The sequence below is a fragment of the Miscanthus floridulus genome, chromosome 11 (genome assembly GCF_019320115.1).
Source record: "Miscanthus floridulus cultivar M001 chromosome 11, ASM1932011v1, whole genome shotgun sequence".
Classification (NCBI taxonomy): domain Eukaryota; kingdom Viridiplantae; phylum Streptophyta; class Magnoliopsida; order Poales; family Poaceae; genus Miscanthus; species Miscanthus floridulus.
In genome coordinates, this window is record NC_089590.1 from 66303154 (window position 1) to 66447332 (window position 144179).

General features: G+C 45.9%; 6 protein-coding genes, 2 long non-coding RNA genes and 2 pseudogenes across 11 annotated transcripts in view; 6 read left to right on the plus strand and 4 right to left on the minus strand.

The window, feature by feature from the left end:
* Positions 1–14616: 14616 nt before the first annotated feature.
* LOC136491075 (phenylalanine ammonia-lyase-like) lies at positions 14617–17328 on the plus strand. The gene is made up of 2 exons (XM_066487288.1): positions 14617–15142; positions 15289–17328. The coding sequence occupies exons 1-2, from the start codon at positions 14745–14747 to the stop codon at positions 17033–17035; spliced, it is 2145 nt and encodes a 714-aa protein (XP_066343385.1). The 5' UTR covers positions 14617–14744; the 3' UTR covers positions 17036–17328.
* Positions 17329–23610: 6282 nt separating this feature from the next.
* On the minus strand, positions 23611–26171 carry LOC136492100 (protein FAR1-RELATED SEQUENCE 5-like). The gene is made up of 2 exons (XM_066488237.1): positions 24112–26171; positions 23611–24028 (listed from the first exon to the last, which is right to left on the minus strand). The coding sequence occupies exons 1-2, from the start codon at positions 26169–26171 to the stop codon at positions 23611–23613; spliced, it is 2478 nt and encodes an 825-aa protein (XP_066344334.1).
* Positions 26172–32845: 6674 nt separating this feature from the next.
* LOC136491076 (phenylalanine ammonia-lyase-like) lies at positions 32846–35697 on the plus strand. Its single transcript, XM_066487289.1, has 2 exons — positions 32846–33330; positions 33646–35697. Exons 1-2 carry the CDS (start codon positions 32966–32968, stop codon positions 35390–35392), a joined length of 2112 nt encoding a protein of 703 aa, XP_066343386.1. The 5' UTR covers positions 32846–32965; the 3' UTR covers positions 35393–35697.
* A 20591-nt stretch (positions 35698–56288) lies between these two features.
* On the minus strand, positions 56289–58655 carry LOC136491141 (uncharacterized). The gene is made up of 3 exons (XR_010767958.1): positions 58121–58655; positions 56911–57150; positions 56289–56619 (listed from the first exon to the last, which is right to left on the minus strand). It is a non-coding gene; the product is annotated as an uncharacterized lncRNA (long non-coding RNA).
* Positions 58656–64159: 5504 nt separating this feature from the next.
* Positions 64160–68967, plus strand: LOC136493287 (adenosine kinase 2-like). Its single transcript, XM_066489350.1, has 13 exons — positions 64160–64429; positions 65385–65438; positions 65770–65816; positions 65902–65933; positions 66036–66137; positions 66233–66300; positions 66375–66451; positions 67341–67438; positions 67511–67581; positions 67834–67900; positions 67976–68098; positions 68308–68368; positions 68590–68967. Exons 1-13 carry the CDS (start codon positions 64338–64340, stop codon positions 68730–68732), a joined length of 1035 nt encoding a protein of 344 aa, XP_066345447.1. The 5' UTR covers positions 64160–64337; the 3' UTR covers positions 68733–68967.
* A 359-nt stretch (positions 68968–69326) lies between these two features.
* LOC136492916 (auxin-induced protein X15-like) lies at positions 69327–69724 on the minus strand (annotated as a pseudogene).
* A 20911-nt stretch (positions 69725–90635) lies between these two features.
* On the minus strand, positions 90636–98123 carry LOC136494513 (uncharacterized). 2 transcript variants are annotated; one of them, XR_010768619.1, is made up of 3 exons: positions 97776–98123; positions 91444–91572; positions 90636–91287 (listed from the first exon to the last, which is right to left on the minus strand). It is a non-coding gene; the product is annotated as an uncharacterized lncRNA (long non-coding RNA). The 2 variants fall into 2 exon arrangements; XR_010768618.1 differs by having other exon boundaries at positions 90636–91047; positions 91125–91572.
* Positions 92061–96650, plus strand: LOC136493288 (putative wall-associated receptor kinase-like 16). Of its 3 annotated transcripts, none has more exons than XM_066489353.1 (5): positions 92061–92283; positions 93150–93306; positions 93952–94894; positions 95041–95187; positions 95269–96650. In XM_066489353.1, the coding sequence occupies exons 2-5, from the start codon at positions 93277–93279 to the stop codon at positions 96459–96461; spliced, it is 2313 nt and encodes a 770-aa protein (XP_066345450.1). In that variant the 5' UTR covers positions 92061–92283; positions 93150–93276; the 3' UTR covers positions 96462–96650. The 3 variants fall into 3 exon arrangements, with proteins under 3 accessions (XP_066345450.1, XP_066345448.1, XP_066345451.1); XM_066489351.1 differs by having other exon boundaries at positions 92067–92283; positions 95260–96648; XM_066489354.1 differs by lacking the exon at positions 93150–93306 and having other exon boundaries at positions 92069–92283; positions 95260–96647.
* A 489-nt stretch (positions 98124–98612) lies between the features above and the next one.
* LOC136492101 (wall-associated receptor kinase 5-like) lies at positions 98613–111536 on the plus strand (annotated as a pseudogene).
* Positions 111537–141592: 30056 nt separating this feature from the next.
* LOC136493289 (adenosine kinase 2-like) overlaps positions 141593–144179 on the plus strand; it is a 4869-nt gene continuing 2282 nt past the window's right edge. Inside the window, exons 1-7 of the mRNA XM_066489355.1 lie at positions 141593–141875; positions 142677–142730; positions 143062–143108; positions 143193–143224; positions 143326–143427; positions 143523–143590; positions 143665–143741. Of these exons, the coding sequence (XP_066345452.1) occupies positions 141784–141875; positions 142677–142730; positions 143062–143108; positions 143193–143224; positions 143326–143427; positions 143523–143590; positions 143665–143741 (472 nt within the window). The 5' untranslated portion in view covers positions 141593–141783. The remainder of the gene's footprint in view (positions 141876–142676; positions 142731–143061; positions 143109–143192; positions 143225–143325; positions 143428–143522; positions 143591–143664; positions 143742–144179) is intronic.

The window sequence follows — 144179 nt, forward strand, 5'->3', positions numbered from 1 at the left end:
TCACCGCCCGAGCTCCTTCGAGAGAGGCAAGCCCCAGAGCATTTTTCTCCCGGTTTGCAATGATTTAATTAAATGCTTTACTTTAATTGATGCATTACGTTTAGGAGTTGTTTGCAACCGTTACTGCAGTATACCTTGTCTACCTTTGTTATACTATATCCTTGTTACCCGGGTATCCGCAGTCGAGTCAATGCTTAGCTGGCTTAGACCGGTAGAAGTCGGGTGATTCCCTGTCACCTGCGAGCTATAGGTGGTTACCTAGATCTGCTTGGATGACTATGAAGTCATGGTAACTAAGTGTTAAATGAAGTTGAGACCGGACGGAGACTTACAAAGTTTTGGACTGTAGTGCTTTCCGTCTGTGTCGATTAAGGACCGACCGTTGTTGGGCCTCGAGTCATGTTGAACGCATGCCTTACATTTAGCTGGCCGGATAAAGTACCTTCCGACCGCGAAGCTGGGAGATTTTTCGGGCCGAGTAGATTGCCCGCAACGCACTGTGCCGGAGCAGTTGTGGTAGGACACGGGGTTAGGATGATAAGACCAAAGTGCAGTCGGTTGGCCCCCGGGTACATGTGGTTCCTGGCAAACTCAAGATTCCTGGAAAGTTGACTCGGTGATCAATATCTCACTTTAGCGGGTGAGTGAGGTTTGTGTAAGGAATAAATTACCAGCTGGTTAGGAATCGATTCGAATCGCCATCGCTCCTGGATAGTGAGCACTTGACTTGAGTTACTTCATCGTAGTAAATGTTTATGGAACACTTGGACAGTTATAATGAATATGACAGTATGGAAGTTGTTTAATGATCATTGGTTATCATTATCTGCTTAATCACATGGTTACTCTAGTATAGGTGCAAACCTAGTCGACAGGTTAATACTAATTAACTTGGCAATCATGCTTTTAGAAAGGTTCTTGTAATGCTAAAAATGCTTCTTTTTGCAAATGAGTCAGCTACCCTACTATAAAGCCCTTCATAATTCTTGGTGTCATTTATTTTTTGGTTATGTCGGGTAAGTCTAGCTGAGTACCTTCTCGTACTCAGGGTTTTATTCCCACTTGTTGCAGATGGGCAAATGTATTACGGCTACTGTATCAACTGCCTTTATCCTACGATGGGTGATGCTTTGGACCATGGGCATGGTCATTCCTTACGTCTCATCTGATGCTTTTGTTGGAGATGATCATTCGTTGGCACTATATTTAAACTCCGCGTGAGTGTGTGTATGGTTTGAACAAATGACTTCCGCTACTTTTATTCGAACTGGTTTTGTAATAACTATGTTGAAACTCTGATGTATCTGAGATTGTGAACTTTTATGTAATATGTGATGGTGACCGCTAAACTTATTACGATCTTGGCTGGAATGGAAGTTGGTTTGAAATCCTTCGTGATTTCACGGACTACCGGGTTATACGGGCTTAAGTTTGCTAAATCGTCTGCTCTGGCGGATGATTTTCTTACTTAATTTCGTATAATTGGTCGGTTCTGTTACAGGTTGAAACCGGCGACCTCTCTCTCACGCGCCATCTCCTCTACCACTACACCTCACATTCACTTGTGTCCACAATCCATTTTGATTCCCCATCTATTATACAAAACTGAGCATAAATTGATTGTTTGAGGTCATAAACTAATTCAAATGAAAAAGTTGTCAACTACAAAGTTTTATAACTTTTTGAGATCTACAACTTTCATTTTGGTAGTTTCTCCATCCGAGGTCACTTATAAAATTTGAATTTCAAATAATAGAAATTCGAACGTAGTTTTCCATGACAAGATGGTTTCAAATGAGAAAGTTATCAAGTACAAAGTTTCATAACTTTTCAAGATCTACAACTTTCATTTTTACTGTTTGTCCATCCGAGGTCATTTAAAAATTTCAAATTTCAAATTTTTTGAAATTCAAACGTAGTTTTTCTTGACAAGATGATTTCAAATCAAAAAGTTGTCAACTACAAAGTTTCATAACTTATCGAGATCTACAACTTTTATTTTGGTTGTTTCTCCATCCGAGGCCATTTACAAAATTTAAATTTTAAATTTTAGAAATTCAAACGTAATTTTCCTTGACAAGATGATTTCAAATTAAAAAGTTGTTAACTATAGAGTTTCATAACTTTCTGAGATCTACAACTTCTATTTTGATCATTTATTCATCCAACATAGTGATAATAACATTGTTCACAAATGTTATATATCCCACTTATTGTTTATGAAACTATATGAGAGATATGTAAATTTTGTGAACAATGTTATTACCACTTTATCAGATGAAGAATTGACCAAAATAAAACTTGTAGATTTTGATAAGTTCTGCAACTTCAATGTTCATGATTTTTTCATCTGAAATCAATTAGTGTTCCAAAATAACTTTTAGCCTTCTCTATGTGCTCCTCTAGATATTGTTTCTCTTTTGCCCCTCTCTTTTTTTATATTTTTTGGGCTGTCGTTGTTTTTTTTGGAAATTTTGAATTTTTCTTTTTCTTTTTTTTTGATATTTTTCCTTCACTTAGGAGCACAAAAGAAGTAACCACAGAAAATATGAGCTCAAACAAGTGAAAGACGTGGTCTGTGGAAATTTCAGAAGACTTGATCAAAATCGACAAAAACCTTGTGACCACGAAAATATGATCTTGTGACCAGTTTTTGACCAATTTAAAATTCTCCGACCCCAGCAAAGCAGGGATGGACGGATCCGAAATTTTTTTCTGATCGATTTTGATATATGTCAAAATCGGAGTTCGTATGCGAAAACTAGACCAGTTTTAAGAATTGGCTCCGAATTAGAGGACAAAACGGGAACAATAATTTCAAACAGTATTTTAAAGTAGTAAATGATCTCAACTGAAAAAATTGTCAACTACAAAGTTTCATAACTTTTCGAGATCTACAACTTTCATTTCGATTATTTTTTCATCCGAGGTCGTTTACAAAATTTGAATTTTAGTGCTTACTTTTAATATTCGGCGTCCATTTGTAGAGGCACTTCTTTGTTGAGCCGCCCCTACAAATCGGGCCATTTGTAGGGGCGGCTGATAACACTGGCCGCCCCTACAAATTCATTTGTAAGGGCGGCTCATTTGACAACCATTTATAGGGGTGGCTCTATCACCAGCCGCCCCTACAAAAAATTTGTCCCGTTGCTAAAAACATTTTTTACGTAGTGAAAGACAACAAGATAAATAAAAGAATGCAGTAATTTTCCACTATGTATGTGTATGGCAATCAAAAGACTCGAAGCATTTCCACTGACCCTTGGAAATGAATTCATTCTAATAATTATAATTTAGATATAAATTAATTAAGATAATATAGTTGTATGTGAAATATATTTGTATACTATATATTATTAGCCATACAGAGGAGATACTTATATATTGCATTTCTACTGTAAGGAAGCGAGTTAAAGAGCGAGCTATAAGTTGCAAAGTAGAAACATATAACATGGTAATCTATAGAATCAATTTTCATCTCCCACTCAATGAATTTGATATAGGCTTATATATGTGAACTTGAAAAATTTATGGAATGTTAAATTCCAAGCCAAATAGCCTAATCCATTAAGTAGATTCTAATTTCCCAAAATAAAAAAGATCCAAACGACACCTAGCGCATATATAGATTCCACTGAAATTGACAATCAATTATGATCGACTCTCCATGGTGATTCCTTGCTATATATAGTCCTTGATACAATGGGTTGAGATCGTGAAGCATATCATAGTTCAGTTAGCTAATAATAGTGCATCGTTATTCCGTACTCCTGCACATGCTAGAATTGTTATGGGGCATTAAAGGAGTACATGCTAGAATTGTTATGGGACATTAAAATTAGAAGCACTGTATACTTTTTTTTAGATAATACTGTAGAAGAACATCCGGCTTCATCCTCACAAGTGAGGAGTAAAGATCTAAATTATTACGGGACACAAATTCTTAAAACAAAAACAATCTCACACACTAAATAATAAACTTACTTTGTGTAATCCTAAACACATAAGGCTACCCTTGGGAAGCGAAGAAGGCCATTGCTACAGACTCCAACGTACGACAAGCACAGACAATGCATTCTTTCTTGTCATCACAACTCTACAACTAACTCCAATGATGGAGCCAATGAATTTCTCGGAGTACTGCACAAAGTTTTTAGGTTTACGAACTGAGTAGTTACAAATAATAAAAATGAATATATTTGCTCTCTACATATATGTGCATTCAATTCTCTAACACAATAGAATATTGCAACTGAATCGATTAATTGTCGAACTAGCAACAACCTCACTAATTCGGTTTAGTTACAAGACCAGTCATGCAGCTGAAAACGTTGAACCAATGGTTTTGTGAAAAACTGGTTAAAAGACCAGTCATGCAACTGAACCGGGTGAACTGATGGTTTCCTGAAAAACTAGCACATGGATGAACTAGTTTTATATGATAAACAAGTAATACGTTTGATGCTTGTTCTTTAACTTGTGCTCTAGACAATAGACTGTTACAATGTTATTGTGTTATCTCAATTGTTATCCTATGTGATATGCTTGGACATACTTTACTTTACATAATAGTTGAAAGCTTGCATATTTTCATATATGGTGATGGAAAATAAGTATTATATTAATACATTACAAACATTATGATGAACCAATAATAAGTTTGATGTTTGCACATTGATTTAGTACGTACACTACCGGAGACCGGCTCTTTGTCGAGTGCCAAGTGGATTGCTGAGTGTTTTTTTTCGGGCACTCGGCAAAGAGCTTCTTTGCTTGCCGAGTGTTTTTTACACTCGGCAAAGAAGCTCTTTGCCGAGTGCTTTTTTTGACACTAGGCAAAAAAAATTCAAAGCACATTTTGAAGCAGTAAATTAATTAAAATGAAAAAGTTTTTAACTACAAAGTTGTATAACTCATCAAGATGTGCAATGTTTGTTTTGGTCTTTTCTTCATAAGACAAAATAAAAGTAAATTTGTTCACAAATCTAACATATCTCTCTTGTAGTTTATGAAACTAAGAGAGATATATAAGATTTGCGAACAATGTTAGAACGACTATGTCGGATGAACAGATGATCAAACAACCAAAATAAACTTTGTAGATCTCAAAAAGTTATGAAACTTTGTAATTGGCAACTTTTTTATTTGAAATCATCTTGTCATGCAAAACTGTATCTGAATTTCAAAATTTTAAAATTCGAACTTTTCAAACAACCTCGGATGGAAAAACAATCAAAATAAACTCCGTAGATCTCGAAAAGTTATGAAACATTGTAGTTGGCAACTTTTTTTATTTGAAATCATCTTGTCATGCAAAACTGTGTTTGAATTTCAAAATTTTAAAATTTGAACTTTTCAAACGACCTCGGATGGAAAAACAACCAAAATAAACTCTGTAGATCTCGAAAAGTTATGAAACATTGTAGTTGGCAACTTTTTGATTTGAAATCATCTTGTCATGCAAAACTGCGTTTGAATTTCAAAATTTTAAAATTCAAATTTTGTAAACGACCTCGGATGGAAAAACTTCCTAAACTAAAAGTGTAGATCTCGAAAAGTTATGAAACTTTGTAGTTTACAACTTTTTTATTTGAATTCGTTTAGGGCCTCAAACAAGTAATTTACACTCGGTTTAGTATAATATGTGGAGAACCAAAATGGAATCTAGACATAGGTGGCAGTGTGGTGCAGCGGTTAGAGGAGGGGACGCGTGAGGGAGAGGTCGCCGGTTCGAATCCCGCTGGCCTCGTAGCCACAAATTTTACGCGAAAAAAATGCAGGAGATGGGCGAAAAAATACCGGAGATGGGCCGGCGCTGGCCGGTGGGGGCCTCCACCGATTAAAAAAAATTCCATTTTTTGGGGGTTTTTTCGGTTCTAACTTTGCCGAGTGTCGGGCTTTGCCGAGTGCCCGACAAAAGACACTCGGCAAATACGCCTTTGCCGGCCTATTTTTTGCCGAGTGTAAATTGGGCTTTGCCGAGTGCCCTTGGCACTCGACAAAGCCACTGAATCCGGTAGTGGTAAGACAATATGTTAGTGCAATATTGTTGTGTTATCCCAACTATTATGACACATTGATGTGATAGTAATAATACTATACTCCTCCCGCTCCAATTTATAGGTTGTTTATGTTTTTCTAGATACATAACTTTTATTATGTATCTAAACATATAGTATATCTACGTGCATAGCAAAAGCTATATCTAGAGGGTGTTATTTTGTTATACCCATGTGTTCCAAATTGTAAGATGTTTTGGTTTTCTAAATACATTGCTTTTACTATATATTTAGACATAGTGTATATCTAAGTTCATAGCAAAAATCACATATCTAGAAAAGCTACAACATCTTATAATTTAGAATTGGGGATGTATAAAGTTATATAAAAGTTGTATATTTTCATACGAGGTTCGACATTGTTGCTTCTGACTAGCTCTACTATGTCTAACTTTTCGTTCTATGATATATATAGATACTATGTAATTTATATCTGGTAGTGGTAAACTTTCCGATTACACTATATATTTTCCATCCGTATCCGTAGGTTTCCCCTTTGGACCGCACCTTCATGTCCCTTTAAATGTGTTTAGTTGAAACCTTAGCTTAGTTTATATCAACTCTTGTTGAAGTCTGGTTATCATGACATCATGAATCTAGATTTTTTTCTTGCAATTTTAATCTTATTAGGTGCTGCATTTTCTTGTCCACGTGTTAGTCTCCGGTATAGCTTTTAGTTGCAATTCATGGTGTCATAAAAAAGATGGAGGTTATATAATTTAAATAAAGGTTTTAATGAAGAAGTACATATTAAAACCCCCACCGGTAAATGCGAAAAATGAAACTCATATATAGTAATAGGAAAATCCATCACATTTGGGTAGAGATTATAGAGGACGAATTGAGCATAGCTTAGTTGGTTAGGTTTCTTATGGTGTAACCTTATCACCAGGGTGCTTGTATTTTTCTAGATTTATTCTAAGATTTAAGTGCTCTTTCAGTGGTAGATGATGTGTCGCTCGTGTATGTGAGTGTATATGTTTGTACTGGGTTTCGCAGTTGTTAGGAAATTAATAGAGAGGTAGAGTAAAGATAAATGATTTTTTTAGTATTGTACTATGTATTATATTTATCCATAATATATTTTTAATATTCTATAACATAAGATTCTAGTACTCCGTATGTTTGAGTAGATGGGCTAGTACATAGAAAGTTGCTCAGAAGGTTCCAACATTTCATTTTTCCCTTTGTTCCGAGAATTCCATGCACCTACACTGGCGCAAGTGACAGGTCGGAAGAAGAAGATCCAATATTCGTCGCGTTGGGATGATCCAGATGCATGAGCGATGAGCGCACTGGACCAGACGTGACTGGTGACTTGACCACTCAAGTCTAGTCTAGCCAGTAATTAGTGTGAGTACATAGGGATGGAGTACTAAACAAGTAGAAACAGTTAGCCAGTAATTAGTGTGAGTAATTAGTGTGAAATGGCTCATGCCTGCTGGAATCTTGTTGGCATCACAGTTAATTTAGCTCTGGACCCTTTACAGATCTTTGAGAGTTTCAAAATGCAGCTAAATATCAATTTTTATATGGAAGTTATCGTCATTATGAGTTGGAGTATCTGGAATATTAGGAATGATGCCATTTTCAGAGGACTATCTGTTACTGTTCAAAGGGCTTCAGCTGTTTTCAAGCGCACTTTTAGCTTGCTCCTGTGGAGGGCTAAAATGAAATACTTTCCTTCAATTGAATTATGGCTAGAGCACTCTCTATAATTGTTTTAATTTTCTTTATTTCTTTTTTTTGTTTCCTGAATTTCTCTCTGTCTGCGGTCTTCCCTGTAACCTCTAGTAAAACTATTGTTTTTTAACATTCTTGGTTACTTTAATAAATTTCCAGTAGGGGCTTCATATTCCCTCCTGTTCCTAAAAAAAATTAGTGTGAGTACATAAGGGATGAGCGCTACTTTTATGCTAGAAGGACGTAATTTCCCTTTAAAAAAAGCGTGAGTTTGCAGCAGAGCCAAGGTAATTTCTCTTGCACTAGAATGGGTGGTGGATGCATAGTGTGCATGCAGATGACCGACCACCCGGCGCAAGACCAGAGGTACAACTCGCTCGTCCGTCCGGTCGTCCCTTTCCCATTTCGCGTTTCTTCTTTCTTGTCCGCCGTGTGAAGAATCAGGACTGGAGACTGGAGCGAGGATCACCGTCGTCGTCCTGATGGCCGTGAAACACGAGAGCCTAATGGCACCCACATGCGTCGTGCTGCTCGCGACGCGACACGGGCTCACGGCCGCATGGAAACATGCATGGAATGGAAGACCTGGCAGAAATGCCAAAGCTACAGATCTTCCCAAAAATCCTTTGTGATCATATTCAGTGCTCCGCGTGTCACTATCCCTTTGTCAAAAATGAAGCGACAGTCGTGAAAAACGACTGGTGCTGTTAAAAAGTCCAAATCGGAAAAACTGAAACCACAGGAAGTTATGCTCTAGTTTCGGGCTCATTGCAGCCACAAACTCGCCTCACTTTGATCAGTGCGCGCATCCAGTCTCAGCACCGAAACTCTTTGCAGGTGCACCGTAATCTCGTGTGCATTACATATTATTGGTCTAGTCTTTGGGCACATTTAACTTTACCCTAGTCTTTGGCGTACTGAACTACTGATGACCACCTTTTAACTTGAACGGAGGACACCTCAGCGTAACATTTCCAAGAAAATTAAACATAGTTTCCTCCGGCACTCATGGCATGTGTGCACCGAGAATGGAACTTCACACGACAGCAGGACCGGAATCTTCAGCAGACCGGAGTGCATTGGCATTTCGACCTCAGTCCCACACAATTTCCATGAATGGAACAGCAGCACTAGAAACGAGCAAAGCTGTGTCCCCTTTCCTGAGAAGAAGCTTCGACTGCAGCGTTAGCGTGTCTGTCCGGTGACGAGGGACTGTTTGGAACTGTTGGTTTGTTCGTGGCTGGTTCGTAAGAAAATACTGCTGGCTGATTTGTGGGAGAGAAAAATACTGTTTCTGGCTGGAAACACTGTTCATGTCGAAGCGTAACATCAAACGAACTTGAGAATGTTTTGACAGGCCCGTCCATGGCTCGATGCATGGCCTAAGCCCAGCCCGGTAAACTTAGCGGAAGGGCTAGCGCCCGGAGACGGACGGCGCGTCCCGACACAGCTCCTAAGCCTCCTCTGTCACGTGCGCGAACGCAACTCCCACGCCTCCTCCGTCATACGCACCCGCGGGAAAAAGCGGCGCCCCCAGTGGCTCGCTCTTCCATGCCCACGCAGCAGCACCAGCGCGCGGCGCGGTGACCAACAACATAAGCAACATATGTCTAAAACAATTACAGCATGTGATCTCCTGAGATTTACTTTTGAAACATCCAAATAAAACACTTGCAACATACATCTAAAATAGACGAAACACTTGAAACATACGTGTATATCCATAGCAACATATACAACATCCATATCTATTTTGCAACATTGAGATAAAACACTTGCAACATAATTCTGAAACATCTGAAATACTTAAAACATACGTATATAGCCATAGCAACATATACAATATGCAGATGAAACACTTAAAACATACGTTTGAAATACCTGAAACACTCGAAATATAGTATTGCAACATGCGTATATTGTCATTGCAACATATGCAATATCCCAGATCAACTTTTGCGACATCTAGACGAAACACTTGAAACAAAGTCTGAAATGTCTGAAATACTTGAAACACGGTGTCGTCGACGGCCATGGCCTACTTGGTGAGAAACTGCGATAGCCAGCAAGCTCGGGCCAGGAGGACGTCACTCCGCACGCTGCTCCTTTTGTGATTCTCCCGTGCCTGCTCGCAACCCAGGCTAACGCCCATCGACGTGGCTCCACTGCTGCTACTCTAGCGTTGTTGCTTGCTTGGCCATAGTTGTCCAACACTGTCTGCTCTGTGGGGGATGGGTGCGCGATGGGGCGGAATCAGCCCGGCTAGCAAGAGATGCAGGTGCAGCGGCGGTGGCGGGAGTCGTTACTGCTTACTGCTAGTGGAGGAGGGATGCCGATCGCCGGATCCAAACAAAGAAGAGAGAGGTAGCAGCAGTTGGCGAAGATGAGCCTAGCCAGCGCGAGTTGCAGGTCATGTGACGGTGGCGGTGGCGGAGTCGTTGCTTGGGACTTGGGAATGCCTTGTCGGCTCGGCATCTACGTTGTGAGAGAGATGGGGGCGGTTCGCTACGTAGGCTTGGGAGCCGCGTCCGGATGGATGGACGGACGCCCATGGCCGAGCATTACCATAAACTTATTGGATGTGATGGAATTGGGCAACATTTTTCTTCAATGAAGCATAGAAGGGTTTGGGACCTTGCTTTTGATCGGTGCCACCCAACTAACCGTTTTTGAATAATGGAAAGAGTTTCGGCTTCAACTTCTTCATGAAAGAAGGATCACTCCATAATTATTACAAAAGAAACAAAGAACAACTTCTAAATCATTCTTTGTGATTAAAAACTAAATCATTCTTTGTGAGCCGAATTGCCTAGCAAATCGTTGTTGCACCTGTCAATAACTTTAGGTTGTACTTGTGACCCCCTAATTTCACCCAATCATTGAATAAGTGGTTTATATGACTAGGAGGACTTATACTAAATACAATAAGCAAGGAATGCCAAAGGAAACAAGCATAATGACATTTAAAGAAAAGATGTTGGATTGTCTCGTGTTTAATGGAAAAACAACAAGCTTGACTTCCATTCTAGTGTCTCTTCTATGTACGCTATCTTTGGTTAGGATTACTCCTTGCTTTAGAAACCACGAAAAACTTTGATTTTCAGTTGTATTTTATATGCCAAATTTCTTGTGGAACTTTAACCCTGTTATTGATCAAATGTCTATACATAGATTTAACTAGTAAAAGACCCATTTTTATTTAAACTTCATACAAATTGATCTGTACCCTCATACAGAGAAATGTGTGCTAAACAGGCAAACAAACTACGCCCTTCTACTAGCTAGTTTCCCACTAATGTCCTAAAGGCCACCGTTGCCTGTTTTTTGCGCACGATATTAAACAAGTATGGGTATTGGAGTTTGTTGAAAGCCTGGTTGCCCAAACCCAGAATCTGATTTGGTTACCACTAACAAGTTTAAACCTTCCCAACCTAAGGAAATGGTTCTTGACACCCATCAGAGTGGACCAAAAAATTGAATTTCCAGCTTTTTTCTATTTGGCTCCTTCAAAGATTGACCCAACTAACTATTAGCTATACTAGTTGGAAAAACTAGCTAATAATTAATTGTTAGCTGGATGTTAGGTAAGATGATTAGCTAATTTATTACCTGAGGATCCAAAGAAAGAATCAACTAGTTTTTAGTAGATAATTGTTAGTTGCATGGGATTCAAACATGCCCCTTATCTTACTATTACTAATTGTCCATTGTCCAACATTAATCCTAACAAGATATGGTAGAAAAGAAGATAAATTTTAAAGATATAAAATTAGAAAGATCTGGCTATAGGTCCGTAGACTCTAATCATGATTGATAATAAGATGTAGCCACGAGATATATTTTGTTTATTAAAAACAGTTAGCCGGCTCTGGCACTATAAAATTTGAATCTGCATTTAAACTATCCACGCAAGCCATTATAATAAATCTACATCTAAATTACCACATATGCCATTATAACAGATGATCTGAGTAACCCCAAATTTGTGTCAAATTACCCACCTGCTATTATGATAGATAGTCTAAGTAACCCCATAAATTTGAATCAAAATTAGTCACCTTGGAATTATGGTAGATAACAATGTCGTAAATTTGAATCTAAATTTCCACTTCTATCATTATTAAAAATAAACTAATATAATCACCAATCGCATCTAAATTACCAACATCTATTATTATGAAAAATGATTAAATAACCATAAAATATGGCTATATGTCTCTAATTACCCACTTATGTTACTATTAATGTGTAAAAGTAACTTAAAGTAAAGATATATGGTATGCCATCATACAGATAAATAATAATCATTAAATGTATTGTTTTTTAGAAAAATACATACCTCTGTCATTATAAAAATACTCTACTGTAACTACCCTATCTCGATCTAAATTATCCTGCCATGACTATTATATGAATTATTCTAAAGTAACCCTTTAATCTTCATCTAAATTATCCATATATGAAATCATGAAAAGAATAAAAAAGGGGGTACTATGAGCCATGTGTAGGTCTCTGTTTTTGAAGATGTACACTTCATATAAGCAGGGATGGATCTTCTATTTTAAAAGGCTATTGATGTCAGTTTTACTATATGGGCTCACCTTTACCTATACTAACACTAATTTGCAACGGAGATCACCAAAATCATTGCTGCCATGTGATGTTACGGAACTTGGCTAGTTCTGAGTTGTTCCTCAGCATAAGTTTGGAACATCATGTTTTTTTTTCCGAAAGGACGGCAAAAGCTTTGCCGTGATTTCTATTAGACGATGAAAGAAAAAAAAGGCAAATGCCCACCCAGTTTTTTGAGTGGAAACTGGGTCCAAAAACCATACAACTCAGGAGAGTGCTCCACTCGTCCTAGCAACTTTTGAACAACTGTCACAACTCACGCCACTACTTGTAGCTTGGTCGCATCTACTCAACTAACAACACCCACTCAACTAAGACACCTCAACTAGAGAAAGATAACTTGGAGAACCGTAGGGAGCACCGAGCACCAACACCGAGCACTGTCACTGTAGGAGAAGCGCCATGACTGACAACAAAAAGGTTCACAGCGGAATCTAGATCACCTAGCAAAGCCTTCAAGAAGGAAACGACGCCAAGAGCGTCGACAAGCTAGCCCAACGAGGGAAGGTTTTCACCTGCGACATCCAACGCGGTAGGAAGAGAGTTAGTAAAGGACACCTCCAAAGAGGGCACGGATCCGCAGATGTTGCCGTCCAAGCTTTCGCCCCGCCCTCATGCTTCTTCCATATCCGCCGCCGCCGGAGTCCCACAGAGGTAGCCTGACCCGAGGAACCAGCCCGGGCAAGGGAAAGGCAGGTGGCGGGGAGAAGAGGGCCGAGATCAGAAGAAGCCCCAGTCGCCCATCCCACCACCGTCCCAGCCCCTGGCAAGCGGTCCCAGCGTCAAAACCCGCCGCGCAGAGCCTCCAGCAGCCCCGTTACGAACTTCCGCCATCAGCACGCTGGATCCAGTAGAGGAACGCCAGCCCCGACCAAAGAGGCCAAGGCCGACTGCCACCACTACATCTGTTCCCAGCCCCACTAGACCCGAAGGGTGCCACGGCGGGCCGCCGCCCCCGACGTCGGTGAAGGCCGGAGAGCACCTCCTCCACAGATCCAGGGCGGAGAGTGCTGGCTCCGTCCACCCCGGACCGGGTGTGCCGCCGGTCGAGTTCCCCCGAAGAGCACGCCGAGGAGCCCCCCGGGAGAGACGCGACAACAGATCCTGGCTTGGGAGACAGATCCGGGCAGGGGAGGGAGGGGTCCGCCCGCCCCGGTGCCAGGAGCGCCGCCGACCGAGGTTCCCCTTGAAGAATCGCTCCGGAACCCAACGGACCAGCCCGAAACGCGCCAGCACCACCCCCACGCCGCCGGAGCCGGATCTAGCTGGCGGGGAACTAGATCCACCCACAAAGAGGCCGGATTTGGGCCGCCAGCCACCACCATGAGAAGCGCGACGACGGCGCAGGTTATCACCGGGAGAGGGAGAGGGAGGGAGGCACCCGGCCATCGCCGTCCTTGCCCTCCACCGGAGCTCCGTCGGCGAGCTCTGGCGGCGACCGAGACAGGGAGGATGTAGGGAGGGGCCCGAAGGGGCGGGGGCGACGGCGCCGCCCGAGTCGCCCTCGGGGGAGAGCGACGCGGGGGCCGAAGGGGTATGTGGACTGGCCTTGGAGATTATTCAGAACATCATGTTTTTGAATATACAATTTTATGATGAAATAGGGAGTTGTATTTGTTTTTTTTTCTCTTTATATCGTCTAATAAAATCTAGGGCAAAACTTTTGCCGCCCTTTCGGAAAAAAAAACTCAACACGATGCGCGTGCTTAAAGGGAGAAACGGATAACCGTTCGCTTGTCAATTGTTGGCAAAAGCGAATCTGAACGCAACCACCACCTCAAGAGTACCGTTTTTTTTTTCATCTGGCACGCAAGAACACAACTGACGGTAACGCATAGGTCCGGATGAAATGTCCCGAAAACGGTAAAAACGCAAGCCTGCACGTCTTGTTAACCCGAGACGAGTGCCGTGCGTGCTCTGTTCCTCCTCCCTCCTCTGCCCTCACCAACCCCCGTCCACCCGGGCGGCGCTCGCCCAACACGGCCACGCCGCTCACTCCGACGGCCGATTGCCGCAAAGTCGCCACGGCGCAGCTCTGCGCATAGCCGGCAGCCACCGTGTGGTCAGCAGTCAGTACGGTCCTCCTCTCCCTTCGACTCGGGCGCACCAGTCCCAGGGGTCAACTCTGCCCCACCTCCCCTTCCGACGTCCGCACCAACCCCTCCCCCACCCACCCTGCGTCCTGCGCTGCCTATTTAAATGCCTCCCCCTGCTCAATTCCCTTCCAAGAAGAGCCTCCGCCTCCTCTGGTCCTCGAGCTCTTCTTCTCCACTCCACGTCTCCTCCAGACTCCCACCACAGCTACCAAGCCTCCTCCAGACACAGTCAAAACTTTCTACCTCATCCGTGCTAGTTCGTTGCCGTCTCGATATGGAGTGCGAGAACGGACACGTCGCCGCCGCCAGCGGCAATGGTGTCTGCCTGGCCACCCCGCGGGCGGCCGACCCCCTCAACTGGGGGAAGGCGGCCGAGGACCTGACAGGGAGCCACCTGGAAGCCGTGAAGCGGATGGTGGAGGAGTACAGGAGGCCGCTGGTGAAGATCGAGGGCGCCAGCCTGACAGTCGCCCAGGTCGCCGCCGTGGCCGCGGCCGGCGAGGCCAGGGTGGAGCTCGACGAGTCCGCGCGCGGCCGTGTCAAGGCCAGCAGCGACTGGGTCATGAACAGCATGATGAACGGCACCGACAGCTACGGCGTCACCACCGGCTTCGGCGCCACCTCCCACCGAAGAACTAAGGAGGGCGGCGCTCTCCAGAGGGAGCTCATCCGGTAAGCAGTAGCATCAAGGACAAGGATTTTTTGTTTACACTCCCTCCCAACGGTAAATTGTTTGCTGTAATGTAGTTATTAACTATTAAGCCGGCTTGCTTACCTATGTCGCACGTTTTTTTTTGTTTGTTTGTTACTATATACAGATTCCTTAATGCCGGAGCGTTCGGGACCGGCGACGACGGCCACGTGCTGCCGGCGGCGGCCACGCGCGCCGCGATGCTCGTCCGCGTCAATACCCTGCTGCAGGGCTACTCCGGCATCCGCTTCGAGATCCTGGAGACGATCGCCGCGCTGCTCAACGCCAACGTGACGCCGTGCCTGCCGCTCAGGGGCACCATCACCGCGTCGGGCGACCTGGTCCCGCTCTCCTACATCGCGGGACTCGTCACCGGCCGGGCCAACTCCACGGCGGTGGCGCCCGACGGCAGGAAGGTGGACGCCGCGGAGGCGTTCAAGATCGCCGGCATCCAGCACGGCTTCTTCGAGCTGCAGCCCAAGGAAGGGCTCGCCATGGTGAACGGCACGGCCGTCGGCTCTGGGCTGGCGTCGATCGTGCTCTTCGAGGCGAACGTCCTCGCCGTCCTCGCCGAGGTCATGTCCGCCGTGTTCTGCGAGGTGATGAACGGCAAGCCCGAGTACACCGACCACCTGACCCACAAGCTGAAGCACCACCCGGGGCAGATCGAGTCCGCGGCCATCATGGAGCACATCCTGGACGGCAGCTCCTACATGATGCTCGCCAAGAAGCTCGGCGAGCTGGACCCGCTGATGAAGCCGAAGCAGGACAGGTACGCGCTCCGCACGTCGCCGCAGTGGCTGGGCCCTCAGATCGAGGTCATCCGCGCCGCCACCAAGTCGATCGAGCGCGAGATCAACTCCGTCAACGACAACCCGCTCATCGACGTCTCCCGTGGCAAGGCGCTCCACGGCGGCAACTTCCAGGGCACGCCCATCGGCGTGTCCATGGACAACACCAGGCTTGCCATCGCGGCGATCGGCAAGCTCATGTTCGCCCAGTTCTCGGAGCTCGTGAACGACTTGTACAACAACGGCCTGCCGTCCAACCTGTCCGGAGGGCGCAACCCGAGCCTGGACTACGGCTTTAAGGGCGCCGAGATCGCCATGGCGTCCTACTGCTCTGAGCTCCAGTTCCTGGCCAACCCCGTGACCAACCACGTCCAGAGCGCGGAGCAGCACAACCAGGACGTCAACTCCCTCGGCCTCATCTCGTCCAGGAAGACCGCCGAGGCCGTCGACGTGCTGAAGCTCATGTCGTCGACGTTCCTGATCGCGCTGTGCCAGGCCGTCGACCTGCGCCACCTGGAGGAGAACCTGAAGAGCGCCGTGAAGAGCTGCGTGATGACGGTGGCCAAGAAGACCCTGAGCACCAGCGCCACGGGGGGCCTCCACAGCGCGCGGTTCTGCGAGAAGGACCTGCTCACGGCGATCGACCGCGAGGCAGTGTTCGCGTACGCGGACGACCCCTGCAGCGCCAACTACCCGCTGATGCAGAAGATGCGGTCGGTGCTGGTCGAGCACGCGCTGGCCAACGGCGAGGCCGAGCGCAACCCGGACACGTCGGTGTTCGCCAAGCTCGCCACTTTCGAGGAGGAGCTCCGCGCGGCGCTGCCCCGGGAGGTGGAGGCGGCCCGCGCGGCCGTGGAGAACGGCACCGCCGCGATCCCGAACAGGATCGCCGAGTGCCGATCGTACCCGCTGTACAGGTTCGTGCGCGAGAAGCTCGGCACGGAGTACCTGACCGGGGAGAAGACGAGGTCGCCCGGCGAGGACGTGAACAAGGTGTTCGTGGCGATGAACCTGGGCAAGCACATCGACGCCGTGCTCGAGTGCCTCAAGGAGTGGAACGGTGAGCCCCTGCCGATCTGCTGAACAGAGGGGCCATGGGCCCATGGCCGTGGCCGTGCTCCTGATCCCGAGGAGATGAAGTGAAGACAGTACAGAGATACTAGCGAGTTTCAGAGTGTTGATTGATGAGGCCTACCCAGGGTCCTCTAGGTGTTCAGATGCGTGTTGTTGTCCTGTTCCTTGTTTTTGTGTGGAGTTACTGTTTGTAAAGCTCTTTGCGGGCTGCAGCACCATTGCCCATGTTTGCAATGGCAGCCCCTGGAACTAGTGTTCATGTAAGTTAAGGGTGCTTGTTGACATAAAATTTTCATTTCCAACGTCTGGTTCTTCAGATAGTACTATACTTTTGTCTGGTTCTTCAGATAGTACTAGTACAGCCAGTGCATTGGCACCTACTGTTGTCATTGTAGTTATTGTTTTTGTTTCCGACTGAAAATTATATTTTGTTGCAGAACATGCGCATCATACTTTTGTTATTATCCAGCTTAATCTGGTGGCAGAACTATCCCAATACCACATGACCATGCACCAAAATACTGATTGTCTGTCGGTAGGTCAAGAAAAAAGTGGCATGAGAAAATGTAGTTGAACGAAGACAAATTACAAAAGCAGCATGAGTTTTGCGTGGAAGACGCCCATGATGTATCCACATGAACGGCAGTCTGCCACATGAAGTCTCATGACTCATGAACGCAGAACGCCCATGCCCATTGCCCTGAAGATAACTCCTCGCTCTTGTTTACGCGTGGTCAGGAGGCAGATAGATTCTAGGTGCTCAGAATAGGATGAGTGCAGTTCTGAAGCTGCTGATGCATGTTCAGCTGTTCACTGGTCGGTGGGGAGTATTTTCCATGCAAACAGCTGTGCACATACCTGTCGCCGTAGTTCCGTGTACCACTCAGTTGCTCGCATGCAACAGATTTCCAGAGAGGCCGGTCTCTGTCACTGTTAAACCACTCGTAGCTTGGCATTTGGCAACGTATGCTGCATTTCGTATTGTGGATGAAAAACAAAGCTGTCTTAAACAGGTCATCCATCCTGGAGTGTAACAAAAACTGGCAGGTGATAACTGAAAACATAACATAATGTCGCCAGATATACCAGGACATCGAATTTAGAATATTCGATGCTCTCGATGCTGGATGCAGCCATATAGTACAGATTACAGAACAGAAGGAATCCTAGTTGCGGTTTTGCTGAACGTACGCTAGCTAGCTCACTGTGTGATACGCAGTGTCTTCAGTATTGGGCATGTTTAGGACCACTAAAAATCAAATATGTGGTCGCCTCATCGCGAGAATCGAGAAAATCCCGCCAAACATATACCAAACACTACACCAGAATTGATGATTGTTTCCACCAATGAAGACAAAGGCCACTAGATTAAACTACCGCGAGGTGGAGGCCGCGGTACAGATCTAGCACAGCACGGTGGCTGGAATGCGGTCCCAAACACGTCCATTGTAAGCACCGGCGGCCGAGCACAATAGTAGCCGAAGATTTTTTTTTAATCCAACACCATTATATGAGTTATGATTGTCGTGTAACTCACAAGGCTCCTTCTATTCTATGCACAAATTAAGGAATGTGAGTTACCATGATACAACTAATAATAGGACAATTCATTGTATAAGTTGTCTATTAAGTTAACTCGTGATTACGTAGAACTAAATGGTGGTGTCAAGCTCCTAAATGATGGCACCAAGTCATGTAAAGCATTATGACTCATAAAATGATAATATAGGGGAAAAATAAAGTATAGGTCCATAATAGAAGAAGCAAGATCATCTAAAATTTAAATCTATAAGAGAGTTAAGGAACTAGATAAAGACTTTAAAAGTGGTTTTTATCTCCAATGGATCTCATTAAGATGAGATCAAAGGCTACTTGATTTGGCCTCGGCATAAATTGCTTAGTCAGGAGATCATAATAGAAAAAGAAAAAGACGAGAAAGATGACACTAGCTAGTCAAAGTTGAAGTTCATGCAAATAGATAAAGGCAAATTGACATAAAACAATTATAATCAAAATAAATAAATGAAACTATTTAAAAAGGATATTAAAATAAAAAAAATGAAATAGTACAATAAGCAAACTAGCTCCCCGCGTCATTTGCACGGGCCAACTTGATAGTTTTCTATACTCTTCGGTTCCAAATCTAGATACATCTAGGAGGACATAGAGCAACTCCAGTTGGCTCCTAGGCCAAATGCTAATGCCGTTTAGTTGTAGTCGAGTGTTCTTGTGTTCCCGGGGTGTTTTTGTTATCCATGGTGTTTTCTTTTGCCTCGTTTCGAGGTGTTTGGGCGGTGATTTCAGTAGTCTTCTCCCTCCAAAGGTTTTCGTTTTCGGTAGTTTTCAGTGGGGTGGTCGGCCTGCGAGCCGAGGTAGTGTAATCTCTAGCTCTTTTGTGTTTCTGTAAATTGTTGTTTTTTTTTCTTCGTCTAATAAAAATACGGCAAAGCTTTTGCCGTCCTTTCTAAAAAAAATCTAGATACATCTTGTGTGGGTAAGTAAACAGAAGTAAAATTGCACTACGGGAACTGAATAAGGGTTGTGCATGCAACCAGTGATGATACTTACAGTGATGGAAATTTGGCTAACTACTCGAATAGCCGTTAGCGCCGGCTGTCCAGTCTATGGAATTGAGGCCTAGTTCATTGGGCACTGGCTGTGTTGCGGCCAATTGCTCTGTTCGCTTGGCTGATAAGCCATGGCTGAAAGTACGGTTGGCTAATTTGTCGTGAAAGAAAAATAATATTCGTTGACTGAAAAAATACGGCTTATAAGCCAAGTGAACAGGACGAATAGTGGCACTTTAGCCCACTAGCCCGCGGATGCTATTTGCCAGCAACAAGGCGTGGGTGGGTTGCTGAGGCCACACTAGACGCTAAGAGCAACTTCATCTCCGAAGGATGCTAACAGAAACCGAGAAACGTCAACGTGAAAACCCCTGTTCCTAAACCGGAAAATAACGTGCCTGCCAACGCAACTAGCCGTGGTTGCAAACGGAGTGCTGTGGTGATGGACCAAAATTTGATGGAACGAGCGGCAAAACTTAAAGCATGCAAGTACGCAACGACCTCGGGGATTACCCAAAGACGTTCAGGCATTAGCATGTAATTCGTTCCTTTCATTTGATGATAAAATTGTCAGAAACATTAGCAATAATGCGTGTATTTCTTTGAGTTCATCAGTTGAGCTAGTTAATGGTTCCGTTGATTGAGATGAGTAGGCTTCGGGTTTCACCAAAAGTAGTTAGAAGATGCATGTTTAATTTGGATAAAGAGGTAGAGCATGATAGTGAAATTTGTCTCTTGCAGGCTTTGAACCATTTATGTGGTGACTTTGCTGAGGAATGAGTGACGATGAGCTAGAACAATGAGTTCAAAGAAGAACAAGAAGGAGAGGGTAAATCTATTGGTGTTAAAATGAAAGGAATCTTTTAAAACTACTCCGTGTAATGGTTTAGGCCTAAATCTAAAAATAAAGCAATGCAACTCGTGGCCGAAATAACATGTCTTTCTTCCAATAACTGCCCGAACATCGGTCGTTGTTGTCTAGGGCTCTAGGCGAGGGAGGGGTCTTGCGCACCAGAGAATCCGTTGCCCAGGTGCCCCACGATGCAGCGGCATGGGTGCAGACGTGCAGTGTGCCCATACCAGTCCCCGACGGCACGTGCCTCGTAGTCGTAGGCTCGTAGCGACGCAGCCCCAGTCCTCGCCAACGTACACCATGGTTGGCGCCCATGTCGCCTACGCCGTCGAAATGAGCCTCATGGCGTCTGGGCCGTATCTCGCGTTGTCGCCGTGCGGCCCACGCAGGCCTGGAAAGAACTCGTTACAATAACAGCCCACAAGGCCATCTAGTAGGCACAGTGTCGGCCTAATTTTGGGCACAAACAAATGACAAAACGTTGGTTTTACCTGTTGATGAATGAACTATATAAGCGGAGTCTAGGTTTTCTCTTCAAATTATAAAACCAAACGTCCTACCTCTCTCAGCTCTCAAAAGTATTTAGAGTAAAGTCTGATTCACCCCCTGAATTAGTCGTTGAATTTAAAAGATTCCTCGAACTTTAATATCAGACAACATACACACATTAATTTAGCATTAAAAACCTAATAAATGCACCTTTCATCATTTCAAACTGGTTTATTCGATGGTTTTGCTGATGTGGTAGTGTGACTTACCTATAACTTGGTCTCTCTCTTTCTCTTATATAAAAAAGCACACTTTTTTCATATGAGGTTGTATGAATATAAACTTTATATCAAATTTATAGAGCTTGACATGATCTACAACTTTGTAGTTGATAAACATTTTTATTTACTATATTCATTTTAAGTTATTAGATTTTAAAGTTTAATTTTTTGAATTTTTCATAGGGCCTCTGATGTTGATATAATCTATACTACAGTTGTAGTTCCCAATAAGATTTATAACTTTGTAGCTCACAACTTTTTTTATCTAGCATCATTTAGAGGCCTAAATACTCATTTTAAGTTCATTAATTTTAAAATTGATTTTTTGAATCTTTCAAATAACCTCAGTTGTTGACGTGGTCTACACCAAATTTGTAGCTCTCAATATTGTACAGCTTACCTACCCCGTTGGAAACGGTTTTTAAGACGGTTTTATTCTTTTTGTTAAAAGCTGACAAACATCTGATAAGGTTTTTTAACTATGAAATGTGTTTTCAACTTCTAAAAAATTCCAAAAGAAAATCCTAGCAATGTATGAGGAGATTATAAAACCCAAACAAAATGTTTAGAGCTTGTGAAATATCTTTAGAAGGTCCATAAAATTATATTTATCTCTAGAAAAATAATAAAAATCTAGATTTTTTTTAAATTACTAAAAGATTATAGTCGAGATTTGAAAATGTTTATGAAAACTTTATCAAAAATACATGAGAGGCAACTAGCATAATTGCATAGCATGACTAATACATTAAACATTAATTTATGTTGTATTATGTTTTATTATCGATAGTTTTCAAAACACATTTACATTTTCTGGATATTTTCCTATTTTTCTAGAGCTAAATCTAAATTTTGAAAGGTTCTAGGAACATTTTCACAAGCTATAAATATTTATTTGGGTTTATCATGTTGCAATCTACCTTTATGATTTTCTTGGGAATTTTAGAAGCTTAGAGACATTATATTTTTCCATGAGTTAAAAAATTATCATGTGTTTACCATACTTTACTGTTTTTAAACTATAAAATGATGGAACTACCTAGAAATCCACTAGCAATCAGGATAGAAATGTAATTTAAAAGAGTTTGAGAGCTCAGGGAGATAGGGGTGATGTCCGATTTAGAGTTCAAAGAGGAAAGCTAGACTTTGACAATAGTTTATGTAAATGTGACATTTTTCAACAAAGGATCCACTGAGGGTCTGAATGGAGGCACCGTATCGTATGCAAACCAAGGTTGCTGTGCAACCTTGGAAACTTCCGTTTCGAACCATCGATCTGAGATCCAGTGGCTACGGAGAGAGGTGGGGTAATTTTACGATTAAACGCCCGCCAGCCCTCAGTCCGTTTTGCAAAAAAGACCCCATCTTCCTTTCCCCCCGTCGCGACCCCATCTTTCTTTCCCCGTCGCTCTTTCTTCTCGTCGGTCGCTCCTCCGTTCCAGGCGGCCAGAGGAGGAGCGCCCCGGAGAGGAGCCGCCCCCTTGCGCGCGCCCCCTCCACCAGCCCGCTCACGTCGGCCGCCGCCTCTCCTGCGCCGCGAGTCCTCCGCCAGGCGGCCACCGGAGGAGCCACCCTGCAGGAGCACCCCCGGAGGAGGAGGCGCCCCCTTGCGCTCTTGCCCTCCGCCGGCCTGCTCACGCCGACCGCTCACAGGCTGCGCCGTGCTGGGCCACGGCGACCTGCCTCTCCTTCAACTGTACCCCGACGCCACGGTCCATTACCAGGCTGCTCCGCGCTGGGCCACGCGACCCGCCTCCACCTCGCCTGCCACGACCAGGATCAACCTCGCCCGCCACGACGCCGTGTCGGAGGCTGCCCGGCCATGCTCAGAGCTGTGTTGCCTGTTTCAGTGCTCGAGTTGCGCCTTCTGTGTGTAATGCCTGAAATTGCAGGGCTCAGTGTTGTTTTGGTGATCTGTTTGCAGGACTCGAGTTGGTGATCTGTGTAATGCTAATGGCAATTGTGCCTTCTGTGTGTAATGCCTGAACAAAAGGATGTAACCATGTGAATTCTGTGTTCTGAAGATTGAAATAAAATTGATTTCAGCATGTGTTCAGAATTATGTGCTGTGTGCATAGATTCATTGCTACATTCAATGTTGATGTAGCCATGTAAGAAGTGTATGTCAGTTGCCATGCTCGGTGCTGAACAAAAGGATGTGTTCGATTCTTTGTTTTCTTTTTCATAGAGTTATACTTCATCTTTGTTTTCTGATTGGTTTACTGAATGCTTCCTGTATCAAGCAAACAAATTCAGAGTCTTCCTGTATCAAGCAAACAAATTCAGAGTACAGTGACAAACAATTTTAGAGTACACGGACAGTGGTTCTGTTTCTGAAAAGCAAAACACACAGGATACTTTTAGAAAGCATGAAGCTATTAACACTAGGAATGATCATGCATTGTTTGGGCAATTACGGGCGTCATGATCCACTAATTGCTTGCATTTTCCACACATCCGTTTTCTTGGTGCCTTCTTCTCCTTGCCCTTTTTAATTCTTTTGCATCGCCCTCTGGAGTTGATATCATTTGGTGGATGTATCTCCACTTCTTGTGGGATTTTGCCACCAAGGAATGCTTCAAACTCATCTTGTTTATTAACTGTAGCAGCAGGAATGATATTTTGAAGAGGTTCTACAAGGTTTGCTAAACTAGAATATAAAAATTCCATTCCTTGTTCAGAGTTTTTGGCCATCTGGATAAGATCTTCAAACTTGTTGCGTGAATCTGAAATTTTTCTCCGCATTGCCACCTCCATAGGATCTTTAGCTTTTTCATCGAGAAGGTTACCTTCGTCATCGAAGAAGAGTTCTCTATGAAAATAAAGATCCGATCAACACTATTGCACATACAAAATAATTTTTGAATAGAAAATAAATCAGCCGTGTCAACTCACCTTTTACACCTTTTGTCCCACCTCTTCATAAAATAAATCGATGGTATCTCATTTTGCTTTTCGCCTCTAAGCACTTGGATGATATGACGGCACGGGATGCCATAGGACTCATAAAATTTACAGGAGCACATACCAAACATGTTTGACTTGTTCATCTGAACCACCCGCTCTTTTCCAGACAGGCTGCTGATGGTAACAGTTTTCATATCTTCAGACTCCGAAATCCCTTGAATAATGCAATGGTCTCTTGCAACTATGAGTTGTTCCTGAAACTTGCTGAAAATTTCATGAGTATATACGACACTACATTGCTTCTCCATGGCCCATGGTGTCATCAATTTAGGATTGGTGTGACGACTTTTATTATCGGCTATCAACTCCTCTTGGCACTGGCACTCCAAAGCTGTGTCAAACCTTAGCCAAAACTCAACAAAGGATAACTTTCGATGAATGAAACGGTTAAAAAAAGAATTTGCACTCTCCGATCGTGATGTAGTCCTAAGAAGTCCTGCTAGAGGTATGTCCATAAAGTATGCTGGAATCCATGATTCTCGAATGTCAAACTTTGCGGAAAACCACTCATTTCCAATCAGCTCATACTTTATCATGATAGAATTCCACTCAGATACAAACTCACTTGAATTCTCAGAGCCCCAAACACACTTGTTTAATACTTCCCAGAATTCCTCATTATTTCTTATGGTGGGCCCAACCTTCTCAGGTACCTTTTCCATGATATGCCACATGCAAAGTCTATGAGCTGTATTTGGTAGAATCTGAGCAATAGCAGCCTTAATGCTCGCATCTTCATCTGTTATGATTAGATGAGGTGCTACTCCACCCATAGCCTTAAGAAAGGTCTGAAACAACCATACAAATGACTCGATCTTTTCATCAGCCAAGAATGCTGCCCCAAGAAAAACACTTTGCAAGTGATGATTGACTCCAGTAAATGGCACAAACTTCATATCATATTGATTAGTAGTATATGTTGAATCTACCGAAAGCACATCACCAAAAACAGAATAGTTTTTCCTGCATATGGCATCTGCCCAGAAGACACGCACAAGTCGTCCTTGTTTATCCACCATAAACTCATAAAAGAAGGCAGGATTTACTTCCTTCTTTCGCTCAAGTTGTCCCACAAACATTTGTGCATCAACATCCTTGATTTTGCTCCTCAGGTCACGATAATAGTTCTTCAAATCCCTCAGCGTGCAACCAACATTTTCACATCCACCATCACTGACTTGGAGAAGGCGAAATGCCTGGGACGTGCCAATGCTAGCCTTATGACAGTTGAACAAAGTACTCTTTGCCCTCTCACTAACACGACGGTTGGATCTTAGCAAGTGCCTCTTATCTGGCGACACAAAACCATGGTTGTGCTCCTCAAACATTGAAAATATTCGATACTTCTTGTCACTACTAAGCTTAACAACAATATGTGCCTCATAGCCACATCGGGTTTCCACCACATTTGATGTCTTCCTTTTTTTCCCGGATTGATCACTAACATCGTGTACCTTCTCCTTTCTGTACCCTTCCCTTGAGCAAAAAAACCGCTTGTAAAATATTTCCTCATTTTGCTTCTTGTGCTGACCAACACGAACAGAGAAACCAGCTTCGTGTGCATAGTCCTTGTAAAAATTCTCCACGTCTGTGAGTGTATCAAATGTCATTCCAACCATAGGCTTCGAATGTTCTTTGCAACTATCTGCTATGTTAGGAGAAGAGGTTGCCCGTGGTGTGCTTGGTTCTTCAAGGTAGGCTCCAACTCCGACATCGACGTCCATGATGGTCATGCCGGCATTATCCATGCTGGTGGCCTCAAAGGACGCAAAATCAACGACGACTGCAGGTTCACCATCAGAGCATGCAAGGACGTTAACAATGATCCTACTCGAGATGAAAGTCAAGACGGCAGTCTTATAGGAGGGCAGAAACGAACCTGCATCGGGGCAGTGCGCAACCGTGGGCAGCATCGGGGCGGCGTTCGTGGGCAGCAATGGGGCGGCGTTCGTGGGCAGCATCTCCGAGTCCGGCGGCCGGTGAGTCATGACGAGGAGCGGCGGCGGCAGTAGAGTCGAAGATGGACCGGCGGCGGCTGACTTCGACAAGACTGGAGCGATTAGGGGGCTTCGATTCTACTGGAGCATCGAGCGATTAGGGGGGTCATTTGGAAAATAAAACACAATTACTAGTGCCTGGCGGGCTGTTAAATGTAAAAAAGTCCCACCTCTCTCCACAGCCTTCGAATGAGCATCATGGGGTCCAAATCATTAGTTTGCAAAGTTTGCACAAGTATGGTGGTTTGCATACGATACGGAGCCCTGAATGGAATAGGCAGGCAATAATAGCCCATGCAACCCACTTATTCTAGCAACGAACAAACTATCAAAGAAACTAGGCCCAAGGCAAAGAACTTGAAAGTTGATAAACGATGCCAAATTTGTATAAATAAAAAATATATAAATTATTGTCATATATATCAATATAATTTTAATAATCTTTTACTGTACCAATGTGAGTCGTTAAGAAATATTTTTTGATTGTTGAAACACAGCATATATATATAATTATCGGTCATGCATGCATGCATATTTAATTTAATAGAACTGGGTAATTTTAAAAACATATATAGATAATTTATGGTTATTTAAACATTTTTTAATAACATATGTTTGTAAGTTATATGTAGATTCAAGGATATTGTATTTTTTATAATAGCATAAATGGTAATTTAGACACAGTCATGTAGATCCAAGCATGTTGATCCATGTACTGTTGACCGAACATGCTCAATAAAAGCGCTTGTTTACTCCTTCAGCGTAGCGCTTCCTGGCTCATAGTCCTACCGTCTTCATTTCACTGTTTGAGATGGAAACAACTGCAAAGTACCAAAGTAATGCTGGTTAAAAAATGAGATTCAGAACCCAGGTTGGTAATAAGACGGGACTACTGCTGGTAACTTTGTTTTATTCAATTCAAAGTTTTAGCACTTTAGTAGAGGTTTGGTGCAACGCTCTACACCAGGGATTGCCACGGTGGAAACAAAAAGCACGCGGCTACAAATTTATTTGTAGGCCAACCGCAGGCGTCTCGTTCCGAACCGATCTCACCCAAAATTTTGACACCCAGCTAGTAGTTCCAACTTCCAAGTTGCAAATATGTATAGTTTCCAACTTCATTCTCACTTGTGTTATAGTACCTGCGTACACTGTAAGCTGTAGAAATTAAATGCTAATACCAGGTGCTTTATTTACTGCGGTTTTCTCAGTTGATAGTGAACTAGTGATGGCACATGTGGACATACTCCCTCCGTCCCATTGAGTTTGTCGCTCGGGAAGCGGGATTGTGAGAGGGACACGGTTTTCCAACGACAAACTCAATGGGACGGAGGGAGTAGATCAATACGACGATTCATCACGACTCCGAAGTTACATACACATGCAAATATGCAATGCAACCAGTTACATACACATGTGATGCACGGCCGGATGGCCTGCATGTGCATGACACCTCGTCCGCTCCATACAACTAAGGCCATGTTTTGTTTTAAATAAGTCATCTACTTATAAGTTAAAAAGTAAAATAAGTGACTTATTTTGTCAAACACCACCAACTTATAAGTCACCCCTGCTTATAAGTTGGTTCACCCCTGCTTAAAACTTATAAGTCACCCTTTTCTACGTGGGGCCCACAGCTTATAAGTCATCTACGACCAAACATACATGACTTATAAGTCATTAGTTTTCAGTCACCTGACTTATGGAAACCAGGCCCTAACCCGTTCTTGCATTTTGAAAAAAGAGAGAGGGGGGCATTAAACACAGACAAGCAAGCACCGGTGTCGACCGTCAGTACTTTGTAGCAGGACGACGACGGCGCGCGGCGCGTGACGCTATATGCGAAAGTATGAAGGTCACGAAACGACGACAACGAAACGGTCCGCCACGGCGCTACGGAAGCAAAGGGCAGGGTCGCTCCTATTGGTTGAACGAGCTAGGAGAATTATTAGCTAGGGGCGCCCGATGGAGGTCCCAACAACCATGTCCGTCTCGCGACAGCGAGAAAAGGGGATCGGGGCAGCAGCAGCAGCAGCTACATCAACAACCACCCCCGGCCGGCCCGTTGTTTCTCCCTTTCATTCTGGGTTGGTGAGACCCGTGGATCGATTTTGATCCCCGTCCGGCGTCCGTCGGCTGCGCTGAGACGAAGAAGAGCCCGAGCTGTCTTCGGCGCTACGTGACCGCGCGGGCGAGCCGGCAAGCGTCGTCCGCGCCAGCGACGGTGCACCAAACCGGAACGTGCTCCGGTCTAGGGGTACGGTGGTGATGACCCAGTGGCAGCGCTGCACTTTTTTTTTTTTTTTTTTTTGTTGGTGCCTCTCGTCTGGGTATAACTGTAGTATGTGCTCATGTACAGACACACACCAATCCTACACATGCACACCACACTCACACTATACGTACACAAGCAAACCTACGACTTATACTCAGATCAGAAGCGCTGCACTTATATATGCGTGTGCCCTGCCCCGTACGTCGTCCCGATCAAAAATTAACGCGTCCGTGAGAAAAACCTGGTATCCAAACCTAAATCTGTGGCCTACCGTGGGACTCCTTGCTGCTTGTTTGATGTGACACCGGGCCGGGGTTGGAAGGAGGGTTGGTCAGACTTGAGGGAGCGGGAGAGCATGCACCTGGAAATGTGACCGCTCACTTTCGTTCTCTTTTTTCACGACCGGAAGATTATCATAGTATTATCATCTATATGTGTAAAATTTCTCTTCACCTATTTTTTTTTTTGTCCGATCATCTCTTAACTAACTTTATGAATGTGAAAAACCGCCTATAGCCTTTCTCTTTATATAACTAGGAAGCCTAATCTAAATCTCTCCGATTTGGATGAATAGAAATCATAATCCAAATAGGAAAAATATAATAATATGAACAACTAGAGATCTTAATTCAATTAGATCTCTCCAATTTCGAGTAACCGGAATAGAAATCTTAATCCAAATGCAAAAATATAAATAGTCTGCGGTAACTTTTTTTCCCCATTTTTTAGCTTTCCTTTGTAGCCACGGGCATACGGCCGGCCAGCCAAAATCAAACGGTCACTCTTTCTTTTCTTTCTCTTAATATACGATCCTTTCTGATAAAAAAATACGATCCTGATTTTTTTCTATTTTAATTTTTATATATACATACATATAGATGAGCTGCTACCACGCTAGCACATATATGTGATAAATCCATACGTAATATATAAAACAAAATATGTTTAGGTAGTTTCTCATTCTCTATATGAACTAGAGTACTGTGTGATTGTAAATTAGAGTGTATAACGTGATCACTAATTAAAATCTTCAAGTCTCTCGGGCAAATATGAGTAAGTGTAGCGCATGTCCAGACGGAGTATGAAAGTCTGGCCTCAGCGTCCGAGTCCAAGAGAAATTGAAACCCATGATCATTGGATAAATGTCGAAGCCATCAGTTCCCAAACGAGTTATTCAAGTATGCATTCAGATATTGTAAAATGAATTGGAACAAAAGACTAATCTAAAGTCTCAAGTTATTCTTATAACTGCATAAGTTGTACGTCTTGTTGCAACGCACGGGCATATTTGCTAGTAGAGTAAAAAACATGGTATTCCCTCCGTTCCAAATTACTTATAAGTCATTCCAATTTTATTGGAAAGTCAAAACATCTTAAGTTTGACCAAAATTATGGAGAAAATTATAAAGATTTATGACATCAAATACTAGATATACTATGAAAATATAATTAATGAAGAATCTAATGATACTTATTTGGTATTATAAATGTTATAATTTTGTTATACAAATTTGGTCAAACTTGAGATACTTTGACTCAGGAAAAAGTTAAAATGACTTATAATTTGGGATGGAAAGAGTACATCCGTGCATAAAAATATGAAACAAACTGAAAAATAAAGAATTTACAGTGATGAAACTCGTATCTGGAGAACTTTGCTGCCACACGTGGATGAGACGAAACACAAGAAACCTCCTACAATTAACCAATGCGAAAATTGGTATCCATAGCTAAACCACCAAAACAAGGATGACCAATAGCACCCACACACATACACAGAGGCACGTGAAACCTCCTACAAACGAGAGTGAGTTTGTTTTGCATGTTCTAATAAATCTCAGCAGGAGGCAATCCCTCCTGTTCCATAAAAAAGTAGTACTTCTGATCCGTGTGGCCAAAGATGTTGATGTAAAAATCATGTACATGAGCGTATACATTGGCTTGTTTGGCTGGACTTTGATTCACCCCGATCCATGTGGGTTTGGAGGGTTTATTTTCCACCACAATTTCTCTCGGTCTATATGGATTGATATCAGAGTAAAATTGATGTTGTTCTGAAGAATCTGACATCACAGGAATGACAATGTGTTCGGGAATGGCCAATGCCCCATCTCTGTTTCGGTAATTTTTTTTGGAAAACTATCTTCGCTCTCTGAAACTTGATGGAGATACAACACCTCCGGTTAATGCTAAAGGGAAAAACCCATACACTTCAAATCCAAATTTCCTGTGCCAGAATGATCAAAGAACAATCCAGAAAAGGTATCCTTGGACACCTCCCCCTCCAGGATGGATCAAACTGAATGTTGATGCATACTTTGATCCTATCACGCGACAGGCAAGCTTGGGTTATGTTGCTAGGAATCATCAGGCTGCACTAGCGACCGCTTATGTGCTTCAGTTGAAGAAGCGGAAAATCTAGTGGCATTAATGGGAAACCGGAAGGCTCTCTCGACCTCTACGGGACCTATATGGCTGGAATCTGATTGCCTAGCTACAGTACAAGCACTTAGCAAAAACATTCTAAATCGATCCCCTAGTTGCATCATCATGGAGCAGGCAAAAGAAACGTTGAGACTTTTTCAAGATTTCAAAGTCACAAAATGTCACAGGAGTGCTAATGGAGTGACTCATGCTTTAGGGCAATTTAGCAGGAGAGTGTTTTCATCTTGTTTTCTGTCCGAAGGTGTCCCAACCTACGTGTCGGAAGCCTCGGACTCTGATTGTAATCATGCTCATGGTTGAAATATAAGCTCTTTCCTGTGTTAAAAAAGAGTGTGACCAAACAACCTCTGAAGGGAGAGGAGGAAAGCTGAGTGCTAGCAGGGGCTATTTCCACTAGTAGGGGTTGTTTCCACTTGCATTGCTAACATACAAGCATCCCTAATTGCACGTGTATGCAGTTCCACTCTTCCTAACTGTCTGTTTCCATATCATGCAATATGAAATGAATATAAAAGTTGCATAAATTTCATGATGGAATAAACAAGTTCCACAACAGTGTTTTTGCCATTTTTTGATTTATTGGCATTCAATTTTTTAAGTTCTTTGTGTCATAGTAGATTTAAGTCTAACTTTGTGGCGACAAAACAAATAAGTGTTAGGAGAGGTTATGACACCACAATTTTTACACCATCTTTACTGAAAAAACTACACATGTGTAAATTAACTATACTTTCAATGTAAACCAACGGTAACTAACTACTCCCTCTGTCCCTTATTATCTGTTGTTATGGTATTTATGTCGGTCAAACTTTCTTAAGTTTGCCTAGGTTTATACAAAATATTAGCAACATTTATATCTCAGAATAAATTTATTATAAAAAACAGATTCAATAATTTATCTAATGATAGTAATTATGTATCATAAATTTTAATATTTTCTTGTATATATTTGATCAAATTTGAGGATATTTGACTTATCCGAAGCGAGAATGACAGATAAAAAGGGGTGGAGGGAATATGGTAGTTGTGTGCAACGTACAATTAGTCTCGAATGTAATAACTTTTCGAAGCAATATAAAGATATGTTTTCTTTGCCCAAAAAACTAACCGTGGTATAAACAAATATTCATGTGTTACTAAGAAGGTATAAAGATAGAGTACTTGAATTTTTCTTGGCATATGTACTGACCATCATAAAGCACAAATCTTGAGGTAATAAATTTATGACATTAAAGTTCCTTTATTAAACCCTATTAAAACATTCTTGTGAAATTTAGGGACGGTTTGGAAGGCTGAGACGTTTCGTATTCTTGCCTAGAACCTAAAAATCGGTGCTAAACAACACACGAGCGAAACGTTTCTGGTAGAAACTATTCCAAGCTATTCTGGTTTTTCGTCCTATGAATGTGAATCAGTGAACCGTGCTTTCGAAATGATTTTGTACAACTAAACGGTCTAGTGATTATAATTTGTCATTCCAAACGTTTTTGAGAGAATCTGGATCCGAAATGTTTCTGCCAAAATAAGCCCTTAGTTTTTGTTTTAAAGAAACAGCGTGGATTCGGCAAGGATCAGATGGCGCCCGTGGATTAATCAATCAGGTCAATGGGTTCTACGGCTCCCGGAGACAGAGTCACGCTGTAGTTGGACTGCCTCCATCGCAACCTACCCTTCAGGCCTAACCAACGCACGCTAGATGAGACTTCAGAGCACCTCAGCTCAACAATGTCAATACACAGTCACCTGCACGCACACACTCAGGCCTGTCAAGAGAAAAAAGAAGAAAAAAAAGAATCTCACTCCACTCTGGGATGAGAGATCCACCACACCACTCAACTCACCAACCCGGTCGCCAACTAACCCACCAACACCCGGCCTCACCTAAACCCCCCTGGCCTCCGCTGCCATCGCTAATCTAATGCCACCTATATAACCTCCTCGCCCCCGCTCCATCTCCCTCCAGGAAGAGCTCCAGAGTCCACCACCACTGCCTCCCGAGTCCCGAGCTCTTCTTCTTCCAACCACCGTCCGCATTAGCGTTACACATCTCCTCCTCCCGGTCGAAATGGCGAGCAACACGGCCATCCTCGAGAGCGACCCGCTCAACTGGGGCAAGGCGGCCGCGGAGCTGACGGGGAGCCACCTCGACGAGGTGAAGCGCATGGTGGCGCAGTTCCGCGACCCCGTCGTTAAGATCGAGGGCTCAACCCTCCGGGTCGGCCAGGTGGCGGCCGTGGCCGCGGCCAAGGACGCGTCCGGCGTGGCCGTCGAGCTGGAAGAGGAGGCGCGCCCCCGCGTCAAGGCCAGCAGCGAGTGGATCCTCGACTGCATCGCCCACGGCGGCGACATCTACGGCGTCACCACCGGCTTCGGCGGCACCTCGCACCGCCGCACCAAGGACGGGCCCGCGCTCCAGGTCGAGCTGCTCAGGTACTGTACTACTACTGCCAATCTCACGAGACCACGTGTACGTCTCTGCTTACTTGCTGTTGCAGTAAAGTATATTTGTCAGCGTAGTGGTTGCAGCGTCAAATGATTCATGTGAGTCACTGATGAGTGCCCACTGGCAACGACCGGCCGTCCGGTCGTTGCAACATGCAATTGCTGCTGCCGATGATGCCTGTCAGCAGCTCATTAATTCTGACAGGCCGATACTAGCTAGATTCTCTGAACATTTTGCATTATTACAACTGACATAAGCTCGCTCGATCTGTTTGTTTTCTCCTCTCCAACCAAACCAACCAGGCATCTGAATGCCGGAATCTTCGGCAATGGCTCCGACGGCCACACGCTCCCGTCCGAGGTTTCGCGCGCGGCCATGCTCGTCCGCATCAACACCCTCCTCCAGGGCTACTCCGGCATCCGCTTCGAGATCCTCGAGGCCATCACCAAGCTCATCAACACGGGCGTCAGCCCGTGCCTGCCGCTGCGGGGCACCATCACGGCGTCGGGCGACCTCGTCCCGCTGTCCTACATCGCCGGCCTCATCACGGGCCGCCCCAACGCGCAGGCCGTCACCGTGGACGGGAGGAAGGTGGACGCCGCCGAGGCGTTCAAGGTGGCCGGCATCGAGGGCGGCTTCTTCAAGCTCAACCCCAAGGAGGGCCTCGCCATCGTCAACGGCACGTCCGTGGGGTCGGCGCTCGCCGCCATGGTGTGCTTCGACGCCAACGTGCTCGCCGTCCTGTCGTCGGTCCTGTCCGCCGTCTTCTGCGAGGTGATGAACGGCAAGCCCGAGTACACCGACCACCTCACCCACAAGCTGAAGCACCACCCGGGGTCCATCGAGTCCGCCGCCATCATGGAGCACATCCTGGACGGCAGCTCCTTCATGAAGCACGCCAAGGAGGTGAACGCCATGGACCCGCTGCTGAAGCCGAAGCAGGACAGGTACGCGCTCCGCACGTCGCCGCAGTGGCTGGGCCCCCAGATCGAGGTCATCCGCGCCGCCACCAAGTCCATCGAGCGCGAGGTCAACTCGGTCAACGACAACCCGGTCATCGACGTCCACCGAGGCAAGGCGCTGCACGGCGGCAACTTCCAGGGCACCCCGATCGGCGTGTCCATGGACAACGCCCGCCTCGCCATCGCCAACATCGGCAAGCTCATGTTCGCGCAGTTCTCCGAGCTGGTGAACGAGTTCTACAACAACGGGCTGACCTCCAACCTGGCCGGCAGCCGCAACCCGAGCCTGGACTACGGGTTCAAGGGCACCGAGATCGCCATGGCGTCCTACTGCTCCGAGCTGCAGTACCTGGCGAACCCCATCACCAACCACGTCCAGAGCGCGGAGCAGCACAACCAGGACGTCAACTCCCTGGGCCTCGTCTCCGCCAGGAAGACCGCCGAGGCCGTGGACATCCTCAAGCTGATGTCGTCCACGTACATGGTGGCGCTGTGCCAGGCCGTGGACCTGCGCCACCTCGAGGAGAACCTCAAGAGCGCCGTCAAGAACTGCGTGATGGCGGTGGCCAGGAAGGTGCTGACCACGAGCCTCGACGGCGACCTCCACAGCGCGCGCTTCAGCGAGAAGGCCCTGCTCACCGCCATCGACCGCGAGGCGGTGTACGGGTACTACGACGACCCCTGCAGCGCCAACTCGCCCCTGATGAAGAAGATCCGCGCCGTGCTGGTGGACCACGCCCTCGCCAGCGGCGAGGCCGAGAAGGACGCCAGCGCGTCCGTGTTCTCCAAGATCAACAGGTTCGAGGAGGCGCTGCGGGAGGCGCTGCCCAGGGAGATGGAGGCCGCCCGCGTGGCGTTCGAGACGGGCACCGCGCCCATCGCCAACAGGATCAAGGAGAGCCGGTCGTACCCGCTGTACCGCTTCATCCGGCAGGACCTCGGCGCAGTGTACCTGACCGGCGAGAAGCTCAAGTCCCCCGGCGAGGAGTGCAACAAGGTGTTCCTGGCCCTCAGCGAGGGCAAGCTCATCGACCCCATGCTCGAGTGCCTCAAGGAGTGGGACGGCAAGCCCCTGCCCATCTGCTAAGCAGCAGGACGGACGCCACCGGCCGGCGCCAAGAGGCAAGAGGAGGAGATCGCACCGTACCGTACGCGAGAAAGAAATAAATAAGGGAGTATTTCAGTATTCTCAAGGCTTCATGTCGTTTGCGATTTGAAGATTATTATTATATGTTGTTGCTCTGTGTTCGTCCTTTTTGAGCTTGTAGCAGTGATCCGTGTAAACGTGTAGTCTGTCTGTTTGTTCTTACCTTGCTGCCGTGTCATATTGGCCATGGCCTGGCACTACTACTATTTTGGAAGTAAAATGCACTACTAGTACTAAATTGAGTACATGGGCTCCTCGCTCTATCGCAATGTTGTCTCTTCTGGTTACGTTAGGATCAAACTCTATGAAAAAACTGTTTAATTTACCATCAGGACATCGGCTCATCATAATTCATAGTGATGGAGGGAACACGTTTGGCAAGAGAGGTCCAGAATTAATACTGAGAGTGACAGAAGTCCTCTCTCGCGTGATCTTGTTGGGCTGGGCGAAACACGATTCGATATGCATCGGAAATTCAGATGTCCATCAGGATATGGTCTCCAATGATTAGGGGTCGGCTGTGGTTATCTGCTGGTATTGTGTCCGAAGGAGGTGTGGCTACCAAATTATATACGGATATAAGATTCTACTCACGAATTACATGTGTGGATATGTCGTTTTACCCGTTAGTATGGATGCGGATACTCACAGCTATCATACCCTGATCGGTACATGTACATGCGTATCGATTACCTGTTAGACAATCTACTGCTTTCTTGGGTAAACACATAAAGGAAAAGCGACGTCGAAAAGGCCTCCTGCAGTGGTACTGTAGCCACTGTAGAGGCAAGCACCGAACGGCTCACCTGCCGTACTGTAGCCACATGCAGGGACAGGCGCAGAAGTCAGTCCTGCTGTGTTATCGAGTCACTGTTGCAGTATGGTAGCTGTACTAGGACTAGATGGATAGAGTTGTATATATAGTTTGCCACTGCAACTCAACAAAGAGAGTTCAGATTTGCCATCTCCTATACAGGGCTCCGGCCAACGCTGGTGCTTGTACTATGTGTGTACGCTCTGTTCTCCCTCTTCTTCAACCTCTAGCCATAGTGTATGTATTCGGACAACGCTTGTTCGTGGTCGGCTTAGCTAGTGAATGTTTGGCAACACTGCAGATACTCGGTAAGACTGGTGAGTGGTCAACTTACCTGAGCCGGTAATCCTGTGGGTTAACATTACCGAATGTTACCTACGAGTGCAGATAGCCAGATAGGTATACGAAATTTTACCTGTTAGCTAATTCACCACGAACCGATCGATATTTACTCTATCGACACCCTTACCAACCATTGACAATAAATTGGCGATGCCTGTACCTACTAACCAGGGGTTAGCTATAATATTCATATGAACAAACAAGTATATCAAATTATTTACCAGCTCAGTATGTTCTTCGTTTTCAGTCATGGGACAGGGAACATTATCTGAAGAGATTCAGTCAAGGTGGGAAATATATTTTGTCACGACTTGTCCATGTATTTCTAATATATCATTATAGATCTGTAATGTTCCGGACCGTTAGTAGTCATCATTGAGACTATTTTATTTTGGTTTAAACTAAGTCTAGCAGATCATCAAAGTAAACTTTGACTGGCCATGGCAAAATCCTTCATTGACTGAAATGGGCAGAGGAAATGTATTTAACCATATCCAACATATGCCATCCTGGCTGCTATACATTCATCTGGCGCACCTTTGACTTGTACGTAGGTGCGATCAGGCTAAAGTTACGGAATGGTCGGTATTTATACTGTAAAAGTTTGTAAAAGTAAGAAATGAAGTCTCAACCTTTTCCGAACAAAAGACTAATGCAAAGTACTGCAATCCATAGACTAATTAACCCACGTTAAGTCAGTGGAGCCGAAAGAACTGACTGCACGAGGGAATTAGTCCTTTAAAGTGAATGATCTTACATGTCACGTTATACAGTCCCATTTTGGTTCCTCTCTCCCTCCGTTCAATTTCTCCTTCTTCGATATAGTAGGACCTTTTGTTCAGCATATTACAACCGACATGTATTATCTTCTACTATTATTAATCAGAGATCTAAATATCCACGTTAACTCTAACAAGACACACTAAATATGCATCTAAACTGTCCACCCTGCAATCTGAGTAACACCTTAAATTTATATCTAAATTACCCACTTATGTCGTTATTAAAAATAAAATAATATCCTATCAAAATCTATATCTAAATTTTAAACATTTGCTTACATGTATACAAGTATATGTTTCTGAACTACCCACTTTCATCACTATTAATCCAAAACATAAGAAAAAGACTAACTTATAGTTGTTATTATGATATCATGCAAATCAACTATACATGCATGTATGAGAGATAAAAAAAATATATTTATATGTTTTAGGAATCATGGAAATGAAGGGCGGGCCTCGTGCAAGCGGTAGAGTCTTACCGCCTGTGATCGGAAGGTCCCGGGTTCGAGTCGCGGCCTTCTCGTATTGCACAGGCGAAGGTAAGACTTGCCACTGACACCCTTCCCCAGACCCCGCACAGAGCGGGAGCTCTCTGCACGGGGTACGCTCATTTTTAGGAATCATGGAAATGTTCGCTTAACGATTCATATATCAGTAACACTATCAATTCGTTTAAATTCTATTAGCACAACAATAATTTTATGCCAGTGGTTACTTTAGATAAATTTATACATTTGGCTCAACATTATGATATATCTACTATAACTGTAAGCACTTCATTAATAAAAGTAATGCTACGCATTTTCTTTGGTACAGGAGGTTAGTGTAATCCAAATGTGACATAGTGTCGCAGGATCGAAACCGCGGCAAGTATTGTTGTTTGTCGGATGTCACTAAGTGTGGGTCTCCGGTGTCTCGGTGGACTCAAGAACATAAAGAACACAGAGAGGACGCAGCGGTTTATCCTGGTTCGGGCTATCAGAGCCCTACGTCCAGCAGATGATGATCCTTATATTCAAGCGCACCCAAATCGGGGGGTTCCAACGAGGAGTATAAGAGATTTGGCAGGAGATCGCTCGGTGCTAGTCCTAGGCTCGTCGGCGGTGAGGTCTCTTCCTCGTCAGAGAGGAGGAAGACGGTGGCGAGAGAGGAGCTCTCGGTGCTCCTCTCGGATTGGCTCTGCTCTCGGTGCAAAGCTCGAGTTGTCGTGAGGACTGAATGATCTGTTATGTTTCTGTTCATCCTCCCCCTCTGTAGGATTCGAACTCTCCTGATATACTAAGGTAGGTCGGGTACATGGCAGTTTGGGGGGCTTAGTCTATGGTCTACGTGCGCCGGAGTCTAGGAGGGCACTACTACGGCGTGGATGGACCTCGGAGTTGTCGTGGAGTCAGAGAAACCCAGGGCGTTGTTCGGCTCCTCTACTCTGACGTTCTGACCGTCAGGCCTTGTCGGCTTGGACCGGCCTCCACCAGGTGCACCTTCTGGAGGCTTCCTTAGTGGCGAAGGCGTCTGGCTTGAGGGGCTAACGAGCGGGCCCAGAAGCCCCTGAAGCCGGTGGAAGGGTTTTGTCCCCTTGTGTCACACCCCGTGCCTGACTTTGTCGGAAGAGTGGACGATAGCGCTGCACCCGTTGGGCGACGCCGAGGAGTCCCCGAGCCTTGTGCGCTCGGGGCGCTGGTTCTCGGCCCAACCCTTGGCCTGTGCTGGAGGCGGAGACAAGGATCAGGCTCGGGCTACCGTTGATCGGGAGCCTGGGGCTAGGGTGAGCCCCCGAGCCCCGAGCAGAGGCCGAGGGCGTGCTCGGGTTCTGCCTAGTCCTTGGCCGGAAGGTGCGTGCGAGCGCACCTGATGGGTGTAGCCCCCGAGCGATCCTGAAGGGGTCAGTCGGGGGGTCCTTCGGTCAGGAGCCTCTTACCCCGGGACTTAACATATCCCTATGTTATGGTTTCATCATAGAGCCTCCTTGGTTTTTGAAATTCATTTAGAATAAACAATGATTGTTAGATTTTGATATTAATAACCTCTGAAGGCTAGCATATTTCTATCTTAGATGTCACTCCAAACTCCACCACGATCTTGAGCAGTGTGTTGTACTGTATGTCTAGATGACCATTTAAGCAATTAAGCCACCACAGTAACTAAGATTACAATCTAAGACTCGCAATCCTTGTTTTTCTAAAAGAAAATATAAAAATGGGTGCTCTAAGTAAAATGTACATTAAAAGCACAAGAGGTTGAACTTAACATGTAGATAAAAAATCTATAAAAACTAATAATACCAACATTTAAAAGTCAAAATCTATAATCATGACATCACAAAACATAAGCTGTAACAAGAGCCACCATCATTTAGGCAAAAGGTTTTAACTAAATGTGTATTGAAGACACATGCATGTAGCCATGTAGGTACCATGTCTAAAGAGAAAACTCGGGGTATCACGTTAGAAAATGGACAGTGAGTGCCTAGAGATAAATATTTTTATTAGTCATAGGTAGTAAGCAAAACTTCTACTTCCTCCGTTCCAAAGTATAAGATATTTTGGCTTTTATAGATACATTAACTTTTTTATTACTCGTCTAGACATAATGTATATCTAAGTGCATAACAAAAATTATATATCTATAAAAGCCAAAATGTCTTGTAATTTTGAACAGAGGGAGTAATACTTAAGTATTTCTTCATATCCAGCCCTTTTAGAAGCCAGAACTAAATTAAAAAGAGTGATCACCAATGCATGATAGCTACCACAGTACTGTGGTTCGATGATTTGGTCGTTATCTGAATGCTGCACACCAAGCATGCATGATAGCTACCGTAGTACTGCAGTTCAATCACCAACGCAAGAAGTAAAAAACGAGCACCATCTGACTTTAGTAGTGCATAAGAAATGACATGCCATATCCAATGGAAAAAAAACAAAAAGGTATGGGCGGATTAGACAGTGTTCTCGGCAATTCTTCCAGCAATTCCATGGTCAAAAGAAAGGATAAAGCTCCAAGATCACGACATTTCCAAAGACACAGTTTCCTAGCGACAAAACCCAGAAACAATGGGCCAATCAGAAAATCAGAGAGTGACATAGGCTAGTTAGGGTTCAGAGTAGGGCTTCTTTGGAATGGATTTTTGTGGATCTGACTTCAGCTGACACATTCATTGCTGCGGCAATTCATTGAAGCCAGTTTTCTCTCTCTTCCTCCTACGGCGCCAGTCGGAGCCGAGGAAGCTAAGCCAGTAGGAGCCGGGAAAGCTAATTTTTTTTTGGCTTTATCGGCTCCTACTGGCGCTGTGAGAGGGAGAAGGAAGAGAGAAACTAGCTGCAATAAACAGTGAAATGTGTCAGCTGGAGCCGAGCCCACCGGAATATATACCAAAGAGGGCCATATAGTGTGATTTCTTCTCACATGTTTGAATCACGGCGGCAACTTCGTAAGCAGATGGCGATTTTGATCGAGCAGGTTAGAAATACATTTGTAGCTGACTAGAACAGTACGTTGTTGTGCCTATATATATTGTCAAAGTACAGCTCATTGGTGCTGATGCAAGTACTCTCTCCGTTTCTTTATTAGATGTCGTGTTAGCTTTGTCCTAAATCAAATTAACATTTGTATCTTTGACTATTGATTTCAAAAAAAAATTATATAGATTCATGTCATAAGATTTGTGTTTTTAGATTCACTATGAGAGAAATACTTTCATAATATATACTATGATTTATATGTTGTAAAACTATAATTTTTTCAAAAATGGTTGGTCAAAGATACTAATATTTGACTTAGGATAAAGTTAGTGTGACACGTAAAAAAGAACGGAGGGAGTAGTTTGACACAAGTTTCTATGCATTATATATAACTAGCAAAAGTGCCCGTGCGTTGCAACGGAGTCGTTATCGATTTCTAACTTTTATCCCTCTCATTGTCTACATTCGATGGCGGTGGCCTTAAGCTCGTTGTACGGTAGGCAGGGACAACGGCAACCTCAGTTGACTTTATTAGGTGGAGGCGAAGGCACATTGAAGGTGCGACCGAGGTAAACTGCATGAGGACGGGTCATCATTTCATGGATGCAACATGGGTGTACCTGAGTCAAAGAGCCCCTCACCTGCCAAGACTAGGGTCAGGGGCTTGACGGGCGCCATTGTCGATCAGACAAGGCTATAGGTAAGGCGCTATTTTTTTGGAGATCTGGCACATAGACTGTGGTAGGGGAGGCCAATGGGTGCTCACTTTTCTCTCTCCCCGGTGCTATTCTTCTTCCTCTTCTTTAGCGCCTTTCTTCTCTCCTAATGGTGGGCGGGCTGGCAGGCCTAGGGGCGTGCGACCGATTAGGCAAAGCTGAGCAACGAGCAAGGTCGGGCTCCATCTAGTAGCGAGATCCGACCATTTTTGCTCGTGTCAGCGAAGCAGCAACGGTGGAGGACGGGGCAGCGGCAGCGTCGGACGGAGCGGAAGCGGTGCGGCGGGAGGAGCAGAAGCGGCGCGACGAGCGAAGGAGCAGCAGTGGAGGACGTCGTAGTGTGGCGAGTGGGTGGCCTCAGGCGCGCGCGGGTCCATCTCTGGTGGCCGGCACTGGGCAGAGGGTGTGGTCGGCAAGGGCCGAGGGGCCACGGGTGCACGTTGCCGTGGGGATAAGAAGAAGACGAGGGTGACGAAAAGAAAGAAAAAACACAAGAAGAGATGGGGAACGATGCTGCTCGGCTTCGGGGGAGTGGATAAAAAAGAGATTGACATGTGGGTCCCACTAAACAGCTGTTAAAGACGTCGAATCCACCATCCATCCCATTCCTATTTATCCCTTCAATCAAACTCAAATGGGATCGATCCCGTCCCTTATCAACCAAACAAAAAATAAAGTTGTCCCGTCCCATAAATCAGAGACGGGACCGTCCCACCCCACCTTAACTCCCAATCCAACGCTACCCAATGACATAGTGTAGTGGAAATGGTTACGCCTTTCCTACTATTTTTTAGTTCGATTCCTCACCATAACCTTTTTACTTCTATTCTATTTCCTCGCTAGAGAAAAAGAAAAATAATACCAAAGCTAATTTACCTAGACTACGTGTCTTACGGTCTAATTATTTGGTTTTTAGAGTCGTTGGTTTTCTGCGATCAAATGTAGTGCCCTAGGTGAAACAATGTGTTTTTCTTTTTTTAAAATCCTATATTGCGCGCTATTGATATAGAAGATGTTGTATTCTGAAGGAATCTGTAACCTATTAGAACTTATTTCTTAGTATTATCTTATTCTTTACCTTTACCTTTTCTATTAAGGGTAGCCTTTGTTTGATAGAACTCGTGTCCATTCTATTTTGTATTGCCGCCCGCGAGTTGAGCTGGGTCGTCCTGCCTATTGGTGGTTCTTTTTTTTCAGAGCTGATACTGAGACCTAATTAAGTCATTTTAGGCTAAGTTGGACGAAAAATTATTAGTGCCAGAAATTTTGTCTCTTTAATATTAATTAATATCACTACTAGAGAACAGACTTTAGAACGATGTCCCAATTTGACATTAGCCTCGGTATTTTTTGCCCCCGGGACTAAAAGTCCCTGCCCAACGGTCGTCCGCGGGGCAGGGATCTTTAGTCCCGACTGGTATTATCAACCGGGACTGAAGGTAAACGGCTGGTATTACCAATCGGGACTGAAGGTTTACCTTCAGTCCCGGTTGGTAATACCAGCCGGGACTAAAGCTTTTAGTCCTGGTTTGGGTGATGCTCCGGGAATAAAGATTAATCTTTAGTCCCGGTTTAGCCCCCTAATCGGGACTAATTATTCCGGCCTATAGACCAGCTCATTTCTTCCTCCCCGAGCCCAAGCCATTCCATTCAAACTCACTGCCTCTGTTCTTCAGCTTGCTGTTGTTCTTGCTCTCTTCCCCTCCATTGGTGTTGCTTTTCGATTTTGGAGGTAACAAACTTAATCCTCTTATGTTTTATCAGTAGCTTATCTCATTTTGCGATGTAGATGCATATGTAACTTTATATGTTGGACTTTATTATGATTTTATATGTCATTTTTAGCTCAAAATCACATGATGATTTGCATATATGTTTGGATAAACAAAAGTTAAATTAGTTCATCAAAATCACGCCTCGCTGGAGCACGCGCCATCCTCATCCCCGGCGCCTTACGTGATTTTAGAATTAATTTTTCCATGAAATGAAAAACTTAGAAAATAGTTAGAAAATTGTAGAAAATCCGTACTAGTTGAACTTGCGGACCGTGTTCAGCTCGGCGAGCATGTTCTCTGCCGAGCGGTAACGGACGTCAAGGAGGAGCTTTGATTCTACGAGAGAGAGCGGCAACGGTCGTGTAAGACCGTGTTCCCTTTCTCGTAGAATCGGAGCTCTTCCTTGGCCAAGTACGGTGCCGTCCGGTGGAGAAATGCTCGCCGAGATGATCACGTAAGCAAGGTCAACTAGTACGGATGGTTATTTATTGAAACATGTTTTTGAGCTATAATTTGATGGATATTTGATAACTTCAGACCTACAAATGTCATCTACAAATGTTATTATCCTCGGCAACCTAAACGCCCGCGAGCTCGCCGATATCAAGCAGGTCACTTAGAATTATTTTTTTTTCATGAAATGAAATACTTAGAAATCATGCCTTTTATTTTTTAGAATTAAATTTTCCATGAAATGAAAAACTTAGAAAATAGTTAGAAAATTATAGAAAATCCGTACTAGTTGAACTTGCGGACCGTGTTCATTTCGGCGAGCATGTTCTCTGCCGAGCGGTAACGGATGTCAAGGAGGAGCTTTGATTCTACGAGGGAGAGCGGCAATGGTCGTGGAAGACCGTGTTGCCTTTCTCGTAGAATCGGAGCTCTTCCTTAGCCAAGTACGGTACCGTCCGGTGGAGAAATGCTCACCGAGATGATCACGTAAGCAAGGTCAACTAGTACGGATGGTAATTTATTGAAACATGTTTTTTGAGCTATGTGATTTCTATGTCATTTTTAGCTCAAAATCACATGATGATTTACAATAGTAAAATCACTTGATAGTTTGGTATTTTACTATTATACATAGTACATATTTCATGGTTTAGTTAGATAAATAAATAATTTTAGTTTTGTTTAAATATATTATTTTAGAAAATGTGAAATTTACACTAGTTTGTAAAAATAAGTATAGAAAGTATATGACAACTGGTACCGGATCCCTGGCCTCTCGTTCGGTTGCGAAACGACTGAGGCCAGAACTCTCTCTCATTATCTGCGGCAAGTGTAAGAAGAAGATTGTGATGGAGTACCGAGTCAAGAGACAGGGACCCAACAAGGGTCGTGTTTTCTATAAGTGCCCGGATCGCGATGTGAGTTTCTTACGCATTTGATTATTATGGCTAATTGACCTGCTTTTCTTGAATATTTTTGACTAAATATTTTTTGGCTTTAATTTCAGTGGGAGGGCAATGGATGCGATGGTTGGTACTAGGAGGAAGATTATGCTACATACGTGCAGAATTTGGGTGTGCTTGAGGTAGCGGCTGTTGATGATGAGGCAGTGAGCCAGCAGGAGAAGCTTATTGATATTCAACAGAAGAATGATTTATCTGTTTTAGTTGCGTACGGTCATGAAATAATTATGTTACTGAAGTGCATTGTAGTTTTAGTTTGTTTAGTGATAGTTGGGATTGCTTACGTTGTAGCCAGGCTTAGTTAATTAATCAACTGTGTGTGTGTCATCTATATTGTGTAATAAAATACTTAATTATGTTCAAGGTTTTCATAATTTATCGTATAATGCAGATTATGTCATGTCATTGGATGTACAATGCCGATCGCCGCTCCCAAGAATTTATTGAGGGCGTGCACTATTTCTTAGGTGTGGCCGAGGCAAATAAGCAGGATGGTTTCATGTACTGTCTATGTGCTATATGTAAGAATTTAAAGAAATATTCAAGCTCAATGAGTCTTTATTAACATTTGCTTAAATCAGGTTTCATGTCAAACTATATATGTTGGACTAAGCATGGAGAAAACGGGGTCATGATAGAAGAAGGTGAAGGAGAAGATTTAGACATTGATGACATTATTGCTCAGTATGGTGCCTTTAATGATACTACAATGGGGGAGGTGAAGAAGAGGTAGCAGTAGAAGATGATCTCGGTGATGCTCTTGGCGATGCCATTCGTGATGCACAACAAGAATGCGAAAGTGAAAAAGAGAAAGTTAAGTTCAAGCGTATGCTTGAGGATCATAGGAAGTTGCTATACCCGATGGCCGAAGAGGGGCAAAAAAAAGTTGGGTACAACACTGGAATTGCTATAGTGGAAGACAAAGAATGGTGTATCCGATAAAGCATTTGGGAATTTATTGAACCTCATAAAGAAGATGCTTCCGAAGCCAAATGAATTGCTCACCACTACGTACGAAGCAAAAAAGGTTGTCTGCCCTTTGGGATTAAAAATCCAGAAGATACATGCATGTCCTAATGACTGCATCCTCTACCATGGCAATGAATACGAGAATTTGGATGAATGCTCGATATGTAAAGCAGCGCGGTATAAGATCAGGCGCGATGATCCTGGTAACGTCGAGGGTGAACAACATCCTAGAAAGAAAATCCCTACCAAGGTTATGGGTATGCTCCTATAATACCATGCTTAAAATGTTTGTTCAGAAATAAAGACCATGCAAAGTTGTTGCGGTGGCATAAAGAAGACCGTAAGGTAGACAATATGCTGAGACACCCAGCTGATGGGTCCCAGTGGAGAGCGATAGACAGGGAATTTCCAGAGTTTGCAAATGAGGCTAGAAACTTAAGGTTCGCCTTAAGTACAGATGGTATGAATCCTTTTGGGGAGCAGAGCACTAGTCATAGCACTTGGCCAGTTACTCTATGTACCTACAACCTTCCTCCATGGTTATGCATGAAACAGAAGTTCATTATGATGCCGATCCTCATTCAAGGTCCGAGGCAACCTGGCAACGACATTGATGTCTATCTGAAGCCATTAGTTAAAGAACTTCTAGTTTTATGGAACAAACCAGGTGTACGTGTCTAGGATGAGTACAAACAAGAACACTTTGACCTACGAGCAATGTTGTTCATAACAATCAATGATTGGCCTGCTTTAAGTAATCTTTCAGGTCAGACAAACAAAGGATATAATGCATGCACACATTGTTTTGATGACCTTGACAGTATATGTATTTAAAAAGATATCGAAAGGTCGTGTACCTTGGCCATCGTTGATTCCTTCCTTTGAATCACTAAGTAAGAAAGAAAGGTAAGCATTTTAAAGGTAAGCCAGACCACCAGAAGAAGCCTCATAACCGAACCGAGGAAGATGTACTCGCAATGGTCAAGGATGTGAAAGTAGTATTTGGAAAGGGACAAGGCAGCGAATATGTTCTCAAAGATGCTAAGGGACATGCACCTATGTGGAAGAAGAAGTCCATCTTTTAGGAGCTACCCTATTGGCAAGTCCTAGAGGTCCGCAACGCAATCGACGTGATGCACCTGACAAAGAATCTTTGTGTGAACCTGTTAGGATTCATGGGTGTGTACGGGAAGCCAAAGTATTCACTTGAAGCACGCCAAGACTTGCAGGGCATGAAAGAATGAGACAACCTTCATCCAGAGAAGACAAATGATGGACGTCATTACTTAAGTCCTGCTAGCTACACGCTTAGCAAAGAAGAGAGGGACAGCATGTTCGAATGTCTAAGCAGCATCAAGGTCCCATCGGGATTCTCCTCCAATATAAAGGGTATAATTAATGTGTCAGAGAAGAAATTCCTAAACTTAAAGTCCCATGACTACCATGTGCTTATGATGCAATTGCTTCTAGTTGCTTTAAGAGGAATTCTGCCTCCACATGTACGTCTAGTCACCGTGAAGCTATGTGCATTCCTCAATGCAATTTCTCAGAAGGCAATCAATCTAGTGGAACTAGCTACTCTACAGAATGATGTGGTTCAATGTCTTGTCAGCTTTGAGTTGGTGTTCCCTCCATCCTTCTTTAATATCATGACACACCTCCTAGTTCATTTGGTGAAGGAGATTAGTATTCTTGGACCTGTGTTTTTACATAACATATTCCCCTTCGAGAGGTTTATGGGAGTCTTGAAGAAATATGTGAAAGTCTGTTCTAAGCCTGAAGGAACCATCACCTAGGGCTATGGAACAGAGGAGGTCATTGAGTTTTGTGTTGACTTTATTCCTAACCTTGCCCCGATTGGCGTTTCCGAATCGCGACATGAGGGGAGACTTAGTGGTAAAGGAACTTTAGGAAAGAAAACATATATTGGTATGGAAGATGGTTATTTCAATAAAGCACACTACATAGTTCTTCAGAACTCGTCATTGGTGCATCCGTACATCGAGATACATAACGAGTTCTTACGATCCAAGTTTCTAGGGAAGACTGAAGCTTGGATTAGGCGTCAGCACATGGAAAGTTTCAGTGGTTGGTTGCAAAAAGAATGTCAAGGCGATGACAATATTGATGAGCAACTGTATTTGTTGGCTAGGCAACCATAATGACATATCCTCACGTACCAAGGGTACGAGATAAATGAGAATACATTTTACACAGTTGCCCAAGATAAAAGGAGCACCAATCAAAATAGTGATGTTCGCATAGATGGCACAGATCAAAATAGGAATATACAAATATATTATGGCCACATAGAAGATATATGGGAACTAGACTACGCACCTAATTTTAAAGTCCCTTTGTTCCAGTGCCAATGGGTGAAGCTGACCGGAGGAGGGGTAATAGTCGACAAAGAGTATGGAATGACAACAGTGGACCTCAACAATATTGGGTACAAAGACGAACCATTCGTCCTTGCTGACGATGTGAGTCAGATGTTCTATGTGAAAGACATGTCTACAAAATCAAAGAGAGGAAAAAACAAAGACATCAACTCAATGATCAATGAGCCAAAGCGCCACATAGTTCTTTTTGGGAAAATAAATATAGTGGAAATTGAAGACAAGTGAAACATGTTAGAAGATTATGAAAGAAATGTCTGAATTCCACCCTTCATAGTGAAGAAAGATCCAAGCATCATGTTAAATGATGAAGACACTCCATGGTTATGACAAGATCATAACCAAGGGTCATACGTCAAGAAAAAATTCACTGTTATGCCCGCATGATACAACGATGCACTATTGTGACATAATTTTAGAAAGTCTATATGAGATTCAAGAATTTATGACTAGTTTTGATAAAACTTTCTCAAATGGGAAAATGAGCTATGTAACAATTGTAGATCTTGCTGAGATGATCAAACTTGGTATTCAGAGATTTTTCATCTGAGGTCATTTAGTGTCTCATTTGAGCAAGTTTGACCAAGTCAAATTTGGTCAAATGAAAAAACAACACTTTGACTCTAGTATTATGAACTCTAAATGACTTTAAATTGAAAACTTTTGAATACCAAGTTTGTTAAAATCATCCAGATCTATAATTGTTATTTTGGTCAACTTTCCATTTGAGATAGTTTGGATGGTTCAAATTTGTGATTTTTAAATTTTAACACCTACAAACTAGTTTTTGGAACCCTAGATTGTCTCAAATTGAAAAGTTTTGAATACCAAGTTTGTTCAGCTCATCAAGATCTACAATCCTTATATAGGCCATTTTTCCATTTGAGAAAGTTTGAATAAAATGTAGTTCAAATTTCACAAGTATGTGACATAGTTTTAGAAAGTCTATATGAGATTCAAGAATTTATGACTAGTGTTTAATAAAACTTTCTCAAATAGGAAAATAAGCTATGTAACAATTGTAGATCTTGCTGAGATGATCAAACTTGACATTCATAGATTTTTCATCTGATGTCATTTAGTGTCTCATTTGAGCAAGTTTGACCAAGTTAAATTTGGTCAAATAAAAAAACAACACTTTGACTCTAGTATTATGAACTCTAAATGACTTCAAATTGAAAAGTTTTGAATACCAAGTTTGTTAAAATCATCAAGATCTATAATTGTTGTTTTGGTCAACTTTCAATTTGAGATAGTTTGGATGGTTCAAATTTGTGATTTTTAAATTTTAACGCCTACAAACTAGTTTTCGGAACCCTAGATTGTCTCAAATTGAAAAGTTTTGAATACCAAGTTTGTTCATATCATCAAGATCTACAATACTTATATAGGCCATTTTTTCATTTAAAAAAGTTTGAATAAAATATAGTTCAAATTTCACAAGTGTGTGACAGTTTTAAAAAGTCTATATGAGATTCAAGAATTTATGACTAGTGTTTGATAAAACTTTCTCAAATGGGAAAATGAGCTATGTAATAATTGTAGATCTTGCTAAGATAATCAAACTTGGTATTCAGAGATGTTTCATCTGAGGTCATTTAGTGTCTCATTTGAGCAAGTTTGACCAAGTCAAATTTGGTCAAATGAAAAAACAACACTTTGACTCTAGTATTATGGACTCTAAATGACTTCAAATTGAAAAGTTTTGAATACCAAGTTTGTTAAAATCATCAAGATCTACAATTGTTGTTTTGGTCAATGTTCCATTTAAGATAGTTTGGATGGTTCAAATTTGTGATTTTTAAATTTCGATGCCTACAAACTAGTTTTCGGAACCCTAGATTGTCTCAAATTAAAAAGTTTTGAATACCAAGTTTGTTCAGCTCATCAAGATATACAATTGTTGTTTTGGTCAACTTTCCATTTGAGAAAGTTTAGTTGATTTAAATTTGTTATTTTTAAATTTCAATGCCTACAAACTAGTTTTCGAAACCCTAGACTGTCTTAAATTGAAAAGTTTTGAATATTAAGTTTGTTCAACTCATCAATATCTACAATCCTTATATAGGCCATTTATTCATTTGAAAAAGTTGTAGAACAAAAATACTATATTTTCTTTATTTTTATAGGTTCAACAAAAATTTTCTGTCATTTTCGTATTTACAATAAATAATTATTTAATCAATAGTATTTTTTAAAATAAATATTGCAAAGTATTAAAGTTGCTATAGAATTAATTAGTATTAAATAAGGAGAACAAAATTAAAATCCCAGGCATTTCCAATTACTTTGGCGGGCTGCCAAAATTTTCAGGCCTTCAGTCCCGGCCCAGGCCAGGAACCGGGACTAAAGGGTGGGCGGACTTGCCCACCCAAAAATACCTTTAGTCCCGGCTGGTAACACCAACCGGGACTAAAGATTCTTTAGTCCCGGCTGGTAAGCCGAGTCGGGACTAAAGGGTTGGACCTTTAGTCTCGGTTCGCTTTATCAGCCGGGACTAAAGGATCTTTAGTCCCGGTTGGTGTTACCAGCCAGGACTAAAGAGTCTCGGCCTATATATATCGAACGGTTTCTCTGTTCATCTTCTACTTTTCGATCTACAACGTCGATCTCGTCTCTGCCGCGCCCGACCGTGTCGAGCTCTGCCGCGCCGCCGTCGTCGTCTACCCCTGCCCGGCCTCGTCGTCGAGCCCTGCCCGGCGGCCATCGAGATCGTCTCCGCCGTACGTCGTCCTCGCGCGGCTCAGCTCGGTCCTGTGGCCGGCCAGCACGCCCGCCATGGCCATCCGCCCCTAGCCTGTTGCTAGCTATAACGCTCGGCCATATTTTTTAGATACTTTTTTAGATAGTTTTTTAGGTAGTGTTTGATATATATGTTAGATTAAAATATATTAAAATTTAATTAGTAGTTTATTCTTAGTTTTTTAGATAGTTTTTGATATATGTTAATTAGATTTAAATGTATTAAAATTTAATTAGTAGTTTTTTTAGATAGTTTTTTATTGTAGTTTTTGATATATTTAGTAATTATTATTCTATCTCTCTCTATATATGTGTTAGATTTAATTTTGATTTAGTAATTCTATCTATGTATATATGTTAGGTTTAATTAGATTTAGTAATTAATTCTATCTAGAGATTCTATATGTATACATATATATGTACTTAATTATTTCTATGTGTATATATACATGTACTTAATTATTTCCATGTGTTGAGAGAGAGAGAAAATTGTATCTAGAGAGACATTCTATGTGTTATCACATGCATATCTAGAGATATATACATATGCACTTATTCTATGTGTTGAGAGAGAGAGAGAGAAAATTGTATCATTCTATGTGTATATATACATGTACTTATTTCCATGTTTTTGGATCGAAAGTGTTTTTGATTCGATTCCAAAGCCTATACCTTATTATTGTTTATCCTTATGAAATATTATGTGTTATTATATTTAATTGGATTTAGTAATTCTATATGTGTTATCAGTTTATCACATGTACTTATGTTATGTGCCATAGTAATTCTATCTATGTGTTATCTTGAAGATATAAATGGCTGCTCCGGATGATAACTTGAATGATGACATAATGTCGGATATTATCAACGCCGACACCAATGCAGATGTAGATGACACGAGTCAGTACTTTGCTGATTATGAGGATATCCTGAATATCCCGGTGGTTGAAGATCAACAAATTGTCACGCAAGAAAATACTGATGAGGTATATTCGATTGTCTATCATCTCTTATAGATACATACGTACGTATATTTGTTATTAATCGTTGTGTTTCTACTCATGTAGCCGGTCTCTAGATCTACATCAACCATCGGTAAGAGTAGGAAAGTCCGAGAGCCAAAAAAGCCATTAGAGGGCCGTTTCATAATATCAGAATTCGACACCGACACCGGCAAACCATTGGGACCACATGCTCAGACATATGTCAATCAATGTGGGTTCATTGTAAGGGATAGGATCCCAGTTAGTGCTCGTGAATGAAAGCAGAAGATATCCGCTCCTAATGTTAGTTTTGTATCTGATCGTGACAAGAACCTAGCTTGGAGAGATATCACTCAGTATTTCACATTACAAGCAGATGATGCTTTGAAGGAGCTAGTGAGGGATTGGACAATGAAGAAGATGGCAACATTGTTCCAGAGTTGGAAGAAGACATTGTATAAAAAGTTTATCTTGAAGAATAAAACGCCGAATTTCAATGCTAAGGCGTTTGTCAAGTTGGAGTCCCATTGGGATGACTTCGTACAATACAAGACATCTCAAGAGAGTGAGGAACGTGTGATGAGGAATCAGTAGAATGCCCGACAGAAGCAATATCATCATCGCATGGGATCAGGTGGTTATAGGAGTGCTATTCCCAAGTGGCAGAACCTAGAAGCAGAGATTACTGCCAAGGGAATCATACCTGAAACAATATAGAAGAACTGGCCTCAACGCACGAAGAATTGGTTCTACGCTCATAGGGGAAGCCTAGACCCAGACACTGGCAAGCTAATTTTCAGCCAAAAAATTGAGAGAGCAACACAGAGACTAGCTCGTGCTAGGGAAGAAGCTGATAGTGGTGTTTTCAAGTCCAACAGAGAAAAGGATGAATTGACATATGCCCTAGAGAATCCCAAACATGGTGGTCGAACAAGAGGCTATGGGGCGGTTCCGTGGCTATAAGCATTCCCAGCAGACAAGGATACCTACAGAAGCTGCCAAAGAAAGAAGGATGAGGAGGCAGATTGAATCCGTGTATTAGAGTAATTTGTTAATGAGTCACAACAAGCATTGCTTGAATCACGTGAATGAGAAAAATCTCTTAAGACAAGAATGCAGGAGATCAAGAGGCAAGTACAGCTAGCAATGAGTCAAATGCAATCGCAATCAACGCCAGGAGTCACCATTAGCCCCGTTGGTCAGATGAAAAGCAGTTGTGCTTCCACAAAGCTGCCAGTTATTCAAGGTGATGCTGGGTTGCGCTTCCCTGTTGATGACATTACCGAGCCTCTAACAACATGTGAGCTGCACATTCCAGATGGTAATAATGCATCAATCATGGTGGCTGTCGGGGTTATATCTCTAATAGACCGAACGAAGACACCAAGAATCCTTAGGTCAGTTATTCAACCTGGATATGCTAGCTTCTCGGTCGATAGAGTGCTCAAAGGTTACAACAATGTTCCTCTTGACATTGAAGGCGGTGATGGGGAGAAGACACTAGGAGAAGTAGATAAGACATTTATTCAATAGTGCAAACGCTTCATCATCATTCCTGGAGCGCCATCGCTTCCCCTACCTCACCCTAGGTACGAATGAAAGTGAATGAAATATTATTTTCCATTAATTTTATATTGGCTTTAAAAATAATTGACCCACAACTTGTTTTTGTAGTAGGGTCTCCCCGCAGCCTAGCCCAATCATTCATTCCCCATCTCATCACAGCGTCGCAGGGGGCGAGACAACTTCATCCCCACGGTGATCTCCAACTCCTACACCGGCTCCATCACCTCCACAACGATCTCCAACTCCTACACCGACCCCACCGCCTCCACAACGATCTCTAATGCCTCCACGCCGAACTCCAACACCGGCCCCATCGCCTCCACGCCGGTCTCCAACACCGCCCCACCCCCTCCATAACGACGCACTACAAAGACGTCTAAGGTCCCGGTGGCAAAGAAGACAAAAAAAGAGTTATTTCTCAAGAAATACTTCCTGAAAAGACTAATGAGCAAATAGCAGCTGAAGAAGACAAAAAAGTGAAAGATTTTTTATAGATATCCAAAAGCAGAGGCAAGCGAAGCTTAAGGAGAAGTCATACTTTTACATACCACGAGATCATCTGAGGCAGAAGGTCGAAGCTCACAAGAAAAAGATGCTTGAAGTTCATAAGCCTCCGCCACTATCAGACTATGACCGCTCCCTCGTGAAGTCACATGATGCACATAAGAAAAGGAAAAGAGCATCAGGGAAGGATGTCCCACAGCTCGGACAACAGAAGCAACCAATGCAAAATCTTGTTGTTGCTAATGAATATGGTTCCAACATAGAAGTCTATCGACCAGACAACTCTGGAGAAGTGTCAGTTCAAGACCTTAATGTTTTTTTGAACAAACTGGTTTAACCTTGGATCAAGTGACGGGCAAAGCTCCAATCCAGAACCTGGAAGTTGATACCTGGAAGACTTATAAATTTGGCAAAAGTCTGTATAACCCTGTGGCTCTGAATGAATTGGGTACGCAAATGTACTTGCTCAACAAGTGGTACATGCAGGCGTGTGGCAGGGGTGAGTAGTGGATCTTTGTCAGATTTAGAGACCATCATTACTTCCATGGCGATGACATCTTACATATTAGTTTCGAAGAATTGCATCAACTATACCACTTGGACGCTCTGGACAAATCAATCATTAGCTCCTTTTGTTTGTAAGTGATTCTTACTTTTATTTAATAAACTCACTTCCATGCGTACGTGTATATAATTATCCTCACATGTAACTTATATTTATATACAGATTCCAGATGTCAGAGCTCTAAAGAATATAAGACACCAGTGTTGGCTTCCTTGATCCTTATATCGTATTCAAAATCAATATTATTGTCAAGGAGCACTGGGTATCTGAAGCACAGACGAATATCATGAAATTCTTCGTGAAGCAGCACGACAAGACAACAATACTTTTCCCGTACAACTTTAAGTAAGTGTTAATAATAATGTAGTCTACACATTTTATGTAATATCAATACAACTTATATGCATGTACGTGTGTGTATAAACCAATACAGGTTTCACTGGATACTCATTGTCATTGAGTTAAACTCAAGTCGGTTAGTAATCTTGGACTCATTGAGAAAAGAGTGAGCACTATACCAAGATATGATAGACATTATCCAGGGGTAATTTCGATCTCTCGTGCACAACTATTATTGAATAGACTTTGCCATAATTTATTAACGATCGTACATTATTGGTCACACAGGGTTTGGAAAGAGTTTATTCGGCAACACCGCAAGGATTACAAGGCACCACTTAATGTAGTTGAAATACCAGTAAGTTGTACTATATATACTTCCCCACGTGTTTAATTACTATATCGTACTTCAATTTACGTGTGAGATGATGAGAATAATCTTCTTCTCGTACAATGGTGTTTGCGGCAGCAACCAGGTAATAACTTGTGTGGATACTATGTTTGTGAATTTATCACTGCACACATAAGAAGAACTCCTAAAGATGTCCTCAGAGTACGTATATATCAATTTTTTTTATTTATTTTTAAATGAATATATATATATATATATATATGTATTAATACTTTTCCTTTTATTTCAAATGCAAGACTGAATGGTTGAAACGAAGGGTCATGCAAAAAGACCATCTGAAAGCAGTTCAAGAGTCAATAGCAGGATATCTTCTAGAAAAAGTGCTAAATCCCAACGGCGAGTTCTACTTTGATTCTAAGGAACTAATGATGTAAATTAAATGTTTATTGATATCGTTATTTTCGAGAACAAGATTATAAAAGTGTTGTATATATACATATATATCTATCACTACTGGAATCGCGTAATTTGCCTAGTGCCGCAGGCACTAGGCAAAGGCCCAAAAACACTAGGCAAACAGTTTGCCTAGTGTCACACTAGGCAAACAAGGTCGGCAGAGGCGGACTAGGCAAAGAGCACTTTACCGAATGTCAAACCTCGGACACTCGGCAAAGTGTTTGTCTAGTGTCAAGGACACCACTCGGCAAAAGTATTCCACTGACGGTGAAAATCGTAACGGACGTTTTGCCTAGTGTCGGAGGTCTGACACTCGACAAAGTATGCAAGGTTTGCCTAGTGCCAGGCGTCCGACACTAGACAAATATGTCAAGCTTTGCCTAGTGTCAGGCCGCCTACACTAGGCAAATATGCCAAGCTTTGTCTAGTGTCATGCCTCCGGCACTAGGCAAACTGCCTACTTTGCCTAGTGTCAGTTTTCTAACACTAGGCAAAGCCTGATCCCAGGTGTGCCACGTGTGGCCCTTTTGCCTAGTGTCAGACCCCTGACACTAGGCAAAGTAACCAGAAGCTAAATTTTTTTTTTGATTATTCCATTTGCGACACAAATATAAATCATATTCAAACACCACAAATATATCACATGAATCATAAATAAGAACCACATGTTCACATATATCACATGTTCATACCAAAAGTCCAAATGTGCCACAAGTTCACAAGTTCATAAGTGCACAACCAAATTTCTTAACAAAGTTCACAACAAGCTGATCACGACGATTGTCAAGGGTGAAGAGGCCCGTGGTTTGATACTCCAGGCGACCCTTCCACTTGATTTGGCTCAAGCTGTGGTGCCGGCGATGCTCCAATCTGTGAAGCCGGCGACCCTTCCACTTGATTCGGCTCAAGCCGTGGTGCCGGCGACGCTCCAATCTGTGAAGCCAGCGACCCTCCAATTTGATTCGATGCCACGCCCGATTGATGCTGAAAAAAATGAAAAGGATACCGTCAATAAAAAATTTCAACAGAACCTCCCCTGCACGGAGATGTTTCCAACCCCTACAAGAAAACAAACGGCACGATGACCGTCAAGAACATACATATCAATACACCGCCACCAACACCACCACCACCCGAACACCACAACTACCACCACCACACCACAACAACAACCGCCGTCACCACCAACACCATATTGTATGTTTGAGATTGCATATTTTTTCTAATGTGCCCTATGTCAAGTTGGAACATAATAAGTAATATAGTGGTACTCACAAGAGTAGCTGCTTGAGGAAGTGGCAAGACTAGGCTAGCTGGCATGGTCCGCCCCATAGCGGCGCCAAGAGTGGACACGAACCCCACCAGCTCCTCTATCCTCTGTATGCTCCAATTGATTGTTCCATTCCAATTCATAACTTGGAAATAGGCCTTACCAAACAGGAAGGAAATCCAAAAGATCAACATGACCTTCTGTCTCAACAAAATACACCAGTAGTGGACAAGATCCTTTCTAGCCTGCAACATAGAACCAATAAGGCAAATTAGTCAGTAAACTGTGGAAAAACAGAACAGCTAATCAAAGCAGTCATGCTACTCGAATTGAACATGAAAGAAAGGTTTGGTGCCAAGCTCACAGCTGGTCTCTAGAAGGATATGCAGGATTGGAATGTGAAGGCATGTCCAATTCAGAAGAGAGGAGTGTGGCATAACGTAATACGAGCTTTTCATCTAGTAATAAGCATGCACAAGGAAGAGGCTGTAGCCATAGAGTTCTGTTGAACAAGAAGATTAGTAAATGGATTTCGTCAGTTGATCAATCGGGTTACTACAGGATGAACTGTTCTAGCATTCTGTCGACCATCAAGCGCGCAATGGAGGACGAGAGGCTAGAAGCAAGTAGAAAATACAGAGCAGAGTAAAACCCAAGGCTAATAGCCATTCCATTCTGAACAGATCATCCTGAAATAGCCATTCCATTCTGAACAGAGCCACACCCAAGGCTAACCACAAACTGTCTTGACGGATATCAATAGAAAACAAAATATACAGTTAAAATAGATGAGTGCTCAGGGAATTTTCAGCATATACAGTTAAAATTTGCCTAAAACCCATGCATATATATACATTAAAAAAACACTTTACAAACAGGCTTTTCTGAACAGGTGATCTAGACTCGAATAAGAAAAGCTACCACGGAGGCCTAAGAACCGGAAGAACGGCATTGCTTATGCCCAACAGATCACGATTAGTAGTTATGTGAGCAAATCACGCTCCAACCTACCAATCAAATGTGAGCAGTTCACTGGTATAACCAAAGCAGTAGCACGCGCGATGGATCCATGTAATCACAGTACAGCTACTAACTGCTCGGGCAACGGCAATCCCATGCAATCGCACAAGCTCGTCTCCGCTGACTGCAGCGATGCGCGACCATTTGTTGCAGCGTCGAATTAGATGGGAAACGGGGTGAGTCGGGCACTGTTACCTTGCTAGAGTGCTTGAGGAGGGCGGAGTAGGCCTTGACGAACTCGTGAGGGTTCCTTCACCGTCCTCGCCGTAGATGCCGCCGGCGGCGGCGGCAGCTCCTCCACCACCGCGTCGAATGACCCACCAGCCGCCGCCTGCTGCTCCTTATCGTCGTCTAGGTGGAGGGGGCACCGAGGTCAGAGAGGATGGTGAGGATGGGGCGGCACCGTGGGAGCAGACGGACGGGCCGCGCCGAGGAGCGCTCCCAAACCCTAGCCGGCCCGGCAAGGACGGAGGTCGAGGTCGAGGTCCGAGACGGGGCAGCCGGCCGCGGGCGAGCGCTCCCAAACCCTAGCCGCCGTCGCGGCCTGGGGAACGGCGGTGGATGGGGTTCGCAGCACAGGAGAAGGTTTCGGACACCGCGTCGCGCTTGCAGTGGCCGCCGGCGATGGCGGCGGTGGCGGAGGCGGGTGTTCCGGGGCTGGGTTTGGTCGATTTGGGTTTAGCTCCTTTTCCCCCTTTCGATTTTGCTACGTTTCTCTCGCACAATTTGATGTCGGATTTTGGAGGGGAAGAGTGTGGAGGGAGAACGGTGTCACGCCGTTGGTGCGGGGTTCGCTCGCGCGTGTGGACTGAGGTAGAGACAACTGGAGCACGAGCGGCCGGTTTTCTCACTTGTCTGTTGCTCTTATAAAATTTACTGCCTTTACATTTTGGCTGGCCCGGTTAAGGCACGTTTGTGAGACTTTCTTTTCAAATAAGGATTCTTTGCAGTTTTTTCTCTGAAAGACAATTAATCCACACCAAACAAAATCAATTTCAAAATAAAATTGCAAAATTTGAACCTTTAAAAATGGGAAAATTTTAAATTTTAAAAAATTAAAATCAAAACTACTAAAATAATTTTGAGACACCAAATGATCTCAAATAAAAATTTGATAAACATCAAATTTGATTAACTTTACCGAGTGTCGATAACCCAACACTAGGCAAACACTATAAAAAATAAGTTTGCCTAGTGTCTTCCATGAGACACTAGGCAAAGAGGCCGGTTTGCCTAGTGTCTAGCTGGCACACTAGGCAAACTTATTTATTTTTTTTCAATTTTGGTCTTCAAACTTTTTATCGAGCCTCCCTACATAAAATGAGACTACATGTTGAAAGTTGGCACAATTTTATGAAATTTTGCTATATTTCTTTAGTTTATTTAATTTCTTTGAATTTTTTCGATAAATGCAAATTTGAATTGCAAGTGTGACGAATAATGGCAATTCATGAATGCAAAAATGATATTCATGTTAGTAAGTGTTAGTTGAGGCCGTATCCAGAAACAGACCAAAAATTTCACACATCTTCACGTCGAGACATGACCACGAACTTGCGAGCAAATAGTTTTTAAATTCTATTAAATGAAAACGGAGTCTGAAATTCATGAAACTTGTCGACAAGTCAAGATATCGCATGCGGGTGCCATGATAAAAATTTAAAAAGATTTCGAGCAATCGTCACGTATGATGCTTATTTGCTCGCAAGTTCGTGGTCATGTCTCGACGTGAATATGTGTGAAATTTTTGGTCTGTTTCTGGATACGGCCTCAACTAACACTTACTAACATGAATATCATTTTTGCATTCATGAATTGCCATTATTCGTCACACTTGCAGTTCAAATTTGCATTTGTCAAAAAAATTCAAAGAAATTAAATAAACTAAAGAAATATAGCAAAATTTCATAAAATTGTGTCAACTTTCAATATGTTGGTCAAGGCATAGTAGGAAAGCTACATAAAAAAATTGGAAGCTAAAATCAAAAAAAGAAAAAAAATATTTTGCCTAGTGTCTCTGTAAGACACTAGGCAAACTGGCCGGTTTGCCTAGTGTCGTCCGGAGACACTAGGCAAAGTTCTAATTTTGCCGAGTGTTAACGGAAGACACTCGGCAAAATGGTAACGGCGGTTGCCCTCCGGCAGCCTTTGCCGAGTGTGATGGTATGTCTAGTACTGACACTAGGCAAAATGGTCATTTACCGAGTGGATTTCTTTGCCTAGTGTCGACACTCGGCAAATCATTATTTTGCCTAGTGCCTTTGTTTTGCCGAGTGCTCCGGGGTCTAACACTCGACAAACAAGCTCTTTGCCTAGTGTACGACGATTGGCACTAGGCAAACCATTAAACACCAGGCAAATCTCGGTTTTCCAGTAGTGTATAATATATATAGTTTCATACTTTATTCGAATATAATAATGCTCGAGATGAGAATTAGATGTAATTATATGCGTGTGTGTATTTATATTTGCAGCGTAGAATACGTACATAAAAACATATTATATATTAAACAAATATGTGTAACTAAACTGAAAACAAATTAAAAAAATGAACCTTTAGTCCTGATTGGGGTTACCAACAGGGACTAAAGAGTGCGGCCACGTTTGCTCGGCTGGAGGGCCTTTAGTCCCGGTTGGTGCTCTTTAGTCCCGGCTCGATGACTCGGGACTGAAGGTTCTACCTTTAGTCCCAGGATCGTTGTCCCGGCGCGGTAACCGGGACTAAAGGCCGTTACCGTTCGGGACAACAAGTCCATCCTATAGTAGTGTATTAGGTATAGATGAAGTGTCGTCATTATGATCGAGTAGTTTGACACGTAAAAAAGCACGCATTAAACTTACTAGCTAGTCGTCCGCGTGCTAGCTAGTCGTGCACGTGCTAGCGGTCGGTCATGAGTCATGCATGTGATTCCGATCCATCTATATCCATGTAATCCCTATGAACGTAACGAGCTGAGAACGACCCCGTCCTGATCAACACCCAGAATTGTGCTTTCCTTCGGGTAGACGGAAATGACCAAAGAATTGATTCATTTCAATATACGTGTATGTACGTACGTGCCAATCTAGCTGGTAGCTAGAACATGTACGGCAAAATTAAGTTATGCTTGGTACCGTAGACAAAAATGACCAGAGAACGATTTTATTTCAATGGTTACGTACGTGCCAACCATGCAAGTCGTTGCATTTCTTCGTTTGGCATGCAAATGCTTTGCTATCTATACATCCGTCCGTGAACCCATCGATTTATCAGCAACGACGACGCACATGAACATGATCGATGACACTGACGACGTACGCTGCCACGACGAAGAAGCTAGCCGATGGACATAGCGTCTGCAGTTTGTTCCTATACATAGCGTCTGCAGTTTGTTCCTAAGCATCATGTAATCCATTACCCCTTTTTGACCGGGCTGGCTTTGGCCTCTTGTAGCGTAAAATACTAAAATGCTTCTTCCTTCTTAATACAAATGATACGTAATACTCTCGCATATTCCAGAAAAAAGACAAAAAAATTCCTCGAGCAGTTGAACTTGAAGGCATCCCCCAAATACAATAATATATATGCTACGGAGTATACCATGCATGCAAGATTCTCCAGTTTCGTCAAACAGTGGGTGAGGAGGGAGGAGTCTTCCGCGAAGTGGAGAACACGACAAAAGATCGAGATCCAGCGCTGCTGTTGGATGGAGATGGAGCCGCGCGCATGCACGCAGATCGATGCAGCTCTGGAACTGAAACTGGTAGGAGTACCTTATCTTCCGCTGATAACTGGCTGTTGGCCTGACTGAAAGTATTATTGATTAATTTATTATAAGAAAAAATAATATTTATTAATTAAAAAAAGTACGAACACATGCAGATGCTAGCTAGTGATGGAGGACGGAGAGGGGCTAGCAGCTACTAGCTAGTGATGGAGGACCTGACGGTAGTTAGCTGGTGCGTGTCCTTCCTGGCGACAGAGACCGAGAGAGGATATGGCGGCTCATGCAGTCATGGATATGCATCGCTGCACCTGCGAAAGTTGGTTCCAACCACCGCTCCACTAGTTAGTCAGGTCGGCTGGTGGTATTGTTGAACTCAACTGCTGCTAAAAGAATAACCAGCGCGAAATGGGATCGCTCAACCAAACTTATACCACTTACCACCACGCATACATCAGGTAGCAACTAGCAAGGGTTAGAAACTTTGAATTCGTGGCGGTGGCCAGGTTCTGCACTCTACAGCTAGCAGACCACCCCCATGCTCTTCCGGCCGTAAATATTACTCCCATCGTCTCTAAATAAATTAAGTTGCAGAGTTGTATAGAGTAAATTTTTTATTTAATTGATTTTATAGAATAAATAAATAAATATATGTGATACCAAAATGAGCACATTATAAAAACATAGTTCATGGTTATCTAATGATCCTAATTTGGCCGGTGTCATAAACTTTGGTGCTCTTTTCTACAAATTTGATCAAACTTAAAATTTTAGCTTAGGACAACTCTAAAATTGATTTATTCAGAGATGGAGAGATAATATCCTTTCCCTGAGGCTACTCATTTCTTTCAGACAACAGCGCATTTGACTGGCATTACGGAAGGCATATCGCTTTGCTCCACTACCAAGTCAGCACATGGTGAGTCTGGCAGGCTGCTACTGCCGAGAAGGTGAGAAGTAGGCCTAATCAAACATCATATCGAGTTGGGTCAGATCGAGCCAGAAAAAAAAATGGTCGAGTTAAAATCTTTGGCCCAAGCCTGACCTGATGCACTGGTGGTGGGTTAGGTCGGGCCGAGTTATTTCTTAGGTTCTCCTACTTTGAATGGTGTTTTTGGGTTTGATCAGGCCATGAGTCAAAAATCATGAACCAAACCCGACATGATCGATGCACTGGCAGATCGGTTTGGGCCCAGTTTAGATCCGAAATATTTGGCAAAATGAGTACTGTAGCGTTTTCGTTGTTATTTGACAATTAGTGTCCAATCATAGTCTAATTAGGCTTAAAAGATTCGTCTCATGGATTTCGTCTAAACTGTGTAATTAGTTTTATTTTTTATTTATATTTAATACTTCATACATGCGTCCAAAGATTCGATGTGATGAAAAATCTTGAAAAATTTAGTATTTTGGGTGGTAACTAAACAGGCCCTTGGATCAGTTTTGTTTGAGCAGGTTGGGCAAGCCCATTAATAGGTCTCGCGAGAAGCACCAAAACTTTGGATCTAAAAAAATGAGAATGATGTAAAAAAATAAGGATGAGGTCCAAACTTCTTGGATTCTAGAATCCAACTATCTACCTAAAATCTAGTATTTGGAGATTTTTACATGTGCAAATGTAATAATCACAATACGAATGAAATACAAACACCCCTCTTTTAATCTAGAATTCAGATTCTAAATCATTATCAAAAGTTGGGTCCTAAGGCTGTCTCCAATAGGATACCCATTAGGAGACCCAAACCTAAAATGGGTCTCCAACGCAATGCCTATAGCCTCCAATAGAGTACCTATATGGAAGACCCATTTTTGGGTGTCAGGAGAGGTATAACCCAAATCTGAGTATCCTCTCTCCTGGAGACCCATCTGTAGAAAGGGTTCTTTTTTGGATCTTGTTGTTGGAGAAGACAAAAAATGGGTATTGAACCATTTGCTTGTAGCGCTATCCAAATGTGAAATGGGTCTTGTATTTTGGGTAATGGTTGTTGGAGGCGGTCTAAATACCACATAAAAAAGGTTTCATGATGAGTTGTCTATACCAAAAGCTATAGTGAAAGAGCTAGGAGTAAAGTTTTGGTGATAAGTTTTGTCCCATAAAATGTTATGCATAAAAATGTAGGTATAATTTTGTAAATTTTTAAAACTGGAAGTTGTGAAAATAAATGTTTTTATTAAAATGAAAACTTGTGGAATTGTTAGTTGGTTGCTAATTCAGTGGACGTGATTAGAGGGGAGTGTGACCGAGTAAACACAATCCAGTGGAAATTATGGTCCGGTCTCGTGTACGGGTCCAAATGTCTAATCCACCGCGCTAATGGGGCCGCACGGCCGTGCTCTGCCGGGAGCGTGCCGAGTTGCGCGGACGACGACACTCCCGGGCTCCAGACGGTAGCCATAGCCCTCGTAGGATGCGTGGGCCGAGCGGGACAGGTGCTAGAAACAGTGACACGCGGTGACACCCTATCGGCGGCTCGCGCGTGCGTGGCCCAACGTGTTGGGCCGGCGGCACGTGGGCCTGTGGCATAGGCAACCCGGGTTCTCTCTTCCTTCCCTGCCGTGACGATTTTCTCCGCGAGTTCTCCGGCCGGCGCCGCCCCGTGCCCTCGCCCGTCCGTCCGTGCTTTCCCAATTACCGAACTCGCCAGTCGCCACACGATCTCTCTCTCCGTCCGCCGACGCCGCGCTCGGCTTGAGCTCGACAGGAGGAAATGGCCAACAGCGGCTACGAGGGGATCCTCCTGGGGATGGGGAACCCCCTCCTCGACATCTCCGCTGGCGTCGACGAGGGCTTCCTCGCCAAGTACTCGATTCCTCCCCGATCACTTCTCTCCTCATCTCACGATCTCTCAACTGCGCGTATACTTTTTTCTGAGTTTCAGTTCCTAATTTTGCCAGTGGTGTGATGCGGGCTCGAGCATCACCAATTCACCGCTCTGTTGTTCCCAACGGCAGTTATGGGCTTATGGGCGCGGGTTCTAGAATTGTTTTTTACCTCTGAAACTCTGAATCTGAATAACCAGTCCGTAGCATGCAACTGAGAAGCAACCAGCAATACCCGAGACCGGGAGCGCCTTAGCGAAGCTACCAATTTATTAGAAGTACAACTGTGCTAGTACTACTGTCAGTATCAGTACCATTGTCATCAGTGTCCGGTTGTGCTCACTTTGTTTGCTTGCACATCGTATTCCTGTATTCTTTCTCCACTACCTGTCTAAGCTGGGGTCCGCGAAAAAACATGGCTTGTTTAAATTCAGGGGCTAAAGTTGAGGGGTGACACATGAGGACGTCACATCGAGTTTTCGAATAGTAATAAAAAAATTACATAAGTCCTCAGTAATCTGCGAGACGAATTTATTAAGCTTAATTAATCCGTCATTAGCATATGTTAATGTAGCACCGCATTGTCAAATCATGGACTAATTAGGCTCAAAAATTCGTCTCGCAAATTAGTCTCAGTCTGTGCATTTAGTTTCGTAATTAGTCTGCATTTAATATTTCATTCTTGTGTCCAAACATTCGATGTGAGAGGGCTAAACTTTTGCCCGAGGGAAACAAGAACGATGTGTGTTGGATTGGGACAGTGCTTTCTCGGTTGCCTTGTTCTGAGTATTTTTTTTAGATAAAGGAAAACAATCCGACCTCTGCATAGAATGCATATGAGACTCAATGCATATAGCCATTGTTCTGAGTAGTTAGGCTGCACCTGAAGTTATTTCGAGCTAATCAACACGTTTCTCGCTGCACCTGTGCTCTAGGTATGATGTGAAGCCGGGCAATACCATTCTTGCTGAGGACAAGCATTTGCCAATGTAAGTCTCGTTGCCCCTTTAGCTTCCCTTGCAGTTTGAAATGTTGGTTACTTGATGCTGGTTTGTCCTGAATGGAGAATGGAAAATAAATTCTTGATATTGTTACATTAAGCACCCATGAGACAGGGGAGAAACATAGTAGGACTTCTAATTTTTTAGGTCCCAATTTTTTATGTTCAGGTATACATGGCTTGAGGTTAGTGATTACTAATCAGTAGAGTATCTGAAACTGCCCATTCCTGATGTCATAACAAAAATTTCCTTATATGACTGTAAGCTGAAATTTCGCTCAAATATGCAAATGGTGACCTGTGTTTCTATGTTCTGCCAGGTATGATGAATTGGCTAGCAGGAGCAATGTTGAATACATTGCTGGAGGTAATGTTAGTGCACATGCATGAAGTACCTCTTCATGATTCATTTTCTCTCTTCTTCTATTTATTAACTGTTCTTTTTCTTTCAGGAGCCACTCAAAACTCTATCAGGGTTGCCCAAGTAAGCTCTGAAGAAAAAATCTTAACAAATATTATGAAGAGTCCTAATTGGTTACATATACTCGTAAGAAAACAAATCACAACAATCCTGATTACTTTTCAGTGGATGCTTCAAATTCCTGGTGCAACAAGTTACATAGGTTGCATTGGGAAGGATAAGTTTGGTGAGGAGATGAAAAAAAATGCACAAGCTGCTGGTATTAATGTAAGTTGCAAGTTCCTTCTTTGTTTTTTTCTTCTTCATGATATGTCACCTCATTGCACAACTAACTACTATAACCCTTCCATCTATTCAACCAGGCCCATTATTATGAGGATGAGAATGCTCCAACAGGCACATGTGCTGTCTGTGTTGTTGGTGGAGAAAGGTATTGCTTGCTACAATGTCTTCACTTCAACAAGCATGTCTTAATTTTAATCAGTCCCTTAAATCTGTAACCAGGTCACTTATTGCAAACTTGTCTGCGGCAAACTGCTACAAGTCTGAACATCTGAAGAAACCAGAGAATTGGGCACTTGGTAATGCAAATAGACCACTAGAGCACCTTTAAGAATTTCCACCATTATTTCTCTTGATACAAATACTGTTCATCTTGCTGTTTAGACTTTGGACACACTGGTACTCGTAATGTTCTGCTTGGAATTGCTCTGGTTGAGTGGTTGTCCATTGTGCTCTGAGAATGACAAACATCGTTTTTTATAAGGTGACAAACATCTTTGGATAGTCAGTTTAGCACAAATGTCTCCAACTCTTCTTCTTATTTCTCTGGGGGTTATTATGTACTCCCTCCGTCCAGGAAAGAATGCAATTTTAGCACAGTGTCATAGTTTAGTATCCTAAGTTCAATCAATTATAGATAAGAAAGTATCAATATTTATGATATCAAATAAATATCATTAGATTAATTACGAAATGTATTTTCATAATAAATTATTTTGGAGCTGTAAATGTGAATAGTATTTACTAGAAATTTGGTCAAACGTGAACCACTTTTGCTGGCACGCAACCCGTGGTTGCATTCTTTTCTGGACAGAGGGAGTACTATTGTAGTATAAGTGGGCAGGTGGTGCAAACAATTGAGACAATATTTTGGTTCCCACCAGAAAATCTAGCATATTACGTAGTAGTAAATAGAGCATCCAAACATTTTTTTACAATTTTCTGCACCATTTTTCTTTTGATTTTTCCCTGTAATGCACATCATAGTTCTCTCGAGCAGTGCAGATGCAATAGCAAAATTGCACCTTGTCATAACATAAGTTCGTTTGCTAGTCGACCACATAGCCTATACCCAACTATCCAAGTCATTGCTTGTGGTTTCTTGCATAGCATCACTGCTACTTGTTTGCACTCGATACTTTTGTATCATTGATTGTGCTTACTGATTGTGATATGCATTAATTATAGTTGAGAAGGCAAAATATATTTACATTGCTGGATTTTTCCTTACGGTGTCCCCGGATTCTATTCAACTTGTTGCTGAGCATGCTGCTGCAACTAACAAGGTAAAATGATGCTAGTAAAAGAAGACCATCTTGCTAGTGTTGTCTGATTTTCATTGGTTGCAATATTTGTAGGTGTTTATGATGAACCTTTCTGCTCCCTTTATCTGCGAATTTTACCGTGATGCCCAGGAGAAAGCTCTTCCGTAAGTACTGGATCTGGATGTGTAGCTTTTCTTTTCTCGATTACGTAGATATCATTGTATTAATAGGATAAAGAAGTTCGTTTACAACCGAGCAGACTGTAGTGGTGACTTTGATGTGTAATGATGCTTTATTTTCTGACCTTTATTTGAACATGTTCAGTTTGTGGTGCAAAGCTTGTTTCAACCGTGGTCCATGTTGGGTTTTCCAATTTTTCTGTACTATGTAAAACCTTATTATGTTGCCAAACATAGGTACGTGGACTACATCTTTGGAAATGAAACTGAGGCGAGGACCTTTGCTAAAGTTCGTGGTTGGGAGGTAACTACTCTTATGTCCCTCGTTATTTTCAATAGGTTAATAAAGTTTCTAAAAGGTTCCCGATGAAAATAACAGACTGAGAATGTTGAGGAGATTGCTTTGAAGATCTCACAATTACCGAAGGCTTCAGGAACACACAAGAGGATTACTGTGATCACTCAAGGTCGTGATCCAGTAGTTGTCGCTGATGATGGAAAGGTAAATCTCCTGCTTACAGTGTCCTGCATTTTCACACTGACTGTTGTGACATTTGCATTCTGTTAAAAAAAATATCGATGTGGATTATTTGCGGCAACTATGAGTCTTTATAAAGTTAACATTCACATCATTTTTTGTTTATTGGACCTTGGCTACTTGAGACAAATGTTTATCCTGGTTCCTGTTAATCTTAAATACTATGCTTTCAGGTGAAGACTTTCCCTGTGATCCTCTTGCCCAAGGAGAAGCTTGTTGACACCAATGGTGCAGGTACTTGAAACTCGATAGTTTCCAGTAGTAATATCACATTGTACATTGGACCTTTCTTTACCTTGTGTCATCCTCTAGTCTACCATAATAAACTCATTAAATATGTGCCCCTCAAACAAAAAATCTACTTGGTATACCAATAGAAGAATATGATGCACATGTTTTTCATGTTTATGTTCCGCATAAGTATTTGTTCCTCAAACTTGAGCATTATCTGGCAGGTGATGCCTTCGTTGGAGGCTTCCTATCTCAGTTGGTTCAAGAGAAGAGCATCGATGAGTGTGTCAGAGCTGCCTGTTACGCCGCCAATGTTATCATCCAACGTTCTGGCTGCACTTACCCTGAGAAGCCTGACTTCAACTAGAGCCATTTCAGAACTGAGAGAGGAATAACCATAGTCCATAGGCCACAGTCGTATGGCATCTGATCTGTATAATTCATCATGTCAGCACTCAGCAGATTCGTCTTGATCTGTCTGCGGCACATTCTAGTCTCACCGTACAGGTCAAATGTTCATGCGTGTAAAGCGTGTCATGTCACTTCACATGTACGTGCGTCAGTCAACTCTTGCAAGGAATGTAGTAAAAAAAAACTCTTGCAAGGAAAACTGCTGGTGGTAAGTTCAGCCCTGAAAATACTCGAATAACTATGGGCCAAAAATGGCAGTATACCCCTGCCCTGGCACTCGAATACGTCCATGCATCTCCTGGTTGCAGTTGCAGTTGCAGCAAAAGCAATTCAAAGCACCTTGCGGTGCATCCTTGCATTGAGAAGTCGGGCCACAATATGGTTATGGACCACTGGAGCTATCTGTTAGCTTCCTCTAGAGCCTACACCCTATCAACAGGACAGCATGTAAACATGCTCAACTTTTGAACATCTCGAACAGAATTACAGGAACAGGGCAGCCACCAGCCAGTCAAATTCAACGACGAGGGCGGCCGGGCCGGTACCGCGGTCAGCTGCACAGTGCCAGGCTCCACTCTCGCTGGCGTCGACATGGCAAAGGACGGCGAGGAACATCTCCTCGTCGGAGGGGATGCAGAGCCTCGTGTCGGCGGCGGCGAAGCCGTACTCGTCCCGCGCCCGGTCGAGCAGCTCGCGGAACAGCGGGTGGTCGAGGGAGGACACCCTCACCACGTACCGCCTCAGCTCCTCCCCGACGTACACCACCGTGTGGCCCTTGGGCACGTCCCTGGGGATGGCGGCCTCGCCGCCGCCGTCGAGCTGAGCCCACCCAGCAGCGCCGGCCGCCGTCGCCGTCTCAACGGCGGCGAGCTTCTTCCACGCATGGAGGAAGGCCTTGAGGTTGAGGAATCTCCCCTAGGATCCTGCCTTCATGCTGCTTGTGAACATGCATCCAAGTGTGTATACGTGGCAATGTTTGGTTGGGCATAGTATATATACACAGCACTACAGCAGACAACAGGGCGTATGCCTAGTTTGCGTGGATTGTTAAATGCTGACGGTTTGGCCTCAAGGTTTGTGCTATATGTGCGTACGTATATGCAGGTCGTTAGGGGTGAGCTGGTAAGGACACTTGAGTGATGCATGTTTGAGAGGAGAGGAGAGGTTTGGATAACAGCTTGAAAAACAGAGCGTCGTTAGATTGCAGGCTTGCAGCCATGCAACTTGCTGCTGGTTCTCAACGACCATGGGGATTCCTCTCGTCACACGCATTGTTGTGTGGGCAGCTCTTCTTGCAGGACGTCATTTCGAGGGTACTAGCTATCTCTGTTCTGTTCATTGGTCATGTTGAAGAAGAGAGAAACCACACGTTCAGCACCAGCCCGAAGACACGAGGAAAAAAAAACTATAGCTTGCAAATGGGACACATGTAATTACAAGGGCAATATTGTCATGCTGCAATGAAGCTGCACTTATGTTGATGGAGAAGTGTACCGGAACAAAACCATTGGGGTCAGCAGCATGCATGACGCGAAATTAAATTAGCGGCCGCCGGCCGGCATGTGTTGACCACATTGGCAAGGGCCAAGGGCCAAGAAGGGACGACTATGGACGGAGCTGTTCAGAAAAGGCATTGGCAGCGCGTACTTGAGCGTATGGAGATGGTAATGGCGGCGTAACGGTACGCGATCGCGTCCTTTTGTCCTCCGCGCACGCAGCTCTTTCTCTAGCTAATTTTTATCTGCTCGGGTCGGGGAGGAATGAAGTACGTACGGGCAAAGGATCCATGTACGTACGCAGAAGAATCTCGGCCTTCTTCTCTCTGTCTCTGTCCAATAAAGGAATGGGAGTGGAGTAAACGAACTCCGTCCGCCTCGAAGTTGGCAAGGGAGTTATAGATTCTTGCACACATTGCTTTGGTCTTGTTGGCTTGGCTCTTGGGAGGAGGATAAGGCCGTTCGGCTGCGGGAGTACGGAGAGTGACGGCCGGCCGGATGGGGTCGACCACTGCGGGCGCGGCAGGCTCATTGGGCGGGGCGACGACGGCTTTCATGGCGTTGGAAAGGCGGAAGTTCTGGACCTGCTCGTCACTGTCTGGAGACTCAACTCAGCAGCAGAGCAACCAGTCGGACGGTCAGCTGTGGCTACTTCCAACAAATGCCCGAGAAAATATCCAGCGGAGTCACTATTCGATCCCGTTTGATCGACCGGATGGTTAGAAAATATCAATACCATTTACATCCTGACAGTGCCGGTGCCACACTGCGGTCTTCCAGCAGCAACCGTTCGACTGGTTGCTCTGCTGCTGAGTTCAGCCAACCGGTCGAAAGGTTGAAAAGATTTACATCACTTTATTGGTGAGTATAACCGTAAAGGAAAGTATACGTTGCATGGTGTTTATTTTTTTGTTCAAATCTGAAATCTCATTTTATTGTGCAAAAATATATGGTGCATCGTGTTTACTTTTGTCCAGATTTGAAATCTCATTTTATTGTGCAAAAATATGAATTAGAGGACTAAAATAGCTAAATCTTGTCATGTCGAATTTCTCTAGTTTTGTTTCAAACAAACAACATAAGTCACAAGAAGAGGGGTAATATTGGCTACTACCTACAACTTGTCCTTCAACTAATCTCAAACCGAGGACGGTTTGTTGTCAAGAAGGGGAGGATAATGAGGACATAACATCTATGCGAACACCCATGAAGTTAAAGAAAAGGCGAGCTCGTACCTCTGTTTGCACAATGACCAATAAGAATTTGTCGCTACCTAATGTTGTTGCTTTCGATATACTTAGGAACAATGATGATGATGATGTCAACTTGGGAAAGACACTTTATATGGCCTCCACAACAGATGGGATATGGTACAACATGCACAAGACCGATCTTGGAATGCAAACTCATCTAAGCAATGATGAAAGAAACATGCAGACGTTTAGAAGGTGTGGCGCTACAGCTCTTTGGTTGCAGTGAATGGAAGAAACTGAAGAGGATAGGAGTGTAAAGTCCTCTTGTTTCACCTTCTTTTGAAGCTGGGAGTTTAGTTTTTTGTGCTTTGCGATCAGTGGACTATTTGTTTTGTTGTCTTCTGTTGTAAGGTCGCAGGCTATTGTCAGATCTGTCTACCTAGAGGAAATCTGGGCGGAGTCCCATTCTTGTATGTTTAAGCTATAAGCATTCGCCGGTGAATGTGAAGGCTGGGATATTTTATTCCGTAATCTAAAAAAATCTAAGCCCAACATTCGGTTCGTCAGTAGGCCAACAGTGCTTCATGGAAAGGTCATAGTTCATTCATCTATAGTGCGATTGAGGTCAATGAGCACTAGCTTGATGGAAAGCTTGTTTGATAATCTTTCAAATGGATATACTCCCACATCAACATCATGTCATAAAGGTCATCAAATCATCACGACAAATTATTGTAGTTTCTGCCCGGTATTACGATGACGTCGTGGGCTTGTTATTCACCCTTGGGACCCTAGCCCAAGTGGGAGCACGCCCGAAACACATGGAGAACAACCCAAGAATGAAAAAAGGAAGCCTCCTCCTTGGCCACCTCCTTAGAAGGTCAGCAAGGGCATCCAAGCCAAGTTGGAGACCCAATCCATCTCGGACTGCAGGAGCAGCTCGTAGTAAAACGGATGTTTAGGTCGCATAGACTCCGTTTTCGATGATCCACCTATAGATGGAAAGATAATTTCATAACTAACCAATGACACTAATCTCATGTCAAAATTCCATCGGAGTGAACATGAATCATCAAAATAATGTCTAGATGCCGTGTCACAATCTTTTGGACCATTTGGGCTTTTATAAATGTGTTGGGACTCCTTAGGGACATGAATAGAGGTCCTTGTACGTCCCTTAGACTATATATTTAGTAGCCGTCGTCCACGTTAGCGTTTGAGTTTTGCTTTAGAGCAATTTGTCATTGAACAGTCTGTAACACCCTCGGTGTTACGCCCTAAACCAACTACTAAATCATATCATGAGCATCGTGTTTATGTAATAATGCATACGATAGAAGGTGTTGATAAATTTCTTGTAGCCTAAAATAATCAATAAAAATGTTAAATCAATGTTGATGCAATAACTCATGTATATCAAGTAGGGTTTAAAACCAATTTTTATTAAGTAAAAATACTATAGAACATATGTGTGATACTTAAATAAAATTGGAAGTGCGAACTTTGCAGATGACAATGAAATACTTATTGTTGAAAAATAATATTGCTTAGTAATATTTTCAGTAGCTTAGAAATGCAATTTGAAATAGAGTTCAACTCAAAAAATTTAGAAAATTTCAAGCTTGTGTACAGCTGGACATTACCAAGTTTAGTAATTTATTTAGAGAGATTAGGCTAGAGGGTGATGCGGTGTTTTAGCTCGGCTGAGCAGCCTCATGTATCAGTTTGATCGTGGTGAAGTCGGTTTTGGTTTAGAGGCAATGGTTTAGTGGTAGTCGCTGCTTTAAACTCCATGTACAACACATTCTCGGGCTAGCCCTCTGGGCTGCGCGCGGTCACCAGGCCGTGGGGGCGCTCCGTCGCGGCGTTGGCGTGCTCTGCGTGCGCACGCGCGCTGTCGTGCTTGGCCGGCCTGGTCGCCTGCGCCGTGGCGTTGGCCGGCTCCGGCTCGGCTGACCGCCGCCGCCGTTGTCGCCACTTCAGCGCTGCTACGCTGGTCTCTCTCTCTCTCCCTCCCTCCCTTCGCCGTAGCCTGCGCTGTTCGCCGCGCGCATCGCTATGCTGCCGTGCCACAGCCTTGGGGCCGTGTTGCTGGTGCTGCCGCTGCCTCCGCGCCCACGCTGCGTCGACGCCGCTGCCGCTACCGTCGCATCGCCACGCTGCGCGCCTGCCGCTACACCGCGCTGCGTCGTTGGCCTGCTTTGATGCTGCGCGCACGAGGACGTGTAGCCGTTGCCTTGTCATTTATGGCACTGCAGCACATGGATCACGTCGGCAGCTAGCGCATGGCCGGCGGCTGTGCGCCAGGACAGGCTTGGCTGCCACTGCTCCGCGCGCATGTGCACGTACTGCCAAGTCATGCACAGGACTGCACTCTGCCTTCTCTATCACCTTGCCTCGCCCTGTAGCGCGCGTTCGCAGCCGCTTACCTCACCTACCCCGCTCCTACTCGTGCTGCCTCCTGCCGCATCGCGATGTCGCGCTGCAGCGTACGCATGGCCGCACAGGTACCCCAATGGTTTAACCCGAGCATTAAACACGTTTCCCTGCCCACGCTCTGCCCTCCTTGAGTGCCCATTTATTGAGACCTCCGCGTCGACGGGACTTGTCGTAAGCCATCACCGCCATCATCTCCTCCTGCAAAGTATTCAAAATTCATGCGCCTCGGTTCATTAGAGCTCGATTCGTCGCACTTGTAGTTTCGCCATAGAGTTGTTTAGTTGAGCTACCCGCCCGAGCCGCATCCAAGCTCCGTTATGGTGATGAATTTTCAAGAGTAGACTAATTAATTTGAAGCACTTAAAATTGGTAAAATATGAACTTGTAGGAATTATGGTGATGATTTGATAGTAGTACTGGTCCTAAAATTTTTACAGTAGATTTCTAATATTATTAGGTGCTCACTGTAATTTTTGTAGCTCCATAATAATTAGTTTGCTAAGGCAGTTAAATGAGCCCTAGTTCAAAAATATATGTTTAATCAATAAAATGCCGAAACACCTTGGGATTTTAAAACTAGAACATTTTTCGGGAAACAACGCCTTCTTCGACAACGTGGATATGTAGACTAGTACGTTAGTCATTAAAGCTAGCTCGTTAGCTTGCGGAGCGAAATCGTATTTAAGAGTTGCAGTTATCGTTGATTAATTGTCTCTGCGTTGCATCCACGTATATCATAATAGGAACAACGATGGATCATGGAGTCGACTGTCGGAAAAGATGGTGCCTTGATGATCATGTCACCATGATGGAATGCTAACTCTTGGTTATATCTTACCCATGTAAGCCTCGGTACATAACCCCTATTATTCTGCACTTTATCTTATGCTTGTGCATTAAGTTTTAAGGAGTTGAATAAAAACCACTTGCATATATATATATATATATATATACATATATATATATATAGAACTACTATCCTGTAGCTGGCTACAGAATAACTTATTCTGTAGCCACTTTGAGTTACGATAATTACTATGTTAATTTATGAGATTATAGTAACTCCTTACTAAGTGGTTTAATATGACGTTATGGTAAATATCTCCGTGTGTTATAGTAACCCAACTATCGTAAATATGTATTGACATTACGGTAAATTAGTATATAAAATTATGGTAAATGGAGGTGGCTACAGAATAACTTATTCTGTAGCCGGCTACTGAATAGCCTCTCCCTATATATATATATACACACACACATATATATATATATATCCTTATCCTATGAGTTCTACTAGTATAACAGGATCGTGTAGATTGCTATGCTACGTGACTCCGGTAGAAGTCGAGTGATTGCCTGTCACTCACGAGAGATGGGAAATATATTACTGTTGTCATTATATTACTATCACATGAAATATATATGAATGATAATTGGAGACCGGGTGAAATGATACTTTGGATCTGGACTTGGTTAGGCATTCGAGCGAGGCTCGGGTTGCATTTGTTCCGCTTGTATCGATTAAGGACCGGCCGTAGCATTGGATTCTAGTCAGGTCACAGACTTATTATCCTGAGCACATACTTGCTTATGGGAGCGGGAAGGCTCGTTGCTCTCTTGTCGTGGGTTCCGGCTCTTTCCGGACCGACTGATTGGAGGTGGGGATGGTGGAGGTCTAAGCACCACACTGAGTTCGGGACTCAGGTGTGGGGGCTTGGAGTCCAAGTTTGGACGAAGACCTAGACCCCTTGACAGGAGAGTGGTGGGTTCGTCTTGCTTGTGCCTGGGGTATAAGCAGGGCGTGTGTTTTAGGGTACCCAGTTGGGATACATTGGTTTGCGAATCACCGTATAATACGGTACGACTTGTCTACGATCTAGCACCGTAATAAGAACTGGAATATGAAAGATGATAAAATAGTTCTGATTGCTTACCACCTGCTTGAAAATAGCATCATAGAATTGTTAGTTAATGAACTAATGATGGCTGCTAATAAAATTGAATATAAGGATGCACGTTTAGTAATGCTCCTGCAGATACAATAAATCCACAAGCCAGATAGCCTTGCATATCCTTGGAGTCTTTTCTTTTCTCCTGACGTGTAAGTCTTACGGAGTACAATTGAGTACTCAGGGTTTGTTCTACCCTATTGCAGGTGACAGGTGGATGCTAGAGCTGACACTTGTGTGCGGAAACCTCGTGGCGGGCTCAGCGAGGATTTCCTTAACATTGCGGACATAGTGTTTATTTGAAGTTGCCACCCAAAATATTTTACAAGGGAAAAACTTATAACCTGTTATGATGTACATAACGGACCATCATGTTAATGTTTGACTTGTCATTAAATGATTTTATTTCCGCTGAAACTCTGATAATATGGTTATATTCCGCTGTTATAAACAATAAATATTATACTCTGATGTTGCACGGAAAGTGATGTAAGAAATGGCTAAAATATTATAAGCTTTATTCTTCCATTTATGACCCTGTTGCAAAATGTGGATTTTCGAATTCTTCCATGGGTTGTGCTCGACAGAATTGTTTAAATTAGCTCACTCTTAGAGTGTTTCGTGTCTATTGGAAGACAAGCACCTCTGGAAGTGAGTTATTTTAGGCTGATCTGCCACACAGTTACCGTCATCGACTTGTGAAACCCCACATTCAAGATCTTAATCGTATATGTGCAATTGTCACTTCACTTGAATTGTGTTTCAACTAGAGTTAGCCTTGTCGGCGAGGTCAACCGGATTGTGACACAGTTGATAACTAGAGGAGACGTGGTGCTAAGGTGGCAGGGTTTGGGTCTTATGATGTAAAGTCGGATCGATGTGTCGCTCTCTAAACAAATCGATAGTTATCTCCAACTAACGGAAGATCAGGAACCCCGTCCCACCAATAACCACTTCAGGTGTAAAAATAAATAGTTTTAAAAGTTGGGAAAAATCGGACGACCACAGTAGTTGAGGAAAGTAAATTAACCTTTTCCGTTAGATAACATAGTCGTCCGATTCGGTAAAGGCCCATCACAAGTTCAAGCTTGTGGAATGTGGCCTCAGTGTGATGCGCGTGCTTGTTCTGCCAGAGTGCGTGATTTGTCAATGAGTAAAGTCAGATTCACTCCGTAAAGTAGTAGCTGAATTTGAAAGATCTTCTCAAACTTTAATACTGAACAAAATTCACACTTTAGCTTTTAAAATTAGATAAAATACCTCCCTTGATCCATTTAGAGTGGTTTCAAGGGTGTTTTGCTGACGTGGCATTGAAACTCACCAGTCATTTTGGTCTCTTTATATATATCTTATATAAAAAAGCATAACTTTTCCATATGAAATCATATGAATACAGATTTTATATCAAAGTTATAGAGCTCTACACAATCTATAACTTTGTAGTTGATAACTTTTTATTTAATAGATCTTAGATGCTTAAATATTCATTTTATATTACCATTTTTTTTGAATTTTTCTAAATGACATCGGATATTTTAAACTTCTAAACGATCTAAAAGTTGTAGATGACAACATGATCCGTAACTTTATACGTGACAACTTTTTTATTTAAGATTATTTAGAATTTTAAAGTACCTGAGGTCATTTGGAAGTTAGAAATTTGGATTTTAAAATCTAGTAGTTTAAAATGAATATTTGATCCTCTAGAATATGTTAAATAAAAAAATTATCAATTAAAAAGTTGTAGATAGTATCGAGCTCAATGAAAAAGTTATGACTTTATTAGAGTTAGATGCATGACTGACTCTTGAACTTATCAAGGATGTCATTTAGGTTCACAAACTTTGAAAACATATTTCTAGGTTCCTAAATTTGTTAAGTGATGGCCAATACGTCTCTAAACTTATTAAATGGTACACCCCAAATCTATTTATGGATCATACCCACCATTATGGTGTACCATTCAGTTTAGGATTCAGAAATGTGTTTTCAAAGTTTATTGGTTTGGACGGAGCACTGTTTGCGGATGGTTTTTACTGTTTATGGATGGTTTCTCTCACAGATTCATCCAGATTTCTCCAGATTCATCCAAATTCCTCCAAGCGAACGGGGCTTTAAGTGATACCTCTTCACAAGTTTAGAACCTGCTAATACATTTAACTCTATTTTTATACAAGACAGATAGAGACCAAATGATAATGGGCTTTGCTGTCATGTCAGCAAAATCACCGAGAAATTATTTTGAAATAGTCAAATGTCGATATTTTGTCTGTTTTTAAAAGTTAAAGTGTGTATTTTGTTCGATATTAAAGTTTGATGGCCTTTCAAATTCAGCTAATACTACTTGGGACTTGATGGTGTGAATCGGACTTCCTTAGGCTTCGTTCGGTTACTTGAGAATAATTTTCAGCCACACAGTTCCTTAGTTAATTTACATAGCGTGAGAATGATTCAGGGCCGTTTCAGGCTGGGAACAGGCTAACCGGCCGTTTCAGGCTGGGAACAGGCTAACCGAACGCCCCCTTATTCTTTACCGATTCAGCCTTGCAGACTAGTTGCGCCAACGCCTAACTTTCTGTAGCCCTTTTCATCAACGAACTTACATGTGAGTGAGATCGGCGCTGGAAGCATATGTATTTGATCAACGAACACCATGTGGGGCGGAAAAGAAAACTGCGATACCAACTCACGCATGCGGACACGCAGTTGACTGACTCGGCTGTTTGGCATCAAGCGGTAATGGCGACTGCCGAGCGGACACCGCGTAGCTTGGGGCGGAGACCTCGAAATCTATTTTGACTTCATTTAAACATAGAATTGCATCCTTAACCAATAACCACACACAGCAACAGTGCCTTTGTATGGCGACTGGCGACCGTTTCCATGTTCAAGCGCTGTCACCGTTAGTGCGTCACCCTCGGGTAGGAGAATATTCCAACGTCAATTGTAGTTTTAAACCTGCAACTTCAAGTAAACTATGATAAGATTTTTTTTTCACAAACTAACCAGGAAAATGGATTATCTAGCTGAAGCAAGAGTCCGGCAAAAGGTATGTGATATGTTAAGCTCCTTTGAAGCGTCAGTTCTTTCTTATAACTCTTGCAAAATTTGATTCGAAATTACATGTTCTAAAGAGGAGCCTAGTACCTAACCTTACTGGATTTTGCATCAACACCTGGTGGGCAGGACCTCAATGTTCAAGAACCATGCACAACTACTACTCCAATATATACACAAAGAAAAGAAAAGGATAAAACATTGGCTTTGTTTTTAAGGTCAACACAAAATGAGAGCCGAAGTTGTTGCATTATTTGCTGTCCTTCCCAACCTTTGTTTCCACCACAGGATTCATTTGAAAGTAAACGATGTCATTGTCTGCTGATTTGTTCTCTCCCAATGGTTGCTGTGGCTGTTAGCAAAACACAAAGTTTCAAGATTTTCTAGTAAGACTCAGTCTCTCATCTCTATTGTGTCTAGACTCGTTCCCTACGACTCTAGGTTACATTACGCAAGATGTGTTCTTAACTTCTTATATACTCCAACACACAGATAGGGCCACCCACAGGGGGCTGTTCGCTTGTTACCAGAACAAATAACTGAAGCATTCTCCATAGGTGATAGGTCAGAGTGCTACAGGCGTCCAGGGGCAGGCCATAGCTCTCAACTAAATATCCAAAGGTATGCCTTCTATTCGAGGAAATCTGAAATCCCCACTTTTGTTTATCATCCCTATTCCCTATAATAGCTTCTTTTATTATCTGCATGATTGAAGGTGTTCATGCTTCATTTTTTGAGATGTTTCATTGTTTGGTTGGATGTCAACACTACGCAAGAGACGAATACTCATATGTTCCTAGCAGCCTTGCACTGTCTATGCTGTCTTCAGACGTAACTTACCCCCCCTAGCAAAGACACTGTTTGAAAAAAATCAGCTTTAAACAAGATTGTTTCAGATTTTCTGTAGGCATTCGCTTGAGGGAGTCCCTCGTTCGCCAGAAAGTCCTGAACGATATGTGTAGGATATGTTATACTCCCCTCATTCACAAAAGATGCAATTCTCGTTTTCTGAGGAGTCAAAGGATTTGAAGTTTGATCAAAGTTAAATATCATTAAATTAATTATGAAATATATATAGTAAACCTAGTTGGAGACATAAATGTTATTACTATTCACTATAAACTTCAAAGTTAAGCTAGTTTGACTTGTACAAATCTCATAGTTGTATTCTTTTGTCGCTAGAGAGAGTAAGATCTTAAGGGGAGAATCAGCTTATATACACAGCAGATTTGACGTGACTCTCTTGTGTTTACCTAACATCCTAACCTTCCTCGGATCAGAGGAATTCATATCTTCGACTTCAAGAGTCAAGATATTATTTGGGTACATCATTAACACAAAAGAACACTTCAGTTATATTTTGGTTCTTTCCACAGCGCACGGGTTGGGAATTTTAAAAGTGCACAGAACAGAACTTTATAGCTCACCCTTCACCGATTTAGCTGACCGTTGCAATATCATGGTTTCTACTTTCTAGTTATATATCTGGCCAAGGAGTATGGAAGCGCGGCCTGTACAGCTTGGCCTTGTTTGTCTTCTGCTTCTGTGGGCGGCACAGGACGCCCCTGCTGTTCCGGTTCCTAGCCCTCAATGCCAAAGACAGTGTGGAGGCATCGATGCCCAGCGTCCGGTCCATTGATTCACGCCACGTGTCCTCACGTTTGATTTTCCACCGCGCGATCCCAACGGTCGAAACACAGCGTCCTCGTGGTTAAGTTCACACCGGACGCAGTGAAGGATGACCGGACGCACCGCTCCCGCGTCAGGTCCTCACACGCCGTGCACCAACAGTTAGCGACCGGGCGTGCCAGTCCCTTCTCCTGACGTCGTGCCCGAGCTGCGTCAGATCGTTTTCAGAGAGCTCCCAGAGTGCTCGAAAACACGATCGGATGTGTCCGTTCGGCAGCGACCGGACGCTCCCCAGCGTCCGCTCTTCACACGCTCACGCGCCAGCCCTACGCGTCCGGTCCCTCTTTCTCCTCTACGTCCGGTCATAGAACCGAGGGCGACCTTCACTGCACGCCACAGACCGAACGCGGGGCCAGGGTCCGATCACTGCCCAAGGCAGAGTCCGGTCACTTCGAGACTTCTCCTTTTGACCCCAAACTTCACCACCATTGCTCAAATGTGCCAACCACCAAGTGTATCACCTTGTGCACGTGTGTTAGCATATTTTCACAAATATTTTCAAGGGTGTTAGCACTCACTAGAATCTAAATACATATGCAATGAGTTAGAACATCTAGTGGTACTTTGATAACCGTATTTCGATACGAGTTTCACCCCCTCTTAATAGTATAGCTATCTATCATAAATGTGATCATACTCGCTAAGTGTATCGATCACCAAAACACAAAAGCTCCTTAGAATATCACATTTGCCTTGAGCTTTTTGTTTTTCTCTTTCTTCTTTTCCAAGCCCGAGCACTTGATCACCATGGCCATCACCACCAACATGATCAACATTACTTGCTCCATCACTTGGAATGTGCTACCCTATCTCATGAACACATAGAGCAAAAGGGTTAGCACTTATGGTTTCATCAATTCACCAAAACCAAACTAGAGTTTTCAATGGGCGTGTGGCCTTGCTATCGCTGGGTGTTCTTGTAGGAGGCCCCGCGGATGAGGTCGGCCGTTGCGAGGAAGAGGACTCAGATGGAGGGGAGTCATCGGAGGGAGGGGAGGAGCCGCGCGGAGGGTGGGGAGGAGCAGCACCCCCGTGGAAGGAGGGGCAGAGTAGCGCCCGCATGGAGGGAGCAGGCTAGTGCGCTTCGGATGGGGGCCCAGGGGGAGCCCCAGGAATGGGGTTGGAGGGTGGATTTGGGTGTCCACCCAAAATTCGGAGCCCTAGTAGCTAGGGGCCTGCTGGAGCAATTTTTTTTGCCTGAGCCTCCATATTTAGCTATGGGGGCTTAGGTAGGGGCCATGTTGGAGACGCTCTTGTGATGGAGATCTAGCAACGTCGCCGCCTGGTTCGTCGTGTATGGTATGGAGAGTGGACTTCCGAAGTTTGTGTGCTGTTGTGGGGTGGGTTTAGAGGAGGAGAGGCGAGATTGGACGACGGCGGCAGTGAGGCCATGGCCGCGTTCGGGAGAGAGGCGACGTAGGCGGAGAGCACTATCTCCTGCAAAAGAAAACTTGCTGTCATCAAGAAAGTTTTGTGTGGGACAAGTTTTTGATATTTTTAGAAGTGATTTTTTATAAATTGTTGGAGAAACCCTTCTTTGGTGCTCCAATACTTTTTAGCGACTTGAAAAACTTAATGATTTTATGAATAAATTTTTGGATACTCTTGGAGATGCTGTAACCTTCCTCGGGTCAGGGAAATTCATATCTTCGACTTCAAGGACCAAGATATAATTTGGGTACATCTGTTGAAGACTGTATAGATATACTGGCACACGATCTGCATGTATACGGTGACCACGGTCACCACGATCCGAAGGTCCCGGCGCCCTGCGTGGTTAGCCGTTCCTTCATTCTGTAAACTCGTATATGAGCCGCACCGGTCAATGAATCATTCTTGTTGGCTCCTACTCTTGTTCTCTACATGGTATCAGCAGTCTAGGTCCTTCTCCTTCCCTCATCCACGCCGGCGATCTCACCCCCAACCATCGCCGCCATGGATCTCAACCCCCTGTTCGAGGGTGATGTTGAGGATGACGTCTCCTCCTCTTCCTCTGTTGATGGCGGCGCCTCCTTCACCGAAGACGTCGTTCTTCCCCCACCCCCTTCCACCATCATTCAATCTGTCAATATCCGCCACCACGTCCCAGTCGAACTTGATATCCAAGAGTCCAACTACGCCGAATGACGGTGCTTCTTCGATGCCGTCGTCGGCAAATTTGGCCTTACCTCCCACCTCACCGTCGCCCCTACATCTGCTAATCGCCGTGATGCCCATTGGGTCATGATTGATCAGTGTATCCTTGGCTGGCTCTATAATTCAATCTCCAAAGACGTCCGCGCTATTGTGCGCCAGCCGACGCCGATGGCATATGCCATTTGGCGTGCGATCGGCGAGCAGTTCCACGACAACGAGCTCCATCGCGCCGTGTACCTCGAGGCGGAGTTCCGATCCCTTGTCCAGGGTGACATGGATATCGCCACCTACACCGGCAAACTCAAGCGCCTCGCTGACGCCTTGCGCGACGTCGGTCAGCCCGTTCGTGAAACCTCTCAGGTACTCAATATGCTTCGTGGCCTCTCCTCCAAATATCGCCATGCTGTGCCGGCGATAACCTCCAGGCAGCCTCCACACACCTTCCTTTCTGCGCGCTCATATCTCCTGCTGGAGGAAAAGTACGACGCCGAACATGCCAAGACCGACGCGCAACATGCCCTCCTGACATCCAGCGGCTCCGGATCGGGCGGATCCGGCACCGGCGACGGCCACGGCACTGCTCCTCGTCCACCAGCACCAGGCGCGGGCGACGGCGGGTTCGGCAATTCCGGATCCAACTCTGGTTCGTGGACTGCCCCCAACGGCTCCGGCGCACCGCCACGCAACGACAACAATCGTGGTGGCAAGAAGCGCGGCCGTGGTCGCGGCGGGAACAACTACGGCGGACCCCGTCCTCCGGCCTGGCAGACCGGGGTGAACCCGTGGACCGGTATGGTACAGGCAAGGCAAATGTCGTTCCGTCCCCCGGCCTCCGGCGTTCTCGGTCCCCGGCCTGGCATCCAGGCCAATCAGGCGTACTTCGCTGCTCCACCGCCCGGCTCCAGTCATCACATCGGCGCCGCGTCCAGCTCTACACCACACGACGTATGGAACCACCAGGCCATGCTCTCGGCCCTGGTGAACTCTGGCGCTCAGCAGCCCCAGAGCGCGGAGTGGTACTTTGACATGGGAGCCTCGTCTCACATGTCTTCCAGCACCGGTAATCTCTCCTCCATTACACCAGTCTATTCCCCTATACCCATCACTGTCGGCAACGGTGCATCACTCCCGGTCACTCAGCGTGGCCGTGCCCACATCTCCACCGCAACCTCTCCACTCCACCTCAACAACATTCTGATTTCACCATCGCTTGTTAAAAATTTGATCTCCGTCCGCTCTCTTACTCGCGATAATAATGTTTCTGTCGAGTTTGATCCCCTTGGTTTCTCTGTTAAGGATCTCCTCACGCGGGCGGAGATTCTCCGATGTAACAGCACTGGCGAGCTTTACCCCTTGACGCCGGCTCAACCTCAAGCTCTTGTGACCACTGCACCCACCATGGATCTGTGGCACCAGCGCTTAGGTCATCCCGGGCGTCGCAGCTTCCACAAGACATTGGCCAGTCTTGATCTTCAGTTCAGCAAGTCCCAGCATACCACTTGTGAAGCATGTCAGCTAGGAAAGCATGTCCGGCTGCCATTTTCCAATTCGAATTCAGTTTCTTATGTTCCTTTCCAAATAATACATGCTGATGTATGGACATCTCCATTGTCAAGTTTTTCTGGATTCAAATACTATTTGGTTTTAATCGATGATTATTCCCACTATGTGTGGACTTTCCCATTGCGTGCGAAATCTGAGGTTTACTCCTGCATTGTTGCCTTCCACGCATATGTGCGCACTCAGTTTCAGATGCCACTGCTCGCCCTCCAAACTGACAATGGCCGTGAATTCGATAACTTGGCCATGCGCACCCATCTTGCTGCCCACGGCACCATGTTTCGCCTCTCTTGTCCGTACACCTCCTCGCAAAACGGAAAGGCCGAGCGGATCATTCGAACCATCAACGACTGCGTCCGCAGTCTTCTTATTCATGCTGGCATGCCCGGAACCTACTGGGTGGAAGCTCTACACACTGCCACTCATCTTATTAATCGCAGGCCATGTCAGTCCAGTGGTTCAATCACACCTCATCAGCGTTTGCTCGGCACTGAACCAGATTTCAGTCATCTTCGAGTATTTGGCTGCCTGTGCTATCCTAATCAAACAGCCACTACATCTCACAAGCTCAGCCCTCGTTCTACCCCCTGTGCTCTCCTCGGGTACCCAGCCGATCATCGAGGTTACCGCTGCCTCGATCTCCATAGCCAGCGTGTCATCACCTCCAGACATGTTGTCTTCAACAAAGCTGTCTTTCCATTTCTCTCTGACGAGTTTCAGGCAAAACCGGCACCAGCGAGACCGGCTACAGTACCGGACTTCGACTCCTCGCCTGTTTTCATTCAGCAACTCCTGCCTCCACATCCAGATCACGCAGCTCGGCAGTTAGCGCTGCATCCTTCCCCACCACCCGCATCCAGTTCGCATGCAGCTGCTCCATCACCTGCGCCCGCTCCCTCTGCCCCACCTAGCGCCGAAATCGGATCAGCACCACCGGCCACTGCTCCATCCTCCTCGCCAACTCCACCTGCCCCACATACCCAAGCGCCCATTGCCGGGCAGGGCCATCACATGGTTACTCGATCCCGAGTCGGCACATTCAAACCCAATCCTCGCTATGCTATGAACCTCACGGCTCCCACGCCTTCCAGCGCTCCATCACCGATCCCCAAGTCCGTTCATGGCGCTCTGAAAGACCCGAACTGGCATTCAGCCATGGCCGCTGAGTTTGAGGCTCTTCAGAAAAACCGGACTTGGCGTCTGGTCGATCGACCCCTCGGCGCACACATCGTGACTGGCAAATGGGTCTTCCGGCATAAACTCAACCCGGCCGGCACTCTTGAGCGCTATAAGGCCCGGTGGGTGGTCCGTGGCTTCACCCAGCGTGCGGGCGTCGACTTCGGCGAGACCTTCACTCCCGTCGTCAAGCCGGCGACAATTCGCACAGTGCTCGCCATCGCGGCCTCTAGGAACTGGCCAACGACACAACTCGACGTGTCCAATGCCTTCCTCCACGGCCATCTGAAGGAGCAGGTGTTTTGTTAGCAGTCGACGGGATTTGTCGATCCTGACCGGCCCGATGCAGTTTGTCTCTTGGACAGGTCTCTCTACGGCCTTCGTCAAGCACCCCGAGCCTGGTTTGAGCGGTTCACCGCATTCATCCGGACTCTCGGCTTCACTGCGACTCGCTCCGACTCGTCGTTGTTCACGCTGCGGCGCGGCCACGACCTCGTCTACCTCCTCCTGTACGTCGACGACATCGTCATCACCGGTTCCTCTGCGGCCCTCATCCAGAACATCGTCAACAAGCCGTGCGCCGAGTTCGCCGTCAAGGACATGGGCGATCTGCGCTTCTTCCTCGGCATCGACGTACGACGGTCCAAGGAAGGATTCTATCTCTCTCAAGCACGCTACGCCAACGACGTTCTGGAGCACGCTGGCATGGCTTCCTGCAAGGCAGCGGCCACACCCATCGATGCCAAGGGCAAACTTGATGCCACTGGCCCTGCTGTTGCTGACGCCACAAGCTATCGCCAACTCGTCGGGCCCTGCAATACTTGACCGTGATGCGTCCGGATATTGCCTTCGCCGTTCAGCAGGTATGCTTGCACATGCATGATCCACGCGAGCCACACCTTGCGCTTCTCAAGCGCATTCTCCGCTATGTCCGCGGCACGACGTCGCACGGGCTGCTCCTGTGCGCCTCCACCGACTTCAACATTACCGCCTACTCCGACGCGGACTGGGCGGGCTGTCCCGCGACACGGCGTTCAACTTCAGGCTTCTATGTGTTTCTCGGGGACGCGCTCGTCTCCTGGTCCTCGAAGAGGCAGGCCACGGTGTCCCGTTCAAGCGCTGAGGCGGAATACCGTGCCCTCACGAACGCCGCCGCTGAATGCATTTGGCTTCGGCAGCTTCTCGGCGAACTTCATTGCAGCATCAACAAAGCCACTCTTGCATTCTGCGACAATATTTCGGCGGTATACATGTCGGCCAATCCAGTGCACCACAAACGAACCAAGCACATTGAGCTCGACATACATTTTGTCCGCGAACGCGTGCAGGCTGGCGAGATACGAGTTCTACATGTCCCTACCGCCGAACAATATGCAGATGTGCTCACAAAAGGTCTTCTTACATCGACATTTCAAGCTTTTCGTTCCAGTCTATGTGTTGTAAATACAATCCATTAGACTGCGGGGGGGGGGGGTGTTGAAGACTGTATAGATATACTGGCACACGATCTGCATGTATACGGTGACCACGGTCACCACGATCCGAAGGTCCCGGCGCCCTGCGTGGTCAGCCGTTCCTTCATTCTGTAAACTCGTATATGAGCCACACCAGTCAATGAATCATTCTTGTTGGCTCCTACTCTTATTCTCTACAACATCATTAACACAAAAGAACACTTCAGTTATGTTTTGGTTCTTCTCACAGCGCACGGGTTGGGATTTTTTAGAAGTGCACAGAACATAAATTTATGGTTCACCGATTTAGCTGACCTCTTCTACTTTCTAGTTGTATATCCGGCCAAGGAGTATGGAAGTGCGGCCTGTACAGCTTGGCCTTTTCTGTCTTCTGCTTCTGTTGGCGGCACAGGACGCCCCTGCTGTTTCGGTTCCTAGCCCTGGATGCCAAAGGCAGTGTGGAGGCGTGGACATCCCTTACCCGTTCGGCATCGGTGACAACTGCTCGCGTGCACGAGGCTTCAACGTCAGCTGCCTGGATGTTCTTCAGGATGGCGTCTACAAGCCATACCTCACTGGTGATGAATTTGAGGTGCTCAACATTTCCTTGATTCATGGCACGCTCCGGATGATGAACAGGATCTCAATATCCTGCTACAACTCTTCCGGTCTCATAGAGAATTTTCAAAGGGGTATCAACGCAAGTTCTAGTTCCTATCGGTTCTCTGACGTCCACAACAAGTTCACTGTCATTGGATGCAACACCCTTGCCTACATCTCCGACAGCAGCGGCACAGGCTACCAGAGCGGCTGCGTCTCGACGTGCGGCAATGTGTCAGACTTGGTAGACGGTTCCTGCTCCGGCCAGGGCTGCTGCCAGACAGCGATAACCAGGGCGATGGGCTATTACAGAGTCGGCTTCGATAGCCGTTTCAACACAAGCCAAATCTGGAGGTTCAGCCGATGCAGCTACGCCGTGCTGATGGAGGCGAAGGCGTTGAACTTCAGCACATTATACATCACCACGACCAAGTTCAACGACACAAACATGGGACGAGCACCCGTGGTGATGGACTGGGCGATAAGGGAGAGGAAGATGTCGTGTGAGGTCGCTGAAGAGAACGAGACGGGCTCTTATGCATGCGTCAGCAGCAACAGCGAGTGCGTGGATTCATCGAATGGGCCAGGGTACCTATGCAACTGCACTAAAGGGTACGAAGGCAACCCATACCTTCCAGACGGATGCCATGGTAATAATTGTGCCAAAATTTTACGGTATATTTGTACAATATTTAGTCTCTAAACTCTGTGCTTATCATTTTGACTTTTGTTCTTCTTACTGCAGACGTTGATGAATGTAAATACGGCCCATGCCCTTCGGGTGGCATCTGCCACAACACACTAGGAGGATATCGATGTTCGTGTCGAGTAGGACTGAAGTTTTCTGAGCAAAGCAATAGTTGTGGCCCTAATATTAACCTAATAATCGGTAACTAGACAATTTGATTTTATCACTTTCATATGCAACTATTATTGTGTCTCAAACTCAGTTGAAATATTGATTTTGTATCTCAAGAATTTAAAAAGGATTGTTCACCCAATGCAGGTCTTGCATTAAGTAGTGCCAGTGTCATTCTATTTCTTGCCGTAGTTGTTGCCATTCTTACACGGTGGTGGCAGAGAATCGTTCAAAAAAAGCTTAGAAAGAAGTATTTTCACAAGAACAAAGGCATTCTTCTAGAACAACTGTTCTCGTCAACCCATAATGCTGGTGATGGCATGAAGATATTCTCTCTGGATGACCTAGAGAAGGCCACCAACAACTTTGACCATACACGTGTGGTCGGCCGCGGTGGTCATGGCACGGTCTATAAGGGAATATTGACTGACCAACGTGTTGTGGCAATTAAGAAATCAAAACTTGTAGAAAGCATCGAAATTGAGCAGTTTATCAATGAGGTGGCCATACTGTCACAGATCAACCACCGGAATGTGGTGAAGCTCCATGGATGCTGCCTCGAGACTGAAGTCCCTCTACTTGTCTATGAGTTCATCTCCAATGGCACATTGTATGATCTCTTGCACTGTAAGCAAAATGGAATCTTGCTACCTTTGCCTTGGGAGGAACGCCTAAGGATTGCAGTTGAAGCTGCAGGCGCGCTAACATATCTACACTCAGCAGCATCTGTGTCCATTCTTCACAGAGATGTCAAGTGCATGAACATACTTATGAATGATAGTTACACAGCAAAAGTTTCGGATTTTGGCGCATCAAGGTCTATACCAATTGACCAGACACATTTGGTCACTGCTGTGCAGGGCACATTTGGGTATTTGGATCCAGAATACTTCCACACAGGCCAACTTAACGAGAAGAGTGATGTTTACAGTTTTGGTGTGATACTTCTCGAGTTATTGACAAGGAAGAAACCAATCATTGAGAATGAGAACGGTGATAAGATAAACTTGTCAAGTTATTTCTTTTGGGATATGGAGACGAGGCCACTTGAAGAGGTAGTTGACGCTGAAATTATAGGGGAAGCAAGTAAGGAAGCGATTCTAAGCATGGCTGAGCTGGCAGAGGAGTGCCTAAGTCTAACAAGGGAGGAGAGACCTACCATGAAGGACGTGGAGATGAGGCTGCAAATGTTGAGGTGCCATCAAGATGTTGCTCCAAGGGCAAGGAAGGGCAATGAAGTGACCCATCGTCGTCGTGAAGCAGAGAGAATAAATAGGATTAGTTGTGCTATTCCGGTGGCTGCTAGTCATCATGGCTCACGGCAATACAGCCTAGAGCAAGAGTATATTTTGTCCTCACGTGTACCACGATAGATTGTTGGCAGAACATATCCATGTTGTATGTATTATGATTGGGTGTTGTGTTCTTATAGTTTCATAATACAAACCCAATAAAGGGGTGCATGTATCCTCCTCATGAATAATAATAAGCATGGACTCTTTTAAGGTGATAATAGAAGTCACCTTTCTTCCCGATGTTATCCTTTGGCATTAACTACAAATGTGCAATATGAAATTTCTACAAGAAAGTAGTGGATGCATTACGTAACCATAACCATGGACCATTGATGATGACATGTAACCTTAGGATATGATCATAAAAGTTAAAAACAAGGTGAGCTCGTTCCTATGTTTGTATAATAATATAAGTAAAAATTTATTACTACCTAATGTTTATTTTTAATGTGCTTAGAAATTATGATTAACTTGGAAAAGACGCTTCCTATGACCTCTACAACAGATGGGCATGGATAAATTATGCACATGACTGATTTTGGAATGTAAGCTTATCGAAGCCTAACATTCGGTTTGTCGGTAGCCCGATAGTACTTTATTAGGAAGACATAACACTTCCATCCGGAGTGGAAAAATTGTTTGTTAAGCTCAAATGGATATAGTCCCATCTCAATATCCGTCGGCAAGACCCCTAAATCATCATTGAATTTTGCTGTGCCAGATGCAGCGACATAGCCTTGAGCCCCTTTAGTCTCAGGGCCTGGTCCCCATGTCTTCAACTTCGACATATTATCTGGACATAACATTAACCCAAACATACCTTTTCAGTTATAGTTGTTTTCCTTCGTACGCCGCATGCATGAACATAGTTCACCAAACTATTTAGGGGTGCCCGTTAGTGTTTTCTTTAGAAAAAATAATTGTCTTATTTATGCCTTCTGCACGAGTTGTACACTCAACCAGCTATTATTGATTTATTGTAAGTTCCGGCCTCATGCAGTCAGGCTGATCATAAGCAACTGCTAGCAAAAATTCAAAACAAGTTTGGTGTACGTACACAAATCATAACTTAGGCGTAAATAACATATTTTGAGTCCCCCAATTTAGCTGACCATTGTAATACCATGGTTTCTACTCTTTTTTTGGAAAAAAAATCCACGATTTCTACTTTATTTTGTAGTTGTCCAACCAAGGTGTATGGAAGTACGCTTGCTGTATAGCTTGGCCTTGGTCTTCTGCTTCTGTGTGCGGCACAGGGCGCCCCTGCTTTTCCGGTTCCTAGTCCCCAATGTCAAAACAGTGTGGAAGTCTGAAACAGCTACGCCTAACTTTCTGTAGCCCTTTTCATGGCTCCCTAGAATCTTGATTCTGCAACAAAGCAAATGGTTGCCTGCCCTGCCAAAGATTGCACAGTTCAGTCATGAACTCTAGGAGTGAGGAGATACCGTGAGTCGTCCAGCCCGGGGGAGGCCCATCCGACACAACTGATGCTGTCAAAAGCTTGTGGGGCGTTCGTGCAATCGTGCCTGTTCTGTTCGGCGAGAGTGCGCGATTTGCCGACCCTGGCTTGCCGACTAACTGCGCCATGGCCACACATTTGCTACTAGTCTGCCAAGAGTATTTTACTTGTTACTAGTCGTCATCACCGATAACAACACAAGGTGATGTCACCATGTCCGGTGAGTGAGATCGGCGCTGGAAGCATATGTATTTGATCAACGAACACCATGTGGGGCGGAAAAGAAAACTGCGATACCAACTCACGCATGCGAAGTCAACTCGGCTGTTTGGCCACACACAGCAACAGTGCTTTGTATGGCGACTGGCGACCGTTTCCATGTTCAAGCGCTGTCACCGTTAGTGCGTATTCCAACGTCAATTGTAGTTTTAAACCTGCAACTTCAAGTAAACTATGATAAGATTTTTTTTTCACAAACTAACCAGGAAAATGGATTATCTAGCTGAAGCAAAAGGTATGTGATATGTTAAGCTCCTTTGAAGCGTCAGTTCTTTCTTATAACTCTTGCAAAATTTGATTCGAAATTACATGTTCTAAAGAGGAGCCTAGTACCTAACCTTACTGGATTTTGCATCAACACCTGGTGGGCAGGACCTGAATGTTCAAGAACCATGCACAACTACTACTCCAATATATACACAAAGAAAAGAACAGGATAAAACATTGGCTTTGTTTTTAAGGTCAACACAAAATGAGAGCCGAAATTGTTGAGCATTATTTGCTATCCTTCCCAACCTTTGTTTCCACCACAGGATTCATTTGAAAGTAAACTATGTCATTGTCCGCTGATTTGTTCTCTCCCAATGGTTGTTGTGGCTGTCAGCAAAACACAAAGTTTCAAGATTTTCTAGCAAGACTCAGTCTCTCATCTCTATTGTGTCTAGACTCGTTCCCTACGACTCTAGGTTACATTACGCAAGATGTGTTCTTAACTTCTTATATACTCCAACACACAGACAGGGCCACCCACAGGGGGTTGTTCGCTTGTTACCAGAACAAATAACTGAAGCATTCTCCATAGGTGATAGGTCAGAGTGCTACAGGCGTCCAGGGGCAGGCCAGAGCTCTCAACTAAATATCCAAAGGTATGCTTTCTATTCGAGGAAATCTGAAATCCCCACTTTTGTTTATCATCCCCATTCCCTATTCCCTATAATAGCTTCTTTTATTATCTGCATGATTGAAGGTGTTCATGCTTCATTTTTTGAGATGTTTCATTGTTTGGTTGGATGTCAACACTACGCAAGACAGACGAATACTCATATGTTCCTAGCAGCCTTGCACTGTCTATGCTGTCTTCAGACGTAACTTACGCCCCTTGCAAAGACACTGTTTGGAAAAAATCAGTTTTAAACAAGATTGTTTCAGATTTTCTGTAGGCATTCGCTTGAGTGAGTCCCTCATCCGCCAGAAAGTCCTGAACGATATGTGTAGGAAATGTTATACTCCCTTCATTCACAAAAGATGCAATTCTCGTTTTTTGAGGAGTCAAAGGATTTGAAGTTTGATCAAAGTTAAATATCATTAAATTAATTATGAAATATATATAGTAAACCTAGTTGGAGACATAAATGTTGTTACTATTCACTATAAACTTGATCAAAGTTAAGCTAGTTTGACTTGTACAAATCTCATAGTTGCATTCTTTTGTCGATAGAGAGAGTAAGATCTTAAGGGGAGAATCAGCTTATATACACAGCAGATTTGACGTGACTCTCTTGTGTTTACCTAACATCCTAACCTTCCTCGGATCAGAGGAATTCATATCTTCGACTTCAAGAATCAAGATATTATTTGGGTACATCATTAACACAAAAGAACACTTCAGTTATATTTTGGTTCTTTCCACAGCGCACGGGTTGGGATTTTTAGAAGTGCACAGAACAGAACTTTATAGCTCACCCTTCACGATTTAGCTGACCGTTGCAATATCATGGTTTCTACTTTCTAGTTATATATCTGGCCAAGGAGTATGGAAGCGCGGCCTGTACAGCGTGGCCTTGTCTGTCTTCTGCTTCTGTTGGCGGCACAGGACGCCCCTGCTGTTCCGGTTCCTAGCCCTGAATGCCAAAGACAGTATGGAGGCGTTGACATCCATTACCCGTTCGGTATTGGTGACAACTGCTAACGATCACTAGCTCATCTATTCCTAACAGTCTTTCACTACTTATGCTCACCCCTTGCAAGGCACTGTCTGCAAAATCAGCTTTAAACAATATTGTTTTAGCTTTTCTGTAGGCATTCACTTGAGCGCAATTCCCTAATCCACATGGAAGAGCTGATATATCTAGAAATATTTTAAGATTTGACTCAAGGGAAGAATCAGCTGATGTACATCACTAGGATTGTCTTGTGCACTTGTAATAACTGTGCTTACCCAACCTTCCTCGGATCAGGGGAAGCCAGATCTAAAACTTATTTGGCACATCATTAACCCAAACGTTGTACATTTTCGGTTATTGTCTTCTGTTTCTCTTTAATACAGCACGTGTATGATTGTATGAATATAGTCTTAGAGTACATTGGGATATCTCAGATATGGTAGATTAGGATCGTGTAATCCTGACTTGTCTTATCTCAAGGAGACTTTTTGCCTCCTAACCAATGTACTGTAATTCTATACAATCCATCCCACACGAGACTCGGCAACACAATCAATGATTCTATTCAATTCTGTATGTTGGGATTTCTTGACATGTAGGAGTACACAAAGCACAATTTAGTTGTACATATATTGACTCTCACTGATTTAGGTGATCGTTGCAATATCATGGTTTCTTCTACTTTCTAATTATCCACCAAGGAGTATGGAAGTGCGGTGTGTACAGCTTGGACTAGTTTGTCTTCTGCTTCTGTTGGCGGCAAAGAACGCCCCTGCTCTTGCGGTTCCTATCTCTCAATGCCAACGGCAGTGTGGTAGTGTTGACATCCATTACCCATTCGGCATAGGTGATAACTGCTCCCTGTCACCAGGCTTCAACATCAGCTGTGACAAGGTACAAGATGGCATCCCGAAGCCATTCATCGGTGACGCCGAGCTGCTCAATATTTCCTTGATTCATGGCACAATCCGGGTGCTCAATCCCATCTCAACATCCTGTTACAACTCTTCTGGTCTCATGGAGGGTAATCAATGGTCTATCAACACTATTGATTCTCCCTATCGGTTCTCTGACATCCACAACAAGTTCACTGTCATCGGATGCAACACCCTTGCCTACATCTCCAACAGCAACGGCACAGGCTACCAGAGCGGCTGCGTCTCAACGTGCAGCAATCTGTCAGACTTGGTAGATGGTTCCTGCTCCGGCATGGGCTGCTGCCAGACGGCGATACCCAGGGGGATGGCCTATTACGAAGTCGGCTTCGACAGCCGTTTCAACACAAGCCAAATCTGGAGTTTCAGCCGATGTAGCTACGGCGTGCTGATGGAGGCGGAGGCGTTCAACTTCAGCACATTATACATCACCACGACCAAGTTCAACGACACCAACGTCGGGCGAGCACCCTTGGTGATTGACTGGGCTATAAGAGATGGGACGACGTCGTGTGAGGTCGCCAAAAGGAATGAGACAGGCACTTACGCGTGTCTCAGCACCCACGGCGAGTGCGTGGAATCCCCCAACGGGCCAGGGTACCTGTGCAACTGCTCCAAAGGGTATGACGGCAACCCATATCTCCCAGATGGATGCAAAGGTACGAATTTGACTTCGTTCTAAAATGTTCAAGTAGTCAAGTGTGCGTGCATAATATCTTCCATATCTCATCCAATGACTTAGCTCTGTAGCCTCTCTATCTATCAATTGTGTACTATCGCACTTAGTTCTTGCCACTTTCTGCAGATTACAATGAATGTAGAGACGTATCGTCATGCCCCTCAGGCAGCATCTGCCACAACACAATAGGAGGATACCGGTGTTCGTGTCGAGCGGGAAGGAAGTTTTCTGAGCAAAACAAAACATGTGACCCTGATACTGGCCTCATCATAGGTAAGGCCCTCAGCTAGCATCAAATGGAAGTTTTCTAACAAGACAACGCTCTTATCTGATGCTGTTATGCAGGAGTTACAGTTGGCTTTCTTGTTCTCGTGATTTTCTCCTTCTTTGGATACATGATTCTTCAAAAGAGAAAACTGAACCAAGTTAAACAAGAACATTTTCGACAGCATGGAGGCGTGCTCTTGTTTGAGAGGATGAGATCAGAAAAGGGTCTTGCTTTCATTGTATTTAGTGAAGCTGAACTTATACAAGGCACAGACAACTACGATAAGAGCAGAGTAATTGGAAAGGGAGGCCATGGGACAGTCTACAAAGGGATAGTTAAGAACAACATGCAGGTTGCAATTAAGAGATGTGCACTGATCGACGAAAGGCAAAAGAAGGAATTTGGTCAAGAAATGCTAATACTGTCCCAAATCAATCACAAGAACATTGTCAAACTCGTGGGTTGTTGCCTTGAGGTGGAAGTTCCGATGTTAGTCTACGAGTTCATCCCTAATGGCACACTATTCGAGCTTATCCATGGGAAGAACCAAGCACTGCAAATATCTTTCAGCACCCTGTTAAGGATTGTTCATGAAGCAGCCGAAGGACTCAATTTCCTACACTCGTATGCATCTCCTCCAATCATCCATGGTGATGTGAAGAGTGCCAACATCCTACTTGATGGTAACTACATGGCGAAAGTGTCAGATTTTGGAGCCTCCATACTAGCCCCATCCGACAAAGAGCAATATGTCACAATGGTTCAAGGTACTTGTGGATACCTCGACCCTGAATACATGCAAACATGCCAACTGACAGAGAAAAGTGACGTCTACAGCTTTGGTGTTATCCTTCTTGAGGTCCTCACTGGCCAAGAGCCTCTCAAGTTGGATGGACCTGAGATGCAAAGAAGTTTGTCGTCAAATTTCTTATCCGCTATGAAGGAGAACAATCTTGATGCGATCTTGCCGAGCCACGTGAAGGGACAAGAGAGCAATGAATTGATCAGAGGGCTTGCAGAGCTAGCCAAGCAATGCCTGGACATGTGTGGCAGCAACAGACCATCAATGAAGGAGATCGCCGATGAGCTCGATAAATTGAGGAAGCTTTCACTGCATCCTTGGGTACAGATTGATGCAGAGATGATAGAGACTCAAAACCTTCTTCTTGGTGGAACATCGACTGCTAGCTTTGAAATAGAAGCCAGTACAACTGGGTATCCTACACAAGAAGGTGAGAACCTGCCCATGAACCCAAGAAGTTCATACTATGCTAGGTGAATAGCATATGTTGTGGTGAATTCCATTGAAACTTCTACTTCTGGGACATCTGCGAGCTAGTTGTTGTACTATCTAATGTGTATATAATGTTACAGACACAAAGCTCTGCCTATCTTTACCCATTCAAGTATGTATATGTGCCCAGCACCTCTGCAACATATAATACTCCATGACAATAAATTTTATAAGTTGTTTCTTTAGATAAGTTTATACGTCTGAAACATTATCATATGTCAATACTCGTAATTTAATTTGTAGCATATTATGTTTTTTATAAACAATACTACTATACATAGAATTATTCAATGTAGAAAATACATTCAACATCTTAAGTACCTAGGTGTGTATTAATGATTGTTATGTGATTGTAGTAATTAATGCCGGTGTTATGTACCGGCAATAACATGGGGAGTACGTCTCATCAACGGACCTTAAACTTGTCCCTCATTCTCATTTCGGTCCCGGTACCCTTAAAATACATTTTACCACCATAAACTTGCTAATTGTACTATATGAGGCCCAAATCTTAGAAATTGCATTAAACCGCCCATGTGGCATGCCGACTGTCCCGAGTTCTCATCCAAGTAAATGTCACGCGGTGCGACACGACGGGGTCAGCTACGGCCATGCGCAAAGCCACAGCCAAGCTCTACTTCTCGCGGCGACGCCGCACACAGGGTGGACACCAAGACTGCCTTTCACTTAGGGTTAGGATTCACAAATTTGGGAATTTGACTTAGGGTTTGGAAATTTTGGGGAAAAAAGAAATTCGAGATCCAAGGTTCTCGAAATTTAGGGAATTTGATCTTACAGTTTGCAGTTCGCCTTTTCCCCTCCTTCTACATGCTTAAAACTGAAAGCCTAGTCCCTCATTAGGTGTTGTCATGTCTAATCCGAGTCAATTAAAAGGAGTTGGCAATTAACCTTGGCTAACCCTTAGCCCTAATTTGACTAACACAACGTGAATTAGGCCCAAAGCTAATTGACTTAGTTACTAATCTGGGTATTAGGGCTAAACAGTGGCACAGTTAGACTAAAACATGAACAATTAGTACTTAAACACAATCAAAAGCCAACAAGTATGCCTTAAGCCAAAACTTAAACATACCAGAGACTTGGAGTGGCACTAATTAGATCTTAATTTAGGTCCACCCAAGGCTTAGCAAACTTAATCAGGGCCACTTGAACTAGCCCAGCTCTGGCTACCAAATGTTAAATCTTAGTGCTTAAAACCGGATCACTTGTTCATAATTAGGACACCTCATTTGGATTAATATCGGGTATACCTTAGTTTAGATGAGTTGGAGGCCATACCTTAGTTAAATAGGCTCCCTCCACTCTCTGGCCTAGCACCTCTCCTCTCAACCTCTTCTGTTCGTGGCCGCCGCTCTCCAGGAAACACCGAGCAGCAGCTGCTCATCGCCTCCGACCTTTGCCTCTAACTCCCGGCCCTCCCATTCCTCTAGCAGAACGGTGTAGGCAGGAGATAGCGCAAAGCGCACCTCAACGGCTCAGCCATCGCAACTCGCAAGCAGCAGGCAGTAGCACATGTCGTCCTGACCTCCTGCTCCCTCACACGGACGGCGGTTCGGACAACCAAACGGTCGCCCCAGAGGAACGACCCGACGGTGGTGGCGGCGCAGAGCAAGGAGACGTTGCGGAGGGCAGAGCAATTGTGCGATAGGCTGCCAAAGGGCCGTTAGTCCAAACTGATAAGAGCGTCCCGGCGGCACTCTCAGGTTGTGGATTCGAGTTCCGTGGGCGCCAAATTGGACTGGGTTAAAAAAATCTCCTCATCTGTTTTATGTTAAATCACAGGTTTTAAAATCGGTCTATTTTTATAGAACGTTGGTGTTGGAAGGTTTTCTAAATCTACGTGAGAAATTTTTTTTCTTAATGCAATACCTGGGTGATCGTACCCTTGTAGGTTCAGTTTTTAATTGTGCGATAGGTGGATAGAGAAGGGAGGGCAAGCGGAGGTTAAAATTATGCGGCGCCGTCGCAGGGAACCTGACGTGCGACACCGCTGTTTGCTTTCCGTTTTTTTTTTATTACCAGGGTGTTTTTTTCTTGAGTGGATTTTACTTGATTGCTGGGGATTACTAGCGCCAGGACCTTCGTGGCAGATGAGCGGGTCTGGACCGCCCACGCATGCCGCTGCCCCAGCTCGTCCGCCCACGTCTGCGGCTGCGCCGTATCATTGCTGTACGCACATGTCCGTCCCTGGTCTACCTCGCCCTGCCCCGCACACGCACCCTGACAGCGCCCATCAGTCCTTCCCACTGACCCATCCTCTTTACGCACGGGCAGGACCCAGAAACTCGGATGAGGACGAGCACGTCCCGACTACAGGACCCAGGCGCACCGTGCGCCCCATCTGTCACCTCCGGATCGCCGCGCCCGGTCCGTGTCCTATAACTCTCTGACCATACCTCTAAAACACGAAATATTTCGAACATAAAACATTTGATGTAACATAACTCTGAATAAGATGAAACATTTAGAACATACATTTACAAATCTATATGTAAAACATATGCAACATCCAGATAAAACACTTTCAACACGAGAACACTTACTACAATACAAGAATAAAACAACTGAAACATTTGTAACATACTATTGCAACATATGTGTGAAACATATGTAATATACGTCTGAAATAAATGAAACACTTAGAACAAACGCTTACAACATGCCTGTGAAACACTTGCAGCATATACAACATCCCGATCTACTTTTACAATATCCATATAAAACACTTATAACATACCTCTAAAACATCTTAAACACTTGAACATATATTTTCAGCGTAATATCTCCTCGCTGCTGGGAATAAAGACTCGTCGACATGTGGAGTTCACCGGTATAGAGCTCGCGGGTGGCACGGAGCTTGCTGCTCCGGTGGAGAAGGCCGTGGCAAGTCCCATGGAGAAGGTTGCGGCGGGTCTGCGCGCTGGAGAAGCCCGCGAGAGGGAAATTTTTTTATTTTTAAACTTTTTCCAAAACAAATTTCAAATATAACACCATTGCTTTTTTATTTTTCAATCTAACCCGTTTGGCCGTGTCTAAGTCCATGGCGCGGCCAAAACACGCCGTCATGTCACATGCATCGACGCGGCATGATTTGCCGCATCGGACAACGATTTCCACGTGAAAATCCTTGCCGCACTTAGTAATACGGCAACAGCAACTCTTAAAATACGAATACCTATCAATCTACTAAGCTAGTTCTATCGGCTAAGGTGCTAAGTTACCTACTGTTACCACTAATAAGTATGAAGTATGACATATACTATCTTAGCAACTAACGGTATTCTTACTCTTAATACCGATTTACTCTATATATGATAAAACAAGGAGTACTAGCTACTCTATTTATCCACCTACTCTAGGGCTATAAAAATTACAGTGAGTACATAATAATCTAATGAACCTACTGTAAAAATTTCATGGCTAAAGCTATCATCAATTTGCCACAAAAATCCCTACAAATATTAAGCTACATAATGCTAAGCTTTCTAAATTAAATTTATGAACCTATCATTATCAGAGCTAACTATAAACTAACTACACCAACAGATAGATAGCATTTTTGTGAACCTAACAAATTTTGTTTCACTATTTTTGGACATCTATAGAATTTACAATTATTTTTCAAAGTTCAGCTCAAAACTAAATTGAATAAACATTCATAATTTCACTGGAAATTGAAAAACTGAATTCCACCCGCGTGGCCCGCGAGCGAGCGGCTTGGCCCACTCCAGCGCCCCACGTGCGCACACGCGCAGCACACCGGCGTGGCCCACGCGGCTCGGCCCACGTGCAACAGTGGCCCAACACGGGGAGACCCATGCGCGCTCCGACGATTATGCAAAAGAGACCTAGGCTTTCAACCAAATGAATCCACCGTCCTTTCTACTATTTCACTCTCTCTCTCTCTCTGACGCTCGCACTTAACCCCCCGATTCACTTCGAATTCCCGTTTCAAGGTCCCTGGCCGGAACTTAACAGAGGTCGCGGCATCTCCGGCCAAACGCCGACGAGCACGGACCTCCTCGGCAGCAATCCTCACCACCGCGACACTCCTCATCACAAGTGCATTCGATAGAGGTAATAAACACCACGATTGGTGCTGCACAGAGGCATGGCCAGGCACCACGACGGGGTTTGGTCACAGTGACACCGGCGTCGGAGAATTAACCTAGCCCAACGCCTCTACCGCTACCCTAGGAGCAAAGGTGCCTCACCAGATACGTGAAGGACGGCCTAGATGAAGTCGCGGGGCTCAGCAGGATGGCTGGCCATGAGCGCGGGGTTGCTCTGGTTCATAGCAAGCGCGACGACGGCGTCCCTGGTGACCTGCTGCTCCGCCAGCGAAACTGCTACACGAGCGAGCCAACCAAGTCAACACGACGCAAAAGCACCGCTCAATTGAAACAACGGAGCACGGGGCGACGCCCTGGCCGAGCACCCACCTCGACGGTCATGGTGGGCCGCCGCAAGGAAAATGCCCGCATTACCTCACTGGAAGACGAAAGCTCGTCGGGTCGACTCCAATCGCGAGCTAACTACCAGAGCTAGTTGGGCGCACAGCTAATTGGAAGGAGGTGGACTACGCAAGGCTAATTAGATGGATGACTCAACTCGGTCTTATGGTGGCTGATGATGGGGAAAACTCAAATTGACACCCCGACATCGTACGACCGCAACAGTGGCAGACATGGCGCGACGCTAGACTCCAAATCAAGCTCCAGACGTGCGCAATTACGAGGGTAGGGCCAGGCTCTATGGGTTTTGCCTTGGCGCTGCTCGGTCGGCCGGCGCGACGCCATTCAAGGCGACGTGACAGGGAGCGTGGCATGGCGTAGTCACTAAATGGGGAAGGACGGCAGTGCGACGGGTGATGGCTCCTAGATCGGCACGACGACGTGCAACCGTAGTGGCTTGACTCACAAGACGACGGCGGCTCGGCCCTACGTGCCTAGGTGGCTGGCGCTGGTCTAGGGAGGCAGCAGCGTGGCGTCAAAGTGGATGTGAGGGCAATGTAGGCGGGACAATCCACACGCGTGCAGCCGTGAAGGGTCTACGGCAGCAGTGGCCATGCGAGCGGTGGTCGGAGCGCAGCGTGACTGGGGACGCAGCTCGACGCGACGACGATGGCGAGCAGAGTGACTCAGGCAGACGCGATGGCGGGCAGAGGGCCCAGGCTCGCTGGGCCCCAGCATGCGCGTGTGCGCGCGAATCGCGTGCCAGGGCGCGGCAACGGTGGTGCGGCCTGGGCGGCAGTGCGCGTTGGCGCGTGCGTGTTGCTTGCGGCGACGCCGGCCAAGTCACGGTGACCGCGGCCAGACGCTGGCACCGGCTAGAAACATGCCAAGCACGCATTTGAAAGCATTCCAAAAATCAAACTCGATGATTCAAATGCCAAACCAATTTTTCTATACTCAAAAGGGTAGGTTATACTACTGAAACAAGCCCAAATACCATACTACTACCAAACCCGATTCTCCTATAAAAATTCCCAAACTTAGCTTCGTCAAAGCGTTGTCCGACTTAGGAATTTCGGCTGTCTTAAATGGTTTCGCGTCGAATGCGATTTCCAAGCTATTAAGTAAGCTATCTAGCGAATCCCGTTCTCGACCGCAAGTATTTCACCGCCACCTACGAAGCTTACACTACAAACTTTATTAAAGTGCCGGATATGCGTTCTATAGCATTTTCGTTCAATAAAAAATCGTTTAAAACTCTAAGCGGTATAACGCGACATGAAATATAATATTCGTTTCGCGTTTCCGATGAACATTTTGAGTCATAGAAATTGATTGACACACTATAATTCATACACTATCACTTAAATATGATGCACATGCAGTGTTTTAGCAAAAGATTGTACAGTGTAACACCGAGGGTGTTACAAATCTATCCCCCTAAAACAAAATCTCGACCCGAGATTTCATGTGCTAGTGTGGGAAAGGAGATAGGAATTACATTTCAATGTAACAACTACCTATCTAAACTAGAGAGAAGGTGGGGGTAATGCTTCAATATATAGTTCTCTTGTTCCCACATGGCCTCATCCTCTGAGTGGTTTTGTCACTGTACCTTGTAGAATTTCACCATATTGTTCCTTGTCACTCTTTCCTTTTCGTCCAGGATTTTGACAGGGTGCTCAATATAAGTCAAATTAGGCTGGAGATGAGGTCCTTCAATCTCCATAGCTTCATCAGGGATCCGTAAATATTTCTTCAATTGCGATACATGAAACACATTGTGTACCGCAGATAAAATATCGGGAAGCTGGAGACGATAAGCAATTGGACCACACTGCTCCAAAACCTTGTAAGGACCCACATATCGAACCGACCAGAACACAACACAAGCACATGGCTGAGCAGCAATCGAGCTCTCAACATCCATTCACTCTTTTCACCAGAGACTTGGGACATGTCCCTCTCTTACCTATTTGTAACCCCTACTATAAACTTTCAGTGCTAGTAACACGAGCAGCAGCGATGAACTAGACGTAGGGACATTCTGTCTGAACTAGTATAAACCTTGTATCCTCAAGCACACCATCCGAGCCAGACGCGCAATACTAGAAATTTACTCGTTGTTGGTAACTCGAAACACCGACAATGCTCTAGTGTATTTTGCCAAAGCTAACCAAATGTATGGAGGGGAATTTAAGCGCCGCAGTTTTGGCGAGCGCAACTTCCACTAAGAAGGAAATTCATTAATAATTTGAATAAGTTAGTTAATCAAATTTATAAAAGGTTTCATCGATATCTGATGCTACTACCACCTGCTGCTGGCCTTTTTTTTTGTAGAAGTGGTCAGCTTGGAATTTTATTTTGAAGATACTAGAGCCCAGACGTTTGGACGTATGTCCGTGCGGCCGCCATCTTCATTTCATGTGCGCCGCGCGTACGCGAGAAACGCCACATCTTCATCCCTGGTATAAAGTTGTGAATCCCATCAAGAGCTGCAATTTTCATATAGAAAGTATCTCCATTTGACACAACGTAAGAAAGATACAATTTTTTTAAGGCCACATGCACCTGTACGCGATTAATATACTCCTAAAAATTTATTTTATTTTTTGAGCATCTTAATGATCTGAAATTAAAAAAAACTCAAAACTAAAAAGTTGTAAATCTTGTCGAGAGCTGCAATTTTTATATAGAAAGTATCTTCATTTGACACCATATATGAGAGATACGATTTTTCCAAGGCGACAAGCATTTGTACGCGTTTAATATACTGCTGAAACTTTGTTTAATTTTTTGAGCATCTTAATTATCTTATATTAAAAAAATTCAAAACTAAAAAGTTGTAGATATCGTCGAGTGCTACAACTTTCATATAGAAAGTATCTTTATTTGACACCATATAAGAGAGATACAATTTTTCCTAGGCGAAAAGCACTTGTACGCAAATAATATACTGCTGAAACTTTGTTTAATTTTTTTGAGCATCTTAGTGACCTTAAATTAAAAACTCAAAACTAGAAAGTTGTAGACCTCATGGAGAGCTACCATTTTCATATAAAAATTATTTTTATCCGAGATCGTATGAAAAAGATATAATTCTTCTGAGGTTGCACCTTGCCACGCCAGTCTGGTTGGCGTGGTGCTACAGTGTTGCACGCCGACGCGAGTAGCGTGGCAAGGATTTTCACGTGAAAATCGTTATCCGACGTGACAGATCGCGCCGCGCCAATGCATGTGGTGTGGCAGCATATTTTGGCCGCGCCATGGACTTAGACGCGCCCAAAGGGGTTAGATTTGGAATTTGTTTTTAAAAAAGGTTAAAAATAAAAAAAAAACTAGGGTGGGAGGTCCGGTGGAAAGAGAGGAAGAAGGGCTGCCGTGCTCTGGCGCGGAGGAGATGTCAGCCGACGGAGTGGAGGCGCGATGCAGAGGGAAGCGCAGTGGAGAGCGCCGTCACCGAGGCGGCGTGGCGGAGCGCGATCGTGGAGAGCTGTCACGACATTGCGGTGAGATGAGTTTTTTTTTTCTTTTTTTAGAATGATTAAGGGGCGAGTGGATGAGCAGATCAGATACGGTTGTTGAGCTGCGTTGTGGGATATTGGCCCCGTTCGGCTTACTTTATATTCGGCTTGTTCGGCTTTTTTTTCAGCTGGAACCGTGTTTTTCTCTCACAACATTTCAGCTAGAACAGTATTTTTAGTCACTTTCAGTCAAGTTTCAGCAAGCCGAACAGGGCCATTATCGGCACCGCTTGGGCGGACAGACGTCCTGTACCCAGCATTACCGTTATTGTTTTATCCATCTATCTAAACATGGCCCACTAAACCCAGATGCATGCATGAAGTGAACGGTGATTAAGCGGTGTCCGCTAGACTCTGTGCGGCACCTCCGCATAGAATTCTTTTTCCAGTAGGCGGGCAGCAGCCCAGCGGCCAGCGTGGCGGATATGCGATGTGTCGTCGGGCTAGCGGACCATCGAACCAAGTGATGGACGGGCTCGGGCCACGATTGTCAGCCCGATGCTCAGGTCGGGTCAGGTCCGGATTTTTTTGACCTGGCCCGATCTGGCTGATGATCATGTATAGCAGGTGCTGATGCAGTAGGGTGATGTAGCGGTCACCATAGTCAGTACTTTGTACCTGCGACGTCCTTTGTGGTGGCGGCGACAGTGATAGAGCAGAGGCAATGCTCACAGGAATGTTGATCCACCGTGAGGCTTACTGGGACCTTTTATTTTATTAACATGTTGTGCAACCCGGAGGAGGGTGCACCAAAGGTTTGTTAGAGCTCCCAATTGGGACGGTACGTGGGGCGTCACCCCTCTCGACTCGGTCATGTGACCATTGTCTAAGATCAACTCAACAGTTTCTGCAACGTCTATGGTAGCTTTGTTATTTGGCTACTGCCACTATGCCATAATTGTCAATCACTGTCGCTTCAAAACTAGTTTTCACTGTCGGATTTTGATCTAATAGTGGGTAATGGACGATGATGTCCACGGCGTTTAATTATATGTTGCTCATCCTGCAGTGATACCCATTCTCGTAAAAAGAAAACATCAAAAAAACCATCACACCACCATGGAGGCCGTGCCGAGGCCCGCGGAGGCCGCCCCTCGCACCGGGGACTGCCACAACCCATACAGAGGCCAAAGGGACTTTTTTATGGAGAGAAGTAAATAGCAATAGGGGAGAGAGATGCAGAGGAAGAGAGCATCAGAATTGAGAGTAGTCGAACTTAACCAGTTTGGAGGACCGGACTTAAGACCTGAGTTAACTACATTCCATTTTTATTTTAGGTTCGGAGGCGACATTACTATCGGTTTGAGTTAAAAACCAGTCAATGGTACTAACACTGTCTCCTGTCAACACCAACCAACAGTGACAATTCATTACCGGTTGACTGAGAAATCTGATAATAATACCTTTCTTTCTTACGAACCGATGTTAGTTTTAAACTTTTGATAATGATTGTCTAATGTACTCTCTCCGTTCCAAATTATAAGACTTTTTTGCTTTTTAGATACATTGTTTTAATTATATATCTAGACATAGTATATATCTTTGAGCATAATATAATCTATGTATCAAAAAAAGCCAAAACATCTTATAATTTGAAATGAATGGAGTAGTAGTGTGCAGCTGCAATAAAGCCATAGCCAACTTCAACTGGTCTGATTTTTTTTTTTGAAAACATAACTGGTCCGAATTTATGAACGAGCCTATGCACGTGTCTACTTTGTATATCTTCCCCTCTTTCAATTCAAAAAAAGAGGACCGTCCTGCTGTCCCGTTCGATCTCATACCCTGAACTGAATGCCACCTAAAGTTCCCACCATAGCCATAGCCCAGGGGCGAACGACGGCGGCGGCGCCCGACAACCGCAACATGTGTTGTGCCTGTGATCACCTTACACCGCCGGCAGAGCGAGTGATGAAGCCTTGGGACGCTGACATCGCCGCGACGCGCGGGCGAGCGCCAGAAGCGCAGCGCGCTGCTGCCTACGGAGCGTGCCATGCGCATGAAGGACGTGTCAGTGATTACTGCAGGCTTACAGCTCATCGACCTGGAATTTGTTACACTAATTTTTTTAGCACCAGTTGATCATCAATCTGAAAATCATATGAATATGAGATCGTGACAACTAATATTTGGTCAACAACCATGTGCTCCCCTTTTTGTTACTAGATAGAAGAACAGCCATGTGCTTCTTCCTCTTATAATTCTGCCATGTGGACAAATTAAACGACCGTAAGTCCTAAACACGTACCTAAAGAACTATGCATGCGTTCCTTTGATCGATCAGACTTAACGGGCTAACGTGCCAAAATGCGCGTTCGTGTAAGACTCAGTCTTCACTGTGTACTAGTATATATATGTTAAGGGACGAGGCATGATTCTCTCGTATACACACAACGCGTACACAAAGTCACAAACAGTGCTTGCTTTAATTTTGTTAGAACAAACACTGCTTAAGCAATCTCCAGAGGTTCTCATTGCTCTCATCGTCCCGGGGAGAACAGACCTCTCAACTAATAACTACCCAAAGGTACATATATTCTATTCAACGAAAGATGAAGCTCATTGCCACTATTTCAGGTCAATTTACTCAATTTGCCAGTCCCTTTTGCGTTTCAGAGTCTGACTGGTTGATAGCCAAATTCTATTGCCAAAATTTGGGCAAATCAAGTTTTTTTTTTTTTGCTTTATTTGGTTTGTTGACAATTTTTCCAATACCTCACATTCGGCTTGCCAAATTTGTGATAAATATTTTGCGCAACTTTTAGTTGTCAAATCTTTAACCTGCCAAATTTTGAAAGCTAACCAAGTAGGCCCTTAGTTCATTTATCTGCATTCTTGATAATTTATATATGTTAGACAAATGATACTAGGAGAGGAATACTCGTATATTTCCTGCACAATTTATGTGGTCAGATGTATGACAAGCTGCATGTATGAAAATATGTCTCCATAAAATTTTTAGTTTGCGTGTATATCCTCCATTCCAAATTGTAAGTTGTTTTGATTTTGTCACAAGTTAAACCTTTCTCATTTTAACTAAGTGCAGAGAAAAAATCATAAACGTCTACAACATTCATTAATCCCATCCCCCACTTGCACTAAGCGACCGATATTCTCGATCCTTACTTTCCTACCCCCTCCGTTCCAAATTATAAGTCGCTTTGATTTTTTTGGTTCATGCATTTTGCTATGTATCTAGACATATTATTTATTTAGATACATAGCAAAATGGATGTAGCAAAAAAGTCAAAGCGACTTATAATTTAGAACAGATGAAGTATTATATTGTTCAATAAGTTCGCGGACAATTTAATTAATTTTGTCGGCTCAAAGGTTGCCATTACTGTTTCTTTAATTTTTTGGAAGCAAGGAGAAAACAATGCCTAGATTCTACACAAAAGTAGAAGTTCAAAACCTAATAAATTTAATTATCTCTTCCATTCTATGTGCCCGAGAATATCAATATTAGCACGAATAGTACGAAAATGTAACTCAGTATTCAAACCGATACAATATAAGATATATCTTGATTTATTCGTTATAATAGATGACAATATATATTTTTATAAGTTTGACTTGGAACAAAGCTGAAAAGACATGTGATTTGAAACGGAGACCATATTTTAAAAGTACTATATAACTACACAAATTAAAGCACAGCTAAGGTGTATCGATAATTAGGCTGCTCTCTCATCGCAAGGGTACCCACCGATTAATTAAGCTAATAAGTGTTGCCATTTCATGGTTTCTAGTTAATTATCAACACACGAGGACAATGGAAGTGCGGATTCTGCAGCTTGGTCTTGGCCTCCCGCTGCTCGTGGCACCTAAGAGCAAGCCCAATAAACTTGGCTTAAAGCCAAGCCACATGGGCAAGAGACAATTCTAGTAGACAAGGTATACAGTAAGCTCGTGTTTAGTTCTAAAAAAAAATTCCCAAAAAGTGCTACAGTAGCCATCACATCGAATCTTGAGATACGTGCATGGAGCATTAAATGTAGACGAAAAAAAACTAATTGCACATTTTGGTTGGAAATCGCGAGACGAACGTTTTGAGCCTAATTAGTCCATAATTGAACACTAATTGTCAAATAAAAACGAAAGTACTACAGTAGCCAAATTCCAACTTTTCCCAACTAAACACGCACTAAGCTTGGCTTAGAGCTGGGATGTTCATCTATTTTGAAAAACAATTTTTTATTGCGTGGGACCCACCATAGCTTTACCTTTCCTTCATCCCCATCGTCTTCCTCCTCAAGTCCAGCCCGCCCACGCAATGCAACACTCACATCCCTGCTCGAAGGACCTGCAGCCAGGCCATAACGTCAACGAGGAGGCACGCAGCCGCTAGCACGGTGGAATAGGGCCGCGGCTGCCGAGTCGGAGGACGTGTGGCCGCCGTTGAGGCAGATCAGGAGTGCGGCCACACCTGCACGCAGCACGCAGCCGGAGGACGCGCCGCCGCCAACATGTGGCGATCCACCGGCGCTGCGCGATTCCGGAGCACGGGCACACTAGCTCGCCGCCGATCTGCTGCGCTCAAGTTGCAGGAGAGAAACAGAAGGATGGCAGTGCCGAGGGAGCGTGGGGAAGGCAAAGTATATGCGGGACCCAGGGCGCGTCTTGGAGAACGCGGCGCCGATTACATCCCCCCCCCCCCCCCCCCCCCCCCCCCCCCCCCCCCCCCCCCCCCCCCCTCTTTTCCCCCTCCGCTACATAGGAAATCTCTGACGTGGCTTGGCTGAGTTACGGCTCCTGGTCCTCCTCAATGCCCAAGACAGTGTGGCAACGTTGAGATACAGTACCCATTCGGCATCGGCATGAACTGCTCACGGGGAAGCGACTTCAACGTCAGCTGCGAAGTCCAAGATGGCGTATCCAGGCCATTTATCATGGGCGGTTTTGAGCTGCTTAGTATTTCCCTGACTGATAGCACGATCCGGGTGCTCAACAACATCTCGTCGTACTGCTACAATCCCTCGTCCGGTCTCATGGAGAACAGCACCTGGGGCTCCCATACAACCAACACCTCCTACCGCTTCTCAGATGTCCGCAACAAGTTCGCCATCGTTGGTTGCAGCACACCCTCGCCTACACCTACGACGTCAGCAGGACAGAGCGGCTGCGTCTCGACATGTGGCGACCTGTCGGATCTAACGGATGGCTTCTGCTCGGGCATGGGGTGCTGCCAGACAAGCAGACCTAGGGACATGGACTGCTACAATGTCAACTTCGACAGCCGTTTCAACACAAGCCAAATCTCGCACTTCAGCAGGAGCAGCTACGCCGTGCTTATGGAGGCGACGGCATTCAACTTCAGCACCGCGTACATTAGCACAACCAGGTTCAACGACACCAATGCTGGGCGCGCACCCACGGTGCTTGACTGGGCGATAAGAAATGGGACGACGGTGTCATGTGAGGAGCCAAGCGGAACGAGACGGGCACTTATGCGTGCCTTAGCAGCAACAGTGAGTGTGTGAACTCCACCAACGGACCAGGGTACATGTGCAATTGCAACAAAGGGTATCAAGGCAAACCTTATCTTCTAGATGGATGCCAAGGTACTGATTCAACTTGATTTCGGATGTTACATGGGCGCGCACGCTATCCTTCATCTATTTCCTAACATCCAGTACTAATTTCTTTGCTCATCTTACCGCAGATGTAAATGAATGTGATGACAACCCATGCCCTTCGGGTGGCATTTGCCACAACACGGTACCAGGATATTGGTGTTCTTGTCAACTAGGAAGGAAGTTTTCAGAGAAAAACAAAACATGTGATCCTGATACCCACCTAATAATAGGTATGGTTATTCGTTATCAGTTAGTTAGATTATTAAAGGTGTTCCCATTTATGTAAAATTGATTAGTAATTCCTATCGGAACTCCAAAGGAGAGCTTAAGAATTGCTGACTGGTGCAGGAGTTTCCTAACAATGATGATTTTGACTAATGCTATTGTGCAGGAGTTACAACCGGCTTCTCCGTTCTCATGATTCTCATTTGCTGGATACATGATCCTCCAAAAGAGAAAATTGACCAAAGTCAAGCAAGAGCATTTCCGCGAACTTGGAGGCATGATTCTCTTTGAGAGGATGAAGTCAGAGAAAGGTCTTGCTGAACTTATACAAGCCACAAATAACTATGATAAGAATAGAATAATTGGTAAGGGAGGCCATGGGACAGTCTACAAAGGGATAGTTAAGGACAACATGCCTATTGCGATCAAGCGATGTGCGCTGATTGATGAAAGGCAAAAGAAAGAATTTGGCCAAGAAATGTTAATACTCTCCCAGATCAATCATAAGAACATTGTCGAACTAGTGGGATGCTGCCTTGAGGTGGAGGTTCCGATGCTAGTGTATGAATTTATCCCAAATGGGACATTGTTTGACCTTATCCATGGGAAGGACCAAGCATTGCAAATTTCTTTCAGCACTCTACTAAGGATTGTTCATGAAGCAGCCGACGGGCTTAACTTCTTGCACTCGTACGCATCTCCCCCGATCATCCACGGTGATGTGAAGACCGCCAACATCCTTCTTGATGACAACTACATGGCAAAAGTGTCAGACTTTGGAGCCTCTGTACTAGCCCCATCCGACGAAGATCAGTATGTTACAATGGTTCAAGGAACCTGTGGCTATCTAGACCCTGAATACATGCAGATATGCCAACTGACAGATAAAAGCGATGTTTACAGTTTCGGCGTTATTCTTAACTAGACGGGCCTGAGACATACAGAAGCCTGTCGTCGAATTTCCTTATAGCTATGAAGGAGAACAGTCTTGACGCTGTCTTGCCAAGCCACATAAAGGGGCATGAGAGCCCTGAATTGATCAGAGGGCTTGCAGAGCTAGCCAAGCAATGCTTGGACATGTGCGGCAGCAATAGACCATCCATGAAAGAGACAGCCGACGAGCTTGGCAGATTGAGGAAGCTTTCGCTGCATCCTTGGGCACAGCTTGAAGCAGAGGTGGAGAATCAAAGCCTTCTTGGCAGTGCCGGCCCTAAGGGTAGGCCACGAGGTGCGACGGCCGAGGGCCAGGTCCTATAGTCCATTAGGCATTAGCAAACTAATAAGAAGAGAGACATAGAACTGACTAGACGGTCCAAAAAGACAACATTGACATTTCTTTCCTAGTTTTCTTTCCCCACGCCTTCGGGTAGAGAGGAGGCGAGGAGTCACGCTACACACAACACACTCTGATCATGAGTTCGGGACGTGCGCCTTACACGCGCGGAGCTGGTGAGCCGCGCCGCCGCAAAGAGCTAGACTACCGGAGACACGGACACGACGCACGAGGACGGCGACCAGGTAGGGCTCCACAACGACGACATCTTGATTCTTTGCTTCTTATGAATTGCGATCACCGATTAATTGTTTAGGCCCAAGGTATTTTTTTCCTTTTTATTTTTAATCTAAATTAATTATTTGTATAGTATTCCAGACTTCTAGTACTTTATACCCATATAGTCATATTTTTCTTTTAATTTACATGTTAGAATTTTATAATGTTACCTAAGAAACATTTGTCATGGGTGAAAAAAGAAAACGAATATATATTTTTTTTTAATCTACATTATTCCTCAATAATTATCATACATTTACAAATATATTCCTTAATCTATATTGTTCCTCGATAATTATCAGACATGTTAAATTAAAAATATGTTATTGAATTTGTTTTCGTTTTGCAAATAAATTAGCGCCTATATATTATAAAATTTTATACCTGGTCAAGAGGGGCCGTTACGACAAGATCGCCGGAAGGCCCTTAAAATCATAGGACCGGCACTGCTTCTTGGTGGGACACCGTCTGCCCACCTAGAATTACTAGAAGATAATACTAGTGGGTACCATACACAGGAAGGTGAGATCCTTCCAATGAACCCAGCAAGCTGGTATCATGCGAGGTGAGGCCAAGAAAAAACATACTTTGTGCTCCATCAAAATTTATACATGACGGGATATTTCCTCATTTGCTAGATGAGTTGTCTATCTGAAAGTATTTTCGCAGTTCTGGATGTAACGGTAACAACATGTCTGTAGCTACGAATCTGTAATCTACTATATATTGTTTTGTGTACTTTTTTTTTCCTATTATTCAACCCAGCTAGCCTTTGTGAGACCTGCAACAATAATCCCCAGCATGTGCTAATTGGGATGCTATGTAAAAATGTGTGTAACTGTGTTGAATAACTTTTTTTAAAAAAATTATTCAAGTCTTTACATAATTTGTGCACTTAACTATGTATTATCCATTATTATAATAACTAGCTAGGTGATCTATGCAAATAGCATGGATAGTTGGTTTTTTTTTCATTGTAACATATGTTCCTGGATGATTCAAGTTGGAATTGTATCTTGGATTATGCATTCTATGGGCTACTTTTGTGATCTGCCATTATGTTTTTTTCTCGATTGGACATATATGCCCGTTTTTCATTAAGAGGAAGTTGTGTAAACAAACGTTACAAAGCGGAACAATCGTGGTGGCGAGGAGCCATCACGAGAGGCCGAGCAAACCTAGCTACTGGGTTCCGGAGCGTTGTATTACATCGAGCTCAGGATTGTGCGACCAAATCGGGCAAGCTACAGCAAGGGTCCTAAACCCTGCCTCCACCCAAATCTCAGCCTCTCTAATCACCGCGCGGTAGAGATCCAGGACGCTAGCCGATGTGCCCTGGAAGGTCCTCTTGTTCCGCTCGAGCCATAGTGTCCAGGAGACAAGGAGCACAAGCGTATCGAAAGCCGGGCGTGCATCTGCGGAAAGTCGTTGGCGTTCCAGGAGCCACCAGTCGACCAAAGTAGCGCCGACCGCCGACAAGGCTGACTAGACTGAGGAGCCTGAACCAGAGCTCACGGGCCACCACACAGCCGAGGAAGAGGTGATCCCCGGTTTCGCTCTCCTGATCACAGAGCGCGCAGACATCAGTGTCCTGCAGTCCGTGGCGCATACGACGTTCCGCGGTCCACAACCTGCGATGTAGTACCAGCCAGAAGAAAAACTTCACGTGCGGCGGCGCCTTCACCCGCCAGACTTCTCTTGCGCCCGGCAGCGACCCCGCGCCGACGAAGAAAGTATGGTACGCGAACGACGCGGCGTACTTGCCGTCCGGCGACCACTTCCAGACAAAGCGATCAGACGCCAACGGGTCGAGTTCCACATTGCTCAGCAGCCGCCAAACACGCAGGTACTGGCAAAACACCTGCGTGGTGAGCGCGCCCAGCGGCGCTGGAACAAGCCATCCTTCACCGTCCTCCGTTTTCCGGCTCTGGAGATGGCCGCAAACAGCTCCGGTGCCAAAAAAACATAGCGGTCCAACCGGTGCCCAGCAGTCAGTCCACAGCTTCGCCGAGCTCCCGTCCCCCAGAACGACGGACATGCTAACCGCGCTCATCGCGGCAACTTGCTTCTCCGACCTGGGAGGCAGCATCGTCCAGCCACGTTCTGGCTCAGACCTAGCCAACCATTCCCAGCGCAGGCGTAGAGCGAGACCGAAGAAACGAAGATCCAGAATGCCCAACCCACCGAGAGACGTCGGCCTGCATACCATTGTCCAGGCAACCTTGCATTTGCCTCCGGAGACGGACTCGGTACTAGCCCAAAGGAACGCCCGGCGACGCTTATCAATCTGTGCAACTGCCCACGACGAAAGGCAGCACGCGATGCTCAGGTGCACCGGAATTGCGGACAGAGTGACCTTGGAGAGCAACACCCGGCCAGTGTGAGTGAGCAACCCGGACTTCCAAGTAGGAATTCTGGCCGCCACCGAGTCCACAAGCGCCTGCTCATCAGCGCGTTTCAAGCTGGTGAGCGACAGAGGTATACCCAGGTACTTGCACGGGAAAGGCGCGACGATACACGGGAACACCTGCTGCACCAAGTTAACCATCTCATCGGTGCACTGAATCGGCGTCGCAACGCATTTGTCGATGTTGGTGACTAGGCCCGACGCACCCGCGAACAACTGGAGGATCTGCTGCAGGTGCCAATATACGACTTGACGCAGGTGCTCTACACACTTGGATAGTGACCCTAAACGTCAAAATTAACCAGCTCCGCCACTACCACCATCGTCGACTCGTGCGTATACATCAACACTAATCTTCATCGCCTTCCTCCTCGCTCGTGTACCAGATAGCCCAAAGGTTCACCACGACCCGTGTCAAATCGTCACGTGATAGAGATCACATCACCAACGATCCCCTTAGTTCGTGAACTCTGCACACGTGCTCAACAATCCCGATGCATGACCCATACTATATTGCATTCCAGGAGGGAGTGCCTCCATGAATATGTGTTAACAGCCCGGTCGATCAGACTGCGAACGGAGAAGAAGAAGGTGGGATCGCAGGCCAAAGTGGTCCGGTTACAGAGGAGTTCTTCTTCCTTAGCAAGGAATGAATTTAGTTAATACATGTTCGATGATTTCCTCTCTCCTCTCCAGCTGCCTAAATATCACTCCTCTCGGTGTCACAACGGGTTCGGGCCCATTCTGGGCCGCTCACACGGGAGCTTCTAGCTCGAGCCCTTCTGCTGCGCCTTCGTCTGGGCTTCTCTGGTGTTGGGCCGAAATGTGGGGCGATGACATCCCCTTCCCCTTGTGTAGCGGCATGTCCCCATGCCGGAGAAGCTGGGAAACGTTGGCGCGAGTTTCTTCGTCCTCCCAGGTCGCGAGCGATGCATCGAGGCCGGACCACTTGATGTAGACTTGCGGTACCGTGTCGAGACCACGATACTGGAGTCGGCGCTAAAGAACCAGCTCGGGAACTTGCAGCTGGACACGGTGACAGACCAGGGTCCTATGGGTTCCTTATAGGGTTACTACTCGGATGGGCCCTGGGCTGGCCCACGATCTGCTGAAGGACGTAACACAATGTGGCGTGAACTTCAGGCTATCAAAATCAACCTAGTCGGTGTACTAAGAAAGCTAGATTCTGTAATAGGACTATGACTCTTCTATTATAACCGACTAGGACTAGTTACGCACTCTTACCCTCTCCTCTGGATAAAGAGAGGTATGATGCACCCATTGTAACTCTAACAATCGCACCAATCAATCCAACGCAAAAGGCTACACGCCGACTGGACGTAAAGGCTATTACTCGATAAGAGGGCCCGAACCAATATAAATCGTTCGTCTCTTTACGTTAACTGTCGAGTTCTGCGTACGCCGAAGCCCTTCGAACATCATCCCGGGTAACCCCGTGACGAGTTGCCGGTCATAAAACACCGACAGCTGGTGCGCTAGGTAGGGGCTTTCGGCTACTTCGCGATCGAGAGCTCGGCGGACCTCGACATCATGATTTTCTCGGCGGGAACTACCTTCATCTTCGGCTCCTAGATCTGCAAGGCAGACAATAATGGCAAGCTCCAAAGTCACCTCATGGAGATCTTGGCGCCTCAGGCTTCTCCAGCTGTCTCCACGACCACGCTGGATCTACTCACCGATGAAAGCTCTAGTTTGGTTTTGGTGAATTGATGAAACCCTAAGTGCTAACCTAGTTGATCAAAGTGAATATGAGATAGGTAGCACTATTCCAAGTGATTAAGCAAATGAAGATCATGACATGATGATGGTGATGGCATGGTGATGATTAAATGCTTAGACTTAGAAAAGAAGAAAGAAAAACAAAAAGCTCAAGGCAAAGATGAAATTGATAGGCGCTTTTTGGTTTAGTGATCAAGACACTTAGAGAGTGTGATCATATTTAGGATCGATAGCCGTATTATTAAGATGGGTGAAACTCGTATCAAAATGCGGTTACCAAAGTGCCACTAGATGCTCTAACTCATTGCATATGCATTTAGGATCTAGTGGAAAGCTAACACCCTTGAAAATGTTTGTGAAAAATATGCTAACACACAGAAAAACAGGGTTTCATAGAGTGCACAGGACGCTGGTCACGCAGTGACTGGACGCTGGGGTCATGCGTCCGGTCAGTGGCGCGTAGTGAAGGCTGCCCTCGGTCTCTTGACCGGACGCAGACGATCGGACTCTGGCTGAACACTATTCAGCGTCTGGTCGTACTGATGTGGCGACGCACAGACAAGAGGGAGAATGACCGGACGCTGAGTGAGTCCGGTCGGGCGTGACCGGACGCATCCGGTCGCGACTAGAACCTTACTGGAAATGACCGGACGCTGGGGTCCTATGTCCGGTCACTTTCAAGCAGCGCATCTGGTCACAACTTAAATGTACTGATGACCATTGAGTTCGGGTGATCAACGTTTGAAGCAGGGCCACGTGGCGTGTATTGCGCGATCGGACGTTGGGGTCTTGCGTCCGGTCAATTGGACCGACGCGTCCGATCGCCCCGACTTTTCAGAGAACAGAGAGCCAACGGCTCTATTCGTGGGGGCTCTCTATTTAAGCCACATGGCCGGCTCAAGCTCACTCTCTTGGCCATTTGCATTGACATAGCAACCTTGTGAGCTTAGCCAAAGCCCTCCCACTCATCTCTATCATTGATTCAACATCTTTGTGAGATTGAGAGAGAATCCAAGTGCATTGCTTGAGTGATTGCATCTAGAGGCACTTGGTGTTTGTGTTTCGCTGCCGAATTCACTTGTTGCTCTGGGTGGTTGCCACCACCTAGATGGCTTGGTGCAGCGGAGGAGGATTGGCACGAGTTGGTGATTGTTCGTGACCATCTCCCGGTGACTGTGAGGGGACTTGTGCCTTCCCCGGTGGAGCGCTGAAAGGTAACCTTAGTGGATTGCTCGTGTCATTGAGTTACCTCACTTGTGGGTAGATTCTTGTGGTGTCCAATTGGGTGGACGAGGTTCGTGCAACATCTCTTAGCCGCTGAACCACCAAGTATTGGTCGGCACAACGAGGACGTAGCGTGTTGGCAAGCACGTGAACCTTGGGAGAAAATTGGTTATCTCTTGCCCTTTGGTATTCTCTCGGTGATTGAGTTATTATTCATCTTGTGATTGGTTCACTCCTCTACATGGCGGTATAATCACCTTACTTACTCATTTACATACTCGCAAACTAGTTATAGTAAGCTCTTTAGTGTAGCTAGAATTGAGAGCTTGCTTTGTAGCTTAAGTTCATCTAGTGGAGCTCTTTAGTGTAACAAGTGTGAGAGCTATTAATGAGTAGCGACTTAGTAAATTATATGTCTAGTGATCATAGTAACTAGAATTGTTGGATAGGTGGCTTACAACCCTTGTAGAGCTAGGGCAAGTTTGCTTTTTGTTATTTGTCATACTAATCAAATTGCTCTAGTTGGTTTGTAGATTTTTAAATAGGCTATTCACCCCACCTCTAGCCATATTAGGACCTTTCAGCCAAGAAGTTTTCTCACCTCTTGCTTTCCGATCCAACTCGGACACGGGAGGCTAGCAAGAACCAAGATTTCCACTCGGACACGAACAAGTTGTTCGAGTTGGAGATCCCATTTGAAGTCCAAGCTGAAGAAGCGAGTCATTTTCCACTCGGACTCAAGAATATAGCTTCAATCTATCAAGATACGATTGGCTACCTCATGCAGTCAGAGCAAGAGATCCCTCTTATGGGTGACCAGAAGGGTTTGGTCCTATCCATCACACCCGAAGGAGGCAACATGCTCAGCAGCTGCTGTGCTTAGCGCTGGATCCATTCCAAGGTTGCCTGTTGATGCCTCCTTACAGGGTTGGCATCGTGGTGTGGTAGCGTATTCTCTTTGCTGAACAATCCAGTTCATGAAGAGTTAATAACACAGAGATACCAGAGTACAGATTTATATGATCATTACACTTACATCTCAGGGATCTTTTTAAAAGCTGATAGCTTTCTTGAGGCAAGGGGGATTGCTCCCCCAAATGACATATTGTCATCCCTGAGATCTGGTATCTCTAAGAGACGGCTCTTGATCTGGGCCACCATGTCAGAGCTTGTGGTATTCCCAAGTACCTCCCTGGCAGGTGGCTCTATGTTACCAGACATCACACCAGACTATTAAACAGACTGACTACTTTTCAAGGCAGCCAAGAAGGAAACAAACTCTTACCCTGCTGTTGAGGAGTACTCTCACTTTGCTTCCATGTTGCTCTCTGTGGTATTCTCTACAAGGGCGTGGAGTCCTCTGACTCCACACTCAGGCTTCACACCCGCTTCTTCCCAGCTTCCTCACCCTGCCTCCAGTCTTCTAGGATGTCTGTCAGGGTGGCTTTGGAGTCTGTCGACTCCTCCCCAACCCTTGCAGCACTCCAAGCACTAGCGCTAGTGTCCTTGGCTGGTGGCGGCGGTGGTAGCGGAGGGAGATCCATGAAGTTATGCCCCAAATGCTGTAGATGGACACAACACAATATCAGTTACGATACTCGCCCTTAATCAGTTAAACATGGATATCCAAGGAAAGTTACATCTGGTGGTAGGTTTGCGGCAGAGTACTCGTCCTTAGCCGTGGGTAGCTCTTTCAATTGAGCAAATTGTGCTGTAGTCGATCCAGCAACTCCGCCTCAGGTAGCCTTTCCTTGATTACTCTGCCTGGGTCTTCAGGGCCCGTGTACTCAAACCCATAGTTCAGCCTCTGCTGTAAGGGTTGTACTCAGCACCCTAACCAGCTGGCGGCTACACCTTCTCCAGTCAGGCCGGCTTCGCGACATACGACAATTTGAGCAATATGCGGATGGATGACTTCAAAATCCTCCACTATCAGATTCTCAGCATACCAAAAGGGATTCACTCTAGGGGGCTCGATAGAGTGGGTCTCCAGCAACGGCAAGGCATTGCCAGAATAAAACCACCTACTGTTCCACTTCTTATTGGAGTCCTTTAGAGTATATGTGATGTACTCTATCTTCCTCCCTACCCTCAACTGGAACCCTAATCCACCCACTACATCTGGATTGGCGGCGCTTGGGTGGGGTTTTAGCTTTAAGAAATAGCAGAATAGGCGGATGGAAGGGGGAATTCCAAGGAAAGCTTCACACAAATGGACAAAAATTGAAAGTTGCGGGATGAAATTGAGGTTTAGATGGTTCATACAGATGCCGTAATAATGTCGCAATCCAAGGAAAAAATCAGAAGCAGGCAACCCTAATCCCCGCTCAACGAAAGGAGTAAACAACACTATCTCACCCTCTTCAAGTTCAGGGACTCGGTGGTTACCAGGTGCTTTTCATTCGATGAGATCCTTCTCCGATAGCAACCCATCTTCGTGAAGTTTGATCAGCTTCTCCTCCTTGATGGTTGATTCCTCCCAAACCTTCATCTCTACGGCGTATAGTTCCACCTCGACCACCGGATTCTTGCTTCCCTTCGACGCGGGAGTGGCAGCGGCGGCGGTCTTCTTTGATTTCACCATCGCCCAAAAATTCATAACCTTTTTCACTCGCATTCACTGGTGGCGGAGGGTTTGTGAAGCAGGCTTGAGCAAGAGCACTGGCAGCGGCAGTGGTGTAAGTGAAAGGGGTAAAAACCCTTAGTCACTATGGGGGATTATTTATAAGTACGGGCATGACTCTCTGGCTTCCCCATCGTGTCAGTGTGAAAACAATGATGGCGCCGTTACTGGGCTCTCACTACGGCCCAACTAGCCCCTTGACTTCTCGGTTACTACAGTGTGAAGACGATACAACGATGTTGCTAGGCTTCTCAACGGCCTAGATGGCTCTTCAACATTCTACATTAAATAGTATCATGCGAATCACGTGGTTGCACATCATTCACATTGTGAAGCAATACAGATTCCAGGCAACTCATATTTATGATAGTTTTTTGAGGCAGAGTACAAATATTGGATATAAGGATTCTCAGAAAATTACAAGTACAACACCTACTTGGCTATGATAGAGTACTCATACTCTAAGTGCTTCTCAATAGGTACTTTTGTACCCGATGCACCTAGATCCAAGAGGCGAAGAGTAGTGCATCTGGGTAGATAACAGAAGTGCAGTGTGTCGTAGCCTAAAACCTTGGGTAGACTATCTGACTACGAACATTTTTTGGCCGACTACCCTTGGGAGCATAAATGCTGCAGGAGGCAACCTACTGGCTAGTATGCAAGATGAGCTATTCGCACATCTTGCCACCCAGCCAACGCCATCTATACACATTCGGGTTAGAGTATGACCCTTCCTTGATAGATGTCGATAGGCATGCTCGAAGAACTAACATGGGACTACTAGGTCTGCCACTCTACCAGCTATCACAAGAGTTCTTCTAGTTGTAGCTCCAGGCTACTCTACTGTGCACAACTACGGGTTTAGCCTACTTCTAAACCCTATCACAAGAGTTCTTCTAGTTGCTACAACACTTGGCTATACCAACCGAGTACTCTCGGGGACTGGTCTACTTCACTAACCACCATATTTGCAAGCTACAAACTCAGAGTTACTTTTGCTTCCTCCTTCAATGGGGTTCAAGTGCTCGCCAGGAGGGGTTTTATAGGCTCCGGAGTGGTGTACGTGGACTATGTTCACGGGGTAAAAAGTAGACAAGTTCCTAACTCCAACTCAGGTTCACATGCCACACTACAAGGGTACAGTGCCCCCACTACACCTTTTCAGTGTGTAGCACAGCCTTCTCTTAGCACATGTGAGGCAACAGTACATTGGACAACATCTTAGTTGGCATATTCGACCGAATATTCTGAGCATATTTTGGACTGGTGGTAGCAACCTTGCATGTGACATTGACAGGTCTTACCTGCTTTTTCACAAGCAGACAAGACGACAATTATGGCTTACACTTGCATCTTCGAGTATATTCTCTTATAAGATCCTTATTCCGAGTACTAGTACTCGGTTGCAGGCTCGGGGGCTACAGGGTATATATCCTCTACGGATGTTTTTTCTTTTGGACCCTCTAACTCTTTGTTTTTCAAATAGTAAGAGGCTCGAGGGCTACACTCAGTGAGTGCACTTTCACGGAAAGCGCACACCACTTGAATTTTTGAAGAGCACCTCATGGCTTCACTGACGAAAGCACTCGGACGATGCTTGTTTCTACTCGGCAAGACCTGGAGGAACAAGAAGGCTTCCAAGTTCAACCATGACACACTCGGGGGCTTGACTGAAAGGTCCTAGGGGTTCCCCATAGGGGTTACTACTCGGATGGGCCCTGGGCTAGCCCACGATCCGCTAAAGGACGTGAGACAAGGTGGCGTGAACTTCAGGCTATCAAGATCAACCTAGTCGGCGTACTAAGAAAGCTAGATTCTGTAATATGACTAGGACTCTTCTATTATAACCCACTAGGACTAGTTACGCACTTTTACCCTCTCCTCTATATAAAGAGAGGTATGGAGCATCCCTTGTAACCATAACAATCATACCAATCAATCCAACGCAAAAGGCTACACGCCGACTGGACGTAAAGGCTATTACTCAACAAGAGGGCCCAAAACAGTATAAATCATTCATCTCTTTGCGTTAACTGTTGAGTTCTACGTACGCCGAAGCCCTTCGAACATCGTCCTGAGTAACCCCGTGACGAGTTGCCGGTCATCAAACACTGACAGACGGTGAGCTTGGTCGATGATGCCGGCTTCAGTAGTGAAACGTGGAAGACCAGGTGTACTGATGATGACACTGGCAGCTCGAGCTTGTACGCAACGGAGCCAATGCGCTCGAGTACCTTGTATGGGCTGAAGTAGCAATAGGAAAGCTTATGATGTGCGCACGACACAATCGAAGTCTGGATGTATGGCTGGAGTTTGAGATAGACAAAGTACCTGATGCAATGACGCGATTGGAACGATGTTTGTTAGCCTGCGCCTTCATGCCCTGTTGAGCTCGGTGAAGGTGTTCTCGGACGGAGGGCATCATGGTATTGCGTTTAGACAGCAAAGTCTCGACGTCAGCAACGGAAGAAGTCGAAGCTTCGGACAAACCGAAGTGACGGGGAGGGTGGCCGTAGAGTACCTCGAATGGAGCTCAACACAGAGAGGAATGCTCATATGTGTTGTACCAGTACTTAGCCCGAGGGATCCATTTGACCAACTGGCGGGGGCAGGAGTGAACGAAGCACCGGAGTAAGGTCTCGAGGCATCCGTCTGGCCATCGGACTGTGGGTGGTACGCCGAGCTCATGCAGAGTTGAGTCTGAGCGAGGTGGAACAACTCACGCCAAAACAAGCTCGTGAAGATCCGGTCATGATCCGATTGTTGGATACCATAAAAAGGGGTACCCTAAGCAAGAACCAAAAAAATTGCTTAAACCTCGTAAATAACGAAACAAAAATACAACCGCAGGCAAACCCACCACTTCCGAAGCCTGGCCTCAGACGAGCCAACGATTCTCCACCTCGCCTGAGCCCCCCCGCAAGGCCTCGGGCGAGGCAACAATTCTCCGCTTCGCCCAAGCCCCCACCGTAAGGCCTCGGGCAAGGCAAACGATTCTCCAACTCGCCTGAGCCCCCCCACAAGGCCTTGGATGAGATACCAATTCTCCAACTCACCCGAGCCCCCACCGAAGGGCCTTGGATGAGGCAACAATTCTCCGCTTCGCCCGAGCCCACGCCGCGAGGCCTCGGACGAAGTATCGATTCTTCGACTCGCTTGAGGCCGCCTCGGCATCAACCCCGTCTCCACTGCCTTGATCGGCTTCTCTGACGGGACGTCACATCCCACTAAAGCATTCAACCACTCCTACAACGTCAGCCGCACGACGGCACGACACGGCACGATGGAGTGGCCGACGAGACAGAGGTCACATCGACGCCCTACCATCCGGGACAGGACGGGGCGGGGGTTACCGGCCGCTGTGCTCAGCACTATGCCCATGACAGACACCCGTGCCGCACTGTGCTGCCTAACCTCTGCCTAGGCATGGAAAGTCACATCTGGGTCCCTGTAGCCTCAGAAACGACATGTAAAGCCTACTGCTCCCTCTGAGCCTCGGCTACCCATTGTCGGGCTCCTATAGCCTTAGGACTTGCGCCTATCGAGCCCCCCACGATGGTTCAGGCTCTGCACCAAGCTGGGCCTCAGCTCTCTACGTCCACAGTATGCACCACGCCCTGCATCAGGCTATAGAGGCTCCCCCGCCGTACATAGGACCTAGCTCCTGTAGCCTCAGAATCAGCATACCCGTGCCATCACATTAACCCGGCCTCGGCACTCCACGCCAGTCAAACCTACAGTGACCAACATGCCTCCAACAGAAGACGCGCCTGGCACCATGAGAGCTCCCACATCGCACAGGATTAGGCATGACCAGCGTGTCGCTCTGAAGGACAAGACCGCTCCACTGACCATACCGCCACAGTGACGAGCCGTAGGGCTCGAACATGCCGCCCATGCCAAAAGCACCATGAAGCAATACATGTACCGCCCCTGTGCCCCCCTTCGACTATAAAAGGGAGTGCCCAGGGCCATTCCTAAAAAAGCATAGGAAGCAGAGAAAGAAGAACCACATACACCAGCGCAAACAACACAACACTCTGTAACACATACTCCCTCACTGCCGGAGATCAACGTCTCAGGCAATCCACTCCGCAATTCACAGAGACCTAGGGCTAGCTCCCTCTCTCGCCGTGCTTGTAAACCCCTACTACAAGCACCTTGGTGCAAGGAATACAAGATTGCTCTCTTAGACTGGACGTAGGGCACCTATTGCCTGAACCAGTATAAACCTTGTGTCTCTTTGCATCACCATCCGAGATTAGGAACACGCAGTACATTTACACTCATAGGTTGAGGACCCCCCGGTCCAAAACACCGATAATTGGTGCGTCAGGTAGGGGGTTACTGTGTGTCAGCTTAGTCATCCCAACAGATTCCAGATGGCAGACCCCATGCGACCACTGTGTCTCAGCATGGTGATCTGGTTTGGGAGCCTAGAGTTCATGTCTCTAGGAAACGAGTACGACATGGTACTCCTCTCACCCAGAGCCCCGTTGACCAACGACAACATCACGCATCCGCAGCCCAGGCACAGGCGGTGCCTGGGCCACCACTCTCGTCGCGCTCGCTAGGCACGACGTGAGCACGACCTCTCCGACACCGCGCTAGTTTAGGGCGACGCTCCGCGCTCCGCCAGTATCCCACACCCAGCTATTGGTGTAGAGTCCCTAGTTGGGGACCTATATAGCCTTAGCCTGGGTAAGGAAGAGATGCTGGTGGCACGCAGCGACGCCCCATCATCAAGCTCTGCCCCGCCACCTACTGGGGAGCCTGCTCCGATGAGGCGGAGCCTGGCGATGACACCATCCCCATACCCTTTTGGGTTGAGCAATGCCGCTGCCTCCTACGCCGCCGCCTTTGCTTCTGTTCATCAACGTTCTACCCTCGACCCCATTGCCATAACTCCGATCCACACCCACTCTGACTCCTCAGAAGAGGACAAGGCGTGGGCTAGAGCAGACTTCTCTGGGCTTCGCGACCTTGAAGCTATGCGCCACTTCATGGTTGCGAGCGACTACTGCTTCGGCTACTCCAATTCTGATGACGAGGACGCTTACGACCCAACTCGTGAGTGCTTCCACATCGAACTCAGAATGCCGAGCACGAGCGACGAGGACAAAGGGGCAGGCAACGCCACACCGCCACGCACCGGGTCCCTGCCAATGTTGGCCAGTGTCCCCGCCCCCAAGGAACTTCGATGCCTAGACCTGGAGTAGCTTCATGAGCTTGAGGCCAAGGTCGAGCAAGACCGACTCCTTCTACAGCAGCTTTGAGCCACCCTTGAGCAAGAGCAGCGGGGTCGCGGTGATGGCGGAGCGGCCCGACGGAGGGCACGTGACGTCAACCACCGCATCAACAACGACGAGGGGGGCGAGGACCCCCTGTCTTCAATCGCGCTAGCCAGAACATCACAGCAGCAGCGATGCTCCTCCGAACAATGCCCGAGCCATCTACCCCGGAGGGGCGATGGGCCCACGGCAGACTCCGAGACCTTCTCAAGACCGCCACGGTACAGCAGGCCAAGAGCTCCGCGTCTCGACGGCGCGGGGACGCCTCGGAATGGCCTACGGCTACACCTTGACATGACAGAGAAGCCTCGATCCATCCCGAGCCTGGTCGGGCGCCAAGAAGCAACAAGGCCCCCTCGGTGCATGGCCTGTAGATCGCCATCGAACTTGGGGTGCAGCGTCTAGACGTTCGAGGTGATTCGCAGCTTGTCGTCGACCAAGTGATGAAGGAGTCAAGCTGCCATGACCCCAAAATGGAGGCGTACTGCAAGCTGGTACGTCACCTAGAAGACAAGTTCGATGGCCTCGAACTCAACCACATCGCGTGAAAATTCAACGAAGCCATGGACGAGCTGGCAAAGATGGCGTCGGCATGGGCCCCGGTCCCCCCGAACGTCTTCACCAGAGACCTCTGCAAGCCTTCCATCGACTATGTCTCAATAGTAGAAGAGGGCCCACCGGTCGAGCCCGCCTCAGGGCCCGAGACCCCCTTTGTCACCGAGGCCAAGGCGGCCGAGCCCGAGGCCATGGCAATCTACGCGGAGCCTGTCGAGGCCAACCGAGGCATGGACTGGCGAGTTCCGTTCCTTGATTGCCTCGTTCGAGGAGAGCTTTCTGTAGACAAGACCGAGGCCCAACGGCTTGCGTGATGAGCCAAAACTTACGTCCTCAGCAACGGCAAGTTGTACAGGCAAAGCCCATCCGGTGTCCTCTAACGGTGCATCACCACCGAGGCTGGCCAAGCCCTACTTTGGGACTTACACGTGGGAGCCTACGGGCACCATGCAGCGCCTCGGGCGCTCATAGGAAACGCCTTCCGCTAAGGATTCTACTGGGCAACAGTGGTAGCTGATGCCACGAAGCTGGTATGCTCCTACGAGGGATGCCAGTACTATGCATGACAGACGCACCTCTTGGCCCAAGCCCTCCAGACCATCCCCATCACATGGCCATTCGCCGTGTGGGGGCTAGACATGGTTGGGCCTCTGTAGAAGGCCCCCGGGGGCTATACCCATTTGCTGGTAGCCATCGACAAGTTCTCCAAGTGGATCGAGGCTCGCCCGATCACCCAAATCAAATCCGAGCAAGCAGTGCTATTCTTTACTGATATCATCCACAAGTTCAGGATTCCAAATACCATCATCACCGACAATGGGACGCAATTCACCGGTCACAAGTTCCTAACGTTCTGCGATGACCACCACATCCATGTGGCTTGGTCGGTCATAGGACACCCTAGGACAAACGGCCAGGTGGAATGTGCAAATGGCATGATCCTGCAAGGTCTCAAGCCAAGAATATACAACCGGTTGAAGAAATTCAGCAAGAAATGGCTTGCTGAACTCCCATCGGTCATCTGGAGCCTGAGGAATACACCGAGCTGAGCCATGGGGTTCACACCGTTCTTCTTGGTCTATGGAGCCGAGGCCATCCTCCCCACTGACTTGGAGTACGGCTCCCCGAGGCTACATGCCTACAACGAGCAAAGCAATCGCACTGCCTGCGTGGATGCCCTCGACCAACTAGAGGAAGCCCGAGACGTCATGCTACTACACTCGGCCAAGTACCAGCAAGCTCTACGATGCTACCAAGCCCGGCGCATCCAAAGCCGAGACCTGAAGGTGGGCAACCTGGTGCTGAGACTGAGGCAGAGCAGTAAGGGCTGCCACAAGCTGACCCCGCCATGGGAAGGGCCGTACATCGTCGCCTGAGTACTGAAGCCAGGGACCTACAAGCTAGCCGATGAGAAGGGCGAAATCCTCACCAATGCTTAGAACATAGAACAGCTACGTCGCTTCTACCCTTAAATTTCCAAACATTATATATATTGTTTCTCGAAATACAATAAAGAAGCGTTCTTTAGTTGTTAAATTTTTTTGAGAAATCCCCCCTAGACAAATCGATTGTGAAAAAAACCTAAGGACCAAAAGTTTGCCTCGAGGCCAAAAGGCTGGTCGAGCCACGAGACAGCCTACGCCTCTGGGCTATGGCAACTCCCTCACCACCTTTCGCCCGAGGGACAACTTAGGCTCCGAGGAAGTTTTTTGCAAAAGACTTGCCTATCGATAGGGGCTCGGCGTTACGATAACACTATGAGGGAAACTCAGCTCTGCATCTGTAGAACCGAGTCTCCCTCAGGGGCTAGAAGGGGGGAACCCCCCTAAGTCTCGAACACCATTTCTTAGTCATTTTTTGAAAAAATTTCTACGCCAAACTCTCTCATGTACTCCGACAGGACGATCGCAAAAACCTAAGGACCAAAAGCTGATCTCGGGGCCAAAAGGCCGGTCGAGCCATGAGAATGGCCTACACCTTCGGGCTATGGCAACTCCCTCACCACCTTTCGCCCAAGGGACAACTTAGGATCCAAGGAAGTTCTTTGCGTTTGTCCAAGAACGAGACAGAGGGCATAGGCTCAGAAATATAATAGAAAACGGTTAAAAAAACACACATACGCAAGCACTGTAAAGGCCTCGACGGCCACAAGCGTTATGGTACAATGGTGTAATTCCTAATCTATTTACATGGCCCTTTTGGCCTAGGTCAAAATACAGGGTCGCCAGCATCGATGGACGGCGCAGGAGGAACCACCTCCTCTTCAAACTATCAGGCCAGCGCCGTGCTAGGGCCCTTGGATGCCTCCACCAGCTTCATCACCTCCTCCTTGGCCTTCTCATCGTCCTCGGCCACGATGTAACCATCGCTGATGGCCTCAAGGTCGACGCCGACGTAGTGCGAGGAGACGATAGCCAGGGCATGCTTGACGCCCGTATGCAGCACCCCCCGGAGCCGCTCGTGGACGCGGCCGCTCAACGCGATCAGGCGGCTCCCGAGGGAACTGGCTGACTCGACCCCCCAACCTCCAGGGCCTCACAGGCGGTACGGGCGGTGATCGGTAGCACGTCGTGCTCCCAGATCTCAGCATCGAGCACCGCCTACACTAAGATGGAGGCCTCGGCCGCCCGGGAGACCTCCTTCTCCAACTCTGCGCCAAGACAAGCGGGACAGGGTTAAGCACAAGAGGAAACAAGTCGAACAAAGGTGAAGACCAACAGGACTCACCCTCGGCCTTTTCCTTCTAGGCCAAGGCCTCAACCTGAGAGGCCTCGGCCACCTTGACAGCCTCTGCCAAGGCACCTTTCATCTGTAGGTGCTCACCCTACTCCGCCCTAGCTGCCTAGCGACAGCCTTGGCAGAAGCCGCCGCCTCTTTGGTCCGGGACTTAAAGGTGTCTCGCTCGCCGGCCACCCGGGTTAGCTCCTCCTCTAGCTCCTCGATCCGCGCCGCCAAAGGGGCGGCCTGCTCCCGGGCTGTGGCCACCTCGGCCTTCATGTCAGCACAGTGAAGGCGGAGGTCCTCCACTTCCACGCTCCGCGCTGACAGAAGCTCGTTGGCACCGGCAAGCAAATCCTTCTGCCACTGGAGCTGATCCTAGACATCCCTCTCTCGCCTGAGGAACAATGATTTCCAAAGGGACCAGGCCTCAAGCTCCTAGATAAGTAAAACATACATCAAGTACTGCGAGAAGACTCGAAAGAAAGACGACGCGGCATGAGAGAGAAAAGCACGTACCTGAGCGACACCAGGCAAGTCCTCGGCCACTACGGACAGCGCTGTCCGCAGCGATCGCTCCGCTAGTTGACGATATTGCTCAAAAGTGCTCCAGCGCCCCCCCTCAGCCACGTCCTTAAGGGCGAACAGAGGATCCCCCTTAGGGTCGTCCCAGCTCTGCCACAGAACATCCGAGCTGTCCTACCCGTGGGGATCGGGTCGGACCCGGACAAGGGCCGAGCTCCCCTCGGTAGGAGCCGGGACTGGCTGCTCCACGGTGTTGGCCGCCTCAGCGTCCGCCGCCTCCTTCCCCCGAGAGGTGTCGTCGGACGAGATTGTCTGAACTGGGGGCGGTACCAAAGCTTGCCCCGCCTCCGTCTCTACTGCCTTGGCCTTGATGGTCCCGGGGGCTCCAGCCTCCGCCATCTCGACCTCGGTGGTCTCGGGGGCTCCGGCGTCTGCCACCTTGACTTTAGAAGTCTTGGGGGCCACGGCCTCGCCCTCGATGGCCTCGGCAATTGTAGGCGCCTCGGCCTCACCTGCCTCGAGGTCCACGGCCTCACGGGGCGTAGGATCCTCCTCCCCCGCCTGCTCCGTGGCTGCCTCGACAACCTCTCTTTGGGCGACCGGCTCCTTTGGGTTGGCCCTGGCCGACGTCGCGCCATGTTGCAGGGCGGCCTACGCGTCTGCCACCCATCGGGCAGTAGAGCTGGCGCTCACCTTGAGTGCCTTAAGTGGTGCCAGGGCGGGTGCTTCCACTGGATGCTTCTGGCTAAAAACAAACCACTCACGAGGTCAGCCTATGACCAAAGAACGAGTGGGAAATATAGCAAAATCCATCGAACTTACCTCGAACGGGGAAGCAGTAGCTTCTGCACCGCGCCCTTCGTCCTCAGCGGTGGCGGCGGCAATGGCACGGCCTCCATATCCGCCGGTACCGGCCGGCCCTCGCCGGACTCCGGCGCTCCCTCGACCCCCTGCAGAGGCGGTTGAGTCGCCCCCACCGTCGCCCGCTCCACTTCCGCCGTCGAGCCCATCAGGCTGATGGCGCGCTTCTCCGACACCTGTGCCTCGGGCATGTCGGCCTCGACACCGGGGCGGGTAGTCGCCAGCCCCAAGACGCCCTCTCCTCCTCCTGGAGACGTCGGGCCACTTATCGACGCCCCAGGCACCGTCTCCCCGACGTCGGGGAGGTGGTCCAGGGGACCCCACCCCGCCTCACTCTCGTCGTCGTCGTCACTCGAGGAGTCCATCAACGACGGTGACGGAGATGGCTCCACCAGGAGACCGTCGCGCGCCTGTCACCGGCGACGTTTCTCCAGCTCGTTGCGCTTGTGGCTCTTCTTCTTGCGCCTTGCCTCCTTAGCGTCTTTCCGCTTCTTGTGCGCCTCGGCGTGTGCCCTATTCTTGGTTCACCACTCGGCGTCCTCAGGAACGGGCGGCGAGGAGGCTCGCACATCCCTCATCCCCTGTAGGACTAGAAGTGTAAGGAGCAAGAAGGCATCGGGGGCTTTAGCAATGTACACTCACCAGAGAAATGTACCCCTGCGATGGGCGCATCGGGAATAGGGACAAACCACCGCTCTTCAGTCGGCCCTCCACCGTCTCTCTCACCCGACGTAGGACCTCATCGTCAGAAAGGGCGACGACGGACATCCGGATGCCATCAATTGGCTCATCTGGTGTCATCTCGAACAGGCGCTGCCGTCGAGCCATCAGCGGCAGCACCCTCCGACGGTGGAAGGACACCACGACCACAGCCACCGTAAGGCCGCGGCCACGTAGCCTCTCCAGGGCCCTCAGGAGCGGTTGTAGCTTGGGCTGATCCTCCTTTGCGACGCCGTACCTCCACCTCTCTGGCTGGCTCTCCACGACCCGCCCGGTATAGGGGGAAGCCCGCCGTCGTCGTTGCAGAGGTAGAACCAGCTATCGTACCAATGACGGTTGGACGACGCGAGCTGGGCCAGGATGTAGAGGAGCTACCAGTCTTGGCGCACTTGGAGGGTGCAGCCACCGGCCCTCAACGCCTTCCGAGTACCCGGCGCGCCCGCCGGCTTGGTGGTGAGCCCCACCCAAAATAAGTGGAGCCACAGCTCCCAGTGGGGGGCGATGCCCAGGTACCCCTCGCAAACGGCGACGAAGATGGCTGCCTACGCGATGGAGTTGGGGCTGAAGTTGTGGAGCTCCACACCATAGTAATGTGGGAGCGCCCACATGAACCGGTCCGCTGGCAAACCGAGGCCACGCTCGTGGAAGACCACGAAGCTCACGATGTAGCCGTCGCGTGGCCTCGGCTCCGGCTCGCTCCCTAGAGCGATCCACTTCGGCCTATTGGGGTCGGTGACCGGGCGGAGGAGACTGTCGTTGACAAGTGACTGCTACTTCGTCGCGGATGCGTCAGACGGACCCCAAGGATCCGCCTGGAGGACAGCAGCGCCACCAGCCATAGATGCAGTGGAAAATGCGGCTACGGCGGTAAGGCGAACTCTCGTTCTCTCTCTCTCTCCTTTCCTCCCCCTTCTCCCTTCTTCTTCCTGGCGCTCTCTTCCGCTGTTCTTGGCAACCGATCGAGGGAAAAAAGCGCAAGTGCAGGCAGAAAGGGTAGGGGCAGGGGCATGGCTTGTCACGTATTTATAAGGGAGAGAGGGCAAATGGGTGGGCGATGAAACCGGGAAAAACTTCCCTAGTTCTAGCGTGGTTAATTTGGATCCGGCTAAATCGCCCATGCGTCCACCTTTTTATTAACTACGCACAGTAACATCCCGTCCACAGACATTGCGTCGCAATCCATCCACAGCAACGGTAGGCGTCTTTTCTGTCCCCCCAAGGAACTGCCCTAAAAAGGCGCGCCCACCGTTGTCAGCCGATTCCTTTCGGACCAAGGAACTGGGCACCGAGCCCGTTACGGTCCAGGGGTTCGAAGGCTGGGCCCCCGAGAGTCTTGATAGCCTCCCTAGGACAAACAGAGTCAGGGATGACTAAGGGCAAGCCCGTACATGGCCGAGGCCCACGCAAGTGGTTGCTTGGGATGACCTAAGTCGTGTCTGAGACCGGCATGAAAGTCTCTGAAGGGGATCCCACCGTAGGGAGGCACCGAGCCCCTAGAGCCAATCGAACGGCCCTAGGACTCACCAGAGAAGCCCTCTGGTACTTTTGGAGCATGTCTCTGGACCGCTAGCCGACCCCTATCGAACGGGGCACAAGCCTCCACTTGGACTTACCTGATAACAGCTCATCGGAGGTGTCACTGCTCGCCCACCGAGGGTAGCCTAGCATACTCCACCCCTCCTTCCGAGCGAAAAGGATGCGCGAGGGTCTCACAAAAAAAACAGGGAAACTCCTGATCGCCCTCTTGCTCCGAACAGAGGCTCGGGGGCTCTTCCTGCGACCAAGACTGAGGCCCAGCGACCCGAACTCGCACTAGGGGCTCGACAAACCCCTCCTTCCGAGCGAAAAGGATGCGCGTGGGTCGCATAAAAAAGACAGGGAAACTCCTGACCGCCCTCTTGCTCCGAGCAGAGGCTCGGGGGCTCTTCCTGCGACCAAGCCGAGGCCCAGCGACCCGAAATTGCACTCGGGGGCTCGGCAAACACGACAAAACCCCCTCACTCTACAAGGAAAAAGCCCCTGGAGGAATAAATCCACTCCTCCAGGGCCTCGGGGGCTACACCCGACGGGTGCGCTCGCGCGCACCCACCGAAGCCTCGAGCACTAAACGCAATCCCGACGGGGACTGCTGCGAGCCAAGTCTCGTCAAAACCTCGGGAAGAGTGCTCACACTCCCCCCGAGGCTCGAGGGCTACTGTCGGATACCATAAAAAGGGGTACCCTAAGCAAGAACCGAAAAAATTGCTTAAACCTCGTAAATAACGAAACCAAAATACAACCGCAGGCAAACCCACCACTTCTGAAGCCCGCCCTCGGACAAGCCAACGATTCTCCACCTCGCCCGAGCCCCCCCGCAAGGCCTCGGGCGAGGCAACGATTCTCCGCTTCACCCGAGCCCCCATCACAAGGCCTCGGGTGAGGCAAACGATTCTCCGACTCGCCCGAGCCCCCACCGAAGGGCCTCGGACGAGGCAACGATTCTTCGCTTCGCCCGAGCCCGCGCCGCGAGGCCTCAGACGAAGTATCGATTCTCCGACTCGCTCGAGGCCGCCTCGGCATCAACCTCGTCTCCACTGCCTTGACTGGCTTCTCTGACGGGACGTCACATTCCACTAAAGCGTTCAACCACTCCCGCAACGTCAGCCGCACGACGGCACGACACGGCACGACGGAGTGGCCGACGAGACGGAGGTCACATCGACGCCCTACCATCCGGGACAGGACGAGGCGGGGGTTACCGGCCGCTGTGCTCAGCACTATGCCCACGACGGACACCCATGCCGCACTGTGCTGCCTAACCTCTGCCTAGGCATGGAAAGTCACGTCCGGGTCCCTGTAGCCTCAGAAACGACGTGCAAAGCCTACTGCTCCCTCCGAGCCTCGGCTACCCATTGTTGGGCTCCTATAGCCTCGGGACTTGCGCCTGCCGAGCCCCCCACGATGGTTCAACCTCTGCACCGAGCTGGGCCTCGGCTCTCTACGTCCGCAATACGCACCACGCCCTGCATCAGGCAACAGAGGCTCCCCCGCCGTACACAGGACCTAGCTCCTGTAGCCTCAGAATCAGCATACCCGCGCCATCGCATCAACCTGGCCTCGGCACTCCGTGCTAGTCAAACCTACAGTGACCAACACGCCTCCAACAAAAGACGCGCCTGCCACCACGAGAGCTCCCACGTCGCACAGGATCAGGCGTGACCAGCGCGTCGCTCTGAAGGACAAGACCGCTCTACCGACCATACCGCCACAGTGACGAGCCGCAGGGCTCGGACATGCCGCCCATGCCAAAAAGCACCACGAAGCAATACATGTACTGCCCCTGTGCCCTCCTTCGACTATAAAAGAGAGTGCCCAGGGCCGTTCCTAAAAAAAGCATAGGAAGCAGAGAAAGAAGAACCACAGACACCAGCGCAAACAACACACAACACTCTGTAACACATACTCCCTCACTGCCGGAGATTAACATCTCAGGCAATCCACTCCGCAATTCACAGAGACCTGGGGCTAGCTCCCTCTCTCGCTGTGCTTGTAAACCCCTACTACAAGCATCTCGGTGCAAGAAATACAAGATCGCTCTCTCAGACTGGATGTAGAGCACCTATTGTCTGAACCAGTATAAACCTTGTATCTCTTTGCATCACCATCCGGAATTAGGAACACACAGTACATTTACACTCGTTGGTTGAGGACCCCCGGTCTAAAACACCGACACCGATATAATATGATTCGGCTATTGGAACCGGTGGTGACCACCGAGTTCATGATATTGGAGCTGACTTGTAGCCGGCCCGGCTCATGTCGAGCCACGAGCCTACGCTCCCATAGGTCCCAAGTCTACCAAAGCTACAACATATAAGGCCTTGGAACTTCCCAACCCAAAACACCTGCAACAAGAATGTAAAACGCACATGAAATAGAAGGACAACACAACAGCTGAAATATAAAACGCACGCGAAATGTAAAGCAACACCGCGACTGGAAAGATAAAAACGTAAACAGAAAGAAAATAGCTTTAATGTAAAGGTTAGCGGGTTGTTAGTATGTTAGTAGTTGCCTTGTTAGTCACTGCAGAAAAATAAATAGAGGGTTTTTATAGGCTCCGGAGTGGTGTACGTGGACTATGTTCACGGGGTAAAAAGCAGACAAGTTCATGACTCCAACACAGGTTCACATGCCACACTGTAAGGGTACAGTGCGCCCACTACACCTTTTCAGTGTGTAGCACAGCCTTCTCTTAGCACATGTGAGGCAACAGTACACTGGACAACATCTCAGTTGGCATATTCGACCGAATATTCTGAGCATATTTTGGAGCGGTGGTAGCAACCTTGCATGTGACATTGATGGGTTTTACCTGCTTTTTCACAAGCAGACAAGACGACAATTATGGCTTACACTTGCATCCTCGAGTATATTCTCTTATAAGATCCTTATTCTGAGTTGTTTTTTTTCTTTTGGGGCTGCAGGGTACATATTCTTTACGGATGTTTTTTTTTGACCCTGTAACTCTTTGTTTTTTCAAACGGTAAGAGGCTTGGGGCTACAGCCAGTGAGTGCACTTTCACGGAAAGCGCACACCACTTGAATTTTTTAAGAGCACCTCATGGCTTACTAAGAAAGCTAGATTCTGTAATAGGACTAGGACTCTTCTATTGTAACCGACTAGGACTAGTTACGCACTCTTACCCTCTCCTCTATATAAAGAGAGGTATGGTGCACCCCTTATAACCCTAACAATCATACCAATCAATCCAACGTAAAAAGCTACACGCCGACTGGACGTAAAGGCTATTACTCGACAAGAGGGCCCGAACAAGTATAAATCGTTCATCTCTTTACGTTAACTGTCGAGTTCTGCGTACGCCGAAGCTCTTCGAACATCATCCTGGGTAACCCCGTAACGAGTTGCCGGTCATCAAACCCTGACAGACGGTGAGCTTGGTCGACGATGCCAGCTTCAGTAGTTAAACGTGGAAGACCGGGTGTACTGATGATGACGCCAGCAGCTCGAGCTTGTACGCGACGGAGCCGATGCGCTCGAGTACCTTGTAGGGGCTGAAGTAGCGATAGGAAAGCTTCTGATGTGCGCGCGGCACTCTCGAAGTCTGGATGTATGGCTGGAGCTTGAGGTAGATAATGTCCCCGACGCTGAAGACGCGATCGGAACGATGTTTGTCAGCCTACGTCTTCATGCGCTGTTGAGCTCGGTGAAGGTGTTCTCGGACGGAGGCCATCATGGTGTTGTGTTCAGACAGCATAGTCTCGATGTCAGCAACGGAAGAAGTCGAAGCTTCAGACAAACCGAAGTGACGGGGAGGGTGGCCGTAGAGTACCTCGAAGGGAGCTCGACACAGAGAGGAATGTTCACAGGTGTTGTACCAGTACTCAGCCAGAGGAATCCATTTGATCCACTGGCGGGGGCAGGAGTGAACGAAGCACCAGAGGAAGGTCTCGAGGCATTGATTGACGCGCTCCGTCTGGCCATCGAACTTTGGGTGGTACGCCGAGCTCATGCAGAGTTGAGTCTGAGCGAGGCGGAACAACTCACGCCAAAACGAGCTCGTGAAGATCCGGTCACGATCCGATATAATATGATTCGGCATCCCGTGCAATCAATAAATATTGTTGAAGAAGAGTTGAGCCACCTGCTGAGCATTGAAAGGGTGTGAAAGTGGAATGAAGTGGGCGAATTTGCTGAACCTGTCAACAACCACCATCAGGCAGTTAGCGTGGCCAGAACGCGGAAGCCCTTCGATGAAATCCATCGAGATGATCTGCCACGATTCTGATGGTACCGGCAACGGACCAACGGTGATAGTAATCCAGGATAGCGAGCTCGATCCAGCTTGGCCTGGGCACAGACAGAACAAGATGTCACAAATGCCTTAACTGCAGAATTCATACTGCGCCACGCGAAGAGCTTCTTGAGCCTGCTGAAGGTGACAGGGAAGCCTGAATGCCCGCCCAGGGGGCTGCTGTGGAAGGCATTCATGATACGGCTCTACAGTTCTTCATTGTTTCCGAGCCAAATGCGGCCTTTCAGCCGGATGACGCCGTCCAGCAATGAGTAAGGAGGATGGCTATCAGGATTGACAGATAGTTCTTAGAGAAGCTTGAGTGCTGCCGGATCCTTGTTGTAGCCAGCAACCACATTCAGTATGCATGCTGGTTGAGAAGAGGACATGCATCAGCGGCCAAGTTGGAGGAACCCGGTTTGTACACTATCTTATATTGAAGGCCCACCAGTTTGATATATAGCTTCAACTGCCACGGAGTGTGCAAACGTTGGTCAGTAACATGCATCAAACTGCGCTGATCAGTATATATTAGGAATTCCCCATGCTGGAGGTAAGAGCGCCATTGTTCAACAGCAACCAGGATGGCGAGATATTCTTTTTCATATGTTGAGAGTCCCCGAGTACTTGGTCCGAGAGCCTTGCTAATAAACGCGAGGGGGTGACCTTCTTGAAGAAGTACAGCTCCAACTCCCAGCTCGCTGCAAAAACATAAGTACAAGCAAGGGTGAGTACGATGAATCGTACTCAGCAAATAGGTACATGACATTAACAAATCAGCAGAGTGCACGGAAACAAGAAATATTTAAGACACCGTCGACACGATATTTTGAAAACAAACAATAGTTTACACTGATGTCACACATGACCACAAGCTTCCCAGCCTGGGAGTCACCGGAGTGAAATTTCACACTTTAATACTCTATAGAGGGATACACAGACATCAACGGCCTCTACTAGACCACCATTCGTACATGCATGTTCTAGAAGAGCAGAGCTCTTTGGTCCTCTGGAAATCGCATCTCTCAACTTACTAGTGCATGGTCGCTCCTACGGATCCATCACCAAAGCACCCGAGCAAGAGCCATCCCCATCGGAGAACTCACACAGTCCCATTCCTGCACCGTGACCGGCACAATATGATCGCGGTCGCAACACCAGCTTTACAAAAATATTTGGGCAGCATAACAACGTAAAGTGGAAGTGCGCAGAAAATTTAAGCATCACAACAGCTCAAACAACACAACATTACGGAATTTAAATAGCACGTGGAATATAAATAGACCGCGTAAAATAAATAAACTGAATATAAATGGCGCGGAATGTAAATGCAACACCACAGCGGAAATATAGAACACACGCGAAAAGTAAAGGCTACCCCACAACAAGAATGTAAAACGCACACGAAATAGAAGGACAACACAACAGCTGAAATATAAAACGCACGCGAAATGTAAAGCAACACCGCGACTGGAAAGATAAAAACGTACACAGAAAGTAAATAGCTTTAATGTAAAGGTCGTTAGCGGGTTGTTAGTATGTTAGTAGTTGCCTTGTTAGTCAATGCAGAAAAATAAATAGAAATTAATAACATGTAGGCTGCTTGCCTTGTTAGTTAGTGCAGATAAATAAATAGACTTTTACTGCTCTTTGGCAGTATTTCGGCAACGTCTTTGCTGCCAGACAAAATCCCTAGTAGCTGTATGAGCCACTGCTACTTCGTACTCTACCACTACTGTCAACCTTAACTTTACTAGCTATTCCTACAGCGCTTCGCCGTGCCGAGGGTCTCGTGGACGAGTGCGGCCCTTTTACTACGACCACAAGCTCGTCGAGCTGGTGGCCTGCCTGTGTGTGTGTGGAGCCAGTGCCTCGAAGTCCTATTTATAGGGCGAGCAGGCTGAAGTAGAGCTGCCCGGAACGCATGGGCTGTTGTTAAATTATTACTTGACGCCGAGCGAGCAGCTGTGTCCTGAAGCTTCTTGTTTAGTCCAGTAAATGGATAAGACCGGCTCATAAATAGTAATTATTTTCATCCAGCACTAGAGAACGGTGGAACGTTCTGGTTTTGACCGGCAGCTACCATGATCCTATCTACTCCGTCGTTAATAGGCGATAAATTATTTAATCGGTGAGCCTCTATGACAGCTGGGCCCAATAACTAGTTTATTAGCCAATCGTCCATGCTATACGAAGATGCACGCTCACAAGTCACACATACATGCATACACTTATACGACGTGCTTAAGCTACCCAGGCATGCATGGTATTAGTGCACGTACTCCATTTGCAGCGGGTCAGCGTCGTCCAAAGGAACTGTTGCCTGATCCTATATCTACTTCTTCACTGTTGAGCTGGAAAACTACTACGGAGTATATGATTTGGGTGAAGTCATTGACAGCACGTTCACATTATATGCACACGTACCATGTAACGGCAAAGTTGTCTGGGCCTCACACATTGCTTTAGCCCACTGCACTAAACAAAAGCTACGAGTTCACACAAACATATATTCACATGTATGTACTACCTAATTTTTTACTATTTAATCTTTTTTTAATAAAATTTATATTTGGTCTTCTGAGAGGCTTAAGCTCATCTTTGACCCTGTGGGTCGGCGTCATGAGCACTGGCGTCGAGGTAACACGTCTCTTGGTTACATCTTGACGCCGAGTTACCGACCTCAAAGCCATATGCACGCACAGCCTACCAGGCGCGTGCGGCGCGCCCCATCAGCTAGAGCCCGGCGCCCGAGCCGACCAGCAGCCTGCAGCGCCCGAGCCAACGCGGGAAAGAGCTAACTTAGGGAGCACTAGGGAGCAGCGCCATCATATGGCGCCAGACGGCGTGCGCGTCATATCACCTGCGCGGCGCACGTCTCCTATGCGGCTGAAGTGGTTGGGCGTTGAACCTTGGAAGAAAACAAGAGGTGAAGTATTCAGAAAATCGCAGTGCAAGTAGAAGTGTTCAACGTGGACATAATGGGGTTCAGTTCAGAACATACCAACCCCTCCTCTGCAGCTCTGCTTACGCAGGTCCTGGACTGCTGATAAAACTAGTAGTTGGTTGGTATAGCGTCAGTGTTTGACATCGCAATTGTGCAGGAGACAGCAGTGTCCCTGGCCCGGAGACCGGGATGAAGTGTCAGTCCTGTTGCTTTGCTAGACCTGTTCACCCTGTTCGCTTGTTGGTTTCAACTAGCCCAAACCAGCCAAGTAACAGTGTTTTCCTCTCACATAAAACCAGCACCAGCCAGCCCAAATCAGCCTAGAAACCAACCAGCGAACATGCCGGTTATTCTGTTATTAGCAACAAGAACCCATATGCAGAGAAGCATGCATGCAAAGAAATGGACTGCACTGACTCCATGTTTCTTACGGAGTAAGTCTATCAACAAAACAAGTAATGTAGTACAGTACTTCCCCAGTTTTAAATACATGATGTTTGGGACTTATCGCTTCATAAAGACTAATAGTTTGCAAGTAACCTCTGCAATCAGATTCCTAAAAAAAACGATAATAGTTGCCACACTTGCCAGGCTGGTATAGACATGGCCTAGTGATCAAACTCTTCTCTTCGGCTCGACTGGCCACGAGGTGAGGCTTAAGGCCTCTGCCTGCCGACCGAAGTTAAGGTCCGCTGTGGGTAGAATTTTCGATACCCATCAAAAAAAAAATCCCCTCGTTTGTCTCGACTTTCCTAAAGCACAGGCAACGGATCGACTCATTCACAGGGTAACGGGCCCCTGTGTAAGGGCGGGACACGGTGTTCGGGGGTTTTCTCGGCCTGCGTGAGAAGGTCTTCTTCCTTAAGCACAAAGTTGCGGGGGCTGTCTGCCCACCGTAGGCCGAGTTTTTTTTTTTTTTTTTTTTTTTTTTTTTTTTTTTTTTTGCCCATGCGCCGTCCATTCTCCCTTTTTTTTTTGCAACAAATCAAACCAAAATTAACAATTGCCCTGGTGTATCGTGTCGTGTGCAGGAGATGCATATCTTTTCTTCTTCTTCTAAATTCCGTCTGCTTTGTCACGAAGGAGTATGTGCATGTGGTGTGCCAAAAGCAAAACGTGCACGCATCTCTGTCGAGTGGCAGGTATGCAGAGTAGTAGCCAAGCTAGGTGGTGTTAGGATCTGTCACTGAAATTTAGAAGATGTGTCGGAGGATGTTGTATATGATGTTTAGATACTAATAAAAAAATAAATTACATAATTCGTTAGTACTCCACGAGACGAATTTTTTAAGCCTAACTAATCCATCATTAGCACATGTACTGTAGTACTACATTGTCAAATTATAGACTAATTAGGCTTAAAAGATTCGTCTCGCAAATTAGTCGCAAATTATACAATTAGTTTCGTAATTAGTCTATATTTAATACTCTATACATGTGTCTAAATATTTAATGGAACAACGACTAAAATTTAGGAGGGACAACCAAACACCGTCATAGGTTATGGTTTCTGAACCTGGGGAGGCACGGCCTACCTAGGAAGCTCTGGCTGGTTTCACTGTCGTCTCTACATGCGACGGACAGCTGCTTTCATTCAATGCAGACTGGACAGGGAGAGAGAGACGGGTTCAGTGGCTAGCTTCACGCCAGGTTCAGGACTTGAGACTGCTTCTGGCCATCGCTGCCTCGTCTCATCGCTGCCCACTCCGTCGCCGATGCCTCTGCACCAGCACTGCTCGGCCAGCCAGTTTTGTGATGAGCACGGGAACCGAGGCAACGCGGCGGCCAGTCTGCTGGTCATCAGCGTGTGCGAGGTGCCGGCGGATTTTCTTCTGTGCACGACGGCGTTAAGATCTGTGGCGCCGAGACGTGTTACCTCGGCGCCAGAACTCATGGCGCTGATCCCAGGGTCGAAAGATGAGTCTAAGTCTCTCGGAGGGCCAAATGTAAATTTTATTAAAAAAAGGGTTAAAATATGTGGCACCGAGTTGTAAAAATAAATGTTTTTATTAAAATGAAAACCTGTGGAATTGTTAGTTGGTTGCTAATTCAGTGGACGTGATTAGAGGGGAGTGTGACCGAGTAAACACAATCCAGTGGAAATTATGGGCCGGTCTCGTGTACGGGTCCAAATGTCTAATCCACCGCGCTACTGGGGCCGCACGGCCGTGCTCTGCCGGGAGCGTGCCGAGTTGCGCGGACGACGACACTCCCGGGCTCCAGACGGTAACCATAGCCCGCGTAGGATGCGTGGGCCGAGCGGGACAGGTGCTAGAAACAGTGACACGCGGTGACACCCTATCGGCGGCTCGCGCGTGCGTGGCGCAACGTGTTGGGCCGGCGGCACGTGGGCCTGTGGCATAGGCAGCCCGGGTTCTCTCTTCCTTCCCTGCCGTGACGATTTTCTCCGCGAGTTCTCCGGCCGGCGCCGCCCCGTGCCCTCGCCCGTCCGTCCGTGCTTTCCCAATTACCGAACTCGCCAGTCGCCACACGATCTCTCTCTCCGTCCGCCGACGCCGCGCTCGGCTTGAGCTCGACAGGAGGAAATGGCCAGCAGCGGCTACGAGGGGATCCTCCTGGGGATGGGGAACCCCCTCCTCGACATCTCCGCTGGCGTCGACGATGGCTTCCTCGCCAAGTACTCGACTCCTCCCCGATCACTTCTCTCCTCATCTCACGATCTCTCAACTGCGCGTATATTTTTTTCTGAGTTTCAGTTCCTAATTTTGCCAGTGGTGTGATGCGGGCTCGAGCATCACCAATTCACCGCTCCGTTGTTCCCAACGGCAGTTATGGGCTTATGGGCGCGGGTTCTAGAATTTTTTTTACCTCTGAAACTCTGAATCTGAATAACCAGTCCGTAGCATGCAACTGAAGCAACCAGCAATACCCGAGACCGGGAGCGCCTTAGCGAAGCTACCAATTTATTAGAAGTACAACTGTGCTAGTACTACTCTCAGTATCAGTACCATTGTCATCAGTGTCCGGTTGTGCTTGAATAGTAATAAAAAAATAAATTATAGAAGTTCTCTGTAATCCACGAGACGAATTTATTAAGTCTAATTAATCCGTCATTAGCATATGTTACTGTAGCACCACACTGTCAAATCATGGACTAATTAGGCTTAAAAAATCCGTCTCATAAATTAGTCTCAATCCGTGCATTTAGTTTCGTAATTAGTCTGCATTTAATATTTCATATATGTGTCCAAACATTCGATGTGAGAGGGCTAAACTTTTGCCTGAGGTAAACAAGAACGATGTGTGTTGGATTGGGACAGTGCTTTCTCGGTTGCCTTGTTCTGAGTATTTTTTTTAGATAAAGGAAAACCATCCGATCTCTGCATAGAATGCATATAGCCATTGTTCTGAGTAGTTAGGCTGCACCTGAAGTTATTTCGAGCTAATCAACACGTTTCTCGCTGCACCTGTGCTCTAGGTATGATGTGAAGCCGGGCAATGCCATTCTTGCTGAGGACAAGCATTTGCCAATGTAAGTCTCGTTGCCCCTTTAGCTTCCCTTGCAGTTTGAAATGTTGGTTACTTGATGCTGGTTTGTCCTAAATGGAGAATGGGAAATAAATTCTTTATATTGTTACATTAAGCACCCATGAGACAGGGGAGAAACATAGTAGGACTTCTAATTTTTTAGGTCCCAATTTTTTATGTTCAGGTATACATGGCTTGAGGTTAGTAATTACTAATCAGTAGAGTATCTGAAACTGCCCATTCCTGATGTCATAACAAAAATTTCCTTATATGACTGTAAGCTGAAATTTCGCTCAAATATGCAAATGGTGACCTGTGTTTCTATGTTCTGCCAGGTATGATGAATTGGCTAGCAGGAGCAATGTTCAATACATTGCTGGAGGTAATGTTAGTGCACATGCATGAAGTACTTCTTCATGATTCATTTTCTCTCTTCTTCTATTTATTAACTGTTCTTTTCTTTCAGGAGCCACTCAAAACTCTATCAGGGTTGCCCAAGTAAGCTCTGAAGAAAAATCTTAACAAATATTATGAACAGTCCTAATTGGTTACATATACTCGTGAGAAAACAAATCACAACAATCCTGATTACTTTTCAGTGGATGCTTCAAATTCCTGGTGCAACAAGTTACATAGGTTGCATTGGGAAGGATAAGTTTGGTGAGGAGATGAAAAAAAATGCACAAGCTGCTGGTATTAATGTAAGTTGCAAGTTCCTTCTTTGTTTTTTTCTTCTTCATGATATGTCACCTCATTGCACAACTAACTACTATAACCCTGCCATCTATTCAACCAGGCCCATTATTATGAGGATGAGAATGCTCCAACAGGCACATGTGCTGTCTGTGTTGTTGGTGGAGAAAGGTATTGCTTGCTACAATGTCTTCACTTCAACAAGCATGTCTTAATTTTAATCAGTCCCTTCAATCTGTAACCAGGTCACTTATTGCAAACTTGTCTGCGGCAAACTGCTACAAGTCTGAACATCTGAAGAAACCAGAGAATTGGGCACTTGGTAATGCAAATAGACCACTAGAGCACCTTTAAGAATTTCCACCATTATTTCTCTTGATACAAATACTGTTCATCTTGCTGTTTAGACTTTGGACACACTGGTACTCGTAATGTTCTGCTTGGAATTGCTCTGGTTGAGTGGTTGTCCATTGTGCTCTAAGAATGACAAACATCGTTTTTTATAAGGTGACAAACATCTTTGGATAGTCAGTTTAGCACAAATGTCTCCAACTCTTCTTCTTATTTCTCTGGGGGGTTATTATGTACTCCCTCCGTCCAGGAAAGAATGCAATTCTAGCACAGTGTCATAGTTTAGTATCCTAAGTTCAATCAATTATAGATAAGAAAGTATCAATATTTATGATATCAAATAAATATCATTAGATTAATTACGAAATGTATTTTCATAATAAATTATTTTGGAGCTGTAAATGTGAAT

Coding starts and splice junctions, on each gene's coding strand:
- LOC136493287 (XM_066489350.1), top strand. CDS start 64,338: ATGGCCAACAGCGGCTACGAGGGGATCCTCCTGGGGATGGGGAACCCC. Junction 66,138..66,232: donor CACAAGCTGCTGGTATTAAT/GTAAGTTGCAAG, acceptor CTATTCAACCAG/GCCCATTATTATGAGGATGA. Junction 67,439..67,510: donor ATGCTGCTGCAACTAACAAG/GTAAAATGATGC, acceptor CAATATTTGTAG/GTGTTTATGATGAACCTTTC.
- LOC136491076 (XM_066487289.1), top strand. CDS start 32,966: ATGGCGAGCAACACGGCCATCCTCGAGAGCGACCCGCTCAACTGGGGC. Junction 33,331..33,645: donor CTCCAGGTCGAGCTGCTCAG/GTACTGTACTAC, acceptor CAAACCAACCAG/GCATCTGAATGCCGGAATCT.
- LOC136492100 (XM_066488237.1), bottom strand. CDS start 26,171: ATGACTCACCGGCCGCCGGACTCGGAGATGCTGCCCACGAACGCCGCC. Junction 24,029..24,111: donor TGGGACAAAAGGTGTAAAAG/GTGAGTTGACAC, acceptor TTATTTTCATAG/AGAACTCTTCTTCGATGACG.
- LOC136493288 (XM_066489351.1), top strand. CDS start 93,277: ATGGAGGCGTTGACATCCATTACCCGTTCG. Junction 93,307..93,951: donor TGACATCCATTACCCGTTCG/GTATTGGTGACA, acceptor TCACTGATTTAG/GTGATCGTTGCAATATCATG. Junction 95,188..95,259: donor TGATACTGGCCTCATCATAG/GTAAGGCCCTCA, acceptor GCTGTTATGCAG/GAGTTACAGTTGGCTTTCTT.
- LOC136491075 (XM_066487288.1), top strand. CDS start 14,745: ATGGAGTGCGAGAACGGACACGTCGCCGCCGCCAGCGGCAATGGTGTC. Junction 15,143..15,288: donor CTCCAGAGGGAGCTCATCCG/GTAAGCAGTAGC, acceptor TACTATATACAG/ATTCCTTAATGCCGGAGCGT.